Raw genomic sequence first — 144,179 nt, 5'->3', positions numbered from 1 at the left:
ATGGAGTACTATGAGGCAATGAGAAAGAATGAAATATGGCCCTGTGTAGCAATGTGGATGGAACTGGAGAGTGTGATGCTAAGTGAAATAAGCCATACAGGGAAAGACAGATACCATATGTTTTCACTCTTATGTGGATCCTAAGAAACTTAACAGAAACCCATGGGGGAGCAGAAGGAAAAAAAAAAGAGGTTAGAGTGGGAGAGAGCCAAAGCATAAGAGACTCTTAAAAACTGAGAACAAACTGAGGGTTGATGAGGGGTGGGAGGGAGGGGAGGGTGGGTGATGGGTATTGAGGGGGGCAGCTTTTGGGATGAGCACTGGGTGTTGTATGGAAACCAATTTGACAATAAATTTCATATATTAAAAAAAAAAGAAATGGTCAAAATAGCAACAACAACAAAAAAAACAAAAACAAAAACAAAAAGAATACTGGTTAGCCTTTGTTAAGATAGACCAACACCTACTCATGGATATGTTTGGGGAAGAAGACAACGAGACTGGAACACTGGAGTGTCTCACGCTGTGGCTGCTGGTGGTGTTGTTACCGGCCAGCCTGCCCTTCTCTTAATACGGCAGACAGACAATCGTTCTGTTCTCCTGTCCTTTCTTAGGTCCCCCTCTCCGATGTTTTCCTTACCTGCCTGTGCGTGGTCTCCTGGGAAACAGGGAGTGTCACCTCGAATGGAGAGGGGTGTCTGTGTGTGATTGTGCCCCAGGAGACATTTGGCAATGTCTGGGGACATTTTTTGTTGTCACAACCGGGGGATTTAGGCAGCTATTGGCGTCTAGTGAGTAGAGGTCAAAGACGCTGCTGAACACCTCACAAGACGTAGGACAGAGCCCTCCAACCAAGAATTACCGGGCCCCAGTGTCAGTTGGACGGAGGTTGAGAAGCCCTCGGGACCACCTGAGGAGCGTCGTCCTGGTGGTCACCTAAGGATTCTGATGTGCCAAGTGTATCATAACTCTCCCAAAGCAGGGAAAAGATCATTTCCCGGATGAAGACGTTGTAGTTTCTCCCAACACCGTTGGCTGCTTTTTCCTTTGGCCTGATTGCATCAGCAAGCTGAGTGGCTTCTGGGAATGTTCTTTGTCTTCTTGTGCAAAGCTTGAGGGAAGTTGGAGTCTTGCCTGCAGGGTAACATGTGAACCCGCTCTCACTCCCCATTCCGTAGCCTAAGCTCCTCGGGGTCCCAGGCTGTGTCTGGTGGCACTCAGGGCAATGCAGAGGGAGGGGTGCTCATTTACAAAGTTGCTCATTGATCGATCAACGCTCAGGAAAGAAACGCTTCATTTCACTAGTGGGAGTGGTAAGGTGGATTTGGTGATAGGCAATTCAGACTTTCGAAACCACAAGCTGTGTATCTCCTGACAGCAGTAAATAACAAAGCAAAAAAACCTTCTCTTTCCTTTCTGAGAATGTTTCCTTTCTCAGAAAAAAAAGGGTGCTGCAATCACTTTTTCTTGTAAAGTGGTAACTGGGAACAGCCATTGGTTGCAATTGCTAATTCAGCTGGCCTCTAAAAGACCACGCGTCTCAGGCAAGATTCCTCAGCTTTTCCTGCCCACCGCACGCACGCACGCGCGCGCGCGCACGCACGCACACACACACACACACACACACACACGGATTCATGATTCTTCTCTGTGTGCTCACGCCTGCAGCGATGACGGGTCACAGGGTCTAGGCTTCTTACACTTGAGTTAGATGTACCCTAAAATAGACACAAAATCCAATTGTGCCCTAATGGCCGCTCACTCAAGACTCTTAAAGCCACAAAGCTACGGTATTTTTCTCCTCCTGGGAAATGTTTTCATCTGCAAATGCACGGCTTTTCCCCCAACCAAGAAACGGTTACTTGACTTATGTCATCAGGATTGATTTTTGTTTAAAAAGGAATTTTTCTGTCTTTTTTTCTTTGGGTTGACACAAATTTATTTGTTGCAGCTTTTGTAAAAATAACTTTTCTTTATTTTTAAAAAAATAAATTCACACATAGTTTATCTGTAGGAGTTTATCTGTATGTTCCTTTCCTCCCTTTCCTTTAAGGATAGACTTTAAAGGGGCACCTGGGTGGCTCAGTCAGTTAAGCACCCGATTTTGGCTCAGGTCATGATCTCACCGTTCATGAGTTCGAGCCCCGCATCGGGCTCTGTGCTGACAGCTCAGAGCCTGGAGCCTGCTTCAGATTCTGTGTCTCCCTCTCTCTCTTTGCCCCTCCCCCACTTGTGCTCTGTCTCTCTTTCAAAAATAAATAAACATAAAAATATCTTTAAAAGGATAGACTTAAAAAAATACAAGTTTGGGGGCATCTGGGTGGTTCAGTTGGTTAAGCGTCTGACTCTTAGTTTCAGTTCAGGTCATGATCTTGCAGTTTGTGAATTCGAGCCATGTGTCAGGCTCTGCTGACAGTGAGGAGCCTGCTTGAGATTCTCTCTCTCTCTCTCTCTCTCTCTCTCTCTCTCCCTTTGCTCCCCCCTGCTCATGCGCTCACTCTCTTTCTTCTCAAAATAAGTAAATAAACTTAAAAAACTTTTTAAAAATGCAAGTTTAAGATGAACAAATGGTGATAAGCCAATTTTCTGGGGATGTTTCCTCCACGAAATGGAGGAAAGAGTAGCATTCCTTCTCTATGTTCTTAGATCGTCTGCAGACCCAGAATGAAGTTTCTACTATAAACACCTAGGGACGACTGCCTCTCTTATCCATAATTCACTGCAAAATGATTATCATTTCATTCCCCATCTAACAGCATCCTTTCCTTTGTCTTTTGGATACTTTTTAATTTTTGTTCCACCAATGGGCCAACTTAAACAAGACCCACCCCTTCTCTGGCCCTTAGTTTCCTCAAACAGGGAGCGTGAGGTTTGGACTTCATCAGTGGTTCTCCAACCTGGCTGTGCAGAAGCGTCACCTGCAGAGCTTGATAGATACACAATGCCCTGTCCGGGTCCCCGTGGGTCCAGTGGCAGACAGGTATGAGACCCTTGCTGTGGGTCATCTCTTAGACTACATTCAGGTTTAAACATCTGTGATCTGAAACACCTGTTTTGGTGAGGGTGGTGGAATTGGCAAGTCGCTGGTCTCCAATGGGAAGGTTAGGTTGGTGTGGAGATTCCAGGGCCAGTTTAGTTACAGATATCAAAAGTCTTAAAAATGTACCTGGCCTGTGATCCAGCGCTTGTCTTTCTAAGGCATTTATTCTTAAGAGAAAAGTTCTGTTGTATCAGATAGTTACAAGGATGTTGACTACAGCATTACATAAAACAGAGACAAAATGAAAACTACCTATTTGGGAAATGTTTAAATAAATTATGGTACAATGACCCAGTGGAATACTATGCAGACATTAAAAATATTAATCCCATAGAAAATATTTTATATCGTCAGAAAATACTCATGATAGGGGCGTCTGGGTGGCTCAGTTGGTTAAGCGTCCAACTTTGGCTCAGGTCATGACTTCACAGTTCGTGGGTTTGAGCCCCACCTGCGTTGGACTCTGTACTGATGGCTCAAAGCCTAGAGCTGCTTCAGTTTCTATGTTTCCCTCTCTCTCTGCCCCTCCCCCTGTTGTGCTCTGTCTCTCTCTCTCTGTCTCAAAAATAAAAAAAATAAACATTAAAAAAATTTAAGAAAGAAAGTAGTCATGATACACCAAGTAAAGTAGTAACACATAAATCTCATTTTATTTTTGGTAGATCATCAATATATAATAACATCTATAAGGTTATGGAGCAAAATGATGATAACGGTTCTCTCTGGCTGGAGGGATTAGGAGTCATTTTGGTTTTCTTTTACTCATCTGTGTTTTTCCAATATACCCAGGGCTATTTTGTACTATCGCTTTAATTCAGACAGCTATTTTAAAATCATTCTCTAATCTGCCTCCTTCAAAATATACATGTTTGCTCCTTAAACTCTGCTCTATCCCTTTGTCTTCCAGATTGTAACCCCCATAGTGCTTAGTGACAAGTTCAGGTCTGCCGGGAATACTAAGCTCAAAAGAGCAAACATGAGTGGGCTCCACTCTGGGTTTGCTATCACATCACCCAAAACCAAGTGCAGGAGATGGATTCCCAACCAAAAGCACAGTCCAAGCCAGAGTGGCACAGTCCTCAATCAATGTGCAACCAGGATGTGGACTAAAGAGGAAGTTCCAAGTTGGGGGGGGATGCACAGAGCCTTCCCAGACCAAGGAGCATTGGAGGACGAGGCTTTCCCCAAGTGCAGAATAAAGGAACAAACTGCTGCAGAGATGATGGAAACTCACCCTTGGCTATTCAAGTACCTGGTACACTTGGGAAAAATAAAAGATTTGAGTCTGAGTGTCAGGTAGCAGCAGGAATATGGATGTATTGTGGAAGAAATCTGGGAAGTCCCAGCCCTTCCTGAACCTTTGGGGGAAATTAGGGAAAGACTTCTTCCTACTCTGACCAGACTGAGACTCGGCCTAGGCCACTGATTTGGTGGCTGGAGCATGAGTTTGATTTTAGTGTTAACGGATTCCGTCATCTGGGCATACTTGTGCAGTGTACAACCTGAACGACTGCTCTTACAACCACATCAAGACTCAAAGAAGGCAAAATAATTTCTCCATAGTCTGCAACTCATGCATCCAGAGCGAAGACTCTTAAGCAATGAATTTGGACATTAGTCTATGGGCTGTGTGAACCATCGCTGGTTTTCGAGAAGGAAACAAAATTGAGTGCATGAAGACCATGGCAGATGTGGAGAAAAATTAGGAAGCCATTGCAGTAGTCCTGGTGAGAAGATAAAGGCCTGAATCGGGTCAATGTCAGGGAGTCATAAAATAAGTGGGTGAACACAACGCATATTGTGCATGCAAGAAGTTGCAAGTAAGGTGAAGCAAGGGGTGCTGAGAAGAAGGTCCACCTGGATGTGGGTCTTAAAACCACCTGCATGTGCTGACGGTTGCAGGTGTGGGAATCCATGAGCATCCCTGGAGAGAGAAGTAATGGCAGATCAAGCACACCTGCGTTTGAGCTGTAGGGGGAGAGAGGGATCAGAGTGAGAATCAGAAAGAACGATCAGTGGTGGGAAGGAGAGCAAGAAGGGGGTGGGGTGTGGGCTGGAGTTTCAAAGGGGAAGTGGTCACAGCGTCAAATGGTCCCAGTGGGGGCTAGATGAGAACTGAGATTTGCATGTCACTCGAAAGGTCTTCAGTTACCTTTTAGCGAGCAGTTCAAGTAGGACTCCGGAAATCAGACCCTAAGGGTCCAAGGAGTGGGTGTGCAATGGGGGTGGCGGAGGCTGGGGTAGGGCCTTGGGCAAGCGCTTGGGTGGGAAGGAAGGAGAGGTGGAGGGAGGGCGGCAGTCGCATGGGAAAGTGAATGTAAGGGAAGGCTTTCCTTAGGGCGAGGAGCCTGCACCAACTGTAGAGATGGGTGGGGAAGCCCATAGAGACATAAGGATGAGACAGGGAGGAACCCTTTAAGAGGTAAGACTGCACTCAGGGCTGGTGGGATTGAGAGATCACACCCGGCACGCAAGGGGAGGGGCTAACTCTAGAAAAACAGGCACTTTTCTCTGGGAGGAGGAGTTGCGGGGGGAGGGGAGGGAGACTACGGTTGAAAATCCCAGAAATTTTGCATTGGGAAAGGCAGGTGGGGACCCATCAGATGGTGTCCATTTCCTCAATGGCTAGGAAGTGGGACCAGTGACTCACAGCCAGAGATTCAAGATAGAGGTGCAAGCCAAACAAACCGAAAGTCTGGGAAGATGCTGTGGGAACGAAAGGGAAACAAGCCAGGGGGGAAGAGAAGGGTTCGTCAGCCCTACGGCAGGCCCTCTCACTGCAGCTGGGTTCACATGAACGTGTTACCCTGCTTGTGGAGAGAAACCTCTGTTGATCTTGCCATCCCATCTCCAGTGAGTATCTGTCATATAACACAGGGCCTGGCCAGAGCAGATGTCGGGTTGATATCCGCCTACTGACTACATTCTGTAAATGTGTTGGTCAGCAAATGAAGGGAGGTCCATCAGCACTTATTCCACAAGCGGGGGGAGAAACCAGGATTGGGCAATGGGAAGAGGCATGACCAGACGGGAAGCCCAACCTGGGTCCACTGCCAAATGCAAGGTCCTTGTGCTGCTGATGCCCGTGAACTTCCCCTTTATCATTCTCAAGTGATCAAAGAGGGATGTATCTTGCCCAGGGTACACAGAAAATTTTCGCTTTCTCCTTTTCATTGGTTTCCTCTTCTCGAACCGGTCCATGATAGGCACAGGTAACTCCTGTTACTTGGCTGGCGAGTGCCTAACCAGTACAGATGACATTGGGCTGTCATTGATCCTGGCCACGGGGCCTCCTGCACCTCGGCCAACAAGTGACGCCCTCTGTCGCCCCACTTCTGTGATTGTTCTGCGTTAGAGGCTGTGGCTGCTGCCCCTGCCTTGACCTCTTTGCACTGAGATTTCCCCTTTTGATTTTCAGTTCACCTTTAATTTCTACCCTCCAACTGCACACCCGTCTATTCCCTTCAGCCTCGTCACTACTCCCTGAACCCTGTACCCATTTCTCTTCTCCTCTTTGAAGCATGAAGACTTTTCCCCTGCCTGGAATCTCTGTCTTTACCCTCTTTGGCTTCTGGCCGAAACATCTGTCTGGGAACCCATGCCTCATCGACGTGGCTGATGTTCTCCTGAGCTCTTCTTAAATGAAAATTCATGAATCGCGTTTTCAGTAATGGGTGTTCTCACTCTTACTCAGTTTCCCTGTGTTGGGTCACACATTTCCAAGGCCACTCGCGGGGCCTAATCTTCCTCAGTGAGTTTCCTGGGTGGCCCCCAATGACACTCTTCTAGCAATTGTTTGGTTCTTCTAGCACCTTCTCTCCCCCTCACGGAACACACTTTCCACCCCCCAGCTCGCTCTACCCTTTGAAACGTCTCTCAGGGCCTCCAGTTTCTCTGGACCAAGTGGAGGCTCTGTTTTAGAATTTATATGTCTTAGAACCAAAAAAAAAAAAAAAAAAAAATTCTATTTGTTTTGCCGAAAAGCAAGATGAGACACAGATTGTGGCACCTCTGAGTGGCAAATTTAAACACAGAGCATTGAAAAGTATAGAAGAATTACTCTGAATTTGAGGTCAAAGAGTCTTCTACTTTTATTAGGGAGACTGGTAACTTTCCCTTCAGAAGGTGGAGGCTCATTTCTCGGGCCACGTGACTTTCTCTGTGAGGTGTTTTTCCTCCTCTAGTGCCCCAAAGCAGCAGGCTGGAGAGAGGAATGATTCACAGAGTTGGTGAAGCCATGACGTCTCTGTGGTGCTGCAGGCCATGGGAACAGGTCCCCTCTGTGAAAATAAGGCTACTGGGGCCAGTGAAACCACCTTCATGGAGGCCAGGTGCAGTGCTGGAAACATACAACGTTGAAAAGTCATCCAGTGCCAGCCCCCGGAAAGGCTCAGAAACCACATCCCTTTGGGCGGGATACGTAGAATCAGGTAACCCCCGTGGTCCATGCCCACAGATCAGACAGGGGAAGGACTGCCGCCAGGTCAAGGAGGCCGCAGTGTGACACTGGCCTTCGTATCTGTGAACACAGAGAGCCGTGTCTATAGAAGTCAGCTCCAGCCGCCATAACAAAGTCCTGCAGCCTGGGTGGCCTAAAGAACAGACATTTATTTTCTTATGGTCCCGGGGACCGCAAGTCCAGGATCAAGATGCTGGCACATTTGGTTTCTCCAGAGCCTCTGTCCTTGACTTGCAGACAGCCGCCTTCCCACCGGGTCCTCACATGGCCTGTCCTCCAGGAGTACCCCATCCCTGATGTCCCTCTTCTACTAGGGACACCTGTCACAATGGCTTAGGGCCCCACCACATGATCTCGTTTAAGCTTAATTACCCCCTTTGAAGGTCCCATTTCCCAATACAGTCACATTCCAAGGTAGTACGGGGGTTAGGGTTTCAACCTGTAATTGGGGGGTGTGGGGACACAATTCAGGCAGGATAACGTCCATCGCAAGATCAAGAACGCGGGCCTAAGTGTCAGAGTGGCACAGTGGAAAAATGCGGGCCCCTCACCCAGGGGTTGTGGGATTGAAGCCACCCTCTCCTATGGCTCTGCCTTACGTTGAGGACCTTACGCTAGGTGAAATAAGCCAGTCACAGGATTAAAACTATATGACCCCACTTATGTGAGGGACGTAGATGTGTCAGATTCATAGAGATGGAGAGTAGAACAGTGGTAGCTGGGGGCGAGGGAGGGGAATGGAAAGGTGTTATCTAATGGGTAGAGTTTGGAGGTGAAATAATTTGGGGGATGGACTGTGGTGACGCTTGTACTACAGTCTGAAAGTACTTTAACACAAATGAACTTGGACACTTGAACCTGGCTGACATGGTACATTTTACATTATGTATATTTTATCACAATACTAAAAAAAGGGTATGAGCTGAGGACACCAGAATTTCAGCCCCCATTCCCCACCCCGCACCGCCTCCCACCACCCCCACCCTTAATTTACTTTATTAAGCTGCAGGTTTTTGACCTGCAAAATCAGGATAGCGTTTCCTACTGTGTGATAAAGGAGATAGTGAAGCTTAGGGGTTTAGCAAAGCCTTTGTCGTATAAGGAGCATTCAGCCAACAATGGCTACCGATAGTTACAATAATAGGACAGAAAATGCAGTGTTCGAGTGGAGGGTGGCATTTACTTTTGAGTGATTTGTTTCCAGATGGGGTCACAGTAAGCAAGCTCCCCACCTGGGCTCTGAGACGGAGGCAGCTTCTTATCATATTGTCGCAGGATTTTTTCACCTCAGTACCCGGGGTTCATTGTCTCACCGCTTCAAAGAAGGAAGGGGTGGACACAGACTGAGCAGCAGGTCCAAAGTTTATTAGATATAAGATTAGAAAGAATAGTAGGAAAGCTCTCTTTCCAGAGAGGGGACGTTTGAAAGTGAATGCCCCGACTAAAGGTCTTGTTCTATAAGGTTCTGGTCAGCCCTCCTTTCCCTTCCCCCTTTTTCCTTCTCAGGTTTTACCCCTACTGGCTGGATAGCTCTAGGTGCTGGGTTGTTCATTCCTGACTGACTCGACTCCATTGTGTGAGGGGTCAGACTGGTCATACTGTCCCGTGTATAACGTAAGTTTTACGGTTGACTTATTTTAGTTAGGTGTTTTGATTGTCAAATTCCTGAGGTGAACCTGAGGGGGTGTCTGTTATGTTCTTAAGAGAGACCTTACGTCCAAGGGGATTTGCTGTGGTCAGATGCTCCCAGCATTGTTCCAAAATACTAGTTTTTTCCCCACCCAGGGACCTCAGGTCCTAATCTTCCCCTGTCTCCCTACTGAATCCTATCTTTTCGTGTCATAATATGTGAAGTATCTGGACTTGGAAGGTTCCCCAAAAAGTTTCAAGGGAGTCATATTTTTAGCGTTCTCGATACTTCACCACACAGACGGCCAAGTCAAACAGATAAGGAAGAACATGTCAGAATCACAAGAACAGTCAGCACCACCCTTGTTTCTTAGCTTCTCGCTTCTGTCATGGCTCGGGTAGATCTTTGAAAGCCCTGGCCTGGCTGCTGGCTTCCAGGCCAGTCCTGAGGCCAGCAGTACATGGAGATCTTGGCCTCATGCCCATATACAGAGTCCTGCCAGCACACATGGGCCTTCAGATGATCTTGCCACCCCAGACCCAGGCCCACCGGCTCTCCCACTCCCCTGCTCCGTGGTGGCCCACTTCGTGAACCCTGGATTGCTTCATGGGCCCAGGCCTTGGCTGATGATGCCTGTTCCTGTCACCTCGCCCACGGTTTCCTAAAAGCGAGCCCAGGGCCTAGACACAATTCACTCTTAGAACATTTATTGGGATACAACGACATTTCATTGCTCGTAAGAAGAATACAACCCAGAGCTTCCACTTGGTGGTAGAGGAGCGGCTTCCAAACACGGGCACAGGACATCTGTACCAAAGCTGGAGGGTGGTTGCTACAGAGGTGGACCTTCCTGGGGGATGGTGGCTGGGTCGCAGAGATGGGCTGTCCTGAGATGGGTCTCGCTATTGTCTTTCTTGGTTGTGGCACCGCCGTGAGAAATCCAGGGGAGCGCCGGTCACTGGTCCTTCAGCTCTCACCCGCCCCCCACTCCCCCGGCAGACCACACTCAGCCTTGCAGGGGGCCACAGCCCTGCTGAGCATCATCCCCCAACCCAGTGCTCCTGCCCTTCTAAATTTCCGATCCCCATTCAGGGCTTGCTGAGTCCAGCCCACAAGCTGCACATTGGTTGGTCCGGGGGAATCTCCAGTTTTCTCCTTCCCGCCTGCTCACCCCACCTTCTATCAAGCGTCAACTTCTTTATGCTTCCCGATGCTGCTGGCTTCACAACTTCATTCACATTTTCCTTATTATCCTTTTGGACTGGGTAACCCAGTTGGGACTGACAACATGACTATTTTGGGGGCTGTTACAGGAGGCTGCATTGGGGATGGAGGAGTCCCAAATGACTCACCTGAAAGTTTCTTCCCAGCATTACTGGGCAGCTCCTGCGGGCCTCCTAGCCTCCTGACCTCTCTGGGTCAGGAGTGGCCCCGGTACCTCGGGGTAGGAGTACCTTCCCAGGGCCACTGACCTCCACCGCCAGGGGTGCAGAGGGGACCCATGTGTTCGGAGAAAGACTGTATCTCCCCCTCCTCCATGCCTCCTATGCGGTCTGGCTCCCCTGCTTTCCATCTCCCTAGTCTCAAGGCCTCACCTCCATCATCTGCCTTGGGACCTCAGGTCTCAGCTTCTCACCCCTTTACCCCCACTTGAGTCAGTTGCCAGAAAGCCATGTCTCCCAGATCACACTGTCTCCGACAGGCTGCATTACCCATGCTCCCCAGAGATCTCCAATTCTGTTTCCATCGCTTGGCCCTCCTTAACCCTTGAAGACCCTTCCTGGTTTCTCTGAAACTCATCCCCCATCTTTGTTAAAGTAAAAAATATATATATATATTGAATGGCACCAGTTCAAGATGGTAACGTGGGGTCCAATCCAAGGGGGGTTTTGCAGTCGGGGAGAGAGATGGCACTCAGCCTCTCACACAACAAGGACAAGGGGGAACTTGTAGCCAGGGAGAAGGGTGGGGATCAGTGGGTGGAACATTCATGAGGGGAAACATCAGGGCTAAGGGAGGTTCTGGCTAAGCCTACCCGACGAGAATCTTGCTGAAGGCAGGTCGGGGAGATGAGACATCATTTGGGGAAGGGCGAAGGGTGAAGAACCTTGATCAGACATGAGGTCATCAAATATTGAGGGTGGGGGTTTCCAGCTAAACTGATGAAGCCAGGTTCTGGCTAAAACTGGTTTTTACAGGGAAGTGTACAGACAGGCCTAAGAGAAGGTTCAGGAGCCTAAATTTGGATCAAGCAAAGACGCTTTCTCATCCTCAATGATGTCCCCTGGATCAGAGGACGCTCCTCTGTTGAACCCTCATTACCTCTTCACTGGGTCTCCCCTGGGACACTCTTTCCCCTGCTGCCTTCTCATGGCCAAAGCCTGAGGCCATAGGCTCGTTGCCATAGGCTTTTGCCATAGGCTCGTTCTGCCTTCTCTATCTCATCTAATTTTGTAACTTTCTTTTTTCCCTCTCTCCTTCCTCCTTCCCTCCTTCCTTCTCCCCTTCCTTCCTTCCTTCCTTCCTTCTTTCAGTCTTTCCTTCCTTCCTTCTTTCCTTCCTTCCTTCCTTCCTTCCATCTTGTGGCAAGAACAGTTAACATGAGATCTCCCTTCTTCATACATTTTTAAGTGCACAATACAGTATGCTTACTACAGGCACACTGTTGTAAAGCAGATCTCCAGAACCTGTTCATCTTGTATAACTGAAACTTTATACCCATTGAAAATACCTCCTCACTTCCCCCCCCCCCCCAGCTCCCGATAACACCATTCTATTTTCTGTTTCTGTGAGTCTGACAATTTTAGATATTTCACGTCAGTGGGGGGCGGCGGTATTTGTCCTTCTGTGCCCGGCTGATTTCACTCAGTGTAATGTCCTCCAGGTCCGTCCGAGTTGTCACAGATGGCAGGATTTCTTCTTTTTGAAGCTAAATAAGATTCCATTGTATGTATAAGCCCCAATTTATTTATCTCTTCATTGGTTGCTGGGTATTAAGGTTGTTTCCAGGTGATGGCTATTATGAATAGTGCTGCAATGGACATGGGAGTTGCAAGGATCTGCTCAAGATTCTGATTCCAATGCTTTTGGATATGTATCCAAAAGTGTGGTTGCTGGATCACATGACAGGCAAGTGAGACCGCATCAAGTTAAAACCTTCTGTGCAAAGAAACAATCAGCAGCGCTAAAGGCAATCTGTGAAAAGGGAGAAGATATTTGCAAACCATACGCCTGATCAGGAATTACTATCCAAAATATATAAGGAACTTCCACAACTCAATAGCAACCCAGACAAATCAATAACCTAACTAAAAACCAGCAAAGGACTTGAATAAACACTTCTCCAAAGAATACATACACAGGGGTAACAGGTATATAAAAAAAAAAGTCCCACTAATCCTCGGGGAAATGCCGATCAAAACCGCATACAGCTACCGTCTCACTCCTGTTATGGCTGCCATTACTAACAGCAATAACAACAACAACAACAACAACAACAACAAAGATAATATGTGCTGGCAAAGATGCGCAGAGATGGCAACCCCGTGCGCTGTTGTGGGGACGTAAAGTAGGAGAGCCATTGTGGAAAAGAGTACGAAAGTTTTAAAATTAAAAATAGTTTCACGACTTTATTTTTTTTAATGTTTATGTATTTATTTTGAGAGGGAGAGAGAGAGAGAGAGAGAGGCAGAGAGAGAGGAAGAGAGAGGGTCCGAAGCAAGCTCTGCGCTGACAGCACGGACACCGTTGGAACTCACAAACCGTGAGATCATGACCTGAGCCGAAATTAAGAGTTCGACACTTAACCAACTCAGCCACCCAGGCGCCCCAAATAGTTTCATGACTTTAAATAAAATCAGTGGGGTGATAAAGTCCCAAATTTATATCGCTGGCCTGGAGCTCTCCCCTGAGCTCCAAACTGTCTACTCAACCTTGCCACTTGGATATTTAATAAACATTTCACACTTAATATATTTACAACAGCCCCTCCCCCAGCCTGCCCTACCGACAGCCTCTCTTATCTCTTATCCTCTCTTATTGGTGCCTGTTGTATCTTTTTTTTTTAAAAAAAAAAAACATTTATTTATGTTTATTTTTTTTATTTTTGAGAGAAAGAGAGAGACAGAGCATGAGCGGGGGAAGAGCAGAGAGAGACACAGAATCTGAAGCAGGGTCCAGGCTCTGAGCTGTCAGCACAGAGCCTGACACGGGGCTCGAGCCCACGAACTGTGCGATCATGACCTGAGCTGAAGTCGGACGCTCAACCAATGGAGCCACCCAGGCACCCCAGTGCCTGTTGTATCTTTCCAAGTGCTCTGGCTGAGAATGTGGGGTCTCCCTTTCCTTCTTTCTTGCCCTCACACCCAAACCCAAACCAAGGGCATGTCTGGTTGGCTTACTTCCAAATTATACGTAGAATGGAACCACTTCTCATGACCCCATCACACATCTTGATCCCAAACTGCCATCTAGATGACTGTAGTCCCCAGCTGCTGCTCTTCCTGTTTTCACTCTTGACACCCTCCCCAGTGTATCAGCCAGAGTAGCAATTTTAATACCGGTTGAAGATTTTAGATCATACTCCTCAAGCTCCCAAAGGCTCGCTGTCCCAACCAGAGTAAAAGCTAAATAAAGTCCTTACAGGAGCCAGCAAGACCTCCCCATTGTGTCCTCTAGCATCAAGGCTTTTTTCATACCCTGTTCCTCCTGCCTGCACCATGATCAGTGAGTGTCATCCTGCCTTGGATGCTACTAATTATCAAAGCAAACCTTTCTTTAGACCGGAATCACAGGCACTAGAAACGAGTTGCCTCTCATTCAAGTCCTTCTTCACAAACCAACATCCATGTACTTCTGAGTCACTGCTTTCTGCAGCTCATTCTAATGCTTTCTTACTTTACCTCCCTGCTCGCTTTTTCTCCCAGTGCTGCCTCCCAGACCAACCCTTTCCACTGTGAACCTGGATCCCTAGAGACTGATTGATTCAGTCATCCATTCCACACATTATTTATTGAACTTCTATTACGTGGGGATACAATAGTGAAGACACTAAATATGTTTCCTAGCCTCTTGGAGCTCTCAGTCTAGAAGAAAAGAGATTTTGAACAAATTACGTATCTGAAGAGTAGCACAATAGGGAAAATAGCCCAGGCTGTGTTAAAAAACGGAGACAGTTTGAGTCTAGGATTCCTCAGGAAGTCATTTAAGCTGAACGCTGAAGATGTGAGGAAGTAGCTCGGTGTGGGGTGCTGGAAGAGTGGGAGAGAGGACAGATAGCATGGTCCACTCTTGGTAGACTGCCTTCACCCATAAATTCTTCAGAAAATATTCTTTATAGCACCTGGGCTTAGCTGATTCTCCTGAGTGCATTCTGTTTCCTGGGGGGGCTTCTCCATCTCCCCCTTTTCGTGTCTCTGAGAGGAGAAGCTGGTGGTCTTTTGCACTTATTGCCATTTGCAAACAGCCACACGTTGAACTTAATGTTCTCACTTCTAGCATTTCCTTCCCACCCACTGTGTCTGTCCTGTCCGTGCCGTCCTCAACATCTCCGAAATCACTTTCAATACTGTCATTAGTGACTGCACCAGCTGCTGATGGAAATGTCTCTATCCTTCTCTGTCTTTCCCTTCCCTGTGCGGGTGCCATTCGCCCTCTTGCCCAACAAGAGTTCCATGCGCCCCAGGGCTCCATCCTTGTCCCTTGCAGTCCTTGCTCTGCCCTCTTCCTGAGTGACCTCGATCATCTCCATGACGTGACTGCAATTCATACATGGAGAAATCCCAAGACTTAATAAGTCTAGCCCATAATCTTGCTGACTTATATTTCCAACATCTCCACGTCAAGACAGCACCTCAAAATTAGCGTATCCAAAGGCGAACCCACCATTCCTTTCCCACTAACTGGTCCTCCTCCAATATCTGGTATCTCTGTTCTGCACCGACCCATCTTGTTTGAAGGGTGTCCCCCAAACTCCCATCTCTCTTTCCCTTCTGGTGCAAAATAACTTAATAAAACTGACTCTACTCTTAAACAAAGAAACACAATTTGTTCTTCCTTGCTACTCCATTCTAAAATCCATTTTCTAAATTTAATCCCTTATCCCTTCTTGGTCAGAATGATTATTGCAGGAGACTTCCAACTGGTATCTCACCTTCTCATTGGTTACCTCTGATTCTCTATACTGTTACCCTAAAAATTTAGAACCTAAACTGAGTCTGATATTTAATTACAGTGAAGATTGAGTTTCCTAGTGCTATAGGCTAAAGTGAGAACCCTTTCCTATTTCTCCTTTATTCATCTACATTTCTTCTCTCTGCATAGCTCCTTCTCTTCAGCCATAATTCCTTGGATCACTATTATCCCTCAAATATTCTACTAAGTCCTGCATAAACACACAAATAATGCCATAGATATGTGCCCTGTGAAATACATTTAAAATCAAATTAAAGGGAAAAAGCTTCCATTTCATTTTTGTACTTCTCTTAGTTTTAGATAACCTACACCTTTAAAGAATGGTGAGCCATAGGTGAACATGCTAACCGTAATTCATCTGTAACATGTTCTTTGCTTTGTACTTTAAGCATGTGAAATATCTTGTATTCTCTTACAGCATTGGGTCAATGTGTTATTATCTTCAAGTGTTCTGTGTTTAAGAAAGCTCAGAAAATGTTGACTTAGAGAATTCTGAGATGCTCTGTCATTTCCAGAAACATTTTAACGTTTGGCTTCCAAATGCACTTCTTGAATAGTCTACTCTGTGGGACACATGATATTTATACATCTCTAAGCAACTGCGTTTGTCTTGAGATATCTTATCTGTCTCTGCAAATGCTGCCAATACATCTGTCTTGCCACAGAAAGTTCTAGATAGCAGGAAGCTTATGTGTCTATTCTCATAACATGTCTAGATCAGTGATCTATTCAGGGCTACTGAGCATCAGTTACAAACATAAGGCCAACAAGGTACAGCGATAATTTTGTGATGGCTATGTTACTAATTAAACAATGCTCTACTTCCTTACTCTGGCACCAAAGACACTCACCTAAAAGACAGTGAGAAGTGGACAATAAGTACAAAGATTTTGGAGACAGTGTCAATCATAAGGTCAGCTGTTGGAGTCCACTTGATTGAACCTTGGATCCTAGCTTTCCCACTTATTAAGGATATGACTGATACCTCTCTGTGCCTCAGTTTCCCATACCACAATGGTGTTAATGATACCTTAATCTCAGAGTTGTCTTTAGCATACAAATGGGCTAATATATGTGAAGAGTTTAGCTCAGGGCCTGGCGTATAGAAAGGTCTCCAAAATAATGGCAGCTACTATGACTTAAAACCACAGCATTCCCTGGAAAGTGTTAACACCCTTCTTCTCCATTGATTTCTTTTGTAAGAGGCTGAGGAGTTATCTTTGTGTTTAACTAGTGCATGTGGACATATTGAGTGTATTGATTTCAGCAGCTGCTGTGATCACAGAAGAAATATTAGTTCCTCCCTTGGGGCTCTGTTGAATACTCAGATGTAGCTTAAGAGACAATATCGCTGGTCCTATAGAAAATGTTCCCAATGACTATGGATCTTCTCAACTTTACCTTTTAACCATGAAGGTACATGTCATGGTTGTCAATGTGCTGATGGCATAGTGTATCAGCTGAACACCTGCCCTATCATAGACTTTCTGACCCTAAATTAGGAATGTAGCGGGAAGCCACTAATCCAATTCCCCAGTCCCTAGAAAGACTACTTCCCTGGGTGTGGTGATTGGACCGTGGACATGAGAGACATCTACACTCTGACCTTTCTTCTTCATAAGTTGTCACCTGAGTTTCAGTCTGTGGAAAGATTGACCTAGTAGTAAATCCCTAGAACTGACTCCTCTAGTCGAACATGAGGTGACCGGTTGAAAATTAAGAAATGGGGAGAGGCTTTCTGTTCATTCCCCAGTAGCTTTCTGGCTCAGGGCTTCTGGAGTGGTTTGCCTGATGTTTTCAGACTGATGAGTCTCTCCGAGGCTGACGAGGAAGAGTAGCTTGGCTTAAGTCAGATGCCTGTCTGCATACTCTATACGCAAATGAATGGTCTTTGTCAGCAGTTCTTGCTCCAGTAATCTGACAACAGATGCAAGACTTTGTTGCGTAAAGATTCTGCGAGTACAATGAGTCATTCTGGAAGGGAATTCTCCCCAGTGGACTTCCTATTCAATGGCCCTGCAAAATCAATATGGATTTTTGCTTCTTGGTCAAAATTACATCCTTAAATAATAGCATGCTTTTCTTCATTTAAAAAATCACTTCCGTTATTGCAGATAGTATCTGCTTCATCATTTAAAGGGGATATGGAATCTGATGCCACAGTGGTCCTTTCCACACAGTCATCGTTTGAGGTGGCCGTGATGCACTCAGTATTTACTTGCCAGGATGTACTTGCTGGCCTCGGAGGTGCCCTTTATTTGGTTTGCACTCATTGTTTTCCAATGGAAAACCAATGTGTTGAGAGCTCTGGTCACCAGTCTGTGCTCACAACTTGAGGGCCTCATGTAGGGTCACCGTACTGCCCACCACTATGCCTCTCTACCCCGGAATCCCTGGGAATAGTCTCTTTCCTTCCAGAAACCCTTAGGTTTCTCTGTAGCAAGGTCTATTCCCCCACAGATGCAGCTACTCAGGGCCCATTAAAAAGAAGTTTCTATTAGATTGCCAACTCACCTATATTTCATACCTAAGAGGGCACTCAAGTGACCTCATTCAAGAGAAAAAAAAAAATCCGTTCCAAGATAACCATTTGTCTTTCAAAAGAGGTGGGGCTGGAAACTTCTCTGGAATTTAAAAAAAAAAAGAAAAGAAAGAAAGAAAAAAAGAAAGAAAAGAAAGAAGGAAAGAAGGACAGAAAGAAAAAAGAAAAAGCCATACATTATTGCATAAAAAAGAGTGGCTACTATTTGTGGAGCTTTTATTATGGGCCAAGCGTTTTACGTTTACATTTTCTCATGCATCATGGCAATAATCTTAAGAAGTTGTAATAGTTACCTCCATTTTACAGATAAGGAAACTGAGGTTTGGAAATGCTAAATAACTTGCCCAAGATTACATTGCTGGTCTGGCCTCAAAGTCTGTTCCTGACCTCTGTGCTTGTCGGCTTTCCGCAGCCTTATGTGGTTAGCCCAGTGGCTTGAATTCCTTCAGACATTTCCTGTTAGATTCTGCAGGGTACTCTGTCACTTGAGGTAACAAGGAATTGGGCAGCTTGCTGATATGATGTGATCAGGGAATGTGATGTAATATAATTTGCATAGATGGTGGGGACATTTTTAAAAAAAATCTGAAAAGGGAACAGAAAAGCGCCCCCCCCCCCCAAAAAAAAAAAAACAAAAAACTTCTAAAAGCAGCTTTGATCCATACAAGTAAAACAACTATCATGGAACTTCTTGGTCCCTAATCAATAACAAAAATACTATTACTGGCTCATGTAGCCGGCCCTATATCTAGTGTCTTGGCATTTGAAGATTAAAGGCGGCTCCAGCCCCGCAAGTGGATACAAGCGCGTTGAGAGTGCTTTATATTCTTTCCTAAGTTCAGCGGCAGCCTTTATTTACTTTTTGGTTTTATTAATGTTTATTTCTGAGAGAGAGAAAGAGAGCGTGTGTGCATGAGCTGGGGAGGGGCAGAGAGAGAGAGGGAAAGAAATTCTGAAGGAGGCTCTGACCCAAGAACCGAAAGCCCAATGCAGGGCTTGAACTCACAAGCCATGAGATCATGACCTGAGCAGAAGCTGGAGGCTTAACCCACTGAGCCACCCAGGCACCCTTTGGTGACAGAGTTTAAATCACTCTTTGATGAGGTCAACTCCTAAAAGGACCCTTCCCTAGTAGGAAAGGAAAGGTGTTATACATGTAGTCAAATAACCCCAATGAGGTTTAAAGTTCTTGTTTTATTTTTGGAGTGAATGCATCACAGAATTCCTTTATCTGAAGGGGCTGATGGTTAGCCTAAGGAATTTCTTCTTCTTCTTTTTTCTTTAAGTTTATTTATTTATTTTGAGAGAAAGAGCACAAGCAGGGGAGGGGCAGAGAGAAGGAGAAACAGGATCCCAAGCAGGCTCCACGCCATCAGCACAGAGCCCAATGTGGGGCTTGAACTCATGAGCCATGAGATCATGACCTCAGCTGAGATCAAGAATTGGACGCTTAACTGACTGAGCCACTCAGGTACCCTAGGAATTTCTCCTTTATGCAAGTACGTATTGGGCTAAAACAGACCAGCCTTCTTGGAGTTCCCTTGTAGACACTTTCTAGGACAACAATGACATCTGCATGGCAAGCCGGGACCTCTTGGCTGGTTGCTCTGCTCACCCCTTGGTGATCTCTGAAGTACACCAGAGTGCTGGTGAACTGAGTGCTCTGAGTGCTGAGTGCTGGGTGCTGAAGTGTTGAAGCCACGTGGTTTGCGTTCTTGGTGTTGGATTTCGTCTCTCAGATGTCGCCGTCAGACCTCCTCCAAGGGAGGTTCTGTGTGGTTCATAACAAGACCCAAAGCTCCGTCAGTGAGAAAGAAGGTTGGGTACAGACGAGGATTTCTTTTCCTTCAGGACATGGTGAGCATTGTGCCACAATTACCATTTAGAGGAAAGGTTCCCTCCACACGTGAGGACATTCAGAGGCAGAGGTACTGAGAAAGAGTCACGGATGAATAGGCATCTTGGTAAGGCTAGCAAAAGATATTCTCCCTTTCTTTTCTTTTTTAAAAATTTAAATCCAAGTTAGTTAACATGTAGTGTAATAATGATTTCAGGAGTAGAATTTAGTGATCCATCACTTACATACATCACCTAGTCCTCATCACAAGTGCCCTCCCTGAGGCCCATCACCCATTTAGCCCCTGCCCCCACCCAATATCCCTCCAGCAGCCCTCAGTTTGTAATCTGTATTCAAGAGTCTCTTATGGGTTACCTCCCTCCCTGTTTTTACCTTATTTTTCCTTCCCTTCCCCTATGTTCATCTGTTTTGTTTCTTAAACTCTGCATATGAATGAAATAATATGTTATTTGCCTTTCTCTGACTGACTTATTTCACTTAAGCATAATTCACTCTAGTTCCATCCATGTTGTTGCAAGTGGCAGAATTTCATTCTTTTTCATTGCCAAGTAACATACCACATCTTCTTTATTTATTCGTCAGTTGATGGGCATCTGGGGTCTTTCCATATTTTGGCTCTTCTCGATTTCCTTGCCTACGTTTCTTCCTCCAGGCAATTGAGATATCTTTTGTGGTTTTTGCAGGGTGGCACAACGTGGGTCTGGAATGCACTGTGTCCTGGGCTGTGAGAACATGCACTTCATCCTCCTTATTCACTGATTCCATACTTGTGAATTTCCCTATTTGCTAAAATTTATTTGTGACGCTGAAATCAATATTTATGGTGCTGTTGCAGTATTTATGGACACACACAGAAGCACAAATTCAACTCACCCAATGTGCATGTTCCCAGTTGATGTGGAACAAGGCAATGCTCTGCCTTCTTGATTCAACTTTCACATTGCAAACAAGGGTCCTTTTTGTGGTCCAGTTAGTGCCAATATTTTTGCATTTTTTTGTGCTTTCTGTTGGTGATTTCACTGCTTAACTTGGACCCCAAGCCTGATGCTGAAGTTGTCTAGTGTTTCTATGCACAAGAAGTATTTGAAAATCAGTGTTCACAGTGACTTTATAGAACATAATCACTGTGAATAATGAGAATCAATTGTATTTGTTTGGGATATGACTTGTAATGGCTGAGGTTTGTTTTTGAAATTTTGTAAGTATCAGTGGGGTTGGTGATGTGAAAATGCTATGGCCATGGAGCATTTTGGGAAAATAAGATACCGTGAAGGATACCATTGGATGAGATAAACTTTGAAGGGGTTTCTAGTAGAAAAGGACCAAACAGATGCTAAAGGATCCCAGAACTCTCCTGGTTGAATGTCAGAATAGAAAAGTAAGTAGAAAATGATTTGGATTTTTGGTCTTTAATTCAGGGCACATTGATCGAAGGTCAATTTCTTCTCGAGACCTTAATAATGGAAGATAATTTAAATTTGGGACTTTTGTGGTTCCTGGAATTGGGATATTATTGTATTGTCATTCTGGTTTATTGCTTATGTCCTCTGGTCTACATGGATATTGCTTTTGGCATAATTTAACACTAGAAGGAGATAAAGCCATGGGTTTTTGTCCTTAGTTGGGAAATACATTTAATGCCCAGTGTTGAACCCTGCAGAGCTATCTGGGTGCCCAAACTGAACTTCTTTCTCCTAGGAACAGCAGAGTAGTGAAACAGCCTCAAAACGGGAAGCAAGACTTCTCCAATCAACCACGAATCTCTTCTCCCAAAGAAGATATCAAAGGCGTAAGTCACAAGCTTGACTGCTAAGCCTGAGGAGTTAAGAGAACTAACAGCTAAGAATGTTAGAAAGTGCCTTATCCACCCTTCCTCATGTTTCCCTTCAAGGGCTTCTGTTACTGATGGGACTGGGGGCTAACCTTCAAGCAGCACCTTATTGAGACGATGGATCTGTGGCCCTAAAATTCTCTCAGGGTGGGTCACTCTTTTTTTTTTTAATTAAAAATAAATTTTTTTAATGTTTATTCATTTTTGAAAGACAGAGAAAGACAGAGCACACGCAGGGGTGGGGCGGAGAGAGAGGGGGACACAGAATCTGAAGCAGGCTCCAGGCTCTGAGCTGTCAGCACAGAGCCCAACGTGGGGCTCAAACTCATGAATCGTGAGATCATGACCTGAGCCGAAGCTGGACGCTCAACTGAGCCACCCCGGCGCCCCAGTGGGTCACTCTTTATCTCCCTTCTGTTCCCTTCTTCCTGTCCTAACTCTTCCCTCTCTTTATATAGCAGGCACAGGCTTACCTTGCCCATGGAGTCAGGAAGGTAAATTAGGGTCTTATGGTTCCAAGGTTTGTGCTGAGGAAGGAGGCAAGAGGCTCTACTTGTTTTCTCTAATCTAGATTTACTATTAACATTAGCTATATCTCTAGATCTAGATTTCTGGCAGATGTCTTATATGTATTCATCAATAACTAGGACCTAGAGAGGATTAGTACCCTCAAAACCCAATCAAGAAGGAACACAGGGTTGGGGCACCTGGGTAACTCAGTTGGTTAAGTGTCTGACTTCGGCTCAGGTCATGATCTTGTGGTTTGTGGGTTTGAGCCCCGCGTCAGGCTCTGTGCTAATAGTCTGGAGCCTGGAGCCTGCTTTGGATTCTGTGTCTCCCACTGTGTCTCTCTGTCTTGCTCTCTCTCTCTCTGCCCCTCCCCCACTAGTGCTCTGTCTGTCTCTATCTCTCAAGAGTACACATTTTTTGAAAAAATTAAAAAAAAAAGAAGGGGCACAGGGTTGAGCCAGAATGGTGATGTCGGGGAATGACTCCAAAGGTGTACTGAGGAGTCCCGAGGAGTCAAAGGGCAAACTCAAGTTCAGTCTGCACATGATTTAATTCGCAAAGAATCTGACCTGCAGAGGAGGTGGAGCAGTTTCAAAGCTTCTGCTTGCTGCTTTGTCTCCTTCAAGTGGGCATCTGGTTCAGCGATTTATAGGTATCTGAGAACTTGGACCCAACATGGGAGAAGAAGGAAGTCAGCAATGAAGGGAGACTCAGACTCCTTAGTCATTGGCACGGTTGAGGGTTCATCTGAAGTGGAGACCTGAGGAGGTCAGGTGCAGGTGCAGTGAGGGGTGTGGTCTTGTCAGACCTCAGCCTAAAATATGCATACATGAACTTCTCCCACTGGTATGCTTACTGTGCACAAGGGCAGAGGAGATTTTCAGATCCTCTTTGTTACAGAAGAGATATAGCAAAAAAAAAAAAATCAATTAAAAATAGAGGATCTGAACAGATTTTTTTTCCTAAAGAAGACATACAAATAGGCAATAGGTACATGAAAGTGTGCTCAGTATCACTAATCATCAAGGAAATGCAAATCAAAACCACAGTGAGATATCACCTTATACCTGGAAGCATGTCTATTATCAAAGGGATAAGAGAGAACAAATGCTGGTGAGGTTCTGGAGACAAGGGAATCCTTGTGCACTATTGGTGGGAAATGTAAATTGGTGCAGTCACTGTAGAAAACTGTATGGAGGGTCCTCAAAAAAATTAAGAACAGCAGTACCATATGATCTCGAAATCTCACATCTGGGTATATATTTAAGGGAAATGAGGTCACTACCTTGAAGAGATACCTGCACCCTCATATTCATTATAGCATTAATCACAATAACCAATAGCCAAGAAATGGAAATAACTTAAGGATTCATCTGTAGATGAATGGATAAAGAAAATGAGGCATACACACACACACACACACACACACACACCCCTATATACACAATCTATTTCAGCCATAAAAAGAAGGAAATGTTGCCATTTGTGACAACATGGATGGACCTTGAGGCATTATGCTTAGTGAAATAAATCAAATAGAGAAAGATAAATACTCTACAGTATCACTTATATGTAGAATCTAAAGTGTTAAAATCATAGAAACAGAGAGTAGAATGGTAGTTTCCAGAGCCTGGGGTCCTAGGGAAACGGGAAGATGTTGGTCAAAGGTACAAACATCCAGATATAAGATGAATATGTTTTGGAGAGTTAACATACAATATGGTGACTATAGTTAACAATACTCTATTGTATAACTGAAAGTGGCTAAAAGAGTAAATCTCAGTTGTTCTCACTATACACACACAAAAGAAGAAGGTAATTATGTGAGGTGATGGATATGTTATTATGGTAACCTTATTGTGATAATCATTGAGCAATAGACATGTATATCAAATCAGCAGGTTGTATACCCTAAACTTACACAATGTTTTGTGTCAATTATATCTCAATAAAACTGGAAAATTTTTTTCCAGAATATTCCAGAAGCCTCTGGTTCACTCCTATTTGTAAGCTATCCCTTTGTTCCTGTCACATCTGGCCTTGACCGCTTTTTACGGTCACATCTGGCCTCAGCCCTCTTCAAATGGAAGGAGTGCAATTCTGAAGATCCCTCTTTTCTTTCTTAACCTAACATCTGCCTCCACTGTGTCATCCTCAACCTTTGGTTTCGGTCTGGTTCTACTTACTTTCAGTGCTTAGCTGAGACAAACTGCAAACCACTGGATAAATTAAGCTCAGGAGCAGGGTGCCTGGGTTCATATCCCAGCTCCAGTTTTTTTTTTTTTTTTGGCGTGTTTTTCTTTGTTTTTTTATATTTGTTAATGTTTATCTATTTTTGAGAGAGAGAGACAGAGCAGAGCGTGAGTAGGGGAGAGGCAGAGAGAGAGAGAGAGACACACACACACACCGAATCCAAAGAAGCCTCCAGGCTCTGAGCTGTCAGCACAGAGTCCGATGTGGGGCTTGAACTCATGAACTGTGAGATCATGACCTGAGCCGAAGTCGGATGTTCAACACACTGACTCACCCAGGTGCCCCCCAGCTTCAGTTTTTACTAACTTTGTTATTTGGGGGAAATTATTTAACGTTCTCTGTTTCAGATCCCTCATCCTATAAAGCACCTGCAGTACCTGCTTCATAGGCTGGTTTGAAGAAAGCGTATAATACTGATAAGGCGCTCAGCAAAGTGTCTGCCCTATAGCAAGTGCTCCTAAGTGTTAGCTCTTACTAACATGTTTAAGCAGAATAGGTAACTCTTCTTGAGGGCTTCTCATCAGAGGCAAGCAATCAATGAATGGTTCTGTCTTTAGTAAATGGCAAAGATATTTTTGAAAAACTGTGTTTATTTTTCTGCACAACTATTTTGGGCACCTACCCTGTGCCAGACAACATGTGCTTAATAGAGTCTTCATATAACACTTTGGAAAATCTATTGGAAGTGTCCAGGGATAAATTATTCCAGTAACATCAAGGGCTGGTGGGTCAAACCAAGAGGTCACTGTATGCTTTCATTAATATCACATGTGTTTTTCCAAAGTTGTTCCACCGGCAACAGCAATTGAGTTGTACAACGAACAACTGCACATTACTATCATCAACCTTAACTATAAATCTTTGAAAATTTGTGTGCCATGTTTTTATAACCAAATTTGGGTCTATAATATGGCTGTGCAGTAGCATCTATGATGCATTCACACTGATATTGCAAATATGACAGTCTCCAGAGACACCCTTCTCAGAATTGTCTAACTCTGGTACCCAAGTCCTGGCCCTGCCTGTTTTGTACACAAAAGTGATGAAATTTCACCTGGTGAAAGTGTTAAGAGCTGTAAAGAGCGTTGCTGGATCTCCAGGGATGTGTTTTCTCAAGGTGGTCCTTCTTTTGACAAATTCTACGTTTCCATATCATTTAGCGCACAGGCAAAACACGAGGACAGCTTGTCACAACCTGAGGAGGAGCTGGTGGGTCATAGCTGATCCATAGATTAAAATTTTCTGGATCAGGCATTCCTTTTGAGAGCTCTTTGTAACCAGTAGGTCTCTAAGATAACTGTAGCTATATAAAGGAGACGAATAATGTAAAAGAAACAAAAGAGCCAATGTTGAACCATATCACCTCCTAACACACATTAATAAGTCATATTTTATAGAATTTTTGGAATTTGTAGGCAAGATCCTAACCCTTTTATGGAGATTACAATATAGGCCTACTTTTATTTCATCCAATGTTCTTACCGAGGATTGCATTTGACCTGCAACGGGGGCTGTTAATTCTTACAAAGAGCAAAACAAATAACAAAATACCAAATAGCACCAGCCAACTTTGGAATTCTTGCAAGAATCTGGATGGGGATTCAGAATTCTAAACATAGTGTTCCAGGGAACCGCGCAAAAGGGTCAGCATTGACAACCAGTTGGAACTTCCCCTTTCTATTTTAATCACCCCGTCACATCCAGGATAGTAACATGTCAAGAAGATGACTTTGACCAACTGTTATCAGGGAGCCTGATAGGTGGCTCTTAGAGCCACATATGTGTTAACACTGGGTCTGGGTTATTGTGAAGATAGAAATTCGTGGGAATCCAGGAGAATGCAGGAGACTGCCCTGGATATATGTGCGCATGAGAGGCAAAAAGGCAGAGATGAGCGCAGGAAGCCAGAAGGTAGCAAAAAGCAGAAGGTGGCATCAGAATTTGAGATACGGGGAACTAGAAATAGGGAAGAACCAATGGCAAGAAGAGTTTATAGGACTCATTTGATTTAACTTTGGGTAGGGTACATTGTTGGCTTCAGCAACAAAATCATCTGCATTTGGCCTTCAAAACAGCCAGAAAAAGCTTGGGCAGAGGAAGAAACATCTGGGATGGAGATGTGTGTCTAGGCAGCCATCTTGCGGGCAGGTGTGCATCTCAAGGTAAGCGAGGCTATGGGGGGGAGAGTGGATGTGGGGAAAGTGGGTATGGGACCCGGACTGAGTCAGGAGGATGCCTGCAGGTAAATGGTGGGTGAAAGAGGACAGCTAAATGAAACACAGAAGAGGGTTTTCTAAGAAGTGTATGTTTGCTGAGAAATATAAAGTGTAAACAAAGAGGGGCTTTTTTCAGTGAAGAGAGATTATAGAGGCAGGGTGATTAGAAGTGCCAATGGTGGCAAAATCACTCATTGGCTTTGAGCACGCTGGGTTCAGTGGTGACTGTGGAATGAAAGCCCTGGGTCTTTTTCTGCCTCCATTTCAGACAGGTTTCTTCTCATTTTCCATTGTGCACTCATAACTGTATGAAAAAAAATCTCAGCATCCACAGTAATCAACTCCCTGCACTAGATCCTCAGACCTCTTCTCATCTAGACTCTCCTCGGCATATGACACTTGACCACTCTCCTTTCCTTCGCTCCTCTCTTTTCTGGGATTTTGAGGTGCAGGTGACTCTTCATTTTCTCTTAACTCCTTGACTGCTCTTCTAGGCACCTCTAGCCTCTGTCTCCTCCAAAGTCGTTGATGTTAAAGTTGCTCAAAGATTTATGCTTGTCCCTCATTACTTTTCGCTTTGTATTCCCTCTCTGATCTCACCTGCATCTTTGATGTCAAAGACCACCAAAATAATAATTCCCCTAGCCCGCCCTAATGTCTCTTTGGAGTCCATACATTCAGGTGCTTACCTGACTTTCACTGCGATGTCTCAAAGTCTCTCCCAACTCATCATTTCCCAAGCCAATTCAAGTTATCCTCCCCGCAGACCGGAATGTGCAAGCTCCAGTCTTCTTCCTCTGTTCCATAGTCTAGTAAGTGGCACCACCATCCCTTCTGCTGTGCAATTTGAAAGCCTCGGCTCTTTCCTCATATCTGTTCTATCACCAAGTCCTGCTAATGTTACATCTTAAATACTTTCCTCCACCTCTGCTATCACCACTTTGGTTTAAGCTACCCTCATCTATCACCATCTCTATTGAAATAACATTATTACTGATTTTGGTATTTTAAACATTGCCCTGAAGTTCTTTGATAACATCTCCCATTGAGAAGTGAAGTGTAGGTTCTATGCCCTTGAAATTGGCTTCACTTGGGGCTGCACTGACCAACAAAGTCTCATTAAAGTAGGATTGTGTCACTTCAGAGCCGGGTCATAAAAGGCAATGCAACGTTATCTTGCTTGCTATAACACTGATGTTGGAGCCCTGAGAAGTTTAGATGGCCATGCTCTCAGGAAGCCAAGCCACATGGGGAGGTCACATGTGGGCATTTTGGTCGTCAGTTATAATTTTTGCACTATCTCAGCCAAAGCCCAGACAAGTGAGTGATCAAGTCTTTTAGATGATTCCAGACCCTAGCCACCAGTGCCCTCCCAGTTTAAAAAGTCTTCAAGGTAAAGTTCCCAGGCATCATGGGACAGTGGCAAGTTATGCCCCTTCTCCCTCCACCTTCTACTCTCTCCACCTTCCGCCCCACCCCTGTCTGCCCAAGTTTCAGAAATACTAAATCAATCAACATAATAAAATGATTGTTCTAGGGGATGAAAGTTACAGCACGGGGAATATAGTCAATGGCATCACAACAGCATTTTATGGTGACAGGTGTGGTGAGTGTAGCCTAACATATAGACTTGTCCAATCACTATGTTGTACACCTGAAACTAAGGTAGCATTGCATGTCAACTATACTTGATAAAAAAAAGAAGCTGAGAAGTTTGGGGGTGATTTGTTGAGCAGCAATAGTAACTGAAACGCTGATATATCCCAGCTACGTCTGTACATTTCTACATTGTTCTTCACGCTGCAGAGCCAGAGTAATCTCCCTACTTAAAACCGTTCAGCTGTGTCCCACTGCTCTTAAGCTAAAGATGGAAATTCTTAACGTGACCTCAAGGATTGAACCAGGCTTCTCCACCCTCGTCTTGTAGCACACGCACAGCCTTTGCCCTCTGATTTCAGTTCTCTGCGTCCCGCACCCTCCTTCCTGCCATGGTGCTTTGCACGATTTCCGTTGCCTGCTCTATTTGTTGTTGTTTGTTTTTATTTTTGGTAAATGTCTCATTGGTGTCTGTTTCTTACAATAGACTGTCAGCTCTACTGGGGCAGAGACCATGTCTGTTTTTGCTCCCAATAGTATTCTTGCTGCTTTGCATGGATCTTTGTTTTTTAATTCATATGACATCAGTATATCCTTGTAGGATAAAGGAATAAACTTGGGAGGTTTAGTTACAAGGCCAATGTTTTTAACCATTATGATTTATTGCATGGATTTAGGCTATGGGAGGGGTAAATAGATGAAATAGTTACGTCTATTCTTTAGGAAATTGCAGTCTACTTGGGGGCACATCAAAGGGCAGGTGCATCAATACTTCTTATGGTTAAGTGTCTCTGATAAGACAGACACTATACTAGGTGCTTTCTGCAAACTATGGTATTTATTCTTCACAACTCCTGTGAGGTAGGTATGGTGCTTGTTCTTCTTTCAAATTTTTTAAAAACATCTTTAGTTTTGAGAAAGAGAGAGAGAGAGAGAGAAAGCAGGAGAGGGGCAGAGAGAGAGGGAAATACAGAATCCGAAGCAAGCTCCAGTCTCTGAGCTGTCAACACAGAGCCTAGTGTGGGGCTCGAACCCACAGACTGTGAGATCATGACCTGAGCCAAAGGTGGACGCTCAACCAACTGAGCCATCCAGGTGCCCCGGTTCTTATCCTTATTTTACAGACTGGAGAACCAAAGTTCAATCAGGATTTGAACCCAAGACTTTGATCCAAAAATGAGGCTGAAAAGATGAATTTTTTTCCTGGTAGAAAATATTTTAAGGACAGATGTGGGAAATAAAGCATACTGAATCAGATTTTCAGGCTAAGGAATTTTGAGTTTATTCTGTAAATAGTCGTGATCTAAAAGATTTTGAGCAGGAGACTGCTGTAATCAAAATTGATTTTTCAGTGCCATGACAGAGTATCTGGTGTTGGACTAGCCTTCTTACCACAAATAATTAGAGAAGTGGAGAATACTTATGAAAAAAATTTTTGTCAGACTTTGGATAGCAGGCACATTACTTGAGCCAAAGTGGAGAGACCTTATTGAAATTCTGAGTAGTAAGCAGAAGTAACCCACCCTGAGCAAAGTCTACTCTAGACCCACCTGAGTAAAGATTTATGATAAGTTTTCAGAGGATTAAGCAAATCCACAAGTAAATTACTTCTTCCTAGAATAAGTTTCACAATTCAAGGAAAATAGTAAGACACATAACAGCATAGCATTCCAAATTCTCAAAACATAATAAAAAATTATAAGACATTTGGAAAAGCAGGAAAATGTGATCCCCAAACCAAGAGAAATAAACAGATCTGAGAGAGATGATAGAATAAGCAAAGATGTTTAAAATATCTATTTTAATTACTGTCCGAGCTTTAAGGAAAATGTGACCATAGTAAGGATCAAATAGGACATCTAAATAGGGAGACAGCAACGAAAAAGAAAAAAAAAATGAACCAAATGGAAATTTTGTACCAACAAAATATAATATCTGCAATGAATAAGTCATTCAACGGGGTTAACAGTAGATTGAATCATGCAGAAGAAAACAAAAATCAGGGAACTTGAAGACAGGGTAGAGACTGTAGTATGTAAAGGAGGAGAAATGGTGGAAAAGAAAGAAAAGGTATTCAGGGATTTGTGGGACAATATGGAGAGTCTAACACAATATCAAGAGTCTCAGAAGGAGGAAAGAGGTTTAAGTACAAACATATTTAATGAAATAAGCATGATAAAATGTTAATATGTGATGTAAAAAATAAATCCACGATTCTCAGAAGCTCAGCAATACAAAACAATGGCAATGCATCAACTTGTTGAAAACCACTGATACAGAGAAAATTTAAGCCAGAGGGCAGGAAAATATATTACTTATAGAAGAATGTGTTATTGTCAGAAGCAGTGCCAGCCAGAAAATAATGAAACAACATCTGTAAAATGCCAAAAGAAAAAAAAAAAAACAGCTAACCTAGAATCTTATGTACGTGGAAAATATCTTTTAAAAAGGAATGTGAAATAAAAAAATATTTGTATGCAAAGCAAAACTGAGAAAATGTATTACCAGCAAACCTTTGCGAAAAGGTGGTTTAAAGGAAGTTCTTCAGGGTAAAGGAAAATGATGGCAGGTGGAAACTCAGATCTGCATGAAGGAATGAAGAGCGTAGAAAATGGTAAACATGTGGGTAAATACAAAATCATTTTTGTTTGATAGTGGATTTAAAGCATAGTTTGCTTTTTAAGGGAAAAGTAACTGACCATGTATCGTAGGGCCTCAATTCATGTACAAGTAATGTGTATTACAACAATGGCATAAAGGGGGAGATAAAATATATCACGTTAGTGTTCTTTCATTTTATCTACATGGCATAAACTACTTGAAGGTAGACTATGAAGAGTTACAATGCATATTGTAAACCCTAGGAACCCACAGCACCAATAAAAATAAAACAAAGAAGTTGAGATCACAAGCCAATAGGGAAAGACGCAATATTCAAATACTTAATCCAAAGGCTGCTAGAAAATGATGAATAAAGAACAATAAATAGGAGACAAATAACAAAAAATAGCAAGATGATAGACACAAGCCCAACAAGATTGATATTTACATTAAAATATTCACTTTTACAGTTAAAGACAGAAATTGTTAGACTGGGTAATAAATAATACCAATACCAATAATACCTATTTCTGGCGTCGTTCAGATAATACTCGTGTACTTACTAAGTAAATGAAGTCGTGGTGGCACATATCATCTTGCACGGTGCTTCTCCTGAATGAGAATATCTGTGCTAACAATGTTTTTGATTTCTTCTATTGCAAAACGAACTTGCAAATTCAAAACTAATCTTCAGTAATTCAATTTGCACATATTTGAAAAAAAATATTAGGAATGTGTATAATTCCATGTAGCTACCACATCTGTCTTGAAATAAGGTTTCAAAGTAATGAGAATGTCTAAAACAAAGGATTTGGCTATGGAAACATTGGGATAACAAACACATTTAAAGGATGTTGTAAATTCTGGCTCTTTACCCGATAAAGATAATCATTTTGAGTGCGACCTGAATAAATATTCACAGTTGATTCGGTAATATGGAGCTAGTAACTGGATAAAAAAATAGGCTTATGAAGATGGGGGAAACTAATGGGAATTCAGTTCACTGTGTGCATGAAGCAAATAGAAGAAAGACATGTGAGTGTCTAGGCTATCCATAACATTACCAATGAGTAGAATCCCAATCTACTCAAGATAAAGTAATTATACTACAGAATCATAGAATTTTAGAGTGATTAAAAAAAAAGAAAGAAAATAAATGCACTAAATCCTTCAATTAAAGAGAGAAATTATCACTCTGGGTAATAACAGCAAAGCCCAAGTATATGCTATTTGAGGGGCGCCTGGGTGGCGCAGTCGGTTAAGCATCCGACTTCAGCCAGGTCACGATCTCGCGGTCCGTGAGTTCGAGCCCCGCGTCAGGCTCTGGGCTGATGGCTCGGAGCCTGGAGCCTGTTTCCGACTCTGTGTCTCCCTCTCTCTCTGCCCCTCCCCCGTTCATGCTCTGTCTCTCTCTGTCCCAAAAATAAAAAACGTTGGAAAAAAAAAAAATTAAAAAAAAAAAAAAAAAGAAAGGCACGAATTTAGTAAAAAGACACAAGTAAAATGAAAGTGGAAAAATGGAAGAATTATACCACGTGAACTGTATCAGAAAGCTGGAGTGGCTATTGTAATGTCAGACAATGTAGATTTTAGGACAAGGAATACTACCAAAGAAAGAGACATTTCATAATGTTAAAGAGGCGATTCATCCAAAAAAAAAAAGAAAAAAAAAAAGAAAAGAAAAGGAACAATTGTAAAAGTATATGCACCTAAAGCAGAGTTTCAGAACACAGTGAACAAAAATTTCCAGAGCAGAATTGAGAAATTACCAAATCCACCATCACAATTGGAAATTATTTTAATTCTCTTTCAGTAATGTACTCCTAATCATAAAATACACCCAAAACCCAACCTCTTCATGGTATAAAAAGGTTGATAACAACAAACGATGGACCCAAATGACCTTTACAAACACTTCACCCAGTAACCATAGGATAAATATTCTTTTCAAGTGCACGTGGACCATTTACCAAGATAAAACTATATTCTGCATCATAAAACAAGTCTCAACACTTTAAAAGTATTAAAACTATACAGAGTGAGTTATCTGGCCAAGAGAGAATTAAATTAGAATCACAAAAAGATATCTGGAAAATTCCTAAATTATTTGGATTTTTAGCAATGCATTTTTGTATAATCAGGGGGTCCAAGAAAAAATTATAAGAGAAATTAGACAATACAGGGAACAGAATGTGTGTGTGTTTATATTTATATATTTGTATGACAAAATTAAAGCAGTGCATAGAAAGAAATACATAGTTCTGATTTATAGTACTCATAAGTTATGCTAGAAAAGGAAAGGATTATAATCAGTGACCTAAACATCTAATTTAAGAAGATAGAAAAAGAACTATAGTTGACCCTTGAACAACACGGGTTCGAACTGCCTGGGTCCATTTATACACACTTTTTCCCTGTATACAAATACAGTGTAGTACTGTAAATGTATTTTCTCAACCCTGCATTGTTCAAAGGTCAACTGTGATCAAACCCAAACTTATACTTAATGGTAAAAAGGTAAATATTTTCTCCTTAAGATTAAGAACAAGCAAGATACCTGCTCTTTCCATTTCTATTCAATATTATACTAGAGGCCCTAGTTTGTATAATAAGACAAGAGATAAAAGACATAAATATTGGAAAGGGAAAGTAAAATTATCTTTGTTTTCCAAAGAAATAAGTGTGTATGTAAAATAAAAATCACTCAAAGGAATCTAAAACATAAAATCTTCTAAGGCTAATAAGTGAATTTACAAGGTCATAAGATATAAGATCAATATATGGGTATAATTGTTTTCCTATACTGACAGTGAACAGTTAGAAAATAATTTTTTTTAAAGAATATGGGGTGCCTGGGTGACTCAGTCAGTTAAGCAGAGGGGTCCTGGTTTCTACTTAGGTCATGGTCTCATGGTTCATGAGTTCGAGCCCTGTGTTGGGCTTCCCACTGATAGTGGAAAGCCTGCTTGGGATTCTCTCTCTCTCTCCCTCTCTCTCTATACCCTTCCCCTGCTCTCTCTCTCTCTCTCAAGATAACTAAACTTAAAAAAAAATATTGTTTACAGTATGTGTAAAATCTTTACATTTCAGATTACAAAACACTGGTGAGAGTGTTTTGTTATCTATTGATTTAATGCAATTCTAATCAAAATTCCTGAAGATTATTTTTTGCAGAAATTGGCAACCTGATTCTATAACTTATATAAAACCATAAAAAATCTAGAATAAGCCAAAATAACTTTGAAGAAAAAAAAGTTGGAAAAGTCATAATACCTGATTTTAGTATTAGATCCACATGTATATAGTTTTGACTAAGACACCAAAATACTTTATTGAGAAAAAGATTTAACAAATAGGAATGTAAGAGCTAAATATCTCTACAAAAATCTACCTAGATTCATATTTTACATTACATAAAAACTTTAATTTAAAATGGATTGGAGGGGCACCTGGATGGCTCAGTGGGTTAAGCATCTGACTTCAGCTCAGGTCACGATCTCAAAGTCCATGAGTTTGAGTCTGACAGCTCAGAGCCTGGAGCCTGCTTTGAATTCTGTGTCTCCCTCTCTCTCTCTCTCTGCTCCTCCCCAACTTTCTCTCTCTCTCTCTTTCTCCCTTCCTCTCTCAAAAATAAATAAACATTAAAAAATACTTTAAAAAAATTTAAAAAGATAAAATGGATTGGAGATTAAAGGTAAAAATTAAAAATATAATACTCCTGTAAGAACAAAGGGAAAAATTTCACTCCACAATCTTGGAGTAAGCAAAAATTTCTTAGCAAGGACCCAAAAAGCATTAACTTGAAAAGAAAAAATATATATATTAGGCTTCATCAAAATTAAAAACTTCTGCACATAAATATTCACAGCAGCATTATTAATTTATAATAGCCCAAAGTGGAAACAACCCAAATGTCCATCAACTGGTGAATGGAAAAACAAAATGTGCATCCCTGCATGGAATACTACTCAGCGATAAAAAGAAGCGAAGTCCTGATCCATAGTAAACATGGAAGAACCTCCCAGACATCCTACTAAGTGGAAGAAGTCAGGCACAAAGACCACATAGTGTGTTTCCATGTGCATGGAAGGCAAATCTAGAGAGACAGAAGGCCGATGTGGTTGCCAGGCACTAGGAGTGGGCCAGGGGGTGGTTCATTGTAAACGGGCCTCAACTGTCTTGTTAGAGTGAGGGCCATGTTCTAAAATTGGATTATGATGGTGGTTGCACAATTTGCTAATTTCATTGAAAATCATTTGATTCTAGGGGTGCCTGGGTGGCTCAGTTCGTTTAGTGTCTGACTCTCAATTTTGGCTCAGGTTGTGATCATACAGTTGTGACGTCAGCTCCACGCTGGGTGGGGAGCCTGCCTAAAATTTTCTCTCTCTCCCTGCCCTGTCCCTCCCCTTCTCTCTCTCTCTCTCTCTCTCTCTGTCTCTCTGTCAAAAAAATGATTATACGCTTAAAATAAGTGAATTCTGTAGAATTAAATTACACCTCAATACAGTTGTTAAAAATCATTAGAAATCGTACAATGAGTTAGAAGAATTAAATGAGAGGACAGGACAGAAGATATAAATGAAAGCACGTTTAAAAATGTTTCTACTGCGCATGTATAACCCATTTAAAAATTAAACACATTTAAAAAATGCAATGGCTTTGGGGATAAATAAAAAATGATATTACCGATGGCATGAAATATAAATACACATCAAATGCTTGAACAAGATCTGACAGACTTCTGTGATTAAATCTCTAAAGGTATAAAATCTCTTTAAAAAGCATGAAAGAGGACTTAAATCCCTGGAATGGCATGCCGCGTGTCAGCAAAAGAGCTCATCGTTGTAAAGATATCCATTCTCACTAAATCAATTTATAAACAAAATCAAAATTCTGAGGACTTTAAGAAATGAAACCAAGAATCTTGACTCTAAAATTCATCTCTCCCTATCAAATACGCGCATGGACTAAATAGACAGCCACTGCTCTGGTAGTTGACAAATAGAACAATGGAAAAACATTTCCATAAGAAGACTTGCGTCTGGAAACAAGTTCAAAAATTGGAACAAGTGAGGAGGAGGGCTCGTTATTGAATTTGATTTTACTGCCAGACCAGTAAAAACAAGTTTAAAGCACAGATTCAAGGTTAAGTATACAAAGAAGAGAGAGGATGCGGCACACTTCTAACCCTCATGCCTACTTTCGTGTCACACTGGGTTGCCCCTGAGTACAGTGATGTGTCTGCCAGCCTTGTCCAGGTGTCCCACTTCTCACATCCAGGCTCTGAAAGGGCCAAAACGAGGGATGAGGTGGGGACCACCTGGCAGGGGAATGGGTGGGTTGTGTTGATAGCCTTTACCTGCATCCAGAGTCTCTGGGAGGTATTTGGATCTCTGGGTCTTTTCCCAGGTATGCTAAAGTCCTAGCCCAATGATCCTGGGATCTGGAAGGTGCTGCCCAAACACCTTAATCCCTCATTGGGGCAGCCAACTTTGCCTTTTCTGTACCCTTTCAGAGCCCAGTTCACAGAGCTGAAATCATAGACCCAGCTTAGTTATGGCCACTCCTAGAGAACCATTAGGATCCAGTAGATAATCAATCAATCAATCAATCAATCAATCAAAACTTCTCATATTGGAAGACAGTGAGTGTTAAGAAAATGAATAAGCAAACCAGAGAACAGGATAATTACTCACAAAAATTCATATTTGGTGGTTTTTTTATCTATATCTATATCTATATCTATATCTATATCTATATCCATCCAGAATATATACATGTTCCCTTTGACTCCACAGTCCCATTTCTAGGTATATATTTAAGAGAAATGAGAACATATATTCACAAATAGACTTGTACAAGAATATTTTTAGCTGATTTCTTTTCAGAATAGCCCTAAATTATGAACAATTCGAGGTTTATCCATAGGAGAACAAATAAACTGATATACATCGATATAATGGGATATTACTCAGCAATAAATAGGAATGAACTACTAGAAACCCATAACAACGTGGATAAATCTCAGAAACGTTATGGTGAGCAAAAGAAGCCATGCACAAGAGAGTACGGAATGTCTGTTTTATTTATATGAAATTCTAGAGCAAGTTGAGTCTATGATGCAAGAAACCTGAGCAGTGATTTCCATCAGAGGGCAAAGGGTTGGGAGTAGTCGTAATTGACTGAAGTGGTATGGTAACCAGCCTCTAAAATGGCCCTCCATGATTTCTCCCCTTGGTTCCCTCCCGTGTTGTACCAGGTTTGGTCTGTGTGACCAAAAGAATAAGGCAAAAGTGAAGGCGTGGAATGCTTCTTCTGAGTTAAGGTTATAGCTTGAGTCTTATAATGTCTCTCTCTCTCTCTCTCTCTCTCTCTCTCTCTCTCTCTCTCTCTCTTTTTCTCTCTCTCCCTCCCTCCCTCCCTCTCTTCCTCCTTCTCCTTCTCCCTCTCTCTCATTCTCTCCACTACTCTGGGACTCTGCGTCGTGTCGTGAACATCCCTGTGGAGAGGCCAGCATTGGTAAGGAACCAAACCTCTTGCCAACAACTGAGCGAGCTTGGAAATGAATCTTCCAGTTCCAGTCAAGTCCATAGGGACTGTGGTCCTGGCCACCTGACTGACTGAAGCTTTATGATAGGTGCTGAGCCAGAACCACCCAGCTAAGTCACTCCTAGACTCCTCGCCCTCAGAAATCATGTGAGGTAATAAAACAGAAAGCTTGTTGCTTTGCATTGCTAAGTTTGGGGGTAACTTGCTATTTAGCAAGATGTGTCTAGTACAGGTGGGCGTAGGGGAGCTTTGAGGGGTAGCAGAAATGTTCTATATCTCGACCAAGGCATCGGCTATTCAGGTTTATGTATTTGTCAAAAAAAATCATAGTGCTGAACACTTAACACCCGTGAATGTATGTAAATTGTAACTCAAGAAAACATTCTGTATATAAAAACACTTAGTTTCAACAGTGAAAGAGTACACGAAGAGGTGAAAATGGCTTTTTAGAGATGAATTTGTATAAAGCTTGGCACGTTTCAGAAATTTTCCAGAACAATGTGTGAATGGCTTCTCAAAAAATGTAGTTGAGAGATTTTTATGTAAGTATCCAACACTTGGGCATGGGCCTGGGAAGATGTGATTCTAAATGAACCTGTTAGCAGTTAATAGGGACACCTGAGTAGTATATACCATTGCTTCTCATGGTTTATGCCATACTTTGTAATATATGGGCAGACTCTTCAATTCTATTCTATTGCTGGCAGTTTGGGTGGTGAGATTGTTTTTGAAAATAGGTTCCATATATGAAGGCATGATTCTCTAATTGCAAAATTGTTAAAATCATAATTCTCATATGCGTAGATAGTATCTGTCAAACTTTAATTAATGGGGGGAACAGCAGAACATCGGAACTAATTTCATAAGGTTATGAGAAACGGGAGTTTATATAAGAAGTTGGGGAAGGGACTGTTGAGACAATATTGTGAAGGTGGATACCAAATTGCTTAAGCCATTTCCATTGTGTTATCTTACATACCAGACAGGGAACAAAAAAAACTCATCCCACTGATCAGTTTACTGCAAAGTAACCTCTAACTTTACAGAGTTGCATGAGAGCTGAGCTCTAGCCAATTTTGAGTCAAAATTGCATTTTTCAAGATAATATGATTTCCAGATTGGCTTGTTAGAAGATGTCCTACTACTGGGGTATGTGGGTGGCTCAGTCGGTTGAGTGTCTGACTTCAGCTCAGGTCATGATCTCGCTGTTCCCAAGTTCAAGCCCCACACTCTCTCTCTCTCTCAAAAATAAATAAACATTAAAAAATATTTTTAAAATTCAAAAATAATTTTTAAAAAGGTGTCCTACTATTTATTTTTAAATTATTTTCTTTTTTTTAATGTTTATTTTTGAGAGTGAGGGAGGGAGAGACAGAGCACTAGCGGGGGAGGGGAAGAGAGAAGGAGACACAGAGTCCAAAGGAGGCTCCAGACTCTGAGCTGTCATCACAAAGCCTGATGTAGGGCTCCAATCCACAGACTGGGAGATTATGACTTGAGCCGAAGTCAGACGCTTAACCGCCTGAGCCACCCAGGCGTCCCACATTATTTTCAATATATCTTAAACACCAGTAAACCTTATGTTGACTTCAGATTGGGGGTCCTCCACTCATTTTTGTCTTTTGTCTTTGCTGTTCCACAGAATGAATGTATTGGAAGGGTGCCTGGGTGGCTCACTTTCTTGAGCGCCTGACTTCGGCTCAGGTCATGCTCTCATTGTTTATGAATTTGAGCCTCACTTGGGCTCTCTGCTGTCAGCTCAGAGCCTGCTTTAGATCCTCTGTCATCCTCTTTATCTCTGACTCTCCCCTGCTCATGTTCTGTCTCTTAAAAATAGATAAACATTAAAAAAAAAAAAAAAGAATGACCGTATTGGAAAAATGAGTCAGCTTAGCAGAGGGTACACAGGAAATGAGCGAAGGCCCCAGAAATGCTGCAGGTTATGGGTGATGAGTGCCTGGACAGATGCTGGCAGCAGAAGGTAAGAGGTCTTATGAGAAAGATTCCGTGTTGTTAGAATCAATAAGGTTTGGCACCTGGTTGAACATGAAGGACAAGGGGGAGAGTTCCAATGTGTTGAGTCAGGGGGCCAGAGAACCATTATAAAAACAGAAACCTTCTGGACTTGGGGGCAGGGAGAGGGGGGCAGCTAGAAGGAGGAGTCAGTGAGGCAGCAGGGGAGGAGAGCCAGGACAAAGCAGCAACTTGACTTGGGGTGCCCTTGTCTGATGGTTCAAAGCATGGCACTGGAGTTCTATAGATAGAGGTGTATGTTTAGGCAAGTTACCTCATCTCTCCAAGCCTGTTTCCTCTCTTATAAAATAGGGAAATGATAGCTTCTTCTCTGGATCATCATGAAGATTCAAGTACAAGAGAATGTAAATGTATGGCACAGTGTTTGCCACATAATCGCCACGTGGGAAGAAGTTAGTGCCTAGCATGGAAGGGGTGCTCCAAAGGATGATGCTTTAAAGACGGATTCAGGAGAATGCAGACTGAGAAGAGCCCACTGGATTTTGTATTTAGGGTGTTGCAACCTTCGAGGAGAACAATTTTAAGAGACGAGCAGGTGGGGGTAACCGTAAACAGCGAGTGGGGTCTTGAAAAATCGGGAACAATGAATGTAGGCGTTATTTTTTTGATGGGGTTGAGAACGCAAGCTTCGGGTAGATCAGGGAGTGGCATGGCTGAGGAACATTCTTCTTCATTCCAGCTTTTCTGAGAGCAGGGAAGACTGGGAAACACTTGTATCCCATTTGAAGGGAAAAAATGGAAAAAGATAGAGGGAGTTTGAGTTGAAGAAAAGTGCAGTGAAATATACATCTGTGTTATCACAGTCAACGGGGAGACAAGCTGGTCTGCAGAGACCAAGGAGGTGGGGTATGTTCTTGAAGCTGAGAGCTGGGTGGCATGGGCACAGGAGGGAATCTGATAGGGAGACCGTGCAAGGTGAATGACAGAATTAAGAAGCAAGTGTGGGGCAGGGTAGGAAGGAAGGAGGGGTGACAAATGGCCTGTGTGAACAGGAACGGGCTGAGGAAGAGGATGGCCAAGGTCAGGACAAAGAATAGCTTTAGGAAGAGTAAGACATGTGGCAAGCTGGAAGCGGGTGGCCAGCCGAGAAATTTCTAAGACCAACTTTTAAGTCCAAGGACGATCAATTACAGATGGGCTCCCAGGCATGTCTCCGCCTAAGTGTGACTGAGGCAGAGTAGAGGTGAACTTTGTTCAAAGTGTAGGAACCGGCGGGTGGGAAGTAAAGCCACAGAAATGGAAGCATGAGAAGTGGGTCAGCAACAGCGGGGCTCAGCACTCACCCTTAGTGTCAGGGGGTCCAGACTGGAACCACCCTGTGAAAGTCCTGTCAAGCGGCCCAGGTGGGCATCATTAACAAAAGGGTGATTCTGAAACCTGTTCCTGAAACCCAGTCTGTCCCCTGGCCTGTGTGCCGAACAGCTTCTGAAGGCCTGTTGGGGGCACAGGGAACCTTTGGGTCCAGAGTCAGGGAAAGAACCTCCAGCGTCTTGTGATTTAGCTTCACTCAGAGAACTCTCTTGGAGGGTCTAGGATACAGGTTCTATGCCAGCTGACACTCACCAGAACTAGAAGTCTATTATGTCTATAGCCTCCAGAAAGCCCAAACCCCATGTAACCATCACTCCAGGGGGGGAAATGACTGTGCTTCTCAATTAAGCAACATTGGGTGGAAAGACTGAGAATTTCTGAAGAGAAGAAGTTGGTTTGGCCTCAGAGCTCTTTTTTTTTTTTTTTTTTTTTTTTCCAAATTCACATTTCAGCTGGAGAGTCTTAAACCTCTTTGGGTTATGGTTTCTATTTGTTTCTGACAGGACTGTTTTCACCCTGGAAATAGAAGCATGGGGCAGGCTTGAGGCATGGTTGTGAAACGGAAGTTTTCCAGGAATCTCTTATTTACAGATAGTCCCAGGCAACTCTGATTAATTATGTCTGGGAATCACAATTGAAAAATACTGCTCTAGGAATACATTCTAACTAAAACCCCTCTCACCTAGGTGTCAAGCAGGAAAATGAATATGTACTGATTCATACTCAAATGTGAATGACTGATAGGAGATAATTGTGTCAGCCTCCTGTATGTCAGGATACAGTTACATTGCAGCAGCAATACACACTTAACTAAAAAAAAAAAAAAAATGACATATTAGTACTGGTGGAGGGATGTCTTCCCAGGTCATCTGAAATCACATCATATTGCAGGGGACTATAAAGAAACATGCCCTCATAAAGAATGGTGAATATATAAATGATGAATGAGTAAATGTTCTCTTGACTATTAAGAGTTTATAACGATAAACACACATTCATTTAAAAACAACAACAACAAAAACAACATCCCTTGTGGATTAACAAGTCTTTTAATGAGCATCCGGGCCAGAAATAGATCAATGAGATAGGAACCACACCTTATGATTGTATAACTCTTTAATTTTGTACAGTGTCCTTCTCACTAAATCCCCCAGTTCTATTCGTTACCATCATTATCTTTATTTCCTAGATTTAAGTTCAGAAAGCCTGCTTTGCTCTAAGTGGTAGAGCTATAACCCAAACACATGTCTCTCAATCTAGCACCAAATCTTTCTGGTACTTCATAGTGGCCCCCGACATCATAGCTGACTGTGCAAAGCCTTCTTCAGAACTGTTCTCCCTTGGCGTGATTTACCACTTGACCCATCAGATATCTTCTGCTCCACGATAGATCATGTTCCCAGTGTTTGTAAATATCCAGCTAAATTGTTGCAGCCATCTGGTTTCATGTTGAGAAAGAGCATTTTTGTTTTGTATGAGGAAATGTATCTCGATGGAGAACAGTAACAGTAGTTTTTATCATCAAAGAGGGTGAGACTTGAACTTGAATAAGAGAGGCCAAGAAGTACACCTGGCAAGTCTGGGAGTGGAGAGAAGGGGCACTAAAGATGTTGGGCGGGGGGGGGGGGGGGGGGGGGGGGAAGAGAGGAATAAAAGCTCAGAGAAAGGAATGTGGGAAGAGGCAAGAGAAAAAGGAAGGGAGCCAGGAAAGAGGAGTGTTCAGGAAAGAGGGTTGGGGTGAGGAAGTATAACCGGCCCAGGGGCCGGTGCAGGATTTCTAAGTCGGGTGACTGAAGGTTTAACCACTTCTTAGGGGAACTAGTTCCATGGAGAGTGTGGCATAGGGAATGTTATGTGCTGCACATTTGTGGCTGTGATCGATGCCATCAGCAAGAGGTTCTTCTTGTCAAAAGAGCTTTCGAAACTCTCTTTGTGGTGACTCTTGGAGAAGCCATCATCAAAGCAGATCCCTGCAGGGGGCGCCTGGGTGGCGCAGTCGGTTAAGCGTCCGACTTCAGCCAGGTCACGATCTCGCGGTCCGTGAGTTCGAGCCCCGCGTCAGGCTCTGGGCTGATGGCTCGGAGCCTGGAGCCTGTTTCCGATTCTGTGTCTCCCTCTCTCTCTGACCCTCCCCCGTTCATGCTCTGTCTCTCTCTGTCCCAAAAATAAATTAAAAAAAAATGTTGAAAAAAAAATTAAAAAAAAAAAAAAAGCAGATCCCTGCAGTCTGAACATAAATAGCATCCACTCAGAAATATGGTGCCTGCAAACATCCCCCAGGATCAACAGTGAAAGATTCATCAATGGGACCAGTAGCAACGCTTTATTTAGTTAGTTAGTTAGTTAATTTAAATTCCAGTCAGCAAACAGTCTAATATTAGTTTCAGGTGTACAATTTAGTGATTCAATACTTACAGCACCCGTTGTTCATCACAAGTGCACTCCTTAACCCCCATCATCTATTTCACCCATCCCCCCACCCACCTTCCGTCTGTCTGGTCACTATCAGTTTGTTCTCTATAGTTAAGAAGGACCAGGGGCGCCTGGGTGGCTCAGTCCAGTGAGCGTCTGACTTCAGCTCAGGTCATGATCTGCCATTCTGTGAATTCGAGCCCCGCATTGGGCTCTGTGCTGACAGCTCAGAGTCTAGAGCCTGCTTCAGATTCTGTGTCTCCCCCTCTCTGCCCTTCCCCCACTCATGCTCTGTCTCTTTCTCTCTCTCTCTCTCTCTCTGTCAAAAATAAATAAACTTAAAAAAAAAAAAAGAAGGAACAAAGGGACATCACTGAGCTGTCAGAACCAGCAGAGCAACCCCACTGGTAAATACTTGTGACTTAAGTCTATCTCTGTATCCTTAGTGATGCCAAGTGTGTCCTTTAAACTCGGTCAGATGAGCTTTTTAAAGTGCCTTTAAGGGCAATTAAAAAAAAAATTTTAACGTTTATTTATTTTTGAGACAGAGAGAGACAGAGCATGAACAGGGGAGGAGCAGAGAGAGAGGGAGACACAGAATCTGAAACAGGCTCCAGGCTCTGAGCTGTCAACACAGAGCCCGATGCGGGGCTCGAACTCACGGACCGCGAGATCATGACCTGAGCCGAAGTCGGCCGCCTAACCGACTGAGCCACCCAGGCGCCCCAAGGGCAATTTTTTTGGGCACAGAAGACAAGTCAGAATTTGTTTTGGGTTTCAAAACTAATCTTCTATTTGTCAAAGTTAGAAATTTTAAAAATCGGCTTTATTTTGGGTAGAGTTCACCTTTAAAATCATCTTATGCCATTTATAAGTCTAGCACATTTTAGCAAACTTTAACACCAGGTTACTCCATTTACAAATTTAGTAAACTAAAGATCTTCAAATATTTTAAAACTGCATTTATAAATTGAACATATTTAGTAATCTTTCTTAAGTACTTTGAGTATTTAATTCTTATATTAATTAATTCTTATATATTTAAGTTCAGAGCTTCCAATGCTATATATAAAATTAAATGTTATGTATAAGTAAGCTTAGTAAGAATTCCACTGAAAATTGCAAGTCTAAATCAATTGCTCAATTATACCTTTTTTTCCCCCCAAGTAAGGTCTATACCTAACATGGGGCTTAAACTCAGGATCCCCAAATCAAGAACTGTGTGCTCTGCTGACTGAGCCAGCCAGGTGCCCCTCAATTGTGCCTTTTGAAATAGAGTTATAGGTCTGTCATTCCAATAGGTTAATTTCTCAGGATTACAAATACATAATTTCAAGCATGCAGATTCCTTAACACACAAAAATTATACTGTGGTCATGGTTTTCATTACACAAATATGTGTGTATGTTCCTCCCTGGTCTAAATACCAATGAGCCAAATGTGGGTCTTGTATTTCTAGTGCCTCAAGCCTTTTAACGATTGTTAAAAAGTGACCCAGTTATTTATGGGTACCTCATGGATGTACCTCAATATGTGATCACAATTCCAAGGGCATTGTATTGACAAATTGTATAAAAATAGGCAAAGTATAAATTGCACACGCTACTCATTTCAGCGTGTGTGTTCAGGTCTTGCTAACGAATCTGTTTGAAATCGACTTAGTGTCCCTAGTTAGAGAAGCCGTGTTGGCTACATAGTGATATTTAGTACTGCTATAATGGCATTCACATCTTAGAGTCACCATGCTGGCGCCCAGAGCAAGCAAAATGAGGCAAGCAGTCTCCCTTGCAGAGTGATGTCTGGAGTGTTACAAGCCAAAGGACATTCAGGGTTTTGTGGTGAGGATTAAGTGAGATAATCTGTAAAGTCGCCTAGCAGAGCTTCTGGTGAATAGCAAAGTGTTCATACAGCTGGCTGCAAAAGGAATGGACTGAACAGAAGTTGTAATAGAAAATTAGAGACCTTAAAGAAGCTTTAATTCCCTGTTACAATCATGGCCTCTATCTCTGTCCTTAGCTTTACTCTTGGGGAAGGGACTGCAAACACTCGAAGGCAAGCTGTACTTCGTATTGTTAGTCATGATCCACATAGCTTAGTCGCTCTGTGTACACGATACCTTTTGCATTAGTCAGGATGGAAAAAAGAGAGAACCCAAATAGAGTGGCTCAAACAAGACACACATTTATTCCTCTCTCACATAACAGTGTACGGGTAGCCAGGAGCTCTGGGGCTGGCAGATGGGTATGCTTCAGAAAGTAGTTCAGAATCCTGGATTCCATACAGCTGGCTCTTCCATCATTCCCCAGGGTGTGGTTCTCATCCACTTGGAGGGAACTGATTTCCCACTGATTCTACACGGTAGCTCATCTAAAGGAGAATATATACTGTTTCTGCTCAACTTGTGATATGGATACCAGTGCTTATCATACAGAAGTTAGCCAAGAACCTTGGTATTTATTTTGTAGATAATATAACATGTTTTTCTGTGGAGATAATTGGTTTAAGATTTTATTCTGCTACTGCTTAAGCACCAGCATGAAGGCTTTGCTTGTAGAAAGAGGAATTATCCTATATTTAGGCAAAGTATGCTATCCATGTGAAACCAAGAAGTGATTTCTTCCTAAAAAATAGCCTCTCCATATGGATTTCCACCATTAACTGTGTGTTCAGTTCTCCCCCATTTTTCTTATCGCTCCAATGTACATGTAATTGCTAGCTTAACTAGTATAATCTGTGCTCTAAAATGCTTAGTCTACAGTCATTTGGGAATAATGTCTTAGGGATGGAAAGGAAACTAACAGTTAAATTTCTACTATTGCCAGACACTATGCTAGGTTTTTTTTTTTTGCATATTATCTTTTTTATACCATTCAACGACTTGGAACTATCCCCCTTTTACAGATGAGGCGTCTGTGACTTATATTAGAATTTAAGTGACTTCCTCCATATTAGACAGGAGGTTCCTGGGTGGAGCAGTGGTCCCGGAGAGAAAGGGAAGCTCAAAAGACACGTGTCAACTATTTGTGTGAAGAGCTCTGACTCAGTGGCGTTGTTGGGTCTGCCTTTGGTCACAAATTAGCTATATGGCCTTGGACACATCCTATCACATCACTGGGCTTCATTGTAAAAGTGAGTTGGGTGTAGATATTCTCTAACTTGTATTTTGTTCAAGATTTCTTCTCCATGTTCTCAACTTTGACTTCTACTGAGTATTTTGAGCACATGCCAATTGATAACAATCCATCTTACCAGGAAGGTTATCTGATAATACTTTAGCTGTGTTCTAAAAGTGCAATGTTGTCTTTTTGGGAGCTTTTATGAAACAGTGTTCAAAATCTCTTGTTTCATTTTTACAGTTGGCCTTGAATTGTTAAGTGTAAGAGGCAGCTGTTGAGAAACTCAGAAGCTCTTTTACCTAATGTCTCTTGGCTGACGGGGGCTTTGGTGAAAGAAACACAAGACTTGCTCTCTGATTTGGCCCTCCAACCAGCTATGAGTCCTGGAAAGTTAGCTCCTTTACTCCTAGGCTGAACATTAAGATTTTTTCTGATCTTTACCAATTTGGTAGTAAAATGTTCTGGTACTAATCAGGATCCCACACCAAATTCCAGTGTGTGTGTGTGTGTGTGTGTGTGTGTGTGTGTGTGTGTCGTGGGCAGGAGTGTTCCCCACACCAACAAACAATTCTCTGATAGCATCAGATCCCACAGGTCAAAGGCTCAGTCCCACAAGACTGCCTCCCTACCCCCACCCACCACCACTTGCAAATCCAGATGTCGTTCGTGCCTCTGACCAGTTGGCTATAGACCAGAAGCTCCAACGATCCCCTTCCTGGGTTTGATTAATTTGCTAGAGTGGCTCACAGAACTCAGAATAGCATTTTACTTACTAGATTACCTGTTCGTTACACAAGGATATAACACAGGGACAGCTAGTTGGAAAGTGACATGTAGGGGGAAGTATGGGGAAAGGGCTAGGAGCTTCCATGCTCTCTGAGTGTGCCACTGTCCCTGAATCTCCATGTGTTCACCAACCTGGAAGCCATCTGAACTGCCTATTATTGGGATTTTGTGGAGGCTCCATTTCCATCCAGCCTCTCCTATCTGAAGGATAGGGAGAGAGTGGGGCTGAAGAATCCAAGCTTCTAATCATGGCTTGATCTTCCTGGTGACCAGTCCCCATCCAGGAACCCACGTTCAATAGAACAATGCTTCTAGTGTTCTTTTCACTTAGGAAGTTATAAGGATTTCAGGAGCTCTGTGCTGGGAACCAGGGACAGAGACCAAAATATATATTTTCTGTTATTTCATGGGTAGTTAAAACATACAGTATTTGTTTTAAATGTCTTTTTCATCTGATGGCCCAAAACCTTTATACGTACTTATTGGCCATTCGCATTTTTCCTTTGTAAATTGTTGAGTTGATTAATTTTTTTGAAATCATTTTTCTTAGTGACTGGTATGGTCTCTTAATGAATCAAGGATAGTAAAGACTGACATATAAGATGAACCTTTCTTTCTTCCAGTTTTCATTTGCCTTTTAATTTGTTTAATGTATTTATTTAAACTGTAGATAAGAAAGAGTTAACATTTTCATTCCAGAAAGCCTCAGATTTTGGGAGATATCACTATTCCTAGGGTTATATGGACATATAAAATTTTAAATGTTTATGTGATGATAGGTCTATCTTTTCATTGATACTTTCTTGTGCATTTTATCATGGTCACTAGTCTAGATATGTCTCTGTGAAGATAGGAAATGCCAGTTATTTCGTCTTATTACCTAACAATGACCAGGAATATGGAGCATGCATAATAGAAGTTTCTCCAGTAAATCAGTAGAAGGTGTATGGGAAACATTTGTTCTATTTGCATATTGTCCCCTGGGTCACTTTAGCACTGACTGAATAGCTGGGATCCATGTTCATTGTCGGTCCTGGCCAACGTGGGCTTGGACATTCTGGAATGGAGGTGGTTGACCACTGGCAATCAGGTTTAAATTACATTGAGGAGACTAGAGAACAGAGTTTGTAAACTGGTTTTAAATGACTACAGAAGGTTACTGGAGGAAGAATTTGCCACAGAGACAATAAACTTCACATGCCATTACTGAGGCATACATCATGCCATAATTTCCTTTCCTTGAGCCTTTACAATAAGGGGATTTGTTGTCTAAATTAGCTTAGATGTCATTTTGCCTGGACTTAGAAGGGTTGCATATCCTTTTATGTTTATCTGGGACATCTTCTGTGGACCTTCCACCTCTCAGAGCCAAAATTCAGAAACTTGCCAATGTCCCTTCATTGAGAATATCATAAAAGTGTGTGTGTGTGTGTGTGTGTGTGTGTGTGTGTGTGTGCAGGAAACAGGAACGCTCCTGCTATAAACAGGGATATCTTAGTGTTATCTTTTGCTTTAGGGTATTTGGTCTTGAATCACACTTGACCCATGGTTATATCCTTGACTTTGGAACAGCACAAACTTTTGGATTCGTATCTGTTCTAGGGTCTGCTTTTGCAGGAATAGAGGTGTATTTTCCTAGAGTGGAGACCAAAGTGTTCATCATCACTATCATGTAGACATAATGTATAGAAATGTAATTTAGAAATTCACAAGTAATGGGGCACCTGGGTGGCTCAGTCGGTTAAGCATCTGACTCTTGATTTCAGCTCGGGTCATGATCTCACGGTTCGTGGGTTTGAGTCCCACATTGGGCTCTGGGCTGACAATGTGGAACCTTCTTGAGATTCTCTCTCCCTCTCTCTGTCTCTCTCTCTCTCTGCCCTTCCCCTACTCACACACACACACTCTCTCTCTCTCTCAACATAAATAAATAAACATTTAAAAAAATAAATAAAATTTCACAAGTTAAAGTCAGAAACATATTTGTTATAATACATGTTCACAAATAACACATTTCACTGTTGGAAAGTAGAAATCCAATGGGAGAAAGAAGAAAACACAAGTCGTTTACACTCCAACTCATGCAGATAATAATTGCTAAGAGTTTCGAGTTATTGTCTCAAACAGCACTTTCTGCGTGTGTGTGTGTGCATGTATACACATGTTTGTGTGCATGTGTGCACATATGGACTTGCCAGTGTATGTGTTATTAAAAATTATTAACCTATATTCCACTTGAAACCTATTTTTCACAACTTTACTGAGATACAATCAACATCTAATTAATTACACATATTGAAATTGTACAATCTGATAAGTTTTGACGCATGGATAAACCTCTGAAACCATCACCACAATCAGAATAATTAACATATTACTACACCCAGAAGTTTCCACACATCCTTTGAAATCACTCTCTACTACTCCTCCCACCCCATCCCCAGGTATCCACCGATCTTTCTGTCCCTGTAAATTAGCTTGCATTTTCTAGAATTTTATATAATGGAACCAGGCAGCATCTAGCTTCATCCAGCTTCTTTCATTCCGCACAATTATTCTTAAATTCATCCATGTTGTTGCATGTATCAATATGCCATTTCTTATTGTTCATAAAAAATATTTTATTAAAAATTTGATTTATTATTTTCATTGTTCATACTGTCTTCCTAATACCTGTGGAAACTTGCATTCCTGATATTGGTATTCGTGTCTTCTTTTTTTCTTTTTTTCCCCCCAGTCAATGTGGCTAGAGATGTATGAACTTTATTCATTTTCTCAACAAACCAGCTTTTGGTTTCATTGATTTTTCTCTCTTGTTTTTCTGTGTTTTATTTCCTTGTTTTCCACATTGATTTCTATTGTTTCTTTCCATATGCTTACTTTGTCTTCCTTTGCTCTTCTTTTTCTAGTCTCTTTGAGTAGTAGCCAAGACTATTGATTGGTGGATTTTATTCTTTTCTGATTTAGTGCTGTAAAGTTTCCTGTAAGTACCACTGAACTGTTTCCCAAATTTTGATATGTTACGTTTTTGCTTCCATTCAGTCAAAATACTTTTGAATTTTCCTTTCAATTTCTTTGACCCGCGGGTTATTTAGAAGTGTGTTATTTAGCTTCCAAATATTTGAGGATTTTCTAGATAACTTTCTGTTGTTGATTTCTGATTCTATTCTACTGTTGTCAGATAATGTATTTTCTGTGTGTGCCTCAAAACCTTTCAGATTTATTGAGACTTGTTTGAGGGCCAACACATGGTCTATCATAGTAAATTATCCCTGTGCCTTTGAGAAGAATAAATATGTTGCTGCTGTTGGCTGGAGAGTTCTATAGGTGTCAATTAGATCGAATTGGTTGACAGTGTTTTTCAAAGTTTCTGTACCTCACTGATACTCTATTAATTCTGTCAATTACTGAGATCGGGATATTGAAATCTCTGACTCCAATTCAGGATTTCTCTATTTCTCCTTGCAGCTTTATCATTTTTACTTTCATGTATTTTGAAGCTCCATCCTTAAAAGCACGAATATCTAGGTTTGTTGCTATACTTTCTTGACAAATCGACTCTTTTATTGTTATGAAGTGACCTTCTTTATTCCTGATGATATTTTTTTGCTCTGAAATCTACTTTGTCTGATATTAAGATAGCCACACCAGCTATGTTTTCATTGGCATTGATATGGTATAGTACGGTGCATCTTTTTCCTTCCTTTTATGTTAAGCCGGTTTGTATTGTATTTAAAGTATTTAAAGTTGGATTCATATAGGTAGTTTTTTGCTGGACTTTCCTTTTCGAATCCCATCTGATAGTTGGTGTGTTCAAGACCATTTTCATGTAATGTGGTTACTGGGATGGTCTGGTTGAAGGCGCTCATCTTGCTATTTGTTTTGTATTTGAGCCGACTGTTTTTTGTTTCTCTTTTCTCCATTTTCTGACTTGGATTAATTGCATGTTTTTTAATGAGAGCAATTTTCCTCCTTTTTAAGCTCTTCACTGTTACTCTGTTGTTATTTTAGTGGTGTCTTGAGGGTTTGTATTCCACCCCTTTAAATAGCAGTCTACCTTCGGGGAATATGTTACCACTTCACTTACAGGAGGAGAGCTTCCCAGCAGTATACTTCCTTCCATTTCTCCTCTCCTGGCTTTTGTGCTATTGTTTTCATATGTTTCACTTCTGCCCATATTATAAACCTCACATTACCTGGTGATTTTTTTTTTCTTTAGACAGTACATTATCTTTTAGGTGATTTCAATAGTATGGAATAAAAATCTTCGTATTTCCTCCACACAGTTCACTTTTCTGGTGCTCTGCATTACTGTGTGTAGATTCAGCTTTACATCTGGCATCATTTCTCTCTGTGAAGGACTTTCCACGGAAATGTCTCATCGTACTGTTTTTTTGAACAGTGTTTTCATTGGGTCAAGGATTCTAAAGTGACTTTTTCTTATTGTACTGCGAAGACCTTGATCTCCTATTTTCTTTCCTGCAGGAAATCTGGTATAATCTTTATCTTTCTTGCTCTATAGTAACATGGTTTGGTCCCTCCCCCCACACTTTTAAGCGTTTCTCTTTATCTCTGATTTTGAGTGATCTGATTCTGTTGTGCCTTGGGGTAGTTTTATTTGTTTTGAATGTTTGAGTTTCACTGAGCTTCTTGGACTTAGGGTTTTTGTAATTTTCATCAAATTTGGAAATTTGGGGCCATTACTTCTTCAAATAACTTTTTTCTTCCCGTCCCCTTTCTAGCTGCTTTCCTTCAGAGACTCAAATTACACTTACATTACATGAGTTGACATTTTTCCACAACTCATTGATGTTCTATTTTTTCCGGTCCTTTTTCTGTGTTTCATTTTGTATAATCTTTTTCTGTGTTTCCTTTTGTATAACCTTTATTCCCATACATTTTTTTTTATTCCCATTTATTCCCATATATTTTTTTTTCCAAAATATTTTCGTTTTTACCTGCAAGAGTTATCTGGGTTTTTTACAAAAAGATTTTTTTAATGTTTATCTGTGTTTGAGAGACAGAGAGAGAGAAAGAAAGAAAGAGGCAGAACGGGAGGGGGAAAAGAGCAGAGGGAGAAGGAGACACAGAATCTGAAGCAGGCTCCAGGCTCTGAGGTGTCAGCACACAGCCTGAAGGGGGGCTCAAACCCATGAATGAATGATCCAAGCTGAAGTAGGATGCTTAACCAACTGAGCCAACCAGGCGCCCCTGGGTTTGTTTTTGTTTTTCAACCTACCATCCACTTAACACAATCATTCATGTCGTTTTCTGCAACATGGGAAATTCAAATATATTGGCTGCTTTCATGACTTTTTTTACTGATTCTACCGTCTTGTGTCAGTTCTGGGTCAGTTTTAATTGATTGTCTTTTCTTTTTCTTAAGGGTAGTATTTTTCAGCTCCTTCATGTCTTGATACTTTTTGATTCGATGTCAGAAAAAATTAATTTTAACTTGCTGGGTATTATGTATTTTTGTGTTCCTATAGCTGTTCTTCGGTTATGCTCTGGATCACTGTTAAGTTGCACGGAAATAGTTTGATCCTCCTGGGTCTTCCTTTTAAGTTTCCTCGCGTGTAACCAGGGCAGTAGTTAGGCTAAGGTTAATTTACATTACTGATGAGATGAAATCTTTCTAAATAGGCTGAGTTTGATGACTTATGAATTATATCATTTTCCATTTCATTATATCAGGAATTATATCATGCACTGGGAATAGGTACTATTCCTGGCTCTATGTGACCTGTGATGACCATTCTCTGTCGTCATTTTGGGAGTTACTTTCCTTGGCTTCAGATAATTTCCTCATAAGCATGAGCTGTTCAGTATCACGCTGAGTAATTGTGGGGCCCCTCTGCAGGTCTCTCTACGCAGTACTCCCTGAACTCTTGACCTTGGCCTTTCCAGACCCTCCAGCTCTGACACCTCAACTCAGCGGAATTGCTGGGCTCCTTCTCTTTCCCAGTCCCGTGCTACAGCCCAGAAAGTGTGCAGGCAATCAACCCCAGGGGCCGTGGGCTGATCTCCTTTGCCTCTCATCTCTCATGTCAGTATCTTAAAAGCTGTCAGTTCATACATTTTGTCCAACTTTTAGTTGTTTTAGGAAGGAGAGTAAATCCAGTCACTGTTACTTCATCTTGAGTGGGAGCGAAAATCACAAGACCTGTTCTTGAAACACTTAAAATATGTCACAAACATACTGTGTTTCTTTAAGCGTCATTAGTCTATAGGATTTTTGATGACTGCAAAGTATTTTATTAGGTATGAGTAGCATAGATTATTCAGTCAATTAGGGTGCATGGTTATTTCCCCACTCTTATCCACAACATGGCCAGTGAAAAGCTCAATATTTTTGAACATCCATGATTTCTTCAAATATATTAACAGAAAACAAATAACCAAGTTAAAGAGGAGTTTTATTCCAGTGTCCAACTTACCCTCTAGAAAGGTTGTACCAGTTTGTATATCCATCATCTTGCTGCACTTTTTGCCAGTATCAGATATTGTAGTTTTGTAAAGCTTTTTACAAATTCGATAAGTAGAAAAGGTACTTTTATGGATTTTAATGTATATTTCCTGGTTAGTTTTGAGGCATAGTATTTGTAATTAGCTTATTGAAAAGTTCTATAATCTCTTTTGTGTATTGCCTATTTATGTCCTTTGACTATTTTTTTTTTTTAATTTTTGTATCAAAGTAACACATAGTTTGTTTTTTTATTTTTATTTTTATTTTTTTTTAACGTTTATTTAGTTTTTTGAGACAGAGAGAGACAGAGCATGAACGGGGGAGGGTCAGAGAGAGGGAGACACAGAATCTGAAACAGGCTTCAGGCTCCGAGCTGTCAGCACAGAGCCCGATGTGGGGCTCGAACTCATGGACCACGAGATCATGACCTGAGCCGAAGCCAGACGCTTAACTGACTGAGCCACCCAGGCGCCCCTGTCCTTTGACAATTTAAAATCTAAAGTTATGCGTTCTGTTATTGATTTATAAAATATATTTGTATAGAAAGTATATGTGTGTGTGTCTATATATAAACTCTATAAGCTATATATGAATATATAAATTTCAAATATTTCCCCAGGCTTGCTATTTATAGTATATTCAGCTGTAATGAAATTGATTTGACCTTTGCAATTTTGGTTTCTGTCTTTATTATTGTGCTTTAGAAAGTCAAATATTACTTGCACCTCATAACCAAGGTAATATTTTACTCTGTTTGTTCACAGCTTAAGTTTTCTTAACTTTTAAACCTTTAATTCACTTGGAACTTAATTTTTTCATCAACTGAACTTTATTTTTCTCATCATAATATATTTTACAATGCTTACATTAAAACATTTACAATGCTAAGATAAATCTAAAATGTTCTTAACGCTATTTATTTAAAGCCTATTCTTGCCCCGAGAATTGATATGTTGTTTTGCCGTCTTGTGATAAATTCTTCTGCATGTTGAGATCTGCTTCTAGACTTTTTACTCTGTTCCATTAAGCAATTTGTCTCCTCCTGTGGCCATTCCACATTATTTTAATTACGTCAACTTTATTGAACAATGGTAGGCCCAGGAGAGAACATCTGGAAGGACCAACACCCATTCTCTTAACCTTCTATTATTTTTTAACATTTTCCTGGAAAATGTTACTCATTTTCTCAAGTATTCCTGGAAAGCTGAGAAGCAGTGCAGATATTGGATGTAGTGTAAACTTTGCTTTCCCGGTAATTGAGTCCAAATCCCACCTCCCCAGCTGATTGACAGGGGACCCAGCAAATTTATTCACTTCTTCATGGCCCAGTTTCCTTATCTAGAAAGTGGTGGTACCAACAGGCCCTAGTTTCTAAGTTTAGTATGGTGATGCTAGTTTGGTGGCTGGAGCCAATGCCTAGAACACATGAGAACTTCATAAAAAGCTAGTTTTGCTATTTTTATTTATTCTCCAATTTAATGTTAGAATTATTTTGTCAAAGTCCAAAAGAATTCATTGTGATTTTTATTGTGTTTTACATTGTTATGTTATTATGATTTATTATCTCTTATGAAAACATAACACAACTTCTTTTCCTTATTTTCCTTTTTGTCTCTTTCATGTCTTATTGGTTTTGTGTGTGTGTATATATATAATATTATGCATAATTATATGTATCTTGCACAGCTATATTCTACACACACTATCAGAAGTAGGACTTAGAAATATATGAACATGTGCGAAGTTATTATCTGTGAGTACTAGGGATAACACTCAGAAATACTCAAAATTTCTTCTCTGAACATAACTTATATAGCCAGGAACACATGATTTTAAAATGACTCTGGTGCCCCAATATTCCATTGTTTTGTGCTTCAGATGTAAGGATAGTACCTGTTAGATAGTACAAGCTATGTATTATGGAATTATGTTGGCAAATAAATTGTTTGTTTTTTTAAAAAAAACCATATAATTGATGAAGGAAGTTGATTTCAGGAGAATTGGACAGGACCCTGCAAAGAAACAACCTTGAGAGGATGAGTAAAGTGATTTCCTGAAAATGTATATATGTGGTCTCTGTTGAAATCCCCTTCTTTCCTTTCTCAATTCTCTTTTCTCAGTAAATATAAGTTTTCTTGGAATGCTTCAAAGTATCTGGACTTGATCTCAGAAGACCATCTGTTATGAATATTCACAAGGGTCAAGAATTTCAGCAAATAAAGGCCATGTGTAACCCTTTATGAGCCCCGGATGGAAGCTTGCTTCTGGATTTCTAGGTTTAGGAGACCTAGGGTCATAATGGAAAATGTTGACATTTATTTAGATAACAGGAAAGAATGAGAATACGACTACAGCTGGCTTTCCTCTTGTGTTCTGACAACATTAAAAGGTAAGGGAAGTGACTGAGACACCAGAGAACAAGGGCCACCACACAGGGGAAATATGGAGGACATGACATACAGAATTGGATTTTCCTCTTACACGCTCACTGTGTTTGCTTGAGATTCCAAGGAACAAAGGCCACTACAAGAGGAAGGTATCACATCACAGTAAGAACATTTCTGATCAAGACAAAGCCTGTTTGCCCAAAGTCACAGACCCCCTGCCCAAGACCCGGGCCCCAGCTCCCACCCACTGCCCTTGCTGACGTCTGCCTTTCATACTGAAACTTGGACTGCCTGCTGGCTGTGCTCCTGGTAACCACATGTGGGCCATCTCACTGTCCTTAGAGATCTGTCCCTCGAGGGCTCTCAGATGCCACTGCTGACCAGTACGGACATGGTACCAATCCTAGATTTTAAGGACAACACAATGAAATGTTGCTTTCTATGATAAAATGAGTTTATTTGCTTCTGATAAGTGGACAAAGGTCTGTTGAAGACATAGATTGCCTGTGTGGATAGTTGATCTGATGACACTAGGAGAGGAGGACTTTAAAGAGTGGAACAATCTCTCAGATAGGAAGTTCTGACAACACAGAGAGCAAAAAGCCTATTATGTAGGAGTAGAGGTTGCATTTTTGTAAGGGAAATAGAATGCAAAAACCCATGGAGACTAAATGATTTCATACTAGCAAGGACCCCTATTACCTCCTCATTGATAGAACCACAGGGAAAACAGTTGTGGACCTATTATTATCAACTAGTAGTTACCTACTGCTGTGTAACAAATTACTCTAAAATTTGGTAACCTGCACAAGAAACGTTTATTATGTCACACGTTTTCTGAATCCAAGAGTGCCTTAGCTGGGTGGTTCTACTTTGGGTTCTTTCATAAAGTTGCGGTCACCTTGTTGGCCAGAAGTTGTCATCGCTGAAGACTTGACTGCGCCTGGCAGATTTCCCTCAAACTCACTCATGTGACTTGTCGGCAGGAGGCGTTGTTACCTCTCTGTGGGCTGTTCATGGCATGGCTTCTCTTAGAACGAGTGATTCAACAGCAAGCCCTAACCCAATTTTGGAGGTGGCAAGTGCTCACTTATTCCATATCTTGTTGGCCACATAGAGCTGCCTCGTACGGTGTGGGAAAGCACTACACAAGAGAGGCAGAGATCATTGGGGGCTATCTTGGAGGCTGGTTGCCACACCCACTGAAGGTGCTTTTTATTGGGACCTCACAATTTCTAGCTACCCAGTTGCTCATCCTTTTGCTTAAACTGCTCAAGTCTGGCAGGGGACACATGACCATGGAGAAATCTAAATGTATTTTATAGAAGTCATTGACTAAATATTTTTCATTGTTTCCTTTGGAGAAGGAGTGTGTGTGTGTGTGTGTGCGCGCGCGCGTGTGCATGTATGTATGTGTGTACGAGAGAGAAAGAAACAGAGACAGAAAGAGAATATAAAAATCTAATTTTTCAGCTCAAGATTATTTCTTCTTCCAGCTGAACGTATGTCCCATTGCTCAGGTCTCAAAGTATCTCCGTTAACTCTGCCAAACAAGGACTTTTTTTGAACTTTGGAATAGGAGTAATGCTTTCATGCTTTCATGCTTTGTTTCATTTTGAATTTCTGAAAAAAGAGAAAGAGTACTATAATCCAAAGCTTCTAACTTGCATTGATTAGATTAGGATGAGCAGGAGACAATTATTAAGGATAATTGCTTCAATAAAATCATGAACAGCCAATTAAAGTCCTGAAGATTAAAAAAAAATACCTATCTCTGCAATCCTGAAAGATCTGAAAAAACTTACAACAGTATGAATATGAAATAAGGTTGAATTTGATTTCCTCTTAAATATGATGAGGAGAACAGGGACCAAGCGTGAAAGGAAAGTTAGAGACACACAAGGCTAGTTTTATGAGGAAGTAAAGTTTCTGGCTACCTATTCAATTTGATTTGGGTTTTCTGGGTTAAAACACTACTCCTACAGTTTTATTTTTTTTTTCATAGATGCTGAGATTATTTTTTAAGTTACTCAGATTTAGTCTTTATAAGGCTTTTCTATTCTTCAACTAACTCTCTGCTCCTTGGGAAAATAAAGCAGCAAGGCGTGCTAGTCAACATATTCAATGGGTTGTGGCAACCAGGTAAGAGGTGAGAAGGTGCTAGAAGGGGGAAAAGGGTGCTCATGAGGAGTTAAAGGTGAGCCAAAGGTGGATGTGAGAGAGGAAAATGGATTTGCAAACCAGAAGCTTCAGCTTCTTTCTAAAAGGCGGGGTGCCACCTTTTTAACTGCCTAGAACCTTGGTGCATTCGGGGTGCGCTCATATGAGGACAGGCACTGGGACAAAGTGCCACACTTTTGTGAGGGAAAGGGCAGTGATGAACGGATGAGAGAGGGAATGAAAGAGAGACGGTAGGAGGCCATGAAATCTGCCATGGGCTGCACAGATCTTAACTTGGTGCACCACGTTTCAGAACCATTTGGTGTAAAGGGATTTCTTGTGCACACTGGAAAAGGAACTGAGTTCTAGGCTGATGACAACCAGAACAGAGATGGGACTCCAGGGGCAGCAGCCAGGGACAGAGGAGACCTTGACATAATGAGCCCAGGAATTAGTGGACATCACAGGAAAGACCTGCTGTCGTTTGGTTGTCTGAGCCAATTGTTCCAAGCTCTCCAAGGGGCAAGGACCAGCCAACCTCTCCGTTTTGGCAATTTGGTGAGATTTTTGACATTTCAAAGCTGGTTTTGGTTTGTTGCAGAGCTAAGATGTCCTCTCCATGTGGACAAAACCCACATGCAAACACACGAACCTGCACTTGGATGTGTATGTGCGTGCATGTGTGCGTGCACACACGCACACACGCACACACACACACACACACACACACACATTTCAGCTCTTCTTCAGTGCCAAGTGGTTGTTCTCATTTCATATGAACAAGTTTGGCCAGTTTTGAGGTTTCCTTTCATGGCATTGAACGGTGAGTTATCACAGATGTTGCTCTGCTGTCTCATAGAGAAGCATTACCCCCCATTGGTTATGGGGTACTTCTGTTCAGAAGGGTCACCTCCAAGGAGTCCAGTCATTTTTAACGGGTGTGGCCTGAGGGCGAGTCACACTTGGAGTGCACCATGGAGGATCTTCAGGCCCGGGGAGGGACCTTTGAGGGGTTCGAGCTCTTGTCTCTTCCACAGTCTCCTACTCTTTCCTCTGCTGAATTCAGAGATCGACAGATGGTTAAAGAGAAACTTCCTGAAGCTGCCCATGGCTGTGAGGCCCCTCTATCTTCCTCCAAATAAACTTGATGGACCTTGATAGACATCGGCCTTTCTGAAGTTCAGATTTCTTGAAATGTTGACGGAAACACTGAAAATGCCATTAATCATCTTGATAACCATCAAGTTCGCACATACCAAAGCTAACAGTCTCTTTGAAAGATAAATTCCGCAGCAGATTTTAAATGCTTCCGTCTCAACACTCACATGATGGCTAAGGATATCAAGAGATCTAGAGTTGGGACAAGTAGCTCAACCATGCCAGGAGAATTTTTAAAATTCCATTTTTGAAGAAAAATGACTTGGTCTCTTGATAACCTACCCTACTTTTAAGAAATATTCAGGTTGTTGTAAATTTCTGTCTAATTGAAGCTCAAAATTTTCAGATTTGTAAAAGACTACATTCCCCGCCTCACACCTTAATTTTTTTCATAAAGTTTAAGTTCCTTGAGGTCAGAAATTAGTCTTATATTTCTCTTACATCTCTCACAGTGCCTGCCAACCTGTTGGGTACATCAATAAGTATGGGTAAGTTTCTTTGAGGCTATTTTTCCCAGTTTTCTAACAGTGGAGAAGAAATGATAGATGACCTCCTGGAAAAGCATGTTCCACATAAAGATCATGCAACATGTAATTAGATTTTGCTGTCAATTTTCATCTTTTATGTACAGTGACCATAGGTAAGGAGAAAAGGCAGTTTGGCTGCCTTGGTGCAGTTGGGGTCTTGAAGCAACCAGGAAAAAAATAAACAAATTTTGAAGTGTGCGTGTGTGTGTGTGTGTGTGTGTGTGTGTTTAGTACAATTGTGATAAGCACAATAGGTTGAGCATATGGCAGGGCAGAAAGCCATCGGTATCCATTAATATGGCTGCCCCCTTACACAGATTATTCATTTAATATTGATAACAACACCCTTATCACGAAAGATGTAGAGAGATTAAGGAATTTGCCCAAAGTCACGTTGTTGGTAAGAGGAAAACCAGAACTTATCTAAAACTCATGCTCTCTCTACTGTATTAGAGAACTCTTTAACAGATGGTACATCCTGATTGTTTGAAAGTCACCAACATTTTGAAAACAAAATCATGGAAGTGATTGAAGTTGGTTCATCCAGAATTCTAATAACAGTAATATGTATTCACAGATTTGTATTACAACCATCTGAGACATGCCATTTGGTGGTAAATGGAAAAAGTCCAGTTACAGAAGCTTTGCATTTTTCTGGCTTTTCCTTGTACTGCCTGTTGCCTTGGGTAAGGTAACTGTCAGCCTCCCTGAGTCTCTGATAAGGCTCTGAAGAGTGTAGGGCTTGCATGTGCAAAATCCTTGCACACAGAGCCTGGTGCACACTTAAGCACCCGATATGTATTGGAGTTTTCAAACCATTGACACTGAGGCACCAGCACTAAAACTTGCTGCAGTAATATGCATCCTTGAATTTGGAGCTGCAGCTTTCAGGAAGTTACAGCTGCCAACCCACTCTCCAGGCAATGAATGACAGGCCACCTACATGGAGTCAGGGAGGTTTTGCTGAGAAAGTCACCCACAGGGGAAGCAAAGTCTACTTAAGGTGAAATGTAACCATCTATGGAGATAACGTAACATTGGGAGGGTAGAATCATCAGAGATCTTTGAAATAGACAATGTGAAAACTGCAGTCCCCATTTGTGAACAGCACAGTTCATCAGTTTCAGCTTATCAGTAATGTGGTTCCTGTGTCTTCACTGATAAAGAAAATGGGAAGTTTTTAAAGAAAAGTGGCTATTGTATTTAGCAGAGATCTATTAGAGAAATTGGCGTTCAGGGTTAATAAACTCTGTTGGTAGAAAGTTGGGGAAGAAAGAGCTCAAGTACGACTTCCTGATGGTAAGTTCCCTTGTTTGTTTTTCTTTTTAATACTTTTATCTCAAAGGGAATGGAATTTTAAAGCAAAATCCAGGTTAAAAATAATAATTGCCATCCATTTTTTGTTTATGAAAAAAGAGTAGTATTACCAATGGGAAAATCTCGTTACAGATTGATGGGTCTTTTGTAGTCTGGTTTGTACAGTATGGTACTCTAGACTCCTGTGTTGAAAATATCTGGTGGAGGTTGGGAAAGCAAGGGGCCTTGCATTGTACATGCAGAGTGCACGTATTCCAACTATTCTTCCTGGAGTCCGCGAAAATACAGATGTGGAATCTCAGATGGTGACAGGAGAAAGAACTCAGGAAGTTAGGAGCCTCAGGACAGTAGGGGAAAGGAAGAGGCATGCCGTATGGTAAGTCAGCCAACAGGGAGAAGGAAACACAGGATGGAAAGCAAGTGGTGCATGTGAGGAGAAGGGCTGAGGTGAATAACTGGTTCAAGTTCACATGTGTCATTGGTGCCTGCTTTGAACCTCTGCTTGATGGCTCTGTTCTCTTTCTCTCTGGAGGCTGCCCAACAAAGTGTGCAGATCCAAATATGGCAGAGCTGGCCCCCAAAACCCGCCCTACCCAATGAGTGTCAGATTTCCCAATAATTTCTTCCAGGAGCAGAGACAAGGGAGGGGTGCTTGCCAGTAGCTGCAATGGTTCTTTTATCAGCACTCAAGGCCAAACTGACCGTCTGTCATTGTCCCCCAAATATCAATATGAATATTGTTATCCAATGTCTGTTATTCTGTGTCAAGTATTTGAGACAGAAAACTTTGGAATTGTGCAGAGTTGCTTTTATGGTATTTATTTAATTTTATTTATTTGGGAGAGAGAGAGAGAGAACGAGCAGGGAGGGGCAAGGGGAGAGGGAGAGAGAGAATCTCAAGCAGACTCCATGCCCAGCATGGAGCCCAATGTGGGGCTTGATCCCATGACCCTGTGATCATGACCTGAGCAGAGATCAAGAGTCAGGCTTAACCGACTGAGCCACCCAGGTGCCCCCGTGCAGAATTGCATTTAATCCCTGCTCTTAAACTTATGTGATCCACGACTCCAAGCAATTTATCTAACCTCTCTTTAATTCTTGTATTCTTTACCTATAAAACCCACATGGTAATGCTAATGCCAGATTCCAAGGGTGGTTTCTAAAGATTAAATGGATGCAGAGTACTTAGTTCAGTACCAGCCGATAGTAAAAGCTGAGTAATGTCAGCCCTCATCATTGTCATTATTTTTTTCCTTTCCTGCTCCGGGAACTATTATCTCTGTGCCCTGCAGACGGGGTGCCAGGGATGCTGATTTGAACTTTACAGAATCCCCAGCAAGACATCGGGTTCTCTCTATTCTTGAACAGGTTGTTTAGATGAGGTGATTGGTCCCAAAGTAGTTTCCTACCAGACGTGTCTACATTTGGAGACAAGGATCAGTAGCTTAAGGGGATGTGGGTAGCAGATACCTGCTTCTCCAGGAGGTGAGCTCTTCATCTATGTCCTTCGAAATACTCATCATATGATTGTGAGGGTCTGTCTTTTTCTGCTCACCCCTCCACACTTCCCAGTTTTCTGTAATTGCAGAAACAGAAAACTTCAAAGGAGTGAGTCTCCAAAGTTTTAAGCAACATTACTATGCAAGGGCAAATGCACTGTAGTGGGTAGGTGCAATGCAGGAGTGTCTCAACAGTTGTGAGGCTGAAATCGTGTGAGTGTAGCACATGTGTGTAGAAGTGCGTGCACGTGGCAGTGTCATAGTTCAGGAGGAAGGGAAAGAGCCCTCTGGTCTGGAACAAAACTCTAACAGTAACCAAGTCCAGTTTCCAGAAAGAAGAAGGGAAAGGGCCAGGCAGGTTGTCTGGATTCTAAACAGGGGTCTTAAATTTTTTTTTTATTTTATTGTGCTAAAAATCCTTAACATGAGACTTAATGGTTTAACAAACTTTTAAGTGTACAATCCGGAATAGTTAACTATATGCACAATATTATACAACAGATCTCTAGAAATTAGTCATCTTACTTAACTGAAACTTTATGCCTGTTGATTACCAACCTCCCCTTTCCCCCTCCCCTGAGGCCCAGGAAACCACCATTCCATTCTTTTATTCAATGTATTTGACTACACATAAGTGGGACCATGTAATATGTGTTCTTCTGTGACTGGTTTATTTCACTTAGCATAATATCTTCAGGGTCCGGCCTGAATATTATTCCATTGTATGTCTATACTACACTTTCTTTACCCATTCATCTCTCCGTAGCCTTATGTTGTTTCCACATCCTGGCTATTATGAATAGTGCTGCAATGAACATGGGACAGCTAATATTTCTTTGAGATCCCAATAAATTCCCAGAAGTGGGATTGTTGGATCACTATTTCTATTTCCCAGTGTTACATGCTTTCCAGCACTTATCTTTTGTTTCTTTGATAATAGCCATCCTGACAGGTGGGAGGTGTTATCTCATTGTGGTTTTGGTTTACATTTCCCTGATGAGTGAAATTGAACATCTTTCATGTACCTGTTAGCCATTTGTATGTCTTCTTTGGATAAATGTCTATTCAAGTCATTAGCCCATGTTTTAATTGGGTGGTTCTTCTTCTTTTCCTTTTCCTTCTCCTTCTTCTTCTTCTTCTTCTTCTTCTTCTTCTTCTTCTTCTTCTATTGAATTGTAAAAGTCCCTTATATATTTTGGAAATCAATTCTTTACCAGATGTGTGGTATGCAAATGTTCTCTTCCATTTCATAGATTGCCATTTCACTTTGTTGATTGTTTCCTGTGTTTTGCAGAAGTTTCTAGTTTGATGTAGTTCCACTATTTTTCTCTTGCTTTCTGTCAATTTCTCTGTGCTTTTGGTGTCATATCCATGAAATCGTTGCCAAGACTAATGTCATGAAGCTTTTCCCTATATTTTATTTTATGAGTTTTACTGAAGACCGGGTGCAGACTCAGGGGAGATTAGAGATGTGGGGTGACAAAGGGGACCTGGGTAAGGGGTGGGGAGACTCTTTCCTGTCTGAGACACAATTGGTTTTTTTTTTTAGCACACTTGTAATAACAGAGCAGTAGCAGCAATAACTATATACTGAGAGTCTGCTCTGTGCAGAACCCTGAGCCAAGTGCTCTCCATATACCATATCCTGTTGACCTTAGGATAATTTGTGAAGTAGGGGTGAAACCCAGCTCTAGCTGATTCAAACCCTGTGCATTCAACTCCTATGCCACACCAATGCTGCTGAGAGCGCAGGCTCACTGCAGCAAGACTATGAGCACGAAAAGGGTTGGGTTGAATCTCTGGGACTGGATCTGGAGCCATATGTGACTGAGCCAGGTGAAAGGGGACAGTGCCCTGATGGAAAAACATAATAAAGACAGTGTCCATAACATTGTAACTGAGATTTAAACCAGTCCTTATACCTCATTCCCTTGGTAGATGGATAACTTTGAATTTCAACAACTGCTGACCCTAAGACCGTTTATGTCTTTTGACTTAACATGATTAAAGTATGAATATTAGATGCCTGTTTGAGCCCACCGTAAGATGGCAACGGAGACTTCCCTACACATTCCTTTCAGAAGCCTTGTAGTTAAGGAGATGAAGGGACTGAGGGGTTGAGTCACTGTGCACTGGAACCTCCACACTGTTGGCCCACTGCGCGCAACTGAGAATCCCAGGATGGGGACTTATCCCTGAGGAAAGAAAATGAGATGATGGGAATTCATCTGAGGTTGCTGGTCCCTCTCCCTGCTCCTCATATTCTCTGCCCACTCCCAGGGCCAACCAGCACTTTCTGAAGCCCTCTTCACCCTGCATCCTTAGTTGGCCAGAAAGTTTTCAGCCACTTCCTGCTGGAAGCTTGACTAATTATACACTGGTAGCTGATGTCTTCAGCTCACCATCTGAGCAGTAACCTTAAATGCTAAAAGAAAAAAAAATCATTCTCTTGAATAAGATGCTCTCTCTATCTCTCTCTCTCTATCTCTCTCAAATAAAACACATTTTTAACTAAAACTTGTTATCCAAGTTTTCTGGGATAACTCATTCACTACTCTGTAGGAATGATAAGCAAAGAGATAAAGACAAAGCATTCAGTTGTGAATTCTCTCATATTGTTTTGTCTCCTTGTGCAGAGTTCTGGTAGATTCTGGGCTGGAATGTTCAAATGTACCTTCTCTTCATTTTGATTTTTTTGAGCATTGTTTCCTGGAAATTTAAGCATGCCCCCCTCCCACCAACAAGTCTCTGTTAGATCACTGCCTACCTAAATGCCAACTTTTAAAAGACATCAGAGAAACTACCTTTCAAAAGATAAAACAGAAGATTAATGTTTTCGAAATGTGATCTATATTAAGCTTCATAAAATAAAATTTATTTTGAAATAAATCATCATGAACAAATAAATGATCTTAGAATGGGTTTGCCTCCTGTTGTTGTGAGGGAGTATTTTGAGCAAATTGGAGGTTGAAGTCAAACATGACTCCTTTGGCTTTTCTTTTTTTTTTTTTTCTCTCTCTTTTGGTATATGTGTGTTTCTGCTTAAACTCTCCTTTCTTTTTTTTTTAATGTTTATTACTTTTTAAGAAAGAGAGAGAGAGTGTGTGGGGAAGAGGAAAAGTGAGAAAGAGAGAGAGAATCTCAAGCAGACGCCACACTATCAGTGCAGAGCCTGATGTGGGGCTAGAACTCACGAACTGTTAAGATCGTGACCTGAGCCAAAATCAAGAGCCAGACGCTAAACCAACTGAGCCACCCAGGCGCCTCTTCCCTTCTTTCAATCTGTCAGCGTCGTCTGTGCCCCTGGCCTCTGAGCCAAACGCAGGGCTCATTCACCCACCTCCTATTTCTACTTCCACCTTTATAATTGAAAGTATCCTTAAGTATGACATCTTTAAAAGCAAAAGGATTCAATTCAGTAACAATCTAGTTGGAGAGGAAATGAATCCTCAGCTTACCTAACAAGGTTTGTTCATTTGTTCATTCAAAAGCTACGTATTGAGGACCTACTCTGGGATATGTACAGGAACAAAGCAGAAAATACACATATGTGATGCCTAAGTCCGGTATCTAGTGTGTTAGAAGGTAATAAAAGCCACGGGAAAAAATAGAGCAGAATAGGGAGGTTGGGAGTGCAAAGGGCAGATCTCATTAAGGAGAAAGTGCGGGAATGAGCCGGAGAGATGTCTGGTGGAAGGGAATCTAGGATAGAGGCTCAAGCTGGTGCAAAGGCTCAGAGGGGGAGGCAAGTGCAGAGCTTTCAGGGAAGAGGGAGGGGAAAGGTGTTCATGGAGTGGAATGAGGGCAAGAACACAGAATAACCTGAGTCAAAGAAGTGTGAAGGGTGGCAGACTGTGGAGGGCCTTTTTGTCCGTTACAAAGAATTTGGCTTTCACTGAATGAAAGGGGAGGTTTAAGAAGAGGAGTGATTAAAAGGTTCATGATGATTTCTGCTATGGAAGTAGATTATAAGAGACAAGGGAAGGACCAAAGAGAGGACTCTGGAGGCGATTGCAGTAGTCCAGGCAAGAGACAGAGGTGACCCGGACCACCAGTGAGGGCCAAGACAAGGGGTCATGTGGTTGGGCCCTGAATATATCTGGAAAATAGACTCAGCAGGATTCGCTGATGGATTGGAGAGAATGTGCTGGAGAAAACGAAGCATAAGGAGACCTCCAGGCCTTCTTATCTGTGCAGCTGTAAAGATGGAGTTACCATCAACTAAGATGATAGGGGTCATCGGAAGAGCAGGTTTTGGTGGGAAGAGCAGGAATTCAAAGTTGACAGGTTAATTTTGAGACGTCGAGGACCCAGAGTGCAGTTGTCAAATCTGCAGTGAATACCTGAGTCTGAAGTTCAGGGGGAAAGTCTGAACAACAGGTTTGCCAGTGTATGATCAGTGTATAGGCAATGGTCAGAACAGGGAAACTGTTGGGGGAGCTCATTGAGAGGATATGACTGCTGGTTGACACTCAGCCTGGGAACTGAGGCTCCTCACCCCCTCCACTTTCCTTGGAATATGGGTCCTGCTTGTCTTATCCATGACCAGAGGCTGCTCCAAGGACATGCACTTGAGAGAGCCATGTGGTGTTGAGACCATCTGGACGGTGTACATGGCTGAAGCCAGTCAAATCCTTTAGACAAACTCTTCAGATTTGGCAGGCAGGTACAGAGATCTATTTGTCCTGTTGCTACCCAACAAGGGTATTGCTACCCAACGTTGGTATACCCAACGTTATAAACTCCATAACGAAGTTCCCTTGCTCATTAAAACTGCCAACTGCCACCTACCTTTCTGGAGTGGCCTGCCTCTTTCTTCAGCCTCCCCCTGTCCTCCATGTACGGGGCCTGGTTTCAGATTATACCTGGGAAGTACCTGGGAACCAACAGAATCTGGACGGCATCACGTGGGGAATGAATGCAGGTAGAGAAGAAGAGACACCCAAGGACTAAACCATGAGGTGTGGCGGCGGGGGGAGGTGGGGTGGGATATGAAGGAGCAGCCAGTGGGGGGCCTGCAGGAAAATGAAGGAGAAGTTGCTTGCCTGTGACAGAGACTCCTTCAAGGGAAGGTCAAGACTGAGGATTGACACCGGCTTTAGCAAGGACATGGGGGTAATCAGAGACAATGACAATAGCAGAATGCCATCACAATCTTACCTATTTATTAACAAGTTGAAATTTAAAGAAACAAGTAAGGCCGTGTTCCCAGAGTGGATTCAGATTCTATCAAGTCATTTACAAAACAATCAAGTGAACAAACCAAACAAGAAAAAGAAAAGAAGAGACCAAGGGTTTGAAGTTAAAAACTTATTTTAACTTATGCTGAAGTCTCAACCCTTCTCCAGTACTTTGCAGAGAGAGTAAAATTTGTCTTTTAGGGAAATTTTATGGTGAAACTAAGAAGTTGTTCTTTTGTGCCCTCATGGCCTGTCTACTTTCCCTCTTGAGGATCTCATTTATTAGTCTCACGGACTTCATTTCATCTACACTCTGACATCTCCTGAATTTGTATTCTTAGCCTGAATGTGTTTCCTGAACTTCAGAAGCAAGTACCCCACCGTTGACTAGACATCCCCAGTTGTATGTCTAATAAATATGTCAAGCTGATTATGTCCCACACGGAGCTGATCTTACTCCAAAACCTGTTCCACTTGCGGTCTCCCCATCTCAGCGAATAGCAACCCCTTTGTCCATCTGCTCAGGCCAAACCTTGGCATCACTTTGGCTGCTCTCTTTCTCTCACATCCCAGAGCCTATCCATCAAGAAATCCTGTCAGCAATATGTCAACATGTATCCAGACTCCAACCTTGTCTCACGGCCTACCCTCCCATCTCCCTCTCTCCTGGACGACCACATAGCCTCCTGACTTGTTCTTCTCCTCCATCCCTGGTCCTCCCTAAGGGCATTTCCTCAACACCCAGGTCATTCCTTGGCTTGAAATCCTCTAATGGTTTCCATTACCCTACCGAGTAAAAATCAAAGTGCTTACGGTGACTCACGGAGCCTTGCAGCATTTTGTCACCAGACCTCTCTGACCTCAGCTCCTATTTTTCTGCCATTTCTAGCTTGGCTCAAGCCACGTGGCTCCCTGCTGCTCCTCAGACACACCAGGCCTGCTCAGCCTCAGGGCCTCCACACTGCCTGCCCTTCTGCCTGGGCTCTGCTTCGGCTGCTTATCAAATGTCCCCTTCCTGGTTGGCCTTCCCGGGACCACCCCCACCCCACCACCTGCAACTGCATTTCTCCAACTCTCTTTCCCTCCCTCCTCTGCTTTTTTTTTTTCTGCCTTATTGTAACACCACCTAAAATGTTTTATAAATATTCTTTACCTATTTGTGTTGTTTACGGTCTTTCTTCTCTGCTAGGATGTGAATTCCACGTGGGCAGGTCTTTTTGTCTGTCTTTATTCTGTTTGGTGCATTGCTGCACCCCCAGTATCTGAAGCAGTAATCGACACCTAAGAGGCCCACTAGAGGTCTGGGTTCAGGATTTTGCTCTTAAAAGCTCTGTTGACGCAGAATAGGTGTGCACAACCACGGTAATTACTAAAACACTGAAATATTTCCTTATTGCTGAAACCTCAGCTCCCCACCCCAAACCCTCCACTGTGCTCCCCTGTGACCTCCTCATAATCCAGAAACCACAGGATTAAGCCCAGCTCCTCTGTAGTGGCCGGTGTCCTTGTAACTGGTCAGTGCTTACATGATGCTACTTTCATCAAATATTTCAAGCATCACCTTCACTCACACCCAAGAAACTACACAGAAGCCTACCTAGCTGGTTGCTTGTAATCTTAGCCAGAAAAATTCTGAAATGAATTCAGAAAGGAAACTTACCTGAGGTTTTTTGGAAAAAGACCACAGAACTTGCTCTGGATGATTCATTCTTGGAATCATTCTCAAAGAAAAAACCAAACCAAAACAAAACAAAAACAAAAAGAAAACATAACCAATTTTCTCTAGAGATCATTTATTATGGGAGGTTTGATGACTAAATATGGGTAAGACCTCCCCCCGAGGCGATTTCTCATGGTATACTGGAAATGAATCTGGGTCTCTTGATTTCAGTACAGTGCTTCTCCTATTACATACTTGGGAGACTATGACCTTATTTTGTCTTAAAATACTGGGAAATAACTAACACTCAATTAAAACCATAGATCTCAAACATTGAATAAGATTTGATGGTAATATTCACTGATGTAATCACCATCCCAAACACCACCGGAAGCATTTCTTCTTCTCAGAAGTTTCCTCCACACTTTTTACCCACCAATTTCTCACAATCTCAAACACATGCTTCATGATTCCTAGTCTAAGTTAATTAGCCTGCCATTGGGCTTCATAGACACATAATATGCAATATGTACTCTTCCATGTTTAGTTTCTTCTGCTTGGTGTAATTTGGGGGCGGGGGGGCAGGGCTTTAAACTTCCTGAACGTGATCTTTTTGAGATTCTTCATGGTATTGTACCAGTAATTCTCTTCTTTCTCATTACCTTTTCTTTATCCATTCTTCTGGTTGGTAGACATTTGAATCATTTTGTTTTTGGTACATGAATATGGCGTCCATAAACACTCTTTTGTAAGTGTTTTGTGGACACGTGCTTTTAATTCTCTTGGGACAATACTAAGAGTGGAATTGCTAAGTCACAGAGTAGATGTTCCTTAACTTTATGTTTTGTTTGTCAACTCATTGAGATATAAATGTACGTGCGATAAAAAGAATACATTTTAAGTGTAAAGTTCAGTTAGCTTTGACAGATGTATACCTTATGAGATCATCATCTCAGTTCAGATATCATCCCATAAATTTCTGTTATTCTGCTTTACAGTTAGTTGGCCCCCGCATCTCCCATCCCAGGTAATCACTAATTAACCTTTGCCACTTTAGAGCATTATAGAAATGGAATCATAGAGTGTGTACTCGTTTACTCCCGGCTTTTTCACTCAGCCTAATGTTTCTTAAATCCACTCATAGTGTTCTTTCTTTTTTTTTTTTTTTTTTGTATTGCTGAGTAGCTTTCTATCATGAGTGTAAAATAGTGTCTCCATTCACGTGTTACTGGTCATCGCGATTCTATGAACATCTGTGTATAAGTCTTTTTGTGGCCATAAGTTTTTATTTCCTTTGGGTAAATCCTTAGGAGATGAATTTCTGGGTCATATGGTAAGCAGTTACCAGAAGCTTCCAAACTACTTTCCGAGGCCATTTATCATTTGACACTCCCACCAGTGATATATGGGAGTTCTGGTTGCACCATATCCTTGCCAAAACTTGAAATCCTCAGTCTTTGTAATGTCATGAGATGGATTATCATTGTAGCTTCAATTATTTAATTTTCTCTTTTTTTAATGTGTGTTTTGGCCATCAGTGTATTTTGTCAAATCTCAATTTGAGTCTCTTTCTCACTCTTTTTTTAATTCGGCTATTTTGTCACCTTTATAAATTATAGATACAAGCCTTCCATCAGCCATATAAGTCGTATCTTGTCTGCATGTGGCTTGGTCTATTCAAATTATAATGATGTCCTTCGAAGAACAGGGGCTCTTATTTTGGTACATTCTGTTATTTATTCTTCTTTCATGATTCGTGATTTTTTTATCTAGTCTAAGAAATATTTGTCCTGCTCCAAGAGGAAAATTATGAAGATTTTCGACTATGCAATTTCCACAAATATGATTGATTTTGATTTTATTTTTATGTATATTGTGAGGTAAAGATCTTCCATCCATACAGATAGCCAGTTTTTCCATCATCGTCTGTTGAAAACCATGCTTTCCTGTAGATTTATGTTGGTGCTTTTATCAAAAATCAATTTCTATATGTTTAAGTCTATTTCTGGACTCTTTTTTTCTGATCCTTTGATCTATATGTCCATCTTTATGCCATTACAACACTGTTTCCATTATTACAGCTTTATATGAAGTCTTAAAGTCAGGTTATATAAGTTCTCCAACTTATGCCTGCTGGCTAGTTTTCATATGGCCAGCACCTCTGTTTCTCTCTCCTGTGTGTCCTCAGCCCACAGAGTTCCTTCTGGCTTATAAGATGCTCACTCTCTTCTTGCCCCAGGAGTTCTCATGGGATAGTCCAAGAGTGACTGAGGCCTCACCTTACTGTGAGATAAAATAGAAAAGCCAGAGTTTCAAGGAAGAGATGTAAAAATATGGCAGAAAGGACATTGCTCCTATTCAAATTCGTATACAGACCTCTCCTTTCCAGACAAACATTTTCAAGTATCTACTTGGCGCTGGGTGCTATGCCAGGCACGTGAGCTGTGTCAGTGGGAAAAACTCACAAAAAAATCTCTCCGTTTCTGGAGCTCGCATCCTAGTGGTGGGAAACAGAATACAAACAGGGAACACAATTCATAGGTAGAAAATTAAACGTTGATGGGTGCCCTAGTAAAAAGGCCAGAGCTGGGTGAGAAAATAGGGAATACGTGGAGGGGGGGCGGGGGGTGTGAATATCGCAATTTAAAATTGATTGATCAGATACTCAAATGAATGCTTTGACACCAATGTCCAGAACTGCACCATTCACGATAGTCAAAGGCAGAAACAACCCAAATGTCCATGAATGCATAGCTGGATAAACAAATTGTGGGATATTCACACAATGGAACATCACTCAACCACTAAAAGGAACGTAGTACCGACACGTGCTTCAACGTAGATGAACCTTGAATACACTATGCTACATGAGAGAAGCCAGACATCAAAGGTATTTACTTGATGATTCCATTTATATGGAATATTCAGAAGGGGGAAATCCAGAGAGGCAGAAAACAAACTGGTGGTTGCTAGGAGCCGGAGAAGGAGTAATTACTAATGGGAGTGAGAGTTTGTCTGGAGTGATGAAAATATTTGGGAACTAGACAGAGGTGGTGGTTCACAGCATCACGAATACACTAAATGCTACTGAATTGTCATTTTAGACCGATTAATTTTATGTAATGTGAATTTAAGCTCAATTAAAAAAAAAAAGCTATTCAGAAGCAAAGAAAAAGAGAACATTGAGTAGTCAGGGTAAGGCTTTTCGAGAAGTTACCACAGGAGCACTGACTTGGAGGAGATGAGCAAGTTAGCCTGGTGGGTAACTGGAGGACACAGGGTTGGAAAGGAGGAACTGGGGAGGTGATAGGTGGCCCCAGGTTGTGTGGGCCCTCAGAGCTGCTGCGAGGGCATCGGCTCTTCCTTTGGGTGAGGAAGGACTAGATGATCTGCCTTGGGTTTTAACAGAATCTCTGGACCCCTATATTAGGAACAGTCTGAAGAGGGGCACCAGTGGGAGTAGGGGGAACTGACAGAAGCCATCGTTAAAGCCCAGGCACGAGGTGGTGGTGGCTAGGGAGAGGGAGGTGGCTAGGGAGATGGGGGGAGGTGCTGGCAGGTAGGATGTGTTTGAAAGTGAGACCCAGAGGGTGTCCTGGTGGATTGCAGGCCAAATGTGTGAGGAAAAGAAGAGTTAATTTACACAGGGTGAGTTCTGGCTTGAGCAACTGGAGAGACGGAGTTGCCATCACTGAGGTGAAGAAGACTGAGGGAGAAAGTGCTTTTCTTAGGGGCGAGGCAGGGAAGGAGCACTGAGAGCTCCTAGAGTTTGAAGTGTGGCGAAGAAGAATCTGCCCAAGGTGCCACGGTGGACGGAGTGCCCCCCAGAACCTTCTCCCAAGACCCAGGCCAGGCCACCCACTGCCACACAGGGTCTGCCTCTGTTGGTTGTAGGCCCTACGAACACCCCATTGGGAGAATGGGAGGAACGTCGCATCCTAAATCTCTCGAATAAAATGGGGGGAAGATTTCCTCTGCTTATTCCTGTGAGAATTACTGAGAACCTGACCCACTTGGATTCACGTGCGTGTAACATGACAAAAATGTCCTGGCTTTTGACATGGTTTACAGTAAGACCATGGCCATTTCTGGAGTGTGAGACATACGTCTTGATCTAATTATGACACCGGCCAAGACAAATGGAGAAGTCTTGCAGGGTATCTCCTAAGCTAGGCAGTATTTGAGTGCCACGGTCCAAATGCAAGTTGCTAGCTGTTACTCTGGAAATAAAGGCTTTTTGGGTTTTGCTCATTTTTTAGCAGAAATGTCAGAGAATTAGATTAGAAATAGGGACACGTGAGATTTCAAAACTATAACCCCAAATCAGATGAAAATTATGGCTAAACTAAAAAATCAGAAAGCAGTTATGGCCAAATTGGGTTAGATTAATTTTTAAAAATGGAGAGTAGTTCTGAGAAATCTTAAGGGGAAGAGGGTATCCGCTACAGAAACAAGCAGACATTGAAAGATTTCTCCTTAACTTGGGGCGCCTGGGTGGCTCAGTCGGTTGAGCATCCGACTTCGGCTCACGTCATGATCTCACAGTTTATAAGTTTGAGCCCGGCATCGGGCCCTGTGCTGACAGCGTGGAGCCTGGGGCCCGCTTCGAGTTCTGTGTCTCCCTTTCTCTCTGCCCCTCCCCTGTCATGCTCTCTCTCTCTCTCTCTCAAAAACAAATAATCACTAAAAAATAATAATAAAAAGAAAAGTTTCTTCTTAACTTGACAGAAACTTATGGGTGCCCCAAATTCTGGTTTTTAGAAGTCTTTGCCTTTCACATTTTGTCTTACTAAGTTGCTATGAAATACTATACTTTTATGTTGGATGGGGTCTTGGTGGTCAGAAGCCAAAGTGGCTTAGTGATTTATAAAGAAGAAACTTTCAGGAAATCAGACTAGGTTATTTTTGTTTAATAACCCAGTCATAATTATAAGAAAGAAAGCTTTACTGCTGTCTTCTTTCTCTTTTTTAGTTGACACTGAATAAAAAAAGAAAAAAAAAAAACCCTTGGCTTTGAGGTTCAACAAATTTGGTTTTAACCCTAGCCACAAGTGGATGAGCTTGGTCTAATGATTTAACCAGTCTCATCCATGGGTTTTATTTTAATCTGTAAAATTGGAAGGGCGTTGTTGATAAGCAGCACGCTGTACTGTACTGTAGATGAAAGGACTTTATTTTTTTTAATTTCTAAAAAAATTTTTAATGTTTATTTATTTTTGAGAGACAGTGAGACAGAGTGTGAGCAGAGGAGGGACAGAGAGAGACAGAAGGAGACACAGAATCTGAAGCAGGCTCCAGGCTCTGAGCTGTCAGCACCGAGCCCGATGCGGGGCTTGAACTCATGAGCTGTGAGATCATGACCTGAACCGAAGGTGGACACTTAACCTACTGAGCCACCCTGGTGCCCCAGGACTTTACTGTTGAATGGATTAGTTGATTATCTTACAATAGTCGTTAGATTTTACTAAATGCTTCTGTAAGTTTTCACAACTGTATTAAAATTCTAATTGAAACCTTTTTTTTTTTTTTAGGTTTATTTATCTATTTTGAGAAAGAGACAGTGGGAGGGGCAGAGAGAGAGGGAGAGAGAGAATCCCAGGCAGGCTCCATGCTGCCAACGCAGCCCCAAGGTGGGGCTCAAACTCACAAACTGCAAGATCATGACCTGAGCTGAAACCAAGAGTTGGATGCTTAACTGACTGAACCACCAGGAACCCCTAAACCTTATTTTGAACTAAGAAATCTTTTTAAAATTTTTTTTAATGTTTATTTATTTTTGAGAGACAGAGAGAACAAGAGTGAGAGAATACAAGCAGGGGAGGGACAGAGAGAGAGAGAGGGAGACGCAGAATCTAAAGCAGGTTCCAGGCTCTGAGCTGTCAGCGCAAAGCCCGAGGTGGGGCTCGAACTCACCAACTGTGAGATCATGACCTGAGCTGAAGTTGGACGCTCCACTGACTGAGCCACCCAGGTGCCCCTGAACTAAGAAATCTTATTTGAAACTAGGAAACCAATGCAAATGTGGTCTAGTCTCATGAAAAACGCCTACAGTTAATAAAATTTTTTGAATCATATATTAGTATGCAAAATAAAAGCTCATATTCATGTATAAGAACTTTCAAGTTCATGCTATTTTATGTAACAAAATGCTATCTGGAGTTTAACCACACCCTGGGCACTGTTCCAAGCCCACTTGCTCCTGATTCTGTGGTGTCAGTATGAAACTCATACGATCTTGATAATAAGAGTCTGGACAACTAAAAGGAGGGTAGAGATAAGCAGACCCGATTCCCCGAATTTACGAGAAACATCTCAGGGTAAATCTCCTAGCCGTGACAGGACTTTGCATTTCTTCCTCTCGGAGCACGTGGCCAATGTCCAAACTATGACTGTATCCCCAAGCAGGTAGGCAAGCCTGTGCAAGAGCTTTGCCGGCCACAGTGTGGGGTAAAGAAAACCTACTAGAACTCTTCGTTAGCAACACCTCCTCACCTTGCTCACACGTGGCAGTGTGACCTAGTGGTTAGGTGTCTTTAAGGCCCACCTGCTTGGGTTCTGTGTCTTAGCAGCATGTGACTTGGCCAAGTTGCTTAACTTTTCTGTGCCTCGGTGTCCTTATCTGTAAATCAGGAATAGTAACAATAATAGCACCTGCCTTCTTGGGTGTTGGGACAGTGAAGGAGTTAACAAATGTTAAGTCGCTTAGAACTGTATCTTGGCATAGAGCGAGTTCTGGAGAGAGTTCAACTATGGTTACGGTATGACACCGGTCTGCAGTTAATCCCTGAATGCTTCTGGGATGTGGTCGGTTTTAAAAGTGAGTTGAATTTACTCATAATAGAGCATTTCAGCTGCGTGTAGCTGAAATCTAATTTTGCAATTAACATTTGTTTTACATGGAGCCCAAGGGTTGAAGGTTATGGTCTTTATCAGGCCCCTTGAGGAGACTTCTTACTCATAATTTATCTCTATGTCCCTGAACTCCTTAGAAAAACTTCCCTTTTCCATCCAAACTGAGATCTTTACAGGGACTTACATGTGAGGAGCCCAGAAGCTGGAATCTGTTTTTGGATGAGTCTGGACCATAAGCAGAGCATTTACAAACCTCCATAAAGTCTGGCTTACTTCTCATTGCTTCCCCTCATTTGCTTTTGGAACTCTCTGCACCAAAGCTCTCCAAACTGGATGAGCATGCTTAGCTAATGTCTGCCAAATGAAGTGTCAAGGGATATTGGGAAAGGCAGACTCAAGGCCCCAAGATTTCAAGATCATTTAGAATCAACTGGGTAGTCCCAGGGCGACAGAAGCACGTGGGTGACTCAGTCCGTTAAGCCTCTGACTCTTGATTTCTGCTCACGTCCTGATCCCAAGGTTCATGATCTGGAGCCCCAGATCAGGCTTTGCGCTGACATCATGGAGTCTGCTTGGGATTCTCTCTCTGTCTCTGTCTCTGTCTCTCTCTCTGCCCCTTCCCTGCTCAAGCGCACGTGGTCTCTCTCTCTCTCAAAATAAATAAATTGGTTAAAAATATTATTAGGGCAGTAAAAGACAAGCATTACTTAGCTTGAGAAACTGATGCCAAACCAAGGGGAGATGATAGGATTACTTCCTCTAAAGGGATTACTCAATGTTGTCATTATGTTTAAATATTTATGTAACAAGGACAAAAATTCTTGGTACATGATGCACCAGTATTTTTGAACAAGTCATGGATTTTGGCTAAAAAATCACATTTCATCGTGGGTGGAGTGAGGAATGGTAGGATGTCTTTGGCTGCCTCCCCTTCAAAATAAAAGAGAGAGTTCATGCACCTGAGGACTCTTCAAGGAAGGAGCCAGAAGAGGTGGAAGCTGTTCTTAGCTCATTGACTTGGAGTCCCTTCCCTTCTGTCCTTCAGTTTGGGTAAGCATCAATTACTTATCTAAAGTTTACAATAACAACTTTTCTATACACATAATATGAAAAGACTGATATTTACAGGAAATGTGCTTCCTTGAAGTATTATATTAAGGTCTGTTGTGTCAGTTGATCTATTGGTCAGTTTTTCTATTAGTTCAATTCCCTTCCCTGACTTTTTAAGAAAAAAACCACCTAGTTAAATGATTCCCTTGCTGGAAAGAAAAAAGAAAAGTATGTAATTATTTTGCACAGACCTTTGGCTATTCTTGAAATAACTTTGGTGAAGCTTGGGGACAAGCTGAGGCAGGGGTGCGTTTTTGAGGGTTTGGTGTAGGGCTTAGGGCAATTACTTGATTAATGTTTTCCCTGTCACTTTCCTATAAGTTTAACTGCTTTGTGATGACTCTTTGCATGTGTGCCTACAAGTGGGTCATGCCTGTGTGCAGGCAGGCCCCAGCCTGGGTGGAAATGTGTGGTTTTATGTTACCACTTATAATATTGTATTTTCTAGGGTCTGTGGAATTTTATAGTTTTTATTTGTTTCAAAAATGGAAACTAGTTTTCTTTCCTCCTAATTCAGCTTCTTCCAGTACATTCTCATGATACTATGAAACAGCGTGACCCCTGTAAGGCCCACGTGACCCTAAGGTTCAGTAGGAATAAGTGCAGTGTTTCATGCCTGAAACCCTGCTGTGATACATATTTATATCTAATAAATAGCTGTTGATTGATTAACTCTCCGGGGGGGGGTATTGAAATAGCAAAAATCTTGGCAATAAATACTTTGCTTGTGATTTTGTATGATTTATGTTTCAGTTGAGACAGTGAAACTGCTTTCCAGCTATAAATTTCAGGGGCCACCATCTACCTCCTAGGAGAGACCTTTACCATCACATGTCACGGATTCGCCTTGAATAATCTCAACAGTTAGTTACCAACACTTGCTCTGGATTGAAGAACTGACAATGCGACTTTGGGTCTTGGCACTTTCAACAATTCTGGTACATTCCACAGCAGCTAAGTTTAGTAAGTATTGCTCTTCAGTGAAAATTGTTAAACTTTTAAATTAAGTAATCCCCAAAACATTTGCCTTGTTTCACACCGCTTGTTCCTGGTTGCTCCAGTTGAATCGGAACCTGGAAAACTTGTTTATGCTCCTCGATCATTCTTTATTGCAAATCTAACGGGACAAATTCTTCAGAATACAGCATGATTTTAGTTTTACGTATTTATAAACATCGAACTTTCACATGCTGCCTGCACGCGGCAGATGCTGCAAGCATTTGCTGTCCCGCAGTAGGCTTTGTAGACGTAGATGTGGCTGCTTCTCCCCTGGGGCCAGGGTGAGGGGGTTGAGCTCCAAGTTAATTCATTCGTCTGTGCTACCCATTAAAACCTTTCATAAAAGATCTTAATCATTTACTTGTTCTTTCTCAGTGAAAGTATCACAAAGAATGGCCCACTTCTAAATTTCATCCTAGAAGGATAGAATATAGGAATTATAATGTTTTTAGATGATGATCACTTCAGGATCATATTGATGGTTTCTGTTTTGTTTTGGGCAGGCAAATCATCCTGGGGCCTGGAAAATGAGGCTTTAATCGTGAGATGTCCTAGGCAAGGACGATCTCGATACCCTGTGGATTGGTATTACTCAAAAACCAACAAATGTATCACTACCCAGAAAAGAAATCATGTACTTGCCTCAGGGGAACGTCTTAAGTTTCTCCCGGCCAAAGTCAACGATTCTGGAATTTATACTTGCATTATCAGAAGGTACCAGGCAGCCACCCATAATCTTTGGGCTTGCTCCCTTTTCTTTGATAGTTGATGGTCTGAGCTGTCCTCACTGTCCTTCCCTTTCTAGACCTTTCTGGAACAGTTGAATTTATAAAGCGATTTGAATAGAAGAGTCCTTCTAGGAACACCATTGGGTTGGGGTTTGGGTGATTTTGAACTATGTAGAGGCAGAATTGCAAGAATGAATTTGTAGCCCAATTAGGAAAAGACCTAGCTTGCCTAGTGACCAAGAGAACTGAGAGCAATCATTCACTTTGGTTGGAACGAACCAGAAAAAAGACCCAGTAATCTAGATGTTGAGCGTCAAAGAGGCCTATGGTGGGTGCCATAAGGCAGTTACTAGTCCCTTAAGCCTGAAAGGTAAGCTGAAAAGGGTTGTATAAGATTGTGTGCCTGCAAATTACTTACCCTACATACATATTGTTAAATGTTTTGATCTTGGACCTGTGTTTGGTACATACAATATGTCAGATGAACTACATCGGAATGCAGGGTGTGTATGGTTGGCCACCTAGGTTCTGAGGTCAGACCAGTTTTCGTTTCAAACTCGTGTTCTGTCACTAGTTAGCTGTGTGATGCCAACAACTACTTCTCTGTCCCTCTGTTTCCTGATCTATAAAATACACATGATAATATAGCACACTTCAAAGCATCATATGAGAATAAATTGATATGGTGTTACCACCATGAATGCTACATAGTAAACTCTCAATAAACACTAACTATCTTTATAATATCCTGTTCTTGGCATGGCACCTGATAGAGTGTGTAAAGAAATAGTGAGGGAAATATTCAGGGCTACCACAGAGGCTATGTTGGCTCTCAAATGCAACGCAAAAAGTATTTAAAATTCTAGATTTCAATACATACTTTTAAATAAGGAAAGAACCACTGTACCTCAACTGTTTGAAGAACAAAAGTAGCATTCAGCAAAAGTTAGAATGGGATGAGGTTATTTCATAATGCTGAGTAACTTTTTAAAATCGTTTGACTTATTTTGGTAGCCCTCCCTTCAATAAGACTGGCTATGTGAACGTCACCATATATAAAAAACAGCCAAATTGCAATATTCCAGATCATCTGATGTATTCAACAACATTTGGATCAGAAACAAATTCCAAAATATATTGTCCTACGATTGACTTGTACAATTGGACGGCACCTATTGAATGGTTTAAGGTAAAAGGAAACTTGGGGGAAATAGATAAAATTACACAGGATAGCTGCAAGTGAAGAGTTACTGGAAATGGAAGGGAGGTTTTTGTTTTATTTTGTTTTGTTTTTTTAATTTCAGGATTGTAAAGCTCTTCAAGGACCAAGGTATCACACACACAAGACATTTTTGTTGATTGACGGTGCAACCAGCAAGGACACAGGTGATTATACATGTAAATTTATCCACAATGAAAATGGAGTCAATTATAGCGTGACAGCGACCAGATCACTCACAGTGAACGGTAAGCTGCTGAATTTAACAAAATTGATTATTTAAAAAAAATAATGTGGAGAAACCGTGCCCTTCTTGTTGATTTTCCTGTACTAAAGACCCCCTTATCTGCAGGGATAATTCCAAAGCCCCCAGTGGATGCCTGAAACTAGGGATCGTACTGAAGAACCTCGTATATACTATGTTTTTTCTCACACATACATACATACCTGTGATCTGGTTTAATTTGTAAATCAGATGTGGCAAGAGATTAGCAACACTAGTGGTCATAAAATAGAACCATTACAACGATATACTGTAATAAAAGTTACCATACATCTTGGCAAACTCAGCATATGATTTTTTGTCTTTCCTTGTGAAGTTGAGAATTTTCACCTTTTCACTTAAAGGAAGTGCTTAGTGCTTCTCTTTGACTTTTCTGAATTGCCACCATCATCGCTCTTGTGCTTCGGGGGGTATTATTAAGTAATATAAAGCACACTTGAACACGAGCAGTGTCATACCATGACAGCCAATCTCATAACCACGATAGCTACTAAGTGACTAATGGGCATGTGGCAGATATCATGTGGATCTGCTGGAAAAGGGACAATTCACTTCCTGGGTGGGACAGAGTGGGGCATTGTGAGATTTTCTCGTGATACTCAGCACAGTGAGCAAGCTAAAATTTATGCGTTGTTTATTTCTGGAATTTTCAATTTAAACCTTTTGGACAGAGGTGGACCATGGGTAACTGAAACCCTGAAAAGTGAACCTGGGGATACGGGGGAGCTACTATGCTTCATGGTCCCTAAGATGCCCTCCAGCTTCATGTTATCTTGCACATTCTCTATAATAGCACAAAGAGCTTTTCTAAATGCACGATCAAGATTTAAGAAATTTTAGGGGGAGATTATGTTACTAATCTAAAGCCAGACTGGTTCTCTCCTCTATGACTTCACTTTTCGAAAACAGCATGATCGGCATGCCAACTTAATAAACACTTTTGGTATGATAATACACGTATTTGGAAAGCAAGATTAACTCTTCTTCTCCCAGTTTGTTGTCAGAGGCTCTGTAAATAGAAAAAAAATCTGTTTAATCTCTAATATAACTAACTAGATTAGAAGTTTAGAAGTGCTACAAAGGACTATAGAGATACTGCTGGGTGGTTTTTAATTCTCAACCTAAAATTGTTAGGAGGCAGTGAGTAAGCAAGAGTGTTTATCCGGGATCAAAGAATTGTAAATTTGAGGTACTCAGATTTGGGTAGAACCCACATAGTGTCCCACTAGGGAACAAAAGTCAGGGTTTTTTTAAAAAAAATAATGTTTATTTATTTTTGAAAGAGACAGAGGCAGGATGCGAGCTGGGGAGGGGCAGAGAGAGAGGGAGACGCAGAATCCGAAGCAGGCTCCAGGTTCTAAGCTGTCAGCACAGAGCCTGATGTGGGGCTCGAACTCACGAACCGTGAGATCATGACCTTGAGCTTACCCCACTGAGCCACTCAGGAGCCCCATAAAGTCAGGGGTTTTTAAAGCAAAGAGGGAATGCCTGTGATACATTGTTTACAAAGAATTTTGATGCATGTTGGCAGCAGAAGGCTGATCTTCACTGAATATCATTGGTTCCTAAGGTTATCACACAAGCAAAGTCTTTTATTGTACCAACTTGCAGATGTTTGGGCTTCATCTTGGAATATTTGTGGTTTAGTCAGGTTACACGTTCATGATTCCACCAGTGAGGACATGGGCCCGTCTCCTTAATGGCCTCCTGGCTCCATTTCAAACCCCCTTGACATAAGTGATGCCATTCCATTTCACATAATCCTGGTTTGCAATTTGTCCAACATTATCAATGACCTCAAGTAGCTAATTTGATCCTAAAAGCTGGTTTTCAAATGTTAAAGTCTATAAAAGTCTATTCAGAGGAAATCCCTGACAGTCAAGCATGTCAAATCTATAAGGAGTCACGGTCTCTTTAGCATCGCTTGATCTACAGATACAGGATGAAGTAGCACCGGTCAGTGTGGAAGCTTTCTCAGTGGAAAGCAATCGTGAAGACAAGGTTTGGAGGTTTTTGATGCTCTATCATATAAAATAAGCACCATCAGACCACATTGTTATTAGTGTCTCTCACTATTAAACACCAGATCATGGGGGTCCTTAATCACACGATCCTGAAATAAATGAGAATCAAGGAAGGTCAGAATGTAGCAGTATTTCAGAAGACTCCCCTTCCCCGACTCGAGGCATCAGTGCCACAGAAGTTAGAATTTCCTTACAGAAGGGACCACAATGGTGGAAATCTCTGAGCAGAAGTGTGGGCTTACATGTTTATTTTTTTCATAGGCCTTTTTTTTCATTCAACAAGCATTTATTCAGTACCTTATATATGCTAGCATTTCATACAACTTTTGAAAGCTTTTTTCCTGTAATGTTGTGCTTCTTCTGTAGAATTGTAGTTTTCTAGCAATTGGCAACCCAGGTAATTAATTTAACATGTTAGATTAATTAATTAATATTTGTTTTAATGATATAAAAGAGAATAGGAAATATAAAAGAGTATCATAAGTCATAAGAGAAAGTATTACTTGAATGTTTTCTTTTTCATTTGTGTGTGTGTGTGTGTGTGTGTGTGTGTGTGTGTCTGTGTGTCTCTGTGTGTCTGTGTGTCTGTGTATGTGTGTATTTGTTGCCATGGGTCATTGTCAGAAAAATTTGAAAAACATTGCTATGATATAAGATAGTAATATGAAAACACAAGCTTTATACTGATGACCATCCAATGCTATCCTAATATTTATATTTTCTTTGTCTTTGATTTAAGATGAGGAAGGCTTTTCTTTGTTTCCAGTAATTATAGCCCCTCCACAAAATGAAATAAAAGAAGTGGAAATTGGTAAGAAAACTTGAAGACTGCTGTGAATGTTACCTGGAGAATCCTTCCATATGACGCTTGGTCTGGATTCTCCAAATATGGGTCATGCAGTTAACACGATGGATCTTGGGGATTAAATGAAATGTTACATGTAGAAACATCCACCGGGCACTTGTTAATATTAGGAATACCCAGCACTTACATTTGTATTGCAGTTCAGACTATCTTATTTCATTCTTACTTCTCTCCGGGAGGTAGATATTGTTTCCAATTTATGCTTGTGGATACTTAGGCTCAGGTAGGATCAATGATGTGCCCAAGGTTATGGATAATCAGTGATAGAAGGATGAGAACCAAGGCTTTCTGACTCTGCCCATCTCTGCCTTCACTAGTTTCCCACTAGAAATTAGATATAACTCAAGTTCTTGGTCCATAAAACAAGTCCCTTCATGAACTAGTCTTCACCTACATTCTGGCCCATCTGAAGCTATTAACCCCACCTGCCTTGGAGTCCCCTCCACACCGACCACCTCACAGTTGTTACACCGATTGGCAGCATTTCCACATTCTTTCCTGCTTTTGTCCATGTTGTTCCTCCTTCTCATCTCTCAACACTGAGTTCAAATAGCATTCCCCATCCCGCCCTCCTTACTACCATGGGCACCACCAGAGCTTCCATCTAATGAGGTCCAAAGAAACCATTTCTGTGTGCGGCATAGCAGTCCAGAGAAGTCTGGAATGCCTTCTTCTTCTGTATTTCCATGTCATTTGTCAACCTTTCTATAGAACAGTAGAATACCTTGTGTTTTAATCATCTGTGTCTACCCTTATCATCTTCTGAGACACTCTGCATCCCTCATCCCTCTTCAGATGCAGAATTCTTGAGTCCAGAACCAAGAACTCAGTAAGGGATGCCTGAATGCCTGTCCCAAGCAGGAGGGCAGCCCTCACGCTTTCAGTTCTGGGCAGAGGAAGTCTCAAGTACAAGGGGTAGTAATGGAGAGCACTCTTGAATGATTAAATGCTGGGATTGTAGCTGGGTTGAGCAAAATATAGTTTTACCAACAAGGTGACTTACAGAGAGATGAAGAGAATTTGGTAAAAGGAGGAAGGTTTGGAAGAAAGAAGTTAAAAAGAAATTCCAATCTATAGTAAAAAGAAGCCCCACCTTATAATGTCTGATTGGTGAAACCAGAATTATTCACCTTTTTAGTTTCCATGGAAGGTGAGAGGGGAGTGTGAGTGGAGCTTCCTCCAAACCGTGAGCAAAGTGGGTGGAGGCAAGGACACAGAAGGGCTAAGAATGAGGAAGGGGTATGGAATCAATTCCTGGCACACACCAGGCGTTCAACGATTTTTTTCACATTAAATGCAATACTACTGGCAGCACTGAATGTTATTGGTGAGTTTCTTCACTTCTCATCTAGGAAAACCAGCAAGCATACCCTGCTCCGCTTGCTTTGGGAAAGGCTCTCAGATCATGGCCGGCATCCTGTGGAAGGTGAATGGAAGCAAAGTTCAGAACTTTGGAGAACCAAGAATTCACGAGGACCGGGAGCAAAATCAAAGGTATTTTTATACTGAAGTTAAAACATCCCCTCCTCCTCCCACACAATTTGCAACTGCAAAGCAAGCATTAAAGGTAACAGGTTGCCTCCTTAGTTCCAGCAATGAGTTGACTTGTCTGAGCACCGTTTTAAAAATAGAGCCTGTGAGAGAAGAAGATTTATCTATGGAGTATGACTGCGTGGCTCTGAATCTGCATGGTTGGACACGGCACACCATAAGACTAAAGCGGAGAAGTCCAAGTAAGGAGTGTTTCTGAGATTTTGGCCACCCAAGTTAGCTGCATCAACCGTAAGCTGAAATCACTTTCTTGGAGAACAATGTGTTGGCATGTGTGGTTCCATGGGGAGTCTCTCAAGACGAAGAGGCCCATCTCATACATTGTGTTTTTCCTCTTAAGATCACTGACCATTTGTAGTCTGGTTTCCCTAGTTGCCTCTCTTTTGTTTTACTTCCCCCTTCCTCCTCTCCCTCCTGCCCCCCTCCTCTTCCCCCTCCTCTAACCTCCCTCCTCCTCTCCCTCCAACCTCCCTCCTCCTCCTCTTTCTCCTCCCTCTCCTCCTCTCCCTCCTCCTCCTATCCTTACTTTCCTTCCTCCAGCCCCCTTCCTCTCCTTCTATCCCCCTCCCTCTCTTCCCTTCCTCCCCCTCTTCCTTTTCTCCCTCCTCCTTTTCCTCTCCTTCCTACTCCTCTCTGTTCTCTCCCTCCTCCCTCCCTCCCCTTCCCTCCTCCCCCTCCTCCTCCCCCACCCCTTACCTTCTCCTGTTGGTTCCTCTTTAACACCCAACTGCTTCCTTGGCCATCCTCCCGATTTCATCAGCTCTCTCTGTCTCACTGTATACGAAAGACAACACACTAAGAGTAAACTGAACATGTTGTTTGTTGCATGGCTTTTATGACATGTTATAAACATGTTCTCTTCTATAATTTTTTTTGTCTCAAAGAAATTGTTAGTGAAGCTGGCAAAGTGGATAAAAAGGTAAAGCACTTAATTACTGCCTACTCCAGTAAGAAGATCTTAGATGTTACTTTTTAATAAGACATCACGTGCCATCATTGTTAAATTTTATAAAATATTAAATTTGCTTATTTATTTATTTATTTATACTTGCAAAACCTAAAGTGTTTACTCTTTGGTCCTTTCCAGAAAAAGTGTGGGACCTCTGCGTTCTGTCCCTTCAAAAGAAATTATTTGTGTGCTAATACTATACTGTATCACTTAGCGTAGCTTTATAATCAACCCTGATTTTGGGTAGAGTGAGTCTTCCAATTTTGTTTTCATCAAGATCGTCTTGGCTATTCTTAGGCCTTTGTACTGCCATATAAATTCTATTCAGACATATTTTGATTGTAAACATGTTTTTATTGTAGTTACATAGAGGGTTTTATTGCTTGTTTTATAATTACTTAATGTATAGTAGAAGTCTTCCCATGATATTAAATGTTCGTCTACAATACAATTTTTAATGGCTTCTTAGTATTCAATTATACAGATAGACTATCATTTATCTCACCACATACACTGCTTGGCTACATGTCTTTCTTCTTCTGTCTTTTTAAAAATTCAATTTATTTATGTTTTTATTTTTTGAAGTTTATTTTTGAGAGAGAGAGTGTGTGTGGGCACAGGTGCATGAGCAGGGAAGGAGCAGAGAGAGAGAGGGGGAGAGGGGGAGAGAATCCCAAGCAGACTCCAAACTGTCAGCAAGGAGCCCAACGTGGGGCTCAATCTCACAAATTGCGAGGTCCTGACCTGAGCTGAAATCAAGACTCAGATGCTTAACCAACTGAGCCACCCGGGCACCCCCAAAATTTAATTTATTTAAACTAAAAAAAAAAAAAAAAGAAGAAGAAGAAGAGGAAAGAAACCAAAACACATCTCTCGTACTTCTTCCCCCTCCACCTCTAGTAACTACCAGTCTAAATATAGGTGAGACTCAATGGAAGTCTGATAGCTCGGCTCATTTCTTTCTTGTATCTGTTATTCAACATGCAATTCAGGTGCTGCCTTTTACGGGGAGCCTTCCGTGACCGCCAGTTTGGAGTATATGTTCCTTCCAGGTATTTCTGTAGGACCCTATTTCTGTCTCCACACTCATCACACTTATAAAAATTTGTTTGAGAGTCTGCTGAACATAACTGTAACCTCTGTGAGGTCAGGAATGGCGTCTCACCCATCTTTGTGTGCTCAGTCTGTAGGGCAGTGCCTGGTACCTAGCATGTGTCCAATAAAAATCGGTCCAACGAATAAGCGAATGCACACCAAAGTTATCAAGGAAAACTGTTTTTGTGCATTTCTACTGCTCTAGCGATAAGGCTCAATTATACCGCAAAACAGCAGTTTACATTTATGTTTCTCAGGTTGAATAACCTTCCCCGTAACTTGAAAGGGCCAGATTGTTTGTAACTTTCCTATAGTTTCATCTGAATCTAGCGTGCCTTTAATGACTTCATTATAATTTGCTGCAATAAAATATGGTCATAACAAAAATGTGAAACTGACTACTCTTCAAGAGATTACATTCAGACACTACATATAATCTTTTAAAATGTAACATTCCCTTTCACAAATAATCAGTGGCATATGGGGGCAGGATGTAGAGAATGATCAAATGATCTGTCTTGGGTATAGGTAACAGGAGGACACATTTGTGTAAAGAGTCCAAAACAGACTGTCTAAGAGTCATTGTGCTTCTTATCATCACCTGACCCAGACATTGTTAATCAATGTCAGTGATGACACACTCTTCCTCTCAGGGGCAGTCTGTTCCTTCCTTCCACTCTGTCGGTGTGTCCCCACAGGCAATGATGTCAGCAAAAATAGTTTTACAAACATATCCTTCCTGAGAACCTGTCAGTTTCCTCACTTGTTTACATTTCCAGGCAAAGACATCCTATTCGTTAGATGATGCATTTAATCTGGTGTAAATGGGCGGGGAGAAAAATATGGTATTTTTACACTTGTAATTCCATGTACAGCGACATGGAAGTTATTTAATGTGTCTGTCAAACAGCAAAAGGGAGAGTTGAACCCTCAGTTTATACCCCTAAGTGGGATATAGCCCCGATTAATTTGGATAAACACAGAAGCACAACCTGACGGAAAAAAATTGGGAGCGATGAAAACGGAGGCCACCAATTTGATATGTTCGTGCTAAGTCTCTGCCTGAGGTGGTGCTTCGGATTTTTGTTTTAATGTAGATTTCAACCACCAATTTGTAAGTTTGTTACCAAACAAACAGAATCATGACTTCCCTGGATGATTTTGAGTGCTATTGAGTTCCGTGGGTCTCCAGCTTTCTCAGTTATAACTGAGTCACCCCAGGACATATGGACAATGTCAAGACGTCATGTTAGGGTAATGTGATGGTAGTGGGCACATGGGTTCCCCAAGGAAAGGGGAAACTGCAGTCTCTGCCCTGACGCTGCCATTGCATCATTATCCCCATGTGAAGCTTATATTGTCACTTTATGAATGCTCTCTCGTTACCTGTGTATTGGAATTGTTTTCACGTTACATGTACTTGGTGACTTTTTTCCTTCTAGTTTATTTGTATTTTCTATGTTTCCCTTGTTTTTCTTCAAATTCACATGGTTACACTCTGGGGGGCCGGGGGCTGGCTGGCTTAGCCGGTGGAGCGTGTGACGCTCGATCTTGGGGTCATGAGTTTGAACTCCATGTTGGGTATAGAAATTACTTAAAAATAAAATCTTAAAAAAAACCACAAAAAACATGGATACACTCTGTTCTGACAACTGTGTAAATTAAACAAAAACGGTTGCTACAGTAGCTCGTCACAATGAATGCCTTTATTTCTAATCACAGAATAAAAGAAATTACAACACTGCCTTGAGGCTTAGAAAACCAAAACTCTAAAAGCTTATGTTCCCATATTATTCAATGTGATTAAATAAATATTCGATACTCATAAGAATAGCAGTACACATTTATTCATTGTTTCCTTTGAACCTGTCTACTTATTTTCCATTAAATTTCTCATTTATTTGATCAATATTCCATGAAGAAGAGACTGTTATTATCATCCAATTTTGCAGCGAAGGAAACAGAAGCAAATGGAGGTTGAATAAGTTACCAAATATTCTAGTTAGAGCCAGGATTCCAACTTAGACACTTCAGAAAGTATTTGGTGTTTAATCATTACATTAACAGGAAGGTATGGGACTTCAACTTCCTTTACTGACTTGGTTAACTTCTTTCCTCCTGTTGAAAGCAGCCGGTCACATGCACACTTACTTCACCAAAACCTCCACACCCCCAGAGTGTGCCTAGGTAGGACATTTAGAGAGAGTGAACTGGGGCAGGGTGTGGACAATCCTGTTGAAATGCTTTACTTAGGGAGTGTCTATCATTTACACTAATGACAGTGCAGTCAGTAAACTCTCTGCCAATTTTCAGCAACACCCTCTGCTCCCTGGTTTTGAATCACTTCACCTTGGCCGTTCTTCATTTCATGGTGCTGGATGCTCAGCAGGCCGATGAGCCAAGGGAGGAATTTGTGACTATGGATAAGTCACAAATTTTCTATGGCAAGCCTAGGAACCCATGCTTTGAGACGTCACGTGAAAATGCAGGGAGAACACTGTAAGAATCAAATCTTATGTGAGGTCCTTCTCACGTTCATCTTTCAGGGGCACTATTTGTAAGAAGATAGTTAATTCCAAAGAGAGAAGTAAACCTAAAATGTCCAAGAATACTATTAATAAGTATTGAAAATGGGAACCATCTTGCATATGCACCTTGTGCAGAAGTGAGTACAGGACCCAGTTCAATGGTGGCTAAATGATGTCCACCATGAGAAAAGTAAGGGGTGTGTAGAACCTAAAACCCCAGTAGTTTGACTTCTCCATCAGTGATGCTTTAGTGACTTACAAGGTTCTTGTTTCTTCCCTGCTTTCTTGTGCCCCCAGCCCCAGATGCAGTAAGACCCCAAGACCTGTTGATTCATTCTCTTTCATGCCCCAATACCAGGTACATCCATTCCTTTCTCATTCTTACAGGAGTCTGAGCCCTCCTTACCTCTAACTGCCAAGTATTACAGAAGCTTCCCATCAATTTTACTCTAAGTTCCTACAGCCTCTCCCACAGAAACAAACCTTCCCCTACGTTCGGATGAATCTTGCTTATAAACCACTTTTGTTGTTAACACTCCACTCAAGACTCATCAGGGGCTCCCGTGACCTTTACAGTAAAGACAAAATACCTTGACAGGAATCTCAAGTCTGGTCAGAACCTCGCCCTGACACATACTTCTTACTGTGTCTGCCTCTAACTCCCCAAAATGGATCACTCCAGTTCCTCAGAACACACACACACCACATCTCTGCCCTCGGGCTCATAGCATCCACTGTAGCCAGGAATACATTTTTCTTTTTTCTTTTTAAAGTTCTCTAAAACATACGTATTCTTCAGGGACCTCCTCCTGCAGGATCGCTTCCTTGCCCAGTCCAGCACGGAGCCAGCACTCTTAAGAACCTCTGCCAGCTAAAATCGCACTTTTACCTACTATCTTAGTTAAGTTTACATGGCCTTGACACCTTTTTTGCTCTGAGAATCCCCTACGATGCCTAGCCTTGCACAGAGTAGGTGCTCCATAAATGTTCACTTACTGATTCTTAAAGCAGCCATGAAAATTCCAGGGAAGCATCTTTTGTATGAATCTCTCATATGCCCAATGGAGGTCAGCAGCCATATATATTTGTTTATTTTACCTTGTTCTAGAAACAATAGTGATCATTTTTGTCTTCCCTTTATCTTTTGAATAGTTGACCATCAAAGTACCTACTACATACTGACAGGATTTAGCATCTTGTTAATGCTAATCAATATCATGGTGATAATGCTAAAAGTGTTCTGGATTGAGTTTATTCTGCTCTGGAGAGACATAGCTAGACCTTACAAAAGTAGGAATGGTAAGTGGCAAGTTTCAAATTTTCCTTCAAAAGAAAAGGATCCATAATGGCTGATGGTTACTTGTCTGTTGATCTCTTAACAGCTGTCGACTAAATCCAGATTTTGCTGATAAATGTATTCAAAGTAGACCTTTTTTTTTTTTTCAGTTCACTTAGTAGCCATTTTCTATCCTTTTTTGTTGCTTCTCATGGTTCTGAGATTCATCTCAACACCTCAGATTTCCTTCCCAACAGGATTGCTGTTCCTACTAAATAACAGAATCTGCCCCAAGCCCAGAGTGGTTTAAACAGTTTGGAAAATGTGTATTGGTGAAACTTCATGGAATTTAAAACATTAAAAAAAATTTTCCCGTTTTCCAGAAGTGAACAGTTTAGAAGGGGCCATCAGAATGCGGGTGTATTTTGCCAGAAAGCCCATTCCATAAAGAGTCCTATCTATGCACATAAGTAGACACATGAAAGAATACAATTGTGCCCCGCTAAACAAGAACACCATTCTTTCCTTTGGATGAAGATATATTTTACATTTTCCCTATGGTCCTCTCAATTCGGGCTAATTATTCGATTTGTGGGAAATACAGATGCTTTAAAAAATTCTACTTGAGCATTTCCGTTTCCTTGGGTAAGCACGGAGAAAACAAAAGAGAAAATTGAGATCTGCCCCAAACAGCAGAAGAACTCGTTATCCATGACTATAAATATTTCTCAATAAATTATTACTCACACTTGACAATATGATGTGATGAGCTAAACTGGACGGGCTCTTGCCTATTCTCTCTCGTTCAGTGTGAGACAGTGAAGAGGTGAACTTTAGGATTAAGATTGATTTTCTGATGACTTTCTGTAGCAGTAGATTGTCCTCACCATCTCTGGATTCCAGAATATTTTGGGGGGTGGGATACAATCACCACCAACCATAAAATCGAGTGAAGAATGTCTAGCGAGAGTCAAATTTGGAGAACCAAGTAATAAAGTTGCTTTTCTTGTTCTCATTTTCAGATGGAAAGATCTACGATGCTTACGTTATCTATCCGCGGAACTATACAAATAGTCCTGAGAGGGCCAGCGCTGTGGGATATTTTGTTTACCAGATTCTGCCTGATGTTCTGGAAAATAAATGTGGTTATAACTTATGCATTTATGGGAGAGATGTGCTACCTGGAGAAGGTAAAGCTGTCAAAATACATCAAGGACAGGGGCGCCTGTGTAGCTCAGTCAAAGGACCAACTCTTGATTTCGGCTCATCATGAGCTCATGTTTCACTGGATCCAACCCCGCCTCGGGCTATGCGCCAGACAGAGACTGAGATTCTTTCCCCTTCTCTCACTGCCCCTCCTCCCTCTCAAAATAAAATAAACTTAAAAAAATACATTAAGGACAGAAATTCACATTCGTCAGAACCCTAAGAGATAGGTGGTCTTCTCCCTGTGTTGGATAGGGAATTGCAATCATTATTCCACGCCTTAAAACCAGGGTTTTTAAGTATTGCTCTGGAAGAAAGAGATACTTACTCTTTGCTCCTCCTGCCCCCATAGCCAAACCGATCGTGACGTTGTCGCAGGAGTGTCAGTGACGTGAAGACACAGTAAGCGGGCTTTGCGGTGTGGATTTAGCAAAGCACTGCCCCTACTTACTTCCGACATCCACCACTAACATAACTGACATTTCTTAGTTCTCTCTAGAAGAATTGAAAGAGGACTCACAAAACAAAGAATTTTGTTCTAATATCCAGAGGCATTGGCTACGATAGTTGAAAGGCCTCAGAGTCTTTCTTTATGACTTTCCTTGTATAGGGGAAACATTTGCAGATGTATATTCTCACAACAACTAGAGCTGTCTTCTGTTTCATCAAGTGTAGTCAATTCCATGTACCTTTGAGAGTAATTCTGGCATTTCAGAAGCGGTTCTTCTTGTCTCTCTACATTTATGTCAAGTACCCATGAACCCTCCTTAAGGCCCTTCTCAAATTCCTCAGGGACCAGGAAGCATGTGGAATATGAATGAGGCAGGAGCATCATGAGGGTAATTCCAATAAAGCAAATGCTTAGTAGACTGTGAACTTAACCTGGCATTTCCACTGAAAAGAGGGATTCAGCATCTATAGATTTAAAGGAATACATGGAAGGTGAAGCCGGTTTGTCCGGGAATATTTATTTGGGCAATGTTAATCACCCCATAATGGCTTGGGAGGCTTATAAAATGAACAATCCAGGAAAATGTAATCCAGGTTTCCTCTGGATTCTTTCTCCCTCCTCCAACTCTCCCTTTGGCTACTCAGGCCAGTCGAGAGGAGCAAGTCATGGTGCTCGAATGTTCTTTTTCATGTGACACACCGGCACAGGAAGCTGCAGGGATTCCATCTGTTCGTGATGTCACAGCACCTGCTACACTTGGCTGCAAGCTCTTCATCTCTTCTTTCTGAGATCCATTGACCTCACTTGTAGCTCCGTCTCGCTCCAGACAGCTCGCTGATGCTCAAGCTCGTGTAGCCTGCATTGTGCTGGTTTTCATGTGAGAAGACTTCCTACTTCCCCTCCCTCAAGGGGAAGCCTTCTGACCTTACTTCAACCAAAATAAAATCAGATCTAACAAAACACCACCAAACTTCACTCTTCCCTTAGAAAAAGATCATGACTGCCTGCATCAGTTTATTTCTTCCCCTCCTAGGTATCTTCCGTTTGCTCCTTCAAATCCACTCTGCATCCCACTCCATCCAATGGCCCTGGGTGGCTGGTCATTATGGAATCCATCACACCCCTGCCTTCTGCTCCACGCTGAGTTTGGCCAAGAGGGAGCACCGGGGGCAGGTCAGAGGCAGGCATCTTGTGAGGTTGCCAGGGTGGCTGGGCTCCTTTCTCCCAAAGCAAGGGCTCTTGATAGCTGCTTTCATACTCATTAGGTTCCATAACTGCTTCCTCCCCTTCATACCTGGAGGGTGGTAATGCCTCCTGTGTTATTTCCAATGTTGGGGGTTCTGAGGTATCTCTCATTGATTTCCCTTGGGTCTGCCCACATCTTTTATAAATTGACCTTTGATTAAACTCTCTTAAGTCAGTCCTTTGAGTATGCCAAGTTTTATGTTGGGATCCTGACCAACATAAGGTCTCTACCTGGCAGTATTTAACATTTATTTCCCTAGTTCCCACTACATGAATTGGCAGTCTTTCAGCTGCCAGCCTCTAGGAATATCTTGAGTGGTTTCATTCATGGTTAAGCTTCTTTGATCGTGCTGTCACCTCCTTGCAGTGAGAGCTGAGTATTTTACATGTTCTTTCTAAGTCTGTCCAGAAGTTACCTGCTATCATCTTGGAGTTGATGCTGTATTAACTCCAACTTGATAAGGGGATCTGGTCTTCCTTAAGATTTTTCTAGTCTGGATCAAATCAGCTTCTAAAACAGAGATCCTGGGGAAAGACATGAATCCAGGACTCCCCATGAATCAGTTCAGAGAAGCAAGGGTTCCTAAGAGTTAAAGTTCTAAGCCCTATTAAACACATAAACTAATATTCGAAGAGGGCAACATGTAGTTAATGAACTTGAATTCTAAGTCTCTTGCTAAATATCTCTACATTCCCATTTAACTCCAAGGACTCTGTTTTAGTTAGGACCCCTCTACCTGGGAAGGAAGAAGGCTTTGGGACTGATGTTCTGACAGTGAGAAGGAGAAGATGAACACAAGTTGTCCATCCAAGCTCATTCCCACTTTCCTGAATAAAGAATTGATCAGTGTCAGAATCTCATGGCAGGCTATAACAATAACAGTTTTTTAAAGTTCAGAACATTTATGATCAAAGCATTAGACTTAAAAATGCATCAACAGGAAATCTGGTCCATGTCTTTTATCCCCAGATGCAGCCACCTCAGTGGAAACCAACATACGAAAGAGTAGGCGGCACATTTTTATCCTGACTCCTGAAATCACTCACTGCAGGGAGTTTGCCTATGAGCAGGAGATCGCCTTGCACAGTGCCCTCATCCAGAACGACTCCAAGGTGATTCTTATAGAATTAGAGGCTCTGAGCAAGCCAGGAGGGATGCAGTTTGGGGAGCTCCAAGATTCCCTCAAGCACGTCGTGGAAATGCAAGGTACCATCAAGTGGAAGGAAGATGATGTGGCCAACAAACGGTCCCGGAATTCCAAGTTCTGGAAGCACGTGAGGTACCACATGCCTGTGCCAAACAAACCCTCAAGGAAGACATCCACTTGGGCTTCCCTGAGTACCCAGGGGCAGTAGCGCTTGCTTTGATGTGCTGGTGCACCAGATTTCCTAGATCTGTATTCCTTCTGGCAGGATTACGCCCCTGGGCCAGACCCTGGAGCAGAGGCATGAGAAATGGGGACATGTCAAGGGTGTTCAGGCCTCAGGTTTCATCTAGCAACTTTACTTCCATTTTCCTGATTCTGGATGGATGCAAAATGCCCCGAAATTTTTATCCTCGCTCCCCCTCTCTTCACCCCACATTTCCTTCCCTTTCTCCTTTTGCTGGTCTTTCTCCATAAGACCTAGGATCTTTTCACTATTCTTTTTTCCCTCTTTCTCTCTCTTTCTTGTTCTCCTGCCCCGTTTTCCTTGTCAATATTCTACATTTTGAACAAACGAAAAGCATTAGAGCGAAATTTTCATGTAACCGTGAAGAACACTCCGATTCCCACAAGCAGAATATTAGCAGCAAATCTTGTTTCCAACCTACCAAAGATTATTATATTTTATTTTAATGGATGCTAAGTTTTATCATCTCAATATTGTGGATACCATTGGGGTCCCTTATCCAACTGCCATTACAATCAGTATTTGCAGTTCTAAAGTCGCTTTGATATATTTTTATTCTCTTTAGAAATATTTTTTTCTCACTCTAAAAGTTACAGAAGAACAGAAAATATCAAAGAAGAAAAGAGTGAGTATTATCCACAAATCCATCATCCTAAGATAATGACTTTTAAACATTTGGCTAAATTCGTATTTAAAAAATTTTTAACTTGTACTTAAATGTTCTGTTAATATAGCTGAGCTGGCACAGTGTGTAGGGTTTATACATTTTTTCTACTTAACATCATAATAAAAACACTTGACATGTCACTTAAATTTTAACATTTTAACTATTCATAGAGTTCTATTTCACTGTTGTGCCACAGCTGACATGCCTAATTAGTTATTGTTGTATATTTGAGTTGTGTTGAGTTTAAATAGCCATCATTATAAGTAATTTTGCAATGACCATACCAGCATATTTTATATTTCCCAGTTACAATTTTTGAACTTAAAACAATGTTTGTTTATTTATTTTGAGAGAGAGAGAGAAAGAGAAAGAGAGTGGGGGGAGCGATAGAGAGAGAGAGAGGGAGACAAAGAATCCCAAACAGGCTCCAGGCTGTCAGCACAGAGCCCAATGCGGGGCTCAATCTCACAAACTGTGAGCCAAAACCAAGAATTGGATGCTTAACCGACTGAGCCACCCAGGCGCCCCCTATTTTTATTTTTTAATTTGAGAAATTGGTTTGTTATAACATTTCTATGAAATTAGTAAAGCATTTTGACAGAACCCTTTGATAAAAGTGACGTCAAGGTATGCAGTCAAGACCACTCCTTGAAGGAGTTCACATAGCCTCAGGGGCCACAGAGCCCATCAGTGGATCCGGAACTCAGCAGTGTCCTCTCAGGCTGGGAGTCCTGTCAGAGCTCAGATTTTACAGGTGGATGGAGATCTTACCCTCAGCTGAGCTGCTTTAAAATGTGTATGATTTCAGATTTAGCTACAAAAGAAAACTGCACTCCAGACCCTCGACAGCAAGTATAATTTTGCATTGTCACTCAATGCCTTACTGAGCCTTGCTTGAAAAGAGATCATATTTCTGGAAGGTTGCCTAAAGGATCTGCAGTTACCCATCCTTCTATGTACCCTATAATCTGAATCTATACTCCCTGGATTAAGGTTACCAGATAAATTACAAGACATCAGTTAAAGTTGAATTCCAAGAATGAATTTTCATATGAAATTGATCTGAAATTCAAATTTAGCTGCGAATCTTGTATTTTTATTTGCTAAATCTGATTCTCCCTATGCTGGTGGGCTATTGTGCTTTTCTGTGGTGACATCTGATTTCGTTGAATTAGTAAAAAAAAAAAAAAAAAAAAAAGCCTGTGAGAAGGATGCCCTATAAATGATTGGTCAGCATTACCTAATTTGGAATCAACAATCTATCCTCTGCTCTCAACCAGCTGTGTGACTATGAGTAAGTTACTCAACTTCTCCAAAATTTCTCCAAAATTACCTTAGGTAACGTGAGAATAAACCATACCAAACTCTTTGTATTTTTGTGCGAATCAAAAAGTAGAAGAAGACTCTTTGGACCAGAGAAGAATTCAATAAATGGCAACATCTCATTGTGCTTTTTGAAGCGTGGATGATACTCCAAGTCCTCTCGCAATGAGCGCCTCTGAAGGATGTTTCTCCACCCTCGCCATCAGGAATAGATGTGCCTTTAATCCTGCTTCCCCACCCACCTAGACTTACAGACATTTGTTTGGTGGATGGACACAGGGAATTTTGGAACTGATTTTATTTACCTCTTTGCATTAGCTACTTGACAGCATGGAGACCAATTTGGGCTCTTTCTACAGCAAGTACGTACATAGGCTATCACAACAAGGAATTTATAATAATCTCTTCCCTGTTTTTGATACACTTTTTTTTTAAATATATTTTAACTGTGTGTATTATATGCTGCTTTGCCAGTATTCAACGTTTACATTTCCTGAACATGAGCTGAGTATCTCTTTGAGAAGGGCAGGGAGAGGAAGAGGTCTGGAGGGGTATTCAGGTGAATCGGGCATACCCCTTACTTATCTTATGGGGTTAGAACGGGGAGGGACAAGGGGAACACTTCACAGAACCAGACAGGGCTGGCCCCAGGAGCAACTCTGAGCTCTTTTCTGCAGTGCTTCCTTTCCCAAACTTACACACCACCTCCCAAGTCATCTGAGCTTCAGTTTCTGCAAACTAAGGATGGAGAAGAAGAACTCTGAGGTCTTTCTCAGCTCTCATAGCCGGATTCCAAGCATATGCTCACAGAGACACCGCAGAACTTCCAGAAGCCTGGATTCTCCTGCCAGCAGTACCACCGACCTCTCTCGCTTCCTTCATCTGTACCATCAGAGTGACAAGTGCTTCATGTACCATACAAGGTAGTGTGAAATACAATGAATACAGCCCAAACCAGTGATGTGTCTACCTTGTGACCCGGGTTTAAATTCTGGTGAATTATAAAGACACAAAGAATTGCTCTTGCTTGAGTCAAATTTGCATACAATAAAAGGCAAGATTTTAAGTTTGATGAGTCTTGACAACTACGCATACTTGTGTAGCTATCATCCCAAACAAGATAGAAATAGTTCCATCACCCCCGGACGTTCCATCCTTCCATTTCCCAGTCAATCCCTCTCCTCAGAGGCAGTGTTTTGATTTCTATCTCTATGGATTAGTTTTGTCAGATCTTGAAATTTCTATCAGTAAAGTTAGGCGCGCAGCATTGTGACTCCCTACTTCCACACAATGTAACATTTTGAAGATTCATCGATGTTTTGCATGTGTCAGTAGTTTGTTCCTCAGTATTACTGAGTGGTATTCCATTGTATGGCTGTACACGGTATGTTTAATCTATCCCTGTTGGTGGACACATGGGTGGTTTCATGTTGTACCTACTGTGGATCTGGAGACTGTGAACACTCTTGTGGACTTGTGTTTGTATTTTTCTTAGCTCAATACCTAGGACTGGTCCCTTTTTGGAAACTGTCAAATTGGCAAACTGTACCATTTTATGTTTCCTACAGTTATGTATGAGACTGCTCTTACGATTGAGTCAATCCTCACCGATGATTGGTATTGTCAGGCTTCTTTTCATTTTAGTTATTTCAGTGGGTGACAAATGAACCTCATTATGGTTTAATTTGCAGTTCCCTGATGATTAATGATGTTGAGCCTTTTTCATGACCTTATTCACCAATAAGATTCATGTATTGCTCAATGAAAGTAAAGTCTTCTGCACATTTTTAGATTGTGTTGTTTCTCTTCATATTGTTGATGTGTGGAAATTTTTAAAATATATTCTGTATATAAATTCCTCTTCATATAGGTGTAAGGTGAGAATTGTTCCAGGCTTACCTCCTTACCTCTTCCTTTTTTTAAATGAAATCATTGATTAGCAGACATTTTTAATTTTGATAACATCCAATTGATCAATTTTTCTTATGTGGTTAGTGTTTTATGTGTCCTAAGTTTTTGTTTGTTTGTTTTTGTTTTTGTTTGTTTGTTTGTTTTACCTCAACATCATGGAGATATTCTCCTATGGATCTTCACGAAGTATTTATGGTTCCAGCTTTTACGTTCACTATGATCACATTGTCCACTGTGAATTAATATTTGTATATAGGATGAGGGGAGGGTTAAGCTTCATTTTTTCCCCCACAGAGATGCCCAATTTTTTCAGCAACACTTGTGAAAAAAATTTTCTTTCTCCATTGAATTGACATGGTGCCCTGGTCAAAAATCAATAGGCTGTAAATGTGTGGGTCTATTACTCTACTCTCTATTATTTTCTGTTTATATGTTCATGCAAATATCACAGTTAAGATTAGTATTGCCTTATTGTAAACCTTCAAGTCAGTGTAAGTCTTTGTTCTTTTTTCCCCAAGATTGTTCCAACTATTCTAGATCATTTGTATTTGCACATAAATTTTAGAAACGGTTTCTCGATTTCTTTGAAAATTCCTCCTAGGATTTGGATTGCATGAAATATGTAGACTCTATAATGTATAGAGTCAAAAATGTATAGACTATATAAACTCCACAGTTTGTGCAGAATAGATATCTTAACAATTTTTAGGTCTTTCCAATCTTCCAATTTTTAGGTCTTTCATTTTTCTTGGCAGTATTTTGTAGGTTCCATTGTAGACAATTTGTACATGTTTCAAGGGACTTATACCCTGGTATTTAATTTTTATGGTATTATACGTGGTATTATTAACAAGGTTCATTTTTCAAATTTCCATTACTAGTATATAGAATTACACTTGAGTTTGTATATTGGCTTTTTATTCCATGGTTTTGCTGAACTCACCTATTATTTCCAGTAACTCTTTTGTGAATTTCAAAGGGTGATCATGAAATCGACCGTCTGTCAAAAACAGTAGTTTTATCTCTTCATTTCCAATCTGTATGTCTTCTATTTTTATTTCTTTGCTTATTACAACAGGATTGTCCCAGATGAAAGATAACATCCTTATCTTGTTCCCCATCTTAGAAAAAAAAAAAGCAAAGTGTTTCGGTATTAATGATGAAACTACCTACAGGTTTCTTATAGACATTCTTTATCAGATCAAGACTGTTCCTTTCTATTCTCAGTATTCCTAGTGTTATTTGAAGAGAGCCTGTTGAATTTTGTCAGATGCTTGTTCTTATTGCATTTGAGATAATTATATGATTATTCTCTTTTATTATATGATGAATTATTTTGACCGAGTAAAAAGGATGAAAACCACTGTCTCATTAAACGTTCTTCCTGTCAGCCATGGTTTCGTTCTTCACTTTTCTTGGAAAGACCCTACCACAGACCAGTCTAAAAATGTATCCTGAGTTCTACCACACTAAAACAAAAAAGCAAAAAATTAGGAGTACAAGTTCTCCTTTGCCCTTCTTTTGTTCTAAACAATTTAAAATTTCAGTTCAACACCTCTGACACATCTCCATTACTTCCTAGGAGAGAACCGCCGCCCCCCCCCTCCCCAACCCCCAGTACAGGCAGAAGGCCTCGGCACAGGTCTGAGGCTTCAGTGCTTCAGACAATGGCTTCCTCCTCACCTTGGGTAACTTCTAGAAGCCGTCCTGTCATAACCAAGGGCTGTTACTTGGCCTCTTTCCTGTCTACAGCCCCCCACCCCCTGCTCCTTCCCCTTGACCACAGACGGTGCCCCTCTGCCCCACGGGCCGGTTGACTTTACTCTGGTGCAAACCCTTCGGCGGCCTGTAGGGTGTGCAAGAGCAGCTCCGAGCGCCCAGGGCACTGCAGGTCCCTCGGCCACCGCCCACCAGCCGAGAGTTCCCGAGACCCGCCGTGCCCCGCCGGGGACCGCAGCCGATCTCCGTGCAAGGGCGAGGCGGGATTTTCCAGCTGTGTGCAGTTGCCGCCGCGATCAAGCAGCTCCCGGAACTCAGAGGCGGGGCGCCCAGGTGGAGGAGCCCAAACCCCAAGAACTCTGGGAGGGGCGCCCCAGTCAAGGAGCACTCTGGGGCCGGAACGCCTGCTCCAGGGCGTACCCCCCTCAGAGGAGCACCGCAGACTGGGAGGATTCCCCTCATCCCTTAGCCCCACCCCCCCACCCCCACTGGGAGCAAACCTCGACCAGGAGCATCTTCGATCGGAGCAACCCAGACCTGGAACACTCTGCGGGACCCAGCAGCGCCCCACTTCCAGCACTGCAGACACTGGGCAGGGGCAGCGTCCCACCTACAGCCTTCGCGGCGGCTGCCGGACGCTTTTTCTTTCTTCTGCTTTTTTTTGTCCCCCCCTCCCCCCTTTTTTTTTCCTCCAACCTTCTCTAGTTGCCTTATATCTTTAATCACACTTGCGGCTCCTCTTTCCTTTCGTGTTTCACAGCGCTGGGGAGGCGGCGATTGCAGTTTCTCACCTGCTGTTTGAACTCCTGCCTCTGTCGCCGAGGCCACCAGGGTGGAGGAGGGACGGCCGCCCCCGCGCCAGCCTCGGGACTCCCCTCTGAAGGTAAGAAGCGGCGCCCGGATGCCATCCTCACCCCCTGCCCCCTCCCCTCTGCTGCCGGCCCGCCTGGCAAAGGGCGACCCAGCCTCCTGGGGCCAGGGTTCTGAAAACAAGATCAGCTTAGTATGTATGCCATTATGTGTACAGGTCTGCCTCCACTTAGGATGAGGGTAGTCCTGACAGACCCAGCCTAAGCTGAAAATATCTTAAGTCACTGGAACATGAATCTATTTTTTGAACATCATAGCTTAGCCCAGCCTACCTTGAAGGTGCTCAGAACACGTACAGTAGCCTACAGCTGGGCAAAATCCTCTATCACAATGCCTGATTCATAATAAACTGTTGAGTGTCTCATTCAGTTGATCGGATAGTGTGATGAAACTGAGAAACAGAAAGGTTGCCTGGGTACAGAATGGTTGTAAGTGCATCTATTGTTCACCCTCCTGAACCCCTGGCCCACTAGGAGTTGAGACTAGAGAGGATCCTAGGGCGTAACACTAGCCTGGGGGAAGATACAGATTCAAGGTTCCAGGTATGGTTTCCACGGAATGTGTATCTCTTTTGCACCATCATAAACTAAAAAAAAAAATCATAAGTGGAGTCACCATATGTAAGGACTGTATATATATATAATATATATATATATATATATATACCCCGATATGTATATAAATATTGAGTATATATGTGCATGTGTCTGCATATACACACACATATATATGCACACACACACACATGAATAGTTGGTGAGACAGCATCATCAACTTTCCCTGATAGTATAATTTTAAAGGTTAAAACTTCCCCAATTTTTTTTTTCCTGAAAAAGTGAAAATGGCTAAAATATTTGGTAGTTTTCACTTATTAAGCTCTTGTCTGTCATGGCGTAGAAAACTTTTAGATGCACTGTTTTTATTTATTCTTCCTGTAGGCCAAATGAAGTAGGCACTGTCATTATGCTTAATTAAAGGAGGAGAACCAAAGCACAGGGATGTTTAGTTATTTATCCAAGGGCATCCAGCTACTAAGTAATAGATCACAGATTCACAACAAAATTTCTCTGATTCCAAAATGTTTGCCTTTAATTCGAGGTGCCTCCAGGAGAGAGAACCCCGAGCAAATTGCACTGCAGTTATGAGACAAATTAATGACTGGGCAATCCCAGGCAGATATAGACACCTGAGGTGATTGTATGAATTTCACCCCCTTCCCCTGGTCTATTCTTGGGAACCTCCACCAACACTCATTTGGTGCTGTGCAACGCTGGGATCTGGGGCACACATCTCAACCCAAGGTCCTTGGATGGTTTGGGAGGGTGTAGATTTGGGAGAAACTGGGTTTATGCAGGTTCTGGAACGGTATGACTGCTCCCCCCTCCCACCGGCACAAAAACATATAAAGGCTCTGAGCAAGTGGTGTGGGAACACGGAAAGACAGGGTCTCTGGCCTCAGGGAAGTCCCAGGGAGCGGGGATGAATCAGGAGTAACGGGAATGCAGTGTGGTACAAGTGTGCATGTGTCTGGGGGCACCAGCCGTTGGAGAGCTTCCTTGAGAAGGCAACCATTGAGCCAGGCTGTTAGAATTCAGGGAGCCGACAGTTAGAAGCAGGAAGGGTTCAAGTAGCAGGACTGGCACAGGCACAGGTGGAGGTGGGGGAAGCAGAAGGATCACAGCAGGTGTCTGTGGAAAAGACTATGAAATGGGAATGATTCTCCTGGCCCTGCACAGGGCAACCCTCGTTCAACATAAATGCTGCTTTCCTTGGAGTGGAAGCATGGATGTGCACGCACGTGTGCACATGTGTGTGTTTTATGTCCAAGATCACTTTTTCCTCTTTGCATTTGGTGGATTTGTCATCTCGAAGGCTGAGTGAAACACTTAGGCATTGAACACTGTAGAGAAAAAGTTATTTTAAAAATCACTGGTGTTAAGATTTTCATCAAGGCAGCTTATCTTAGGAGGTACTCAATTATGTTTTGCTAATCAGGGTGATTTTCACGGAAGCAATCTACATCTATTTATGTGGGTCAGTGTAACTTTCTACAATCTGGACCTATTCACCTGGTCCAGTCTCAGCTTCCTCAGCAGAAATTCTGTGAACTATTATTATTTTTTTCTGGAGAATGGTCACTTTGCTCAGGGTGGGGTCTATAAGCAGGGCAGTTGGACAGACCCAGGGACTCAGGAATGAACATTCAGACACTCTGCAGGGGCTCTGGATAGTACCACGCTGGGTTCAGAGAAAACAGTTGGCTTGTGTCTGTATCCTCACTCTAAGTCACACAATTTTTAGAAGAGAACCTTCTTCGTTTAGAGAAAACTTCATTCCATTTGGTGATTTAGGGGAAGTTTGTGAGTATTCTTTGTGTGTGTATGTGTGTGTGTGCACATAGATACTCACTTATATACACATACATATATATGCACAGATACTTAATGTCTCAAATAATAAATATTATCGTTAAATGTGTATATTTGTGATCTATTAAATTTACTTTTAAGTATACAAATAAGCCCCCTAGATTAGTGTCTTTCTACCTTGGCTGCATATTAGAATCACCTGGATGATGTTTAGCAATCAGGAAGCCTAGGCTGTACCTCAGGTGTCTGGGTGGGGACCCAGGCATTATTATTATCACTTTTTTTTAAGCTCAAGGTAGACTTCACATTCACTGTTAAAACATATTTTCCAAGATGTCATGATTTAAGAAGCATTTCAAAAGTAAGATTATGCGGGTGTAACAGTGGATCAGGCGATCACCTAAGATGCCCAACTGTATATAGTTAATGAATCTAATGTGTGTGTTAATTCAGCAGATAATAAACAAACATAAAATAAAGTGTATCCGTTAGCGATAAGTGCTATGAATGGAAAAATAAAACACAACGGAAGAGGAGAGAGAGAGTGGTGTGTGTGTGTGTGTGTATGTGTGTGTGTGTGTGTGTGTGTGTGCTTGCATATATTTGCACTTCCTGAGCAGTAATACTGTTAGATTTCCAGAGTGCTTGCACAGAGGACCCATACTTATAACTATGCTGTCAACACATAGGAAAGGCAGGACTCTTTAATTAATTATTCATCTGATAAAGAGTAGGATGAGGGTTCAAATCCAGCCAGTCTGGCCCCAGAGGCCGTGCTCCAAAAACTGATACATATCGTCTGACATGAGAAGACGGCCATGGGGTTATTTTGTAATCAAATATATCTTATAAATTATAATTAGACTCATATCAAGGAATATATGTAGCAATTAAGATGATGGTAGCAAAGACATTTTTGTGACACAGGAAGGTGCTCATTTAATGAGTGGAAAATGCAGGATATGAAACTTTTTAAACATAATCCTAATTAGTTGAAAAAATATGTAGAAAAAGCACAAGGAAACATGTTAAATTATTTTGCATATTGAGATTATTTTCTTCTTTTCAATCTTCATTTTATAAATGCCCCCTATTGGACATATAATACTGTAGAAATCAGAAAAAAAAAATTTTTAAAGAAAGGAGAGAAGCAAGGAAGGAAAGCAGGAAGGAAGGAAGAAAGAAAGAAGAAAAAAATTCAAATATTATGGAAAGGCAAAAAAAAAAAAATCAACATTACACATGGTACCAAATGTGACATTTCCAGAATAGCTTTTCTTTTGGAAATGAGTTCTATTATTTAATATCTTAATCTTTTAAATCCATGAAAGCACAATAAAATTTTTATGTTTACATACACAGAGCAGTGCAAATATCAGCTAATTTGTATACTGGGATCTTAACATGATTCATATTGAAACTCAGAGTTAACTCATCACAATGCTAGATTATTTCTTAGTAACTTTATCTCTCAGTAGACCTTGAAAATTAACAAAAACCAAAACCAAGAAAAAATAGCAGTGCCCTTTATAAGGCTGTGTCAACCTTCACCAGAGGAAACAACACGTTTCATTCTATCCAAGGTAAGAGAATAGATAGTTAATAATAAATACGTGTGTGTGAGTGTGGGTGGGGGATTGATTTCAAACCATAGAACCATAGAAATATTCTAATTTAGTTATTTTGAACACTTGGTACTTTCCATGCCTACTTAACCCTTTACATGACTGATTATTATCTCTTGGAAATTACATCAGATGCTTTGCTTTGTGATGTTATTCATAAAGATTGATGTAAATGGTCTGACTGCATAGCCCTTAAACTTCATCCAGGATTTGGATGTTAACTGTTTTTCTTCTTTTTTAAGTATGGGAGGTGCATGGCAGTTAGTAAGAGAATTATTTGGGACTGAGAGCCACTATGCATCCAGAAAGCCTTGGCAAACATTAGCTCATTCTATCACTCAGTAATTTTGGTCATAGGCCTTCTTATCATCTCCACTTTGGTAATGAGCAGCTAGTCTCTGAGACTTTTAAGTAACTTGCCCGAGGTTAAGTAACTTGTTGGTCGAGACTCCAGCTGGAGATGCCAACCCAGGTGTAGAGCCCCGCTGCCCCCTTCCCCTGTCCTACTCTCTAAAATTGTAATTCACAGGACAAAAGATGGGTTAGAGTACGACTGAAATTCAACACAGATTTGAGTTCATTGACCCACTGTAGATTAGGCATTTGGAGTGTAGGAAACTCTTGCTTTGTCTCTGTTTCCCTAAAATAAACACATGTGGGCATGTGTGTATAGACACATGCATGCACACATCCGTACACCTGTTCCTCTGGAATGAGCATTAGTCCTTACTATGTACTAAGCATTGTACGACTGTGTGCTGGGATGTTAGTGATATAGTAATGGACAAAACAGACTTAATTCCTAACTTATCAAGAACTTAGTTCTGACGAAGAAAGATGGATATTTAAAAATTCAAGCCACACATGAAGATCACAACAAGCATTTTGGTGTGATGAGAAAAAAAAGAACACACACACACACACACACACACCTACATGAGTAGACCTGCCATACATATCTTGGCACTTCACAGAATGTTCTTTCATAGAATAGTAGATTTTCTGTACAGCAGACTCTCTTGTATTAGAAAATTGCATTATTAGGAATTTTTCCTGCCTTGAAATGTGATGAATTCTATATGGCTGAAAGTTCTGAGAACACTTGGTGACTCTATTAAGGGATATGGAAACTTACTGTGCTGATTTTTTTAAAGTTTGCATGCCAGAAGATGTTTTAAAATCTCCTTCATGAGACAGGTATACTTTTGTTTGCAAGTTTTGGCTGAACCCATCTTGCTCTGTTTTCCAGAGAAACCACTGGAAGCAGAATCCTAAATATGCGTCATATAGAACTGCTCTTAACACTTTTGGCACTTATGTTTACAAGCACCTCAGGTAAGTAATTATAATCATTCACGGACATACTTCATTGGTAGTTGAGAGGGAAGAGCAAGGTTTCACTTTTTTTTATGTGGAGGTGGCTACTGAAAATGCTGAATTTATTAACATTAGTGGTTTTAAATTTTACTTTGAGAGTTACCAATTCGTGTCCCTGGCATAGAGAATAAAACGTTCGTAGAAATGGAATCAAGTAAAGAATCATATGGGATTGCTGAAAAGGAAATATTTAGTCCTCTGAGTTTATGTAGAGAGAGCAGGATCATGTCTGGAAACACATTACATTTGTCTGAGGTGAAACTCTGCTTTGTGTTATTGAAAACTGAAGAGTTCACACCCATCTTTATTGTTGATATTTAACAAGTTTTATACACATTTTTCTGCCAACGCGGAGGCCAAGGTTCATCTTGTTATTTAGGTGATGAAGACAGTGAGGGGGAAGACTTTACAGGTCTTGAGGGAAATATTCGAGTTAGAAGGAGTACCTAAGAAAGACTGTGTAGACTAGGGAAAACATGTAGTCTTTATATCAGATGGCAGATAGCAATTTTAACTGATTAGCGATAGCAGTGATCACTTGGAAACTTATCGAGAATGATTCTGGGGTCTCATTACGATCCTTTGGAGAAGAGACACATGACTGATAAGCAAGGTTCTCCTTATGCCTTGGAAGAGAAAGTGGGAATGCCAATACCGATTTGCCTTGACCTGTCATCTAGGAGAAGGGAGCATATTAGCCCATATCCCCAACTCTGAGAATTACTGCTCGAGAGAGAACAAATTGATACTTTCAAATAATTCCTGTCTAATATTTACTTAAAGTGGATCCATTTTTATTGAGATCCATACAATGCAATACTATCCAGATGTTGAAGGAGGTAGATCTGCTCCTCTTGGTATGGAATCCTCTGTTAGAAACTGCTGAGTGAAAAAGTGAGGTGCAGAAAAGTGTGCATCATGGGCACCTTGCACTGTAGACATATACTAATAACTAACCTTGCTCCCAAATTACAATGAAACATGTTTCAGGCTCAGAAACAGCCAGACCACCCATTCTGTAAGTTTACTAAGGTCCCAGCTCTTTGTCTTTTCAGAGAACCTTCATAAAGGCTTTAATCTAGGCAAGTATGACAGTATTCTACATGAGGTTTCATTTAACCTAGTAGAAGTTGAGTGACAGCATCCTATTTACTGTCCAAACTCAAGACAATTCCAAACACAGATATCATTCCAAAGGGTCTAGGTTGTTGACGCTTTTGGATTCTTACTCTCTGTTCATGTAAGAATGGGAGTGAGTACCTGCCTGGGCAGTCTGCACAGCTTAAATTCCAGTCATTTTTTTCAACCAAAAACCATTTCTTTTTTTTTTTTTTTAATGTTTATTCATTTTTGAAAGACAGAGAGAGACAGAGCAGAGATGGGGCAGAGAGAGAGAATGGGAGACAAAGAATCCGAAGCACACTCCAGGCTCTGAGCTGTCAGCACAGAGCCCGACACGGGGTTCGAACTCACGAACCGCGAGATCATGACCTGAGCGGAAGTCAGTCGTTCAACCAACTGAGCCACCCAGGCGCCCCCAAAAACCATTTCTAATCAACAAGGCCTGTAGTGCTAAGCATAGGATTAGGTAGCTGAAGCCATTAGTTGCCAGGAGAGTGTGAACTTCCAACTCCAACCATCTACCCCTGGAAAGAATGTAATCCAGATTAGGGTTCTTCAAAGGATAACTACTCCCAAAAAGAAATGGTGGATATGTCTATCACAACACATGGAAGATGTTTATGGAAGTTTCTGGTTTTTTTAAAAGACTGGCCAAAATCTGGAAGTAATCCATATGTTTACCACCACTAGAATGGCTAAATTATCATATACAAACACAACTGGATATGGCATGGATACTGCCTAACTATGAGACAAAACAGATCACTGCTACATGCAGCAACATGGATGCCTATCATAGACATGATGATGTAAGAAAGAATCCAGGCACAGAAGAGCACATATTGTACGGCTTTATGTGTGTCGTACTTCTAAAACAGGAAAATAAATTACATTGTTTTGGACATACCACCCTTTCGGATGTCAATTGAAGCTAACACTAACACTTACACCTGTATCACACCTTCTACGTTGAAGGACCGAAATGTAAAATGGAGCTTCTATAACCACCAAACACAAGGTTGGTGTTCAGTAACACTTGTACTTTGAGGTAGATTTGACATCCATGTTTTCAAAGAATACGTCTACCATTTCAGCCACTTCCTCTTTACATTGTGGTTAACGACATCGAATTAAAACCAAACAACTGCTTTGAGAAATAGACCCTAAGTATGGAGGAGGCATTTTCTCCATGCCTTCCGCGAAGTGCTCTAGTTAATTTAAGGATTCTCGTTCTCAAAATTCAGTTAATCCTGTTTGTGGGCATATAAATTAGCGTGGGAACATGTGATGAAATATTACTCATTCACAAAAAAGAATGAGATCTTGCCATTTGTGACAACACGGATGGACCTGAAGGATATTATCCTAAGCGAAATAACTCAGACAGAGAAAGACAAATACCATATAATTTCGCTTATATGTGGAATCTAAAAAACAAAACAAATGAGCAAACAAACAGATCCAGACTCTTGAATACAGAGAACAAATTGGTGGTTGCCCGAGGGAAGGTGGGGCGCTGAGTGCAATAGAAGAAGGGGATTACAACTTCCAGTTATAAAATAACTATGAAATAAACTATAATTGATAAATTAAACTATATAAAATTATACTAAAATATATAAAATATGTAAGTATTTCAATATATGATATATAAAATATTTATTTTAAACATAGAAAGTATTATTAAGCATAATTATTTCAATGTATGATATATAAAATATTTCTTTTAAGCACAGAAATAAACTATGATTTATAAAATAAAAATAAATAAGTAAGTCACGGGGATGGAAAGTACAGCATAGAAAGTATGGTCAATAATATCTTTAATAACATTGTATGGTGACGGTGGCCACAGTTACCATGGTGAATACTGAGTAACGTATAGAATTTTTTTTTTTTTTTTTTTTTTTTTTTGGGGACAGAGAGAGACAGAGCATGAACGGGGGAGGGGCAGAGAGAGAGGGAGACACAGAATCGGAAACAGGCTCCAGGCTCCGAGCCATCAGCCCAGAGCCTGACGCGGGGCTCGAACTCACGGACCGCGAGATTGTGACCTGGCTGAAGTCGGACACTTAACCGACTGCGCCACCCAGGCGCCCCTAGAATTGTTGAATCAATATGTTGTGCACCTGATATTATTATATGTTAATTATACTTCAATAAAGTAAAAGGGCACCCAGCAGCCACTGGAAAACAGGATATGGAAAGGGTCCATGAGGGCTGACTTTGAACTATCACAAATTCAAAAGGACGGGAATGGTGACTCTGTTAGCTGACAGAATTAGATAAATTTCCAAAGCTAGAGTATCTGGGTTAGTTGGGAAAGCGGAAGGGAGGGAGGCAGGGAGAGAGAAAGAGACAGCTTGCAAAAGCACTCAAGGAGGGAAGTGACATATACCTGGATTTGGAGTGGTATTATATTAATCAATTCTTGATGATCCACGTGGTAACCTGGAGAGAGAATGAACTCACACACGCTCTAAGCTACATAGGAGCCCCTTAACCATCCCTCTCTGCCCAGGAAATGGTTAGGTAGGCTGGTTGAGAACAGGCGAGGTGACACTTCTGCTGAGGCAGATGATGAACTCTAAGGCCTCCTGGTTTCTGGTTTTCATTTCTACGGAGACTCCCCAGCTAGGGGTGTTTGGGCGTAGATGTGGCAACATTGTGACTTCTGTGGCTTTCCTTACAAGGAAATTGTAATGTGTAGCGTTTTCTTTGAAAAGCTTACACTACATTTATCTGTCTTTCAGTTATGACAGGTTAAGTTTTGGTACCTTCCTGTTTGGGAAAAGCTGTTGGAAATGTTGTCTTCCTTTACGTCCTGAAAGTGCCCTGATGTTGGAAAGATTGACCCTAAGATGAGAGAACCCACCAGACTGAGACACTGAGATTGCTTACAATTTTCTTACTAACCTGGCTTATTCTCCTAATGCATTAGGAAAGAAAGAATTTACCTGTGTTTTTTTTTTTCCTTTTCCTTTGCTAATCTTATGAAGAAACATGTATTTCACGTCAAAGCATCACTGCAGTGGAAGGGGAATTTTTCTATCTGAGATACTGCTCATCAGCATCTGAGCACGATAGTGAAAAAAACGCCATAAAATGGTACAAAAGCAGTGGATCACATGGACGCATTGAGCTAAACTCGAGCAGTTCCCCCAGAATTACTTTGCATGATTATGTTTTGGAGTTTTGGCCAGTTGAGTTGGAGGACAGTGGATCTTACTTTTTCCAAATGGGGTGAGTGTAGCTTCTCTTTGTGTTAGTATGTTTCGTAGCACCCCTAGACTTAGCTCAGCCAGTCACATATACAGCAGTCTGAAAGAATAATCCATGCATTTATTCCCCCCTACTCTTCTTCCAGCATGTAATCAATACTTCATCATTGGAAAATCAAATTAAATATTGCCCTTGTGTCTATCTTCTTAGTGATCTTAATGAAAGATTCCCTTAATACTTCTTTCAGGGGATCCTTATCAAAGGTAAGTAGGTATCAGATGAAATTCATTTTAAAACTCAACTGTTCCTGTTATCTAGAGTTGCTGGCCAAATGGACTAATTGGTGAAGCTCCGTAATGAACATGCAGTGAAGGGGGTAGCCTCAGCTTCCTGGGTGATATCCGCAGGCTGAGGAGAGGGATTGGAATTGATACAGACACATCCTAGTTCAGTGTTTCGGGGTCTTTTGGGGACAAGGCCGTAGTGTTCATGACGAGTGTGTGGGTTTTGCAGCCAATCACAAGCCTACAGCCAGGGGCAGGGGGAGAGGCAGCGCGGAAAGGGCTTTGCACAGCCTTCGCAGGCCAGACCGCTCCAGTCTACGCCAGGACGCTCCTCATCAAGAGTCATAAGTTCTATGAAATGAGAGCAACCGCTGCGTCAGTGATTATCACTGAGCTGGGTTCTCTTTATACATTATTTGGTGAGGTGGGAAGGAGTAACTTGGACAAGCAGGGCTCTATGTGATGGATTAGTAGTGTTGGTGACATAGTGTTCATCTGGCACACTTGTGATGTACTGTGCGTACTTGCGTAGGTGTATACGTATGTTTCTATGGAGATGTGAGACCGACCTGTGGAAGATAGCTCAGGGCCAGGTGAGTCGTGGTGGTGTGCTGGCAGATGTAGTCGATTTCTGGGGTGGGTCCCGATCATCGTCAACAGTGCTGTTGAGAGTGCAGTGAGATATCACAGTGAAACCTTGTTATCGCTCCTGTGGTTTTACACAAAATGAGGTCATTTGGGTTTGTTTTTATGCATAGGAACTCCCAGGAGTCAGAGAGAAAATTTGAGAACTCTTTCTGTTGTTTGTTTTGACCAGCAGTGGATTTTATGTGACCCTTTAAGAGAGATGATTCCAGAAATGGATCACAACTGGGTCTTCTCACACTAACGTAGAATGAATATTCACAAATGGGGTAAAAAAAAATCTCCTTAATCCTGACTGAATAAAGGTATGATTGAAGGAAGCATTCCAGACTGGACAGAAGGAGCACATGGAGGGGAAGAGACAGTTACCTACAAATGTCGCTTAGAGACAGGGAGGGAAAGCATTAACTGTCTTTCTGATATGGAAGGTGGGGAACACAGCCTGGGTTAGGAAGGAAAATTGGAATAGTCCAACAGATAGGCTGTCAGAGACGTGTGGAGAACCAGGAAGAGGGTGCAAGAGGCCAGGAACAATGAGGTGACTCAGGGGCTGTGGTGACGAACATTAAAGGGTATTTGAGGCTGACGAATAACATGAGACAAAAGTGATGGTATGAGGAACAGCCTCGACAATCGTTTTCAAAATAAATGGGAGCCCACACAGGTTGTTTGGACACCTAGAGGCATTGAAGATGGGGGCTTTTTCAAATATGGTGCACTGGTTTGCCTCAGAGGGGTGTGTGTGTGTGTGTGTGTGTGTGTGTGTGTGTGTGTGTATGTGTGTGCACATGCATGAGTGGGCCTTTGGAATTTTGTGTGGAATCCTTCAAAGACCAGATTCCATCCCTGGAATCCTCCTCCACACCCCCACCCCCATTAGAACCATAATCCTTTCATTTCTAGGGAGCCTTCTGCTAATAATCAAATGCTTCTGGAGACTGATACTTTAATCCTAAAGTCAGATAAAATTTTAAGGGGGAAAATCCACCAAGAAGGGAGGGGACACAGGAGAGAGGGGGTTTTCAGTGGTAGAGGGGAGGGCATGAAGACAGAGGAAAAAAGCACATGCAAATCATGTCTCAATCATGTTCTGGATTGACAAACAGCAAGCTTGGCTTGGTAAGGGGCTTCAGAAGAATGGCCCAGAGCTTTTCAAGTCCCTTCCTGTGTGGCAGGAGTAGCTCCACAACCAGGATGGGATGGCCTTGTATGAGAACACAGATGATCACAGGTTTGGGTCAGTTGGCCTCAGCTTCACACCATCCTTTGAGTTCCTCTAGCAAGGCCGGCATCTGCCTGTTCTGGCACTCACAGTGCGGTGGCGGGGACACGGAAGCATTCCACCAGTCGGGACTTACTGAGTGTTAGGAATTGAGGATTGCAGAGGTAGAGAACAATATGGCCTGATAAGATGGAAATATGTATGCACTCTCTTCCTCGTAAGTGACGGGATAGAAATATCTGGAAATAGGTCTCTGCTCAGCTCAGTGGGGCTGAAGTAGGGGAAACAGTAGACACACTTGAGAACAAGATGATACCAACGGGATTCCGAATCCATTTCAAGGGCCAGGTAGCTCTATTATGTTCCATGGCCATTGACCTACTGCTTTTAACCTTCAGGACAGCCTGTCAGCCCACCCATCACTTCCCTCCCAGTCCTGGTCAATCTTGTATGAATGCATACCCAAAGGAGGGGCCAGAGTCACATCGACTGTGAAAGCATAGTATTGGGCAGTGCAGTCCTGTCCTTGAGGGCCGAGCTGATGTGCGTTTGCATCCTGGCCCTGTTGCTACATGAAGCTTAGCTTTCTTATCACAAGTAAGGGAAATAGCCATCTCCATTGTACATATTCAGTACAATCCCTGGAGCTCAGTGAGTGCTAGTCTTCCTCCCATGCTACCACAGACGTAAGAGTCGGGGCTGTAAGAGCCTGTGGTCGGTACAAGCGTGTCACACACACAGGACAATTTAACACACGTCTGTTGTATTTAGTATGTGGATCCCTGTAGTTCAGTTGAAACAAACATCAGGTTGCAAACATTTCCTTTCTTAGAAGCTCCTTTCTAGGGGCACCTGGGTGGCTCAGTCAGTTAAATGTCCAACTCTTGATTTCAACTCAAGTCATGATCTCACAGGTTCATGGGTTTGAGCCCTATCAGGCTCTGCACTGATAGTGAGGAGTCTGGGATTCTCTCTCTCTCTCTCTCTCTCTCTCTCTCTCTTTCTCTCTCTCCCTCTCTCTCTTTCTCTATCTGTATCTCTGTCTCTCTCCCCCTCCCCTGCTCTCTCTGTCTCTCTCAAAATAAGTAAACTTAAAAAAAAAGGATATCCTTTATAAAAACACGGTTAAAGTTGTTTCCTCTTCCAGATTACTAATTTCTAATCAGAAGGAACAACAACAATAAAACTATTCAAACTAACTTTTGCTCAGTAAGGCACATAAAGTGCTACTACAGCTACGGTGAGGGCAGGCACTCCAGACTTGGGTTTACTCAACAGTAAGAGAAAAGGATTGGAAAAAACAGCCCAGAGAAATATAAAACCCAATGCATATATACAAACTTCCAGAAAACAAGTTCAGGAGTTTGTTTGTGGACCTCATGAAACCAATGCCACTGTCCCATCCTGGGTTAAGAATCTTTGAACTTGTCCATCTCCAAAGCTCACTGAAGTTTTAAACATTTCTGTCCTGGTATCTATAATATATGGTATGCAATAGGGTGTTTGTGTGTGTGTGGGGGGGGGGAGGGGTGTGGGTGTGGGTGTAGGGCCGCTAAGGTTCTTCTCTTTCCCCGCCCCTCGCCTCTGTCCCATGACAATTGTTACATTTCTTGATGCACAGGGCCAAAACGGGGCAGGGTCTGGGCGTCAATGAATAAGTCTCTTTATATAATAATAAGGAAAGAATTTCATTGGCTACTGAAAGGTGGTATTTGCAAAGTCTCTGTACTAATAAAATATCTTTAAACCTTTATTTCATAGAAATGATACTCGTAAATGGAAATTAAATGTCATTGGAAGAAGTAAAGGCAGCTGTTTTGTTGAAAAACTACTAACTAGTAAAACTGTAGAAGTTCAGAAATCTTTGCACGTAGCCTGTAAACATGACTACTTTCAACCATTGGCCAATAGAACTTCACTGTATAAGGTAATGCTTTTAAAATATTTTAACTTAAGACTTGAGGAAGGGGCGCCTGGGTGGCTCAGTTAGTCACTGGCTCTCGTTTTCGGCTCAGGTCATGGTCTCACGGGTTCTTGAGTTCGAGCCACACAGCAGGCTCTGCACCACCAGTGCAGATTCTCTCTCTCTCCCTCTCTCTCTGCCCCTCCTGTGTGCTGCACACTCTCTCTCTCAAAATAAAGAAATAAACTTAAAAATAAAAGACTTGAGGAAACAAAGGACAAAATTCCAAAGTAAGAATCTGATGGCTGTGGAGCATTTTGGTCTCATCACATGCAGGTCGCATGACCCCCCACCACACACACAGCTTAGCCGACCCCTCTGAGCCAGGTGCCAGGCGGGGTGGCTAAAATGAGCCCCTGCCCCATCCGAACTGTTCAGTGAACATAACACTTCCTTCTTCCTTGCCCTTCCTTCCTTGCCCTTCTGTTTTGGTAGATTGATTTTTAGGATTGCTAGCTAGCTTAAGCATTTGCATTTTCTCTTGCCACGTATATTTACATTTTTAAATTCCATTGTATGTACTTTTCCCCCTAAACATATGAGCTCCTTTTGTGAAATTGGAAGATGGAAAAATGGACAATGAAGTTAGCAGAACTCACTCATGATCCCACCAGCCAGAGACTTTAGGGTTTGTGTGTCTGTGTGTGTGTGTGTGTGTGTGTGTGTGTGTGTGTAAACATCTACTTTTATTTTTATTTTTTAAATGTTTGTTCATTTATTTTGAGAAAGAGAAAGTGGGGGAGGGGCAGAAGGAGAGAGGGAGAGAGAGAATACCAAGGAGGCTCCATGCTGTCAGCACAGAGCCTGACTCAGGGCTCGAACTCATGAACTGTGAGATCATGAGCTGAGGCCAAAATCAAGAGTCGGAGGCTTAACTGACTGAGCCACCCAGGAGCCCCAACATCTACTTTTAAAAAGTGGTATTTAAAAAAAAACCTTTTAAAAAATAAAAAGTGGTATTTTATGCCTGGATTTTTCCTTTATCCTCTACAAATTATGTTGTGATTATTCCCGTGTCTTTAAATATTCTTCCAAATCTGGGATTCCATTGTGCTTTATACTTGCATCTAATTAATCCCCTGGTATTAGACATTTGTTAGTTTCCTACTTTCCACTATTGTTTATAAGGCTAGAATAAATATCATTCCTGTAACTGTTAGGGTGTATGCACAATTTATTGTTTAATCGCATCCCTAAAAGTAGCATAATTGGATCAATGGCCATGAGCACATTTACAGCTTTTGCTGTGCATTAGCTGGCTCCTCTCTGGGGAGCTATGCTAGTTCAAAACGCTTTTTTCAACCACCACTACCACACCAAGAAGTCGTACCTTTAGAACATTTAGAAATATGACATGCAGAAGTTCTTTAATTTTTAGTGGTTTTTCCCCATTTCTTTTCTTAATAATAAATTAAACATTTTTATATCTTTATTGCATCTCAGTATTATTTCTTTTGTGGATTGCCTATGTTCTTCAGCTGGTATAACTTGAATTGTAAGAACTCTTGTAGACAGTACTGTGGATATTATATATGCAGTCACACATGTGTTACATACAAATGTACAGTATGCACATGCATAACATACACATGCATAATATACATACATGCAGACACATAACACAAATTATATTATTTCTATAGGAGAACAAATGTGACTCTGTCATGGAAGTTGTTTTTTTGTGTTTTTTTTTTTACATTTTTATTTATTTTTGAGAGACAGAGAGAGACAGAGCACAAGTCGGGGAGGGGCAGAGAGAGAGGGAGACACAGAATCCGAACAGGCTCCAGGCTCTGAGCTGTCAGCACACAGCCTGAGGTGGGGCTCGAACTCACAAACTGTGAGATCATGACCTGAGCCGAAGTCGGACGCTTAACCGACTGAGCCACCCAGGCGCCCCTGTCATGGAAGTTTTAATGAGCTGTATGGAAGAGTGATCCAGACAGAAGCCCTTTGGAAAGTTGAAGCCACAGATGATTTCCTAGAAACTTCTGTTTGCATATTTTGCTTGACCTCTGTTTACTTGTGAGTTTTCAAGGAGAGCTCTTACCCACATGTTTTCCAAACGTCTGAGTTAGTCCTGAGTTCACTTGATTCTATTTCCTGTCAAGTGTGCAAATACTTGACAATACATATAAATTTGTAAGGTTCCATGCACTAGGTTTTAAGAAATGTCACCATGCGGATGTTTAAATGTAGAAAAGAGATCTATGAGAGGTTATTTTTAGCTAGATGATTAACCACTTCAATATTCTCAGCCTGTTTAGAGATTGTGGCGTACCTGAGGGGAGGAGAGCAAGGAAGCTAAATCAGTAAACAACTGATTAGAAGTAAAAACGAAGAGACATTGATATTTTAACGTGCCTTCAAAAACACAGTTTGGGTTTATAAAAATTTGTCATACACAGAAACAATTTACTGAGTTGAGGGACACATGTGGGTGCTTCACAAACCCATTCTTAGTGACCTCTGGGCCTCGCCCCAGTTGTTGCCAGCTTTGACAGGTTCGAGAGAAGTATGTGCGCAGTACGTTCTTCTTGTTGGCGTTTGCAGGAACAGCATCACATAGTCAAGTTTAGCAGTGTAGTTCCTGTTCTCCGTATCTGGACCTTAGATTGCTTCAGAACCTTTTCTATGGGTGACCGATGGCTCGATTGAAGAAGGTGGCTTTTTTTCCTATTATTCATTCCTGTGACCCGTATGGAAATTTGTGACGGAGAGACATGTTTGTGTGTGCCTACATATTTGAATATTCTTAATACATTTCTGATCAGTCCACTGTCTTCTGTGGAAGACATCAAGGGGGGGTGGGTAGTCAGTTAGGTACTCAGGTCTCTGCCTAATTCTGCTCCTATCTCCACTAGCCCCACCACGGATGTTCCTGAGTACATGGGTTAGATTGAAAGTGTTACGAATGCAAAAAGGTTTCACCCAAGCAGGGATTTTGTTGTTGTTTAGTTTTCTCTATCTCCTCCTTGTGCTCCATTCTTCCACCCCGCCCTCCTTCCATTCTCCCTCTCCCTCTCTCTTTACCCCTTCCCTTCTTTGTGTGTAAAAGAGAGATCAAAAGAAAATGATGGAAGCAGCTATAGTTCCCCCTATATTCTACTTCCCAGCATGTATTAATAACCATAATAATAACAGGTAATGGGACTGCGTTTCATTGTTGCTCTACAGGCAATGCCAAATCACTGGGATATCGACTCAGAAATTTCTACCTTTCGTCCTGTTTCCCTTTTTCTATAAAAGTATTTCTAAAATTTGAATCAATGTAATATGATACTGCTTTTACTTAAAATATTTTAACTTGATTTTTTTTTCACAAAACAGAACTGTAAAAAGATAAACAATGGTACAAACCCAGTTTTACAGAAGAATGCAGAGTTTAAAGATCAGGGATATTACACCTGTGTGTTTTCCATCCCTCATAATGGAAAACTATTTAATGTCACCAAAACCATCAACGTAACAATCGTTGGAGGTAAGAGGAATGTTAGAATTGGAAAGAAAGAAATGTATCTTATAAAACAGAGTTTTCTTTCTTCTAACCCAGCACAGGAATCCAGAGGCAACTTATTTGGAGTCATGACCGCATCACTAGCTCAAATATAGGGTTAAATAATTTGGGCGTCATTCACCACCCTGGAGAGATTGGTGGTGGGGAGGGGGGATAGTAAATGACTTGTATGTAGTAGAATGTCTCCCTCTTATCTTGTATTCGAGTAATTTGTGGATTTTTTTATTGTTCAGTGTATGCTTTCACTCAACAGGTATTTTATTGAGGGTGCCTGTATTCAATAAACTGTATTGAGCATCAGGAGGTAAAGGAAACAGGGAAATAAGCAATGAAGTGAGTTCTATACTATTCTCGAGGAATAGTCAGGAGAGGTGATAAGCCACATAGAAGTACCTAGTGTATGAAACCGGACACATCTGTGTGATGTTAGGGTGCAGAAGGAGTCCAGAGATAGATCGGAGACAGGAGACTCTGAGCTGAGTTTATAGGTGGGACCTGACGGATGAGGAGGAAAGCACGCTGGGGACAGGGTACTTGGGGTTTCCAATGATATACTTCAAGTTTTAAAATTGTTTTTAAGGTTTATTTATTTTTGAGAGAGAGAGAGACAGAGTGTGAGCGGTGGAGGGGCAGAGAGAGAGGCGGGGAGACGCAGAATCAGAAGCTGGCTCTAGGCCCCCAGCTGTCAGCACGGAGCCCGACGCGGGGCTTGAACTCACGAACTGTGAGATCATGACCTGGGCTGAAGTCAGACGCTTAACCGGCTGAACCACCCAGGCTCCCCGATATACTTCAAGGTTTAGCAGATGGCATACTGTCTTAAAGACGTCCTGTCCTACAGATACCCTTTGACACTACCTCTTCCCAGGGGGGAAGAAAATGGATCCGGAGAAAGATAAGCAATGGCAATTTTCAGCAAAATCACCTCTTGCCCCCTTGTCCTTGAATCGACTCATGTTCCTCCATACTCTCAAGGCCGAGAGTTCCTTCTTTCTCTGGGGGCGTCCCAGGTCCCGCTGTCCACTTATAGCAATTCCAGGCTTGCCCAGAGACTCTAAACCCCAGAGGAACCAAATCCGACTCACCTGGGCTTTCACTTTGCGAGTTTCATCCTCCAGTTCTCACCCACACATTCACCCCTCCCGTCTCAACCCTTCACTCTTCAGCATCACACTTTCTGAGAGAGCTCAGGTAGGTGAGGGCGCTGCGGGAGAGCTCCTGGGTTGCCTTTTACTCCTTGTCCTCAGGCATCGTGTTTGCTGAGGACAGGTATGTCCCAGGAAGGCTGCTCTGGAGGTTACTTGTAAATGCCCTAGGAGTGCCAGATGTGCTAGAAGGGAGAGTCTAGGTCATGAGGAAAGTTGCCAGTGCTGATCAGAAGAGTAACGAGAACTTGACAACAGCAATTTCAATGTATGACCACAGGTGCTCTCAGTGTTGTGCAGCTATCAGCTGTCCTAGGTTGTAGGAGAGCATTCAGTGGGAGGCTGCTAGGGGAAGTATTTACTTTTGAAACATTACTAGAGGGAGGCTGGGGTGGAGAGTATTATGTACCTCTGGTCAAGGTCAGAAGCCACTCGGGAACAGAAGTAGAGCTGAGCCCACACATGTGGACACCTTGCAGGGCCAGGACTAAGGTGAGGCAAGTGAGGTATCGAGAGCACAGAATTGAAGGTGTGCTTCCTTTAGTGTCTATGAGGGGAGGGTTGGCACCTGAGAGAGAGTGTCTTGCCAAAGCACGGATAGAGACCCTGTGCCCAATAAATCCATCTTCGAGGGGTTGAGAAGGGCAGACAGAAGGAAGAAAGAGCAGAAAGGCACTTCCCAGTGACTTTTCATCTAAATCCTACAGATGTGGTTGTCCCTCCTGGATGAACATTTTCCTCTGCCATATAGCTGCAGAAGCCAAAGATTTGAAGGAAACAAAATTTAGTGTGTTCCCTCCAGTTACATTAGCTTTGCATTGATGGAAAGTGAAACAAACAATATTCCCTGCAGCCATTACTTAATGAAAATATGACATAGTGATGACTATTTAGAATTTTTGTTACATCGTATAAGCATATTGCAACAAAAACTTGTCTTAGAGAAGCTCAGTGCAACGCTGAAACATTTTTCTTTTCTTTTTTTCACTTTTAGATCGCAGTAAAATAATTCCTGTTCTTCTTGGACCAAAGCTTAACCGTGTGAAGGTGGAATTAGGTATATGTTGACATACATGTATTCCACATTTAGGAATGGGGTGCATAATTGAGTCTTCCAAGGCTAAATGTGATTCATGATTCACCAATATTGTGCGTGCATAACACATACCAGATTTAGTGAGGAAAGTTAGAAAAGCAGGGAAAGTATGTCATTGTTTGAATGTTGCCATTTTTAGGCTGATGAAAATGAACAGTATGTTGAAAACATTGTAAGTTCTATAATGTGACATGCCTGTGGTTTTTACATAGGGTTTTGGTCACCCCATTGTGGCTTTTCTCTAATAGTCTTTATGGTTATTTTTAAAGACGAAAACCCTAGAAGAGAGCACTCTGGAGAAATGATTCAGACTTATCCTGTGTTCTGAATATTTGACTGTTTAATCAATGGACTTTGAATCAATGGACTTAATTGACCATCCAGACAGGTCTTGATGAAATCAACATGTCCAGTTGAGTAATTCCTTTCCATAAGGAAAGGAGGGAAGGAAAAGAAGAAATTCACGTATACTAAATCATGTTTTGTATTAGGTGTTTGAAATATATTCTTTTTTAAAATGTTTATTCATTTTTGAGAGACAGAGACAGAGTGTGAGTGGGGGAGGGGCAGAGAGAGAGGGAGATACAGAATCGGAGGCAGGCTCCAGGCTCTGGGCTGTCAGCACAGAGCCCATGTGGGGTTGAACCCACGGACCTGAGATCATGACCTGAGTCGAAATTGGACGCTTAACCGACTGAGCCACCCAGACGTCCAGAAAAACATTCTTGAATTCAATCCTCCAAAAAACTCCAAGGGGTATTATTCCCATCTAATGGATTAAATGACCAAAGCCCAGAAGGGTTCACAAATCTGTCTAAAGTTAAAACAATAAAAAGTGGTGAAGCTGGGGTTCAAGTTTCTGTTGACTGTTTCCTAAGCCCACACCTTTGGACCACCACCACCTGTCACAATCATTTGTGGGACCACAGATGCCCAGCGTAGCTTAGATACTTTGCCTTTTGTGTTTGTGGATTGCCTGCTTTTTATTTTTATTGATTCCTGAACTTAGCTTTGTTATTTCTTTCTTCTCATTTTGGGCTTAATTTGCACCTCAATTTTCATTTGTTGACATGGAGACATAGATAATTGATTTCAATTATCGTCTCTGGTAGCACATGAATTTTAAGCTCTACAATTCCCTCTAATCGCTACTGTAGCTCTTTCTAACAAATACAGGTATGCTGTGTTTTCATTACTATTTGGTTCAAACATTAAAACAAAAAAAAACAAAAAACACTTCCCTTGTGATTTCTTCTTTCATCTATGGATAATTTGTTCTTTTTAACTTCCAAATAGTTGGAGGATTTTCTAGTTTTTGTGTTGTTGTTGTTATTGATATCCAGTTTAGTTTCATACTGGTCCAAGATTGTATTCTGTATCATTTCAGTCTGATGAAATTTGCAGTAACTTGCTTAAGGAACAGAATGTGGCATCTTGATGAATGTTCCCAGTGTGTTTGAAACAAATGTGCATTCTGCAGGTTTCGGTTTTATCATTCTGTAAATACCAATTATGTGAAGTTAGCTAATGGCATTGTTCAAATCATGTATATTGTAACCAATCTTTGATGTGTTTTCTTTATCTGTTAAAGAAAGAGATGTTAACATCTGCATCTACGATGGTTAATTTGTCTACGTACCCTTTTGTTCAATCTTTGCTTTATACATGCTGAGGTTATCTTGTGGGCACATACGTACTGATGCCTGTTGAACTGACACTTTATCATTATAAAATTTCTCTCTTTATCTATCATGTTACTTCTTTCCTAAATGTCTACTTTCTCTAGTAATAGACAGCCATAGCAGTTTTCTTTTGTTTGGGATTGGCATGTTTTATCTTTTTTTTTTATATCCTTTTAACATTTCTTTGTAAATCAGTTACACATGCACTATATTTCACGTCAACTATATCTATTTGGATCTTTTTTGAAATCCAGTCTGTATAGTGTCTAGTCCATTGACATTTAAAACATTTTTTTTTATGTTCATTCATTTTTGAGAGACAGAGAGGGGTAGGGAGTGAGTAGGGCGGGGGGGGGGGGGGGGGGGCGGGGCCGTAGAGAGAGAGGGAGACACAGAATCTGAAGCAGGCTCCAAGCTCTGAGCTGTCAGCACAGAGCCCTTTGCGGGGCCCCAGCCCACGAACAGTGAGATCATGACCTGAGTCATGTGCCTAACTAACTGAGCCATCCCGGCGCCCCTCAGTCCATTTATATTTAATGATGGTGATCCTGTGAAGCCTCTTATCTTGCTATGTGTTTGTTAGTTGCCTTATGTGTTATTTGTTCCTGTTATTCCTCCCTTCCTTTTGGATTCATGAAGTATTTTTTCTTTCTTTCATTTAATATGATTTGTTTTCTTTCTAGTTATACCTTTTTGTGTCCTTCATTAAGTTGTGCTAGAGGGGCGCCTGGGTGGCTCAGTCGGTTGAGCGTCCGACTTCGGCTCAGGTCATGATCTCGCGGTCTGTGAGTTCGAGCCCCGCGTCGGGCTCTGTGCTGACAGCTCAGAGCCTGGAGCCTGTTTCGGATTCTGTGTCTCCCTCTCTCTCTGCCCCTCCCCCGCTCATGCTCCATCTTTCTCTCTCTCTCTCTCTGTCAAAAATAAATAAATATTTAAAAAAAAAGTTGTGCTAGAGACTTGTATTTCCTTTTGTCTTCTTACCTCACTTTGTGCTATTAGTTTACGTATTTCCCTACTGCATATGTGATAAAACTCAAAATAGATTGGCACTATTATTGCTTTAGGTGACCAAAATTCTTTTATATTTACTGAAATACTTGTATTTTCTTGTACTCTTCATTTGTTCATGTAGTGCCTTGCTTTCGTCTGGGATAATTTTTTGTGACTCTGAAACCTTTCCTTTGGCATTCCCTGCAGCGAGGTTATGGGGCGGGGTGGGGCATGCAAGGACTTCAGTCCTGTCTTTGTTGTACATCTCTTCCCGGAAGTGGGACTTTCTCCCCTAAGTACTGTGAGACTGTAGGAGAGACCCTTGAGCCTTTGCAGCCTCCTGTGTGTTGTCCAAGCCCTCGGCAATAATTCTGCAAGCCCGTGTGGCTGTCAGAGTTTCCCCTGGGCTCTCTTTTCTCTGGGAGATTCCCCTGGTGCTGTACAAACCCAAAGTAATTTCTCCAAAGAATAAGATGGCCGGCTATCTCAGCTCCTCCTGGAAGGGCTTCTTCCTGGCTGCGTTTTCAGCCCGGCTGTTTCTCTTTGTTTTCCCTGCACTTTAATGTCTTTAATTGCTGGCTAACTTAATTTTGTGTCATTTACCCATTTTGTTTTTCTAGAAGTTGCTGTGGGAGTGTTGCCCCGACACTACCTACTAAACTGTATGTTGAAAAGAAGGCCCACTCGCCACTCTAAGTTTTAATAATTTATTTAAACATAGACATTTGAAGCGAAACCAACTCATAGGCTGTGGATGACTTAAAATTGCTACCTAATTTCTCTGCTTTATACATGTTTTAAGATTTAAAAACCAAGCCTATCTTTTTCTTTCTGAGAGGTAGCTCTACATTAGCTCTATGTATTAAGTTAATATATGTTGATTATATTAATTTTATACCTTTGGGAATTCTGAGTCTGTAAGATCAGAATATTGGTTGTCAACTTTTACGTAGGAAAAGATGTAAACCTCAATTGCTCTGCTTTGGCGAATGAAAAGGATCAGATTTATTGGAACTTGTGGGATGAAAATGGAAAGGAGCCCAATGTACATGAAGAGAACGTAAAAAAAAATAGGTACGTATATGTGATGTATTATGTATCATGATATATACAAATCACATTGTATCATAGATCCATGCTATAAAAAACACCAGAGTCCTGAATGGCTGATTGGGTGTTTGAGATAAGTTTAAATTTTAATTTATAATTTACATATTTTATAATGATAATTACCATGCGCTAGGCTGATGGATTATGCAGAAATCTATTGCTAAGATCTAAACTAGAAAAAGAAGGTCAGTGAGGTTTTTTAACATCGCCTTACAAAAAGTAGCTTTTGGTTGGTCAGGATCTGATAGGGATGGGCAATTTACTTAAGCATCTGATAAAAGAGGGATTACCTAGGCCATAGTTTTTTGGATTTTGAAAACTGTGCTAAGCCTGTGGTCATTTGAGTGTTTTTGAATGACTTTGGGTCATTAATCAGTATTGTACTGATATACTCAGGTGGCAGAGAGTAGGGATCCCAAGTTATCTGTTACCTTAGCTGCACTTTTGAGGATTTTTTTCTGCTTTTTACACTTAAAAAAATTCTTTGATGTCACAGCAACAACTCTTGATTCTTGCTAACACTTGTCTGCAAGCTCCTTATGGTGCAAGGTCTGTCCACTTGCTTGTAGTAGGCACGTGACTAGTAACTCAGCTGAATTGCAGGGCTGTCTTGCCATTGTGTCTTTATCCTCAGCATCGAACCTCCCCTGGAGTTCTGCATTTCCCCCTTCTAGCGATCTGTTGCTCCTGTTTGGAGGGATAGAAGACCAACTCACCAAACTATCTGCAATGGAGCTCAAACTAAGCTAAGAGTAAGGTGGTCTTTCTTTAGAGTTATGCCTGTGCTTTTTCTGTCATCTGTCTTGGCTTCTTACTGGCCTTTTGTGCCTTACTTCGGGATTTTTCACTGATATGAGATAGTTGCTATTTCTGGATTGGTGACTTCTTTACAGAATCATGTTCAAATTATATTTGACACAGTTGGAGGCTACAGAGGGTGCCATGTCCCAAGAATAGAGGCACCTGCTGCTAGGGGCATGGCAGGTGAGTGAGCGCACCTGGGGAGTGCTGGTTGACATGGTGCTTTCACGGCCTGTCATTGACGGGGAAGCAGATGTCATGAGCAGTTGCCTTGCATCGACGACAGGACAACTTGGATCTTTTAAGAAGAGAAAGACGGCTTGCTGCTAATGGTTGTCTACGTCATTTTCTGACATGTGCTGAACAGCTTAATTGGTATTTTTCATATGCCTGCAGGTGCATCTGACAATAGTGTCATTCTTCAGTTTGTTTTCGATGCTGAACAAAATAAAAGCGATCTTCAGGATGGCATGGACAAGCTTGATAGGAATCTGTATCTCTGCTGAACTATTTGCAGCTTTGTCACAATCGGTGGAGACCTCCCCATGGGAAGAATGCTATGCCGTTGGGCGAGGAGAAATAGGGGAAAATCATTGAGAGAGGACTTAGCATCATTACCTTCCAGACATTTTCATTCTGGGCAGTTCACAGGGTCGTCTCCAGGTGGTCTCAGGAGGGCTGTTTCTGTCCACCCTGATGCTCCCCGGAGGAGCAGAGGTTTGTGGTGGCCCACACTCTGAGGACCCACCAGAAAGAGAAGGTTCCATGGGGCCAACAGAGCCACTGCCTTTGAGTATTTGTGCATATGAATTCCTCCCTCATGAGCAATGTTGCTGGCAATGAACAAAGCCTGTCACTGAATTGTTTCTTCTTTTACAGGGCTCTGGACGGCAAATTGTATGTGTCAAGAATGTTGAAAATTGAGAATATTAATGCAAAAAATCTAAAATTTTCATATAATTGCACTGTGGCCAGCGAGGGAGGCACAGACACCATAAACTTTGTCTTGTTGAAAAAAGGTATGAGCAAGTTTTACTTTGGAAGTTTGTGGAAGCTTAGAAAGTTGCTGCTGAGGGATACCTCAAAGATCACCACTCCCTTCATTTTACACCCCAGGAAGCAAGCTCCCAAGAGGTGAAATTGTCTGCCTTGTGTCACAGGTATTCAGGCTAAACTGGGGCTCAGTCCCCTGCCGGAGTCCCCTGTGCATTGATTTCATGCAGAAAATGAAAACGCAAACTCTAATCCTTTGCTCTCGATCAGATTGCAGTCCTAGATAAGCACCAGGGGCCCAAGAGAGTGGAGCAGATATAGCCCAGAGACAGAGATGTAGCTGAGTGTCATGGGGGAGGCAGTCATGGCAGCCCTCACACACCCATAACGAGGGGGGGCACGCTTGCAGCTCAGTGTAGGGTGAGGCTAATGATACTAGGTACTGTGGCCTCCAGCCTACCTTAGCTGGGCGCTAGGCACAGGGGGCCCTTGCGTGTGCTCATGTATTCAACCAAGATTAGCTGAGGCTTCCCTTCCTTGGACCAGTCCCTGGATCTGGCAGGTGGACAGTTGATGGCTCAGATCTGCGGACTCCTAAAATTTTTCACTGCCTACCTGATGGAACATTCCAGAGTCACCCCCCTCCATCCTCCACCAATACAATACAACCCAGGGTCATTGGCCCAATAGCTGCTCAGAAATGGGTTCATATTATGGATGAAGATGCTAAGAATGAAGGGAATCAGTGACTTTCCCTAGGACACAAACTAAGTGACGGAGCCAGGCTGGGAGCCCAGACGAGCTCAGGTCAGCACTTGCTCTCTCAAGACTGTGTACTTCCATTTATGTTCTCAACATACCAGCTGAGATGTATGTTTGGGTCCCTGGACATTTCACCCTGGTATCTTATCATCCTTGCCTTCCCCAAGTAGGGACAGGCTATATCACAATGCTTTCCATTCAGGTCTCTGAATATCCTTTTACACATTTTTATTCTTTAAAAATCGGAGTAGAAAGGTCAGTACTCCAGACTAAAGGCAGGAATGTGGACTAAGTGAACGGAATGCGTTGGATAGACAACTGGGATTAGTGCTAAATATAAGAACTGACAACTATGAGGTAAGATGGGGGGAGACACTGGTAAACCATCTTTCATTAATCATTTCCATTTTCTTTTCCTCTCTAGAAGATATGGCTGATATCCCAGGCTACATCTTCACCAGAGGAATGATTGTGGCTGTTTTGATCTCAGTGGTAGTTGTGTGCCTAGTGATAATGGGTGTCATTTATAGAGTTGACTTGGCTCTATTTTATAGACATTTCATGAGAAAAGATGAAACATTAACAGGTAATGAATATCACAATGCTGGATTTTCTTATCTTCTTACTTCATTAAGAAACCAAATAAAGAGGGGCACCTGGGTGGCTCAGTCAGTTAAGTGTCTGACTTCGGCTCAGGTCATGATCTCACGGTTTGTGGGTTCAAGCCCCACATCAGGCTCTGTGCTGACAGCTCAGAGCCTGGAGGCTGCTTGGATTCTGTGTCTCCCTCTCTCTCTGCCCCTTCCCCACTCACACTCTTTCTCTGTCTCAAAAATGAATAAACATTAAAAAATTTTTAAAAAGAAACCAAATAAAGAAACATTAATCTTCATTTCATTTTGATTATACTTCATGTGTGGTAGAGGTTTGTCCATGGGAAAAATTGATTTGAACGTAGCATCCCTCACAAGTGTTGTCTTGTATCACCTTTTTTTGTGCTTGCTCATATGTTGCCAAAACCTGTTCTCTAACTGTTTTATGCACGCATGTCACGTCCTTCTTCATGGCCTGTGAGATGCTTGTGCCCATGAGCTGTCGTTATTGACACACAATCTGGGCATCTTAAACAATATGCACGTTCAATAAACTTCATTTCAATGGAATTGAATTGTATTATGGTTCATTATTTTAACCTGACAAAGAAGGCTGCATGATGTATCTACAGGAACCCCGGACTAGAAGTCAAATGACCCGGGTTCCAGTTTCCTAGAACTGCCTGTTTTTATCTATGGCTGTTTCTGTGTGGCAACTCTGTGCCTAGGTTTCTCTACTTTTAAAGGTGATTTAAAGAAGTCCTCAAGTTTCAAGACAGTTAGTGAATTATGTGTACTTTAATAAAAAAGAAAGATGGCTACTGAATTTAAAAAAATCAGTCTACCCCATTGCACTTGCTTGTGTGTGTGTGTGTGTGTGTGTGTGTGTGTGTAGGACACACATAGTTCAAAACACAAAAAGTATGAGAAATGATACAGCAGAATATCTCCCTGTCATCCTATCCTATGTCTGTTTTTCCCACTTCATCCACCATTGACAGTATAGGCGAACAAATACCAATATAGAATCAAATTCCGCTCCAACGAATGTTCGCATATTAGGTACACTATTTTTAGCTTTGATTTAATATGCCTTGGATGCACTTCTATAGTAGTTTGTAAAGTCTCTCAGTTGTTAGGCTTGCCCAGTGTTTTATTTCTGCAGCTGTCTCACTGCCTATTTGGTCACCTTGTGGGTTATTTAAAACAACTTGTTATTACTGAAATGATGGGACAGATAGTTTTGTACAGTCATCGGTTCAACTGTGGGTAGTATAACTGAAGGAAGAATTCTCCTAAGTGGAATTGCTGGCAACACCAAGGGTAAACACAATTGTTACTTTGGCGGATATTGCCAATTTGCCCCCCATATTACTATACCACTGCCACCTTCAAAGAATGGGGTCACTTTTGTCCCATGACCTTACCCAAAACCTTTTGAGTATGTGCCAATCTGATAGGTAAATAGTTGTATCTCCGTGTAGTTTTCGTTTGCCATTTCGCTTCCTATGCAAGAGTCACTATTGATTTGTGTAAGACTCATTTGTACTTCTTTTCTCAAAGTACTCATTCACAGCCTTTGCCATTTTTTCTTTTGGGTTGTTGGCCTTTCCTTTTCTTGTTTATATCTAGGAGCTATTTCTAGTTTAAGGAGGCTAGCCTGTTGTCTATAATATGAAATGAAAATATTATTCCCAGATTGTAATCTGTCTTTTGACTTTGCTTATAGTAGTGTCACATGTGGAAGATTTTTTTGTTGTTGTTATTCTTGAAGGATAATTGAACACACTGCTATGTTAGTTTCAGGTGTACATTTTTATTATTATGGATTTTTTAAATCTGGATCTGTGATCAGAAGTAGAAAGACCCTCCTCTCCTCAAATTATGAAAGAAGTCTCAGATTTTTCACATTTGCAACTTTTAATTAATAATATAAAATTAGGAATACCTGAGTGGCTCAGTCGGTTGAGCATCTGACTCCTGATCTCAGCTCAGTTTGTGATCTCACGGTTTGTGGGATCAAGCCCCGTGTTGGGATCTGTGCTGACAGCACGGAGCCAGCTTGAGGCTCTCTCTCTCTCTCTCTCTCTCTCTCTCTCTCTCTCTCTCAAAAATAAAAATAAATTTAAAAAATAATATAAAATTAGCAAAGCTAATTAATTTAGCTTTGAGCCTGTGTGTGTGCAATTTTGGAGATGGAGAGAAACACTGCAAACAACCGAAAAGTCTCTTGTTGGCCCTTTCTGAACAGGTCTCTACTTGCATTGATCAGAAAGTATCTCAAAATGAGCATTCACCAATATTTCTCTTTCTGATCTTCAGCTAAGATTTTTTCCCCCTCGTTGTTGTGTTTGACCCAATCCACATTTTTTTTTCCAGTTCACGCTTCCTACCTCCCGATGTGGCGGTGCATGGAAACATTTACAGATGTGCTCTACATCAGCTATATTGAAAAGTGTGGTCCATGACAGAGATCAGTTGTGGAAAAGGGCAGAAATAGAGATAAAGTGCAAAAATTTAAACTTTCCTGGCCAATTGATATTGCTGCAATATCCAAGAATGTTTTCAGTACTGGTTTATGAAGGACTGGAAATGAAACCATCAGCCCAAGCCAGTCAAATTAAATGAAAACATGGTCACTCGCTGAACACAGTTTGAGAAGCTCTGGCCTGATTCCTTAAAGTCCCAAATGCCCATTCACATGAGGACTTCGTTTATACAGAACCCCAAATAATTATTATTAGCTTTCCGATACCTTATCTTAAGCACTTTACTTTGTTATCAAAGCCAGCAAGCCGTTCATTACCTGGGTTTAAAGTAAATTAGAATATAAATTACAAGATTTGCTAAACCAAGAAGAGAATTGCTTGAAATAAGGCATTTGAAAATTAATTAATAGTTGAAAAACTAATTTTCCATGGGTAAGAGTAAAGCTATATTACTTGCATATTACAGTATAAATTTGGCTGAATTGTCTTTCCAGTTTATTGCAATTAGTTACATCATGATTACAAAAAAAGAGTACCTTTTAAAAAAGTGTACTTATTTATTTCTTACTCCTTGGCGCCTATTCTAATCGTTGACATAATGACTATTAATGGAAACACTAGCTCTTACACTAATAAATAGCTGTATTTCACAGCAATCTAACAGAATTACTTGGGGGACCCACTTACTGATTAAACTAGGAACTGGCTCTTTTTTTATACCAGCTTTTCCTACCTCCGATATGCATATTAATTCTACAGTTTTTACCAAAATGTCCTTTCTTTTCATTTTTTTTAAAGTTGACATTTATTTTGAGAGAGAGAGAGAGGGAAAGTGGGGGAGGGACACAGAAAGAGGGAGAGAGAGATAATCCAAAGTGCTATCAGCACAGAGCCCAATGCAAGGCTCAAACTCGTGAACACGGGAGATCATGATCTGAGCCAAAGTCAGACGCCTAACCCACTGAGCCACCCAGGCGCCCCTGTCCTTTCTTTTGTATGCATGCGATTCTGCCAACCAATTGCTTTAAATCAACAGTAGGCTCTGACTTGAACTGCTGTAGGTGGAATTGAAGAAGCTTTGCCAGAAACAGAAATTGTTGTTTTGTGAGCCATTGAAGGTACCGGGCTGAATTGTTGAGCATGCATGATGTGGCACCACAAAGAACATGGAACTGGAACGGTTTCATCCTATTAGATTTTCATAAAGGACCCAGTGATATTTAGCTTTCAACTCAGTAGCAAGTTCATGATTCCAATAACACAGGCAAGCATATATCTAACTCCTGTACCATCTAACCAACTGTCACGGCTTAGGCATAGACCACGCCCCACCCACTGCCCCTTCTTCCTCTACCAATCCCAGTTAGCATCAATTGTATCATTTAGGACTTGGCTCAAAATTTCTTTTTCTCGGAAAGCGTGTCCCCTGGAGATCACGCTGTAGTGTCTGACTGTTTTGATTCTGTTTGTTTTGCTGGTTTTGTCACACCGTCTGGCATCTGCTAATGTGTTCTTTGTAAACTTTTCAAGTTGTTGGGTCTGTCTGCTTTGTCTTCTCAAACAGATTGGATGAAGGTAGAGGAGGCAGAGATGTATGTAATTTTGTAGTTACCCAATTAGTACAATGGTCTTTGTTGCTTAGGCAACACTTTCATCTTGGCTTTGTCGCCTTAACCTCCTGAAAGCGCTTCATTATCAGGAATTAAATAGGAGCAGATGTTATTATCAGTGAAAACCTTTCAATAGACTGGAAGTTTTCATATTGGCATCTAGTACCATGTGCTCTTGGTTTGGGGAGTAGATTCCCGGGATTCATCACTTACATATAACACCTAGTGCTCATCCCAGCAGGTGCCCTCCTCACTGCCCATCACCCATTTTCCCCTCTTCCCCATCCCCCACCCATCAACCTTCAGTTTATTCTCTATTTAAGAGTCTCTTATGGTTTGCCTCCCTCCCTCTCTGTTTGTAACTATTTTTTCCCCTTCCCTTCCCACATGGTCTTCTGTGAAATCACCTCTATTGTCTTTTCTCACTTGCCAATGTAAACTCTCAGCTTTGTTTCTGTCTTGGCTTTCCAGTGAGAGTCATTCTGAGAGTAGACATATGAGGATGCTGTAGAATTAGGTGATACAAGAAATCCAAGATGAGATTTGCTTTCCAATTCTAGACTGAGGGTATATTTGGTCTCCTGGGCTTTAACTGCCTTTAAATTCCTTGAGCTCCTGGATCTAGTATTTATCTCCATCCTTCTATAGTAAGGGGAGTCTTAATGTACATGCAAAAAAAACAGTTTGCTGGTTGGTTGCTTGATTAGCATATGAGATTTGGTGATGCTATTTTTTGTTTGTCTTTAATAATGAATTTATTTCTTGTGTTTGACAACTTAAAAAGTCATAGATAAAGAATAATGTCTAAAAAGACTCCGAGAACCAAAATATATTTGATGGACCTTACGGGTTACCTAGTTTAAACATTCTTGCTCTAATTTTTAATTTGTTTTCTAGCAAAAATATTTTCTTTATTCTTTTTTAAATGGCTTCATTGAGCTCCAATTGATATACAAGGAACAGTACATATTTAATGTGTACGATTTGATTATAGATGCTGTACAGATAGATGCTCTATTTCATTTTTCCTTTTCATTGGTTCCACTCCCATTTTTCATGCCTTTTGCTCAAATTCGTACTTAAACTTTTATTTGCACTGTAATTAAAAGAGTAAACCTTATTTCCTAGATGGGAAAACATACGATGCTTTTGTGTCTTACCTAAAAGAATGTGGACCCGAAAATGGAGAGGAGCACACCTTTGCTGTGGAGATTTTGCCCAGGGTGTTGGAGAAACACTTTGGGTATAAGTTATGCATATATGAAAGGGATGTAGTGCCTGGAGGAGGTAAGAAAGGGAATACAAGATAGGGAACTGGTGGAGAGATTTTCCTTGTAAAAGATGAATAATTCAGCCTTACAAAAGACAACCCCGTTTTGCCTTAAAAACAAATGAACGCGATTCTCTAAACCAAAAGTGACCAGCTAAATCAGTGGAATCAGTAGTGACAAAAAAGCTAAGTACACTACTTCTGAGAGTCACCTCTTTGGGCCCCAGGCTCTTCAATGTGCTTCCTACTTCTCTGAACCTTTGGGGAAAGGGCATTCCACTTTCAGAACCAGGCCCAGAATCGGCATTGTCGTGAGGCATTTATCTAGAGATGCCCCACAGTAGGAATATCTCTTTTGGTAATGTTTTATACAGCAGAACGGTATTCTCTGCACTATAAACACAGTTCATTCTTACCAGAAAATACTTATTCTTTGTTGGGTTGGAATTGGTGTGAAAATTACGGTCAGAAAAGGGTGAATAAAAGGAGATTGATGATTCATGTCGGATTTTAGTCATGAAATTCAGTTTTTTACTAGTATATGAATATAAACAACCCTAAAACATACATTGAAGCAAATTCCAGTTTGAAGCCAAGAAATTTAGTAACATTTCCTTATATTTTCTCTGAAGTCTTCCAGAGCAAATATCTGAAATCTGCGTCAGAATGTTTTGGGGGCTGGTGCGTTACCAAGGATACAATATAAATATTTTCATTGTCACTATCATCCATTCATGCAACATATACTGAGTTCCAGCCTTGTGCCAAAATCTGAGCTTGGCATTGAAAACATAGCAGTAAATAAGGAATAGTTGTTGTCCCCTCCCACCCACCCAGATTACAAATGAGAAAGGGAAAATACTACCAATTAGAAGGAGAAAGCATACTAATTTTTAATAAATTAATTAATCAAATAGATTTCTTCTCGGTTCTTATATAAAAATAAAGAATGTTGTATATTTAATTGTAATTAGTTTGGATTAAAACGTCTATTTGAGAAAGGGTAGAGGTCTAAACCAGAAATTGGCAGCCCATCATCCACGGGTCAGATCCAGTCTGTCACCTTTGTTGAAACACAGCAAGGTGACATCTGTTCATGTGTTGTCTGTGGCTGCCTTTGAGCTACGTGGCAGAGATGAGCAGTGTGACAAAGATGGTGTGAAAAGCCTGGAATATTCGCTATCTGGCCCTTTACAGAATGTTTGTCAACTTCTGGTCTGGACTAACTGTGGGATGGATGTCTATCTATATATCTATATCTATATCTATATCTATATCTATATCTATATCTATATCTATATCTATCTATATCATCTATATCTATCTATATCTATATCATCTATATCTATATCTATATCTATATCTATATCTATATATCTGTATCTCCATATAGATCTATCTCCATATAGATATAGATATATAGATATATAATCTTTAAATTTGGACTTTAGTGTGCTCCTCCCTGCCTGTGGAGAGGCAAGCAAGATAGCATGATGGTTAGGAACAGGTGCTCCAGAACTAGACCACCTAGGTTCTGATTCTGCCATTTACAAGCTGTGTGACTCCAGGCAAGTTACTTAACCACTCTGCACTTTGGCTTCCTCATCTGTAAAATGGTGGTGATGACAATACTTTCTTCATAGGATCATCATGATGCTTTAGTAAGTTGATATACATAAAACATTTAGAAGAGGGAGTGGCATAGAATTAGTGCCAACTTCATTATTGTTATCTAGATGATTGTTTTCCATAGGTGTATAGAATTAAGAATAAATGGTTTGTCTTGAAAAACTTACTAGTGAAGTAAGTTAAATAATACAGAATTAGACTGTGCAAAATGATTTTCATCTCCTGTCTGCTCTTTTAGTTCTCTTTAATTACTTTGCCACATCTTGCCTTTTCAGCTATTGTTGATGAAATCCACTCATTGATAGAGAAAAGCCGAAGACTGATCATTGTCCTAAGTAAAAGCTACATGTCTAATGAAGTCAGGTATGAACTTGAAAGTGGACTCCATGAAGCTCTGGTAGAAAGGAAAATTAAAATCATCTTAATTGAATTTACACCTGTCAGTGACTTCACATTCTTCCCCCAATCACTAAAGCTTTTGAAATCTCACAGAGTTCTGAAGTGGAACGCTGATAAACCTCTGTCGTATAACTCAAGGTTCTGGAAGAATCTTCTGTACCTGATGCCTGCAAAAGTGGTCAAGTCTCGTGGAACTGAATCTGAAGTCTTCCCTGTTCTTTCACAGTCCTGATCTTTAGAAAAGCCAAATGTAAGAAAGAGCTCTTGACTCTCTGGGCTCGGAGCGGAGGAGCCTATTTTTAACAAAGGGCACTATTAAAAATATTTGGCTCTCTGAAAATCTTACTTACAGTCTGAAGATGAAAGTCACCACTAGGTTGCCAGAGATAGGACTAAACATTGAGCTGTGGTCATGTGCTCCCAGTGGAACCCAGAGTTCAAAAGCAACAGACCTCTTCTGTTTCTTCCTCCTCCGTAACTGTCTACAGGTGCTCATTCTCAATCCATATTCAGCAACGGTGAGGCTGGGCACAAAGCAAAGGAACTTACGCCCTACAAAAAGGGTACATCCTCACGTTTTTAATGCTCATGATTGAACTAAAGGATTTTAAGTTCATGAAGTGGCATTTTCTTTTTTCTTTTTTTCAATATATGAAGTTTATTGTCAAATTGGTTTCCATAAAACACCCAGTGCTTATCCCAAAAGGTGCCCTCCTCAATACCCATCACCCACCCTCCCCGCCCTCCCACCCCCCATCAACCCTCAGGTTGTTCTCAGTTTTTAAGAGTCTCTTATGCTTCGGCTCTCTCCCACTCTAACCTCTGTTTTTTCCCCCTTCCCCTCCCCCATGGGTTTCTGTTAAGTTTCTCAGGATCCACATAAGAGTGAACACATATGGTATCTGTCTTTCTCTGTATGGCTTATTTCACTTAGCATCACACTCTCCAGTTCCATCCATGTTGCTACAAAGGGCCATGTTTCATTCTTTCTCATTGATGAAGTGGCATTTTCTATGATCCTGTAGGTGATGTAGTAACTGCAACGGTGCCTTCACTTCCCCACAGTGCCTCCTACCTCTAAGCACTGTGGAGAGTGCCTGGGATGGGGCAGAGAGCGGGTGGGGCTGTGTGCAGAGTAGGGGACCGAGGTGTGCCAAGTCCTTGGCCTCAGGACGTGTTCGGTGTGTGCTGACCACAGCTGCAGACCCGCAGTTACTGGAACCCCCCTAAAGCACTGCACAGGGCTTGCTTAATTGGGCCTGTTTGGAGGGAACTTCCCCAAATGCTGAGACACACATTTTCATTGAAATCATTCTCAGGGTCTTTCAAAACTGGTCTAAAACATTTGTTGATTTAATGAACAGGAATGTTTATAGACAGGATGGTGCCAGACCAGATTTTCCATATTCACTGTTAGCCACTGTTATTCATTAGCCACAGGAAAAAAAAAAAAAAAAGTTACTTGCTTGATTTTTTTTTAATTATATATTTTAAATGCCGTTAATGTGTAGGCAGCAGGGCATGGTTGTCGAGCATGAGCCGTGCAGTCAAGATGCTGGGGTTCGAATCCTGTGCTAGCTACTTACTTCTGTGTGGCCCCTGGAATCTTTTCTAACCGGTCTGTGCCTCAGTGTCCTTATCTGTAAAACTGGAATTTAGAGTAATTGTATCTACTTCATAGGGGAACCAAATGAATAAATAAAGTACCTACCACAGTTCTTGGCCCAGACTTAATAGTTCATGTGTTGTTATTACTATTATTAATTGTCACTATTAATTGTCATCATTAATTGTTAGCTCATTTATTTAGCAGTGAACTAAAATACTAGCCAGAGAGCAGGAAAAGGAAAGAGATCTGGAAGGAAGGCGGTTTTGACTTGAGGACATTTGTACACGGAGAGAAGCATATGGGAGAAGCACATCAATAGGGAAAAAGAGATTTCTTCCTTGGAGGCGTGAAACTTGACATTGGGAGACATGTGTCTGTCTCCCTAAAGCAAGCACAGCCCTGTGGGCCTTCTTGGTGGCCTCAGCAATAATGGCTGTCCATGGAAATCACTGAGTGAGTGACAAATATCTGCCTTACACAGAAAGGAAAGATTTGGGTAGATCTGGAAGCCTGGTTAGGCTATATGGATGCAGCCTGAATGTTCCAGACAGATTTAAACCAGAGACTGTTTAAAACAGCTGTGGTAGATATTGCTGAAATTTAAAAAAAAAAAAAAGATTTTATTAGATTTTCAGTGGTAGAAAGTGATTTGCTTTTTGGAGAGCTTAAAACTTTGTGTGCTAGTTGGATGGTTAAAAAAGTAAAAGAATTTAATTATGTGTGAAAACATACAGTCAAGAGAAATGTTATTGCTATCATCAGAGTCTCTACTATGTAGACTGATTTTGTTTTTCTCTTCTATTATGTGTGCTGTAAAATATATTGTGTTATTATTAAGTTTTGCATTAAGTGTGTTAAATGAGTACATTAAACATATGCTTTAAAAGACATTAATAAACCTTTGGTCCAGTGCCCTTAATTTTGAAATGTCTCTGGATGCCTTTTTCACTTATGTGAACATTCCCCTTCCTCATTCTCAATATAGATGTCTACCTGTTTTAATAAGATATGGGTCATTCAAAATGAACTTCTACATCTATCTTCTTCTGCCTTTTTTTTTTTTTTTTTATGTCAACTCACTTTGTATGTACCTTCTTTGTTCTACCTTCCATCCAGGAGCAAAAAGAGAATTCTCTTCTACAAAGCCACAAAGCCACTCAATACGCAGCACAAGAATTAGCTCTTCACACGCCAGTTAATTCGCGTGCATATTTTTAAGTCTAAGTGCAAACAGTTCCAGCTGGGACCAACAAATAGCTATTATTGGTAGAATAATGGCATTCTCTTCTGTGGATTCAGGTGTCCTTAAACGGTGGGGTCCATTTCAGAGAATCAGTGAATAGCCAGCCATCCAAGATGGATAAACTACTCCATGTATGTCTACTATGTGCTGCAACATTTATTAACATAGAGTTATATTCTTTTAAAGCAGAGAGCTTATTACCCACATAGTCCAAAGCCAGGAATGGGGTAAGTCCGGGGATTGACCCAGGTCACACGACTAGCTAGTGTGACAGGCAGGGGCAGACAGGTGTATCATCTCTTCTCTTTGGAATTGCCTGTTGGGCAGTAAGTCTTGAGATGAGCTTTTGGAAGTGCTGGCACTTTCCCGGGAAGGCAACTTATTCTAGGGGAGTCTAGGACACGGCCTGCAGAGAGGAAGCGTGGCTGCTTAGGACTACCTCCAAGGAGGACAAGAGAATATGAAGGCTCTTCAGTCTTTCTTCTAGGACACTAGGGTAAGGATGGAGGGGACAAATGGCACTCCAGCCCTCACAGGATGAAAGTGTACACTTGACTGGAGCATGTCTGCTGTGGCATCTGCCAAGGTACAGGGAGTGGGGCCTCTGGCGGGTACTAGGAGCTCATGCTATGCTGATGCTGATGGTTGGCCAGGACTGTCGGCCAGGCACACAGGGGGTGAACTTCCCTCCAGCTGTCAACATATTTGCCTAAAGCAGGACACTGGCGAACCCAGTGCTCAAGGCAGATCTGAGGGAGGACACCCAACCTCTGAGGAGGCCAACTTCCTGAGCAGAAGCTACTCTAAGAGATGGGCTCAGGAGCACTGGAGGGCTCTTCAAAGGGTGACCAAGCCACAGATCTAACAGGAAATGGTATATGTGTGCCATGGGTGGGACACTGGGTCCATCCCGTGTGCTACACTGATAATGATCACAGTCCAGGCTGGGGGCTCTAAAACTAACGTCTCCATTTCTGTGTGAGGTTTGTGATGTCAAGCTGTTGTCTCTTTACAGCCTATGTTGTGGTGGCTCATACATCCCCAGGCAATGTAACTTATGTTATACCCATTCATATATCAAGATCTATAATGTGATGTGTGTGCTTAATAATTAATGGCGAACATGTTAAGAATAGACTTCCAGATTGTGTTGGGGGAGTCCTAGGGCTCCTCATAGTGCCTTAGGGACCATCCTGGGCAGCAGGGTGGAGTGAGGGGGAAACAGGTGACCTTCCCCCAGCTGTCTTCCCACTGCCATGCCTTCAAGATAGTTCAATCAGTGCAACATTGTTTTTACCCATTTTTATGTTGAGGTTGCACATAACGATTTTATTTAACAAAATAAAGTATCTCTGAATGGGTCATGCTTTAGATGTAATGGACATAATCTTCTTTAGCTAGTTTAAACAGAGATGGCTGGGGGAGCCTGGGTGGCTCTGTCGGTTAAGCCTCCCACTTAGATTCAGGTCACGATCTCACGGTTCATGCGTTCAAGCCCTGCCTCAGGCTATGTGTGGACAGCTCAGAGCCTGGAGCCTGCTATGGATTCTGTGTCTCCCTCTCTCTGCCCCTCCCTTCCTTGAGCTCTGTCTCTCCCACTCTCTCAAAGATAAATAAACATTCAAAAATTTTTTTAAAAAAATCTTAAACAGAGACAATTCTAGAATTGCTTAGAGAGGAAAAGAAACCGACCTTAGGCTCATCTTCCAAGAACATCTTTCAAAGTCACAAGGCACCGGGCTACCAAAGGAGCTGCTGATCCTGCCATAGACAGGAAGAAATCTGCCAAATCTGGAAGCTCCTGCTTACAGCTGCCAGTTCCTGACCTAGTCTATAGTCTAAGTTGAGGGAAAGCCCCATACTGTGGAATTGCCAAGGGCTGGAAAAGCCACTTGCTTCTGGGCACCTGAGTCCTCCAGAACCGACGTCATTATTAATTTGCTTTACCCTACAATAAACATAATAGCCTCAGAACAATTCATAATACTAACACAGCCATATACATTTTGTTTAGTAAAAACAGTTCGAGATTTTTTGGGGGGTGGTATTTTATACCTTCAGAATATCCCATCAGAATATAATAAAGTCAGGCTCTTATGATATAGAACCATTTGGAATTATTCCTCTTGATACAGTTTTGCCAACCCAATAAACAGTTCAATTCCTTTGATTTTGATTTTTAGGGGTTTGCTTGTTAAAATTTTGTTTTGTTTTATAATAATGCAAAAATAGCTACAGCCTTCTAGAGCCAATCTACAAAATAAGGTATATGCAGAAAATTCCAGTTTCTTTTCCCTTCCCTATTTGTCTGTTCCTTCCCCTATAGGCAAAGCTTTCTAAAAATGTCAACGTAGCCTTCCATTTTTAATGTAAATAAAAATGCATACATATTTAAATCCCCTCCCTTCATACAGACAAATGGTAGGATATCAGAAGCAATTTTTCCACCCTATTTTTCCATCTCAGAATATATTCCAGAATCACTGCCTAATTGTCTATGGTGCTATTTCTCATTCTTATAGCTACATGATACACCATTGTGTGGCTGTACTACAGTTTATTTGGCCAGTATCAAATGTTTCCAGTTTTTTGCAATTTTAGATACCGTTGTGAACAGTAGTCTTATGCATACATCTTTTCACATTTTCCCTAGAATATTTGGGGGATATATTCCTAAATGTAGGATCTCTGTGTCAGAGGGCAATGCATGCATACTTTGGCCTAATATGGCCAACTTCGTTTTCACAGGGATTGTCATTTGGTATTCCCATTAGCAACGTAAGGGGTAATTATCCCTTAGCTTCTGCCAATTTTTCTGCAAAGGCATTGATCTTTTTCATCTCTGTTGTTGGAACTTCTTTACATAGAAGGCCTTAAGGCACTGCAATGTACATTGCAAATATTTTGTTTTTCCAATTTATCACTTGTCTTTCTATTTTGCTATTGGCATTTACCCATTTCCTGATTATAGAGAGAATTTACCCATTCTTCCAATATTTGTATAGATTCACTTTTTAAAATTTAAATCTTTGGGAGGAGCCAACATGACGGAGAAGTAGGGGGACCCAAAATTCCCTCATCCCTCAAACACGACAGTGTTGAGGCCAGAAGACTTGGAATTCCAGGAATCTGGGCTACAGAGTGACAGAAAAATCTCCAGGGGACCACGGGGACAAGTTGGCGGGCCATAGGTACATGATTGCGAATAGCTGGCATAGGAACGGAGGGGAGGGATCCCCTTCTGTGGAGAGACAAAAGGAAGAGAAAGAGAGGCTATGGAAGTGTAGGACTGTATTTGGACCAGAGAAAACCACAGACTGGAGAATGGAAAAAAAAAACAGAGAAAGAACCAATTTCTAACATGATCCAGGGTTGGGGGACTTTCTCTGGACTGGGGCCTGCTTCCCTGTTGCAGTGCCTGGGAAGGAGGGGAGCCAGTCCTGGGCTCATTCATGAGCTCACAGGCGCAGTAAGAGAGAGTAATCCCCTTCTTTGAGAGCTGTGGGAAGAAGGCATATAGCCGCTCCAAGGACAAAAGACCCTGCAGACGCCACCCAGCCAGAGGCCCTTTGTCTGTGGGGCAGAGTGGCACTACCCGGGGCCCAGGGCACGTGGAGCAGGATCCTTTAAGACATCAGGGTTTGAATCCCAGCCGAGCATCCTGGGAGGCACAGGAGACTGTGGAGCAGAACAGAACCGGCCGGCTTGTGCCCGTGGCACTGTGAGGACAGCCTGAACAGAGTGGTCTGGGACACCTGGTCTGGGGAGGGGAGGCTGGGGTGTTGCCACTTTTCTCCCCATCACCAACGAGGTGAGGCTTCAGGCACCGGACAAGGGGCCCACAGTGGAGGCGGGACCTCCTACCTCTGGTAGCTGCTTATGTACCAAAGCTAGATTGACATTGACCAAACCAGACAGTCCCTCCTCCAGGCCACCAGTTCCAAGGTATCAGTCCAGCAGTTTTGCATTTTCTGATTTGATTCTTGGTCAATTCTTATTTTATACACACACACACACACATATTATATTATATTATATTATATTATATTATATTACATTATATCATATCATATCATATTATATTATATTATATTATATTATAAACATGTAATATAGTATTATAGAATATATATACGTATATATATGTATATATACGTATATATATTTTTTCCTTCCTTTTCCTCCTCTTATTTCTTCCCTTTTCTAGTCTAGTTATTCTGGTTGTTGTTTTGTTTAAGCAGACATTTTTAATCTATTCTTTTTACACTGCTTCTGTATCTCCTTCTTTATTTTCCTCTCTCTCTCTCTCTCTCTCTCTGGATTAAGCCATATAGCTTCTCTGATTCTCTGCCTGTTCAATTTTTTTTTCTTTTCTTTTGCCCTGCCCCTGTCCTTTCTCTCTTTGTATGGGGTAAGGCTTCTCTACCACCCCACCTTCTTAAAAAACTGAGATACCATCTCACAGTGGTCAGAGTGGCCAAAATTAACAACTCAGGGAACAACAAATGATGGTGAGGATGTAGAGAAATGGAAACGCTGTTGCACTGTTGGTGGGAATGCAAACTAGCGCAGCGCATTGTTCTCTGTATTTAAGAGTCTCCTATGGTTTGCCTCCCTCCCTCTCTGTTTAAAACTATTTCGTCCCCTTCTCTTCCCCCATGGTCTCCTGTTAAGTTTCTCAAGTTCCACATATGAATAAAACCATGCGGAGTTAATCATGCTAATTATAAAGTTCATTAGGAAGAAAGAAACACGCACCACTTTCTTACAGCAGACACAAAGATAAACTCAAAATTGGTGAAAGACCTCAGTGTAAGACAGGAAGCCATCAACGTGCTCGAGGAGAAAGCAGGCAAAAACCTCTTTGACCTTGGCGGCAACGGCTTCTTACTCAACACGTCTCGGGAGGCCAGGGAAACAAAAGCAAAAATGAACTATTGGGACCTCATCAAAATGAAAAGCTTATTGGGTACTTATCGGGATGAACACTGGGTGTTGCTCATAGACTCAACTTCTGGGCATGTAAAGTAGAATGTACACGAGGGGGACAGAGGAAGGCCCATACAGGATAGTTCATCAACTGCAAGCCTATTCAAATTCTATTCAGGTGATCAAATTCAGTGTCGAGGTCTGCATTAGGATTCTGAAACTTCAGAAGGACTGCTTCTACTTCCACATGACTCAAATCCAGTTCAATTCAAAAGTTATTGAAGGGGCGCCTGGGCGGCCTAGTCGGTTGAGCGTCCGACTTCAGCTCGGGTCATGATCTCGCGGTCTGTGCGTTCGAGCCCCGCGTCGGGCTCTGTGCTGACAGCTCAGAGCCTGGAGCCTGCTTCGGATTCTGTGTCTCCCTCTCTCTCTGCCCCTCCCCTGCTCATGTTCTGTCTCTCTCTCTCTCTCTGTCAAAAATAAATAAACATTAAAAAAAATTCAAAAGTTATTGCATACCTGTCATAAACATCGCCTTATGTTGAACTTTCTCCTTCCATGCTGGCCCCCAGCATTCCATCCTTTCCACAGCCTCCAGGTCTCCTGCCTTTCTTCTCATCACTGTGTTGCCCCCATAGGACACTGGGAGCCTGGAGTTCTACATGCCTTTCAGCTGCTTCCTATGACCTCTCCTGCAATAGGTCTGAAAAACAAACAGACAAACAAACAGTCACATTCTCTTGGAATCCCACACAGATTTATGATTAGTGGCGGGTACATTTGAGGGCTCATTCCTGGCTATAATTGCTAATGCCCTCTTCTACCCTAACCGCAGGTAAACACTTATTTTGCCTTCATCCCAAAGTGAACTTAGTCTTTACTTGTGTTTTATGTTCTCCTCCAGTTATGTGTAGAGGTGGTCGTGGGGCT

General features: G+C 41.7%; 2 protein-coding genes across 6 annotated transcripts; both read left to right on the top strand.

Annotated features, from left to right (window-relative positions):
- The first annotated feature begins 37,262 nt into the window (after window positions 1-37,262).
- Window positions 37,263-96,133, top strand: IL1RL1 (interleukin 1 receptor like 1). The gene is made up of 11 exons (XM_042981088.1): window positions 37,263-37,429; window positions 78,006-78,215; window positions 78,755-78,965; window positions 79,994-80,168; window positions 80,284-80,446; window positions 83,245-83,316; window positions 84,723-84,864; window positions 84,958-85,103; window positions 90,646-90,792; window positions 91,792-91,959; window positions 94,642-96,133. Exons 2-11 carry the CDS (start codon window positions 78,155-78,157, stop codon window positions 95,025-95,027), a joined length of 1,671 nt encoding a protein of 556 aa, XP_042837022.1. The 5' UTR covers window positions 37,263-37,429; window positions 78,006-78,154; the 3' UTR covers window positions 95,028-96,133.
- Window positions 96,134-100,882: 4,749 nt separating this feature from the next.
- On the top strand, window positions 100,883-136,166 carry IL18R1 (interleukin 18 receptor 1). Of its 5 annotated transcripts, XM_042981085.1 has the most exons (13): window positions 100,886-101,566; window positions 102,652-102,744; window positions 105,401-105,505; window positions 106,797-106,882; window positions 111,046-111,289; window positions 115,181-115,346; window positions 118,713-118,863; window positions 121,039-121,101; window positions 124,766-124,886; window positions 126,603-126,742; window positions 127,903-128,064; window positions 133,299-133,457; window positions 135,345-136,166. In XM_042981085.1, exons 4-13 carry the CDS (start codon window positions 106,825-106,827, stop codon window positions 135,698-135,700), a joined length of 1,620 nt encoding a protein of 539 aa, XP_042837019.1. In that variant the 5' UTR covers window positions 100,886-101,566; window positions 102,652-102,744; window positions 105,401-105,505; window positions 106,797-106,824; the 3' UTR covers window positions 135,701-136,166. The 5 variants fall into 5 exon arrangements, with proteins under 5 accessions (XP_042837021.1, XP_042837020.1, XP_042837019.1 ...); XM_042981086.1 differs by lacking the exon at window positions 102,652-102,744 and having other exon boundaries at window positions 100,884-101,566; window positions 105,398-105,505; window positions 127,906-128,064; XM_007097775.3 differs by lacking the exon at window positions 102,652-102,744 and having other exon boundaries at window positions 105,398-105,505.
- Window positions 136,167-144,179: the final 8,013 nt, after the last annotated feature.

Source organism: Panthera tigris, chromosome A3 (assembly GCF_018350195.1).
Source record: "Panthera tigris isolate Pti1 chromosome A3, P.tigris_Pti1_mat1.1, whole genome shotgun sequence".
In the NCBI taxonomy this organism is placed as follows: domain Eukaryota; kingdom Metazoa; phylum Chordata; class Mammalia; order Carnivora; family Felidae; genus Panthera; species Panthera tigris.
Note: the sequence above shows the minus strand (reverse complement) of the source record. Positions and strands in the feature narration are given on the sequence as shown.

What these genes read in the sequence shown, in the direction of transcription:
- IL1RL1 (XM_042981088.1), top strand. Translation starts at nt 78,155, where the DNA reads ATGCGACTTTGGGTCTTGGCACTTTCAACAATTCTGGTACATTCCACA. An exon ending in GACCGGGAGCAAAATCAAAG is followed by an intron (nt 84,865 to 84,957) that starts GTATTTTTATAC and finishes TTGCCTCCTTAG; the next exon opens with TTCCAGCAATGAGTTGACTT. An exon ending in AGATGTGCTACCTGGAGAAG is followed by an intron (nt 91,960 to 94,641) that starts GTAAAGCTGTCA and finishes TTTTATCCCCAG; the next exon opens with ATGCAGCCACCTCAGTGGAA.
- IL18R1 (XM_015544622.2), top strand. Translation starts at nt 106,825, where the DNA reads ATGCGTCATATAGAACTGCTCTTAACACTTTTGGCACTTATGTTTACA. An exon ending in TATGTTTACAAGCACCTCAG is followed by an intron (nt 106,883 to 111,045) that starts GTAAGTAATTAT and finishes AATCTTATGAAG; the next exon opens with AAACATGTATTTCACGTCAA. An exon ending in CCGTGTGAAGGTGGAATTAG is followed by an intron (nt 121,102 to 124,765) that starts GTATATGTTGAC and finishes ACTTTTACGTAG; the next exon opens with GAAAAGATGTAAACCTCAAT.